Source organism: Chenopodium album, chromosome 16 (genome assembly GCF_948465745.1).
Source record: "Chenopodium album chromosome 16, dcCheAlbu1.1, whole genome shotgun sequence".
NCBI classification, from domain to species: domain Eukaryota; kingdom Viridiplantae; phylum Streptophyta; class Magnoliopsida; order Caryophyllales; family Amaranthaceae; genus Chenopodium; species Chenopodium album.
Window position 1 is genome coordinate 32,503,895 of NC_137849.1, and position 128,606 is coordinate 32,632,500.

At 35.6% G+C, this 128,606-nt stretch overlaps 1 protein-coding gene and 3 pseudogenes across 2 annotated transcripts; all 4 read right to left on the reverse strand.

The window, feature by feature from the left end:
• Positions 1–57,912: 57,912 nt before the first annotated feature.
• Positions 57,913–66,975, reverse strand: LOC145584081 (putative oxidoreductase At4g09670; annotated as a pseudogene).
• LOC145584082 (putative methionine--tRNA ligase) lies at positions 66,708–69,742 on the reverse strand (annotated as a pseudogene).
• Positions 69,743–75,101: 5,359 nt separating this feature from the next.
• On the reverse strand, positions 75,102–79,185 carry LOC145584083 (uncharacterized). The gene is made up of 3 exons (XM_081641016.1): positions 78,286–79,185; positions 77,218–78,165; positions 75,102–77,117 (listed from the first exon to the last, which is right to left on the reverse strand). Exons 1-3 carry the CDS (start codon positions 79,183–79,185, stop codon positions 75,102–75,104), a joined length of 3,864 nt encoding a protein of 1,287 aa, XP_081497142.1.
• Positions 79,186–82,490: 3,305 nt separating this feature from the next.
• Positions 82,491–98,795, reverse strand: LOC145584084 (anaphase-promoting complex subunit 5-like; annotated as a pseudogene). The gene is made up of 20 exons (XR_014100332.1): positions 98,272–98,795; positions 96,702–96,849; positions 96,445–96,566; positions 94,238–94,487; positions 92,999–93,164; positions 92,842–92,920; positions 92,620–92,705; positions 91,428–91,557; positions 91,312–91,344; positions 90,185–90,433; positions 88,302–88,379; positions 87,948–88,210; positions 87,693–87,752; positions 87,516–87,583; positions 87,201–87,305; positions 85,977–86,119; positions 85,004–85,102; positions 83,742–84,006; positions 82,850–82,917; positions 82,491–82,728 (listed from the first exon to the last, which is right to left on the reverse strand). The product of XR_014100332.1 is annotated as an anaphase-promoting complex subunit 5-like (transcript).
• Positions 98,796–128,606: the final 29,811 nt, after the last annotated feature.

Below are 128,606 nucleotides of genomic sequence, written 5' to 3' on the forward strand. Positions count from 1 at the left end.
GGACCCAAAGAAACTTTCAGGGAAATAATAATAACTTCATTGGGAAAAAGGGAGTGCAGAAGAATGGAGCAAAGAACAACAACAACAACAACAGTGGGAACAGTCAACAGAAAGGTGGAGCTACGGGAAAACTGAATGTGTTGAGTAGGCATGAGGCTGAGTCCACGAAAGATGTCATCACTGGTACTTTTTCTATTCACTCTATTCCTGTTAAAGTTTTGTTTGATTCTGGTGCAACTTTTTCTTTCATTTCGAAAAGAATTGTTTCGAAACTTAAAGACTGTTTGAAAGCAGTAGAAGTAGTAGACTTACCAATAACCATTCGACGGGTGGGGTAGTGAATTGTACCAAAACCTTTAGTGAAGTGCCTTTAGAGATCGAAGGGAAAGTGTTTCTGTCCGACCTCATCGAGTTTGGGTTAAAAGATTTTGATGTCATCCTAGGAATGGATTGGTTGAGCAAGTACAATACAAAATTCAGTTGTCGATTGCAGAAAGTGAAAATGTACACAAGTAAGAATGAGTCAGTGACTTATTGGATGCATGGTGAAACCAAATGCCCTAGGTTGATATCAGTTTTAAAGTTGGCAAAGTACATGAAAAAGGGGCATCCAGTGTACTTTTGCAGTGTAAGAAACATGGATCATGATGAGGCAACTAAGCTAGAAGATATAGAAGTGGTGAGTGAATTCCTAAATGTATAAATCCAGACGAGATTCCTGGAATGTCACCTAAGTGAGCAATTGATTTCACTATAGACTTAGTCCTAGGGACAACACCAATATCCAAAGCACCATATCGAATGGCACCTGTAGAAATGAGTGAATTAAAGGAGCAACTGTAGGATTTGTTGGACAAGGGATACATCAGACCCAGTGCATCTCCTTGGGGAGCACCAATTTTGTTTGTTAAAAAGAAAGATGGGAGTATGAGGTTGTGTATTGATTACAGGGAATTAAATAAGGTGACAATAAAGAACAAGTATCCACTTCCAAGGATTGCAAATGAGGACATTCCTAAAACTGCATTTAGGACGAGATACGGACACTATGAGTTTATAGTGATGCCATTTGGATTGACAAATGCTCCTGCAATCTTTATGGATTTTATAAACAGGGTGTTTCATCAATTTATGGATAAGTTTGTGGTAGTGTTCATAGATGATATATTGGTGTATTCGAAGAGCATGTAGAACACTTGAGGGCAATTCTACAAACACTGAGAGAAAACAATCTTTATGCAAAGTTCTCTAAGTGTGAATTTTGGTTGGAAAAGGTAGCATTCTTAGGTCATTAAGGATGGCGTGGAAGTAGATCCAGCCAAGATCGAAGCTGTGAAGGGTTGGCCTATGCCCAAAACAGTATCCGATGTTCGGAGTTTCTTAGGCCTAGCAGGGTATTATAGGCGTTTTGTGAAAGATTTCTCATAGGTTGCTAAACCTATGACTACTCTGATGAAGAAGGACAAGAAGTTTGAGTGGGATGATAAGTGTGAAGAAGCATTCCAACTCTTGAAACAGAAGCTAGTTACAGCACCAGTGCTTACACTGCCAGACGACAGTGGCATCTATGATGTGTATAGTGATGCATCAAAGAATGGCTTGGGGTGTGTGCTAATGCAAAATGGGAAGGTGATTGCATACGCATCAAGGCAGTTAAAGACCCATGAAGTAAATTACCCAACCCATGATTTAGAACTTGCTGTAATTATATTTGCACTAAAGATCTGGCGTCATTACTTGTATGGAGTGAAATATAGAATTTACACAGACCATAAGAGCTTGAAGTACGTTTTCACTCAAAAGGATTTGAACTTTCGCCAAAGGAGATGGTTAGAGTATACGACGGATTATGACTTGGACATACAGTATCATGAGGGGAAAGCAAATGTAGTCGCAGATGCTTTAAGTCGTAAAACCAGTCATGGATTGAATAATTTGGTAGTGGCTGATGAGTTATGTAGAGAAATGAGTAAAATGAACTTAGAAGTTGTAGAATGGGGAGTACCAGCTAGCATTCTTGCGAATTTGACTATCCAACCAACCATATTCGATGAAATAAGGGAAAACTAAGTATGAGATGTAAAATTGGATAGGATTCGTGAGAAAATAAAACAAGGCAAAGCTACAGATTTCAACATTTCATGAAGATGGAAGTTTAAGGTACAAAGGTTGATGGTTTGTACCTCAAAAGTGTGAAGAAGTGAAAAGAAAGCTAATGGAAGAGTGACACAATACACCCTATTCAGTGCACCTAGGAGGGGATAAGCTATACAAAGACTTGAAAAAGGTGTATTTGTGGCCTAGAATGAAGAATGAAGTTGCGGAATTTGTAGCAAAGTGTCTGACTTGCCAAAAGGTGAAAATAGAGCACAAGAGACCCCAAGGGACTGTCTAATCATTGGAAATTCCTGGATGGAAGTGGGATTGCATTTCAATAGATTTTGTGACTTGCCTTCCAAAATCAAAGAGTGCAAATGATACCATATGGGTAGTGGTGGACAGACTTACAAAATCTGTAGTGTTCATACCAATGAAGGAGACTTGGAAGATGGAGCAACTTGCAAAAGCTTACATCAAGAATGTTGTGAGGTTACATGGAGTTCCAAAGGATATTGTGTCTGACAGAGATTCCAGGTTTCTTTCAAAATTCTGGAAAAGTGTACAGGATAACTTTGGTACGACACTTAAGATGAGTACATCGTTTCACCCTGCCACAAATTAACAAACTGAGAGAACCATTCAAACCTTGGAGGACATGTTGAGAGCTTGTGTTATAGATTTCCAAGGAGGATGGGAGGATAGCTTGGATTTGATTGAATTTTCCTATAATAATAGTTATCATGCGAGCATAGGATTGGCTCCATTTGAGGCATTATATGGGAGGAAGTGTCGTAGTCCAATTTGTTTGAACGACATAAGTAAAACAATGATTCTAGGGCCTCAAATGATTGTTGATACAGTGAAGCAAGTAAGGGAAATTCAAGCTAAGATTCAAGCGTAGAGCTACGGAGATTTGAAGCGTAGAGAAGAAGAATTTGAAGTTGGTGTCAAGGTGTTGTTAAAGATGTCACCAATGAAAGGAGTGATGAGATTTGGGAAGAAAGGAAAACTTAGCCCAAAGTATATTGGTCCATATGAAATACTGCAAAGGATAGGAAAAGTAGCTTATAGGTTAGCCTTACCTATGGAGCTAAGCAAAGTGCATGACGTATTTCATGTGTCTCAATTAAGAAGGTATATCCCTGATAAATCCCAAGTGCTACAACCTGAAACCATTGAGCTAGACCAAAGTTTAACCTATGAAGAGAGACCTGTCAAAATTCTTGACAGTAAAGTGCATAGTACACGCAATAAGAATGTTAAGATTGTGAAAGTGCTATGGTCTAACCAAGAATATGAGGAAGCCACTTGGGAGGCAGAAGATGAAATGAAAAAGAAATACCCAGAATTGTTTCAGGTATGTTGAATCACGGGGACGTAACTTGTTTTCTTTAAGGGGGTAGAATGCGGTAGAATTCGCGCTTTTTCCCTATATTTTCAATTATTTTTGTGCTTTTTGCACAATTCTAACGAGTATTTTGATTTATTGTAAGTGTTCTCAAAGAGACATAAAAAGGTAAAGGTATGACAAAAAGTACAACAATATTATACTAAGCGAGGAAAAAGTTTAAATTTCGTTTCCCAAGTTTCGGGAGGGGGTTAGACTGTAATACCCCGTATTTTTATACGTATTTTATTAAAATAAGTATTTTGTGAAATATTTAAATAAATTGAAATGTTTTATTTATAGTATTTTAATTATTTATTTTAATAAGTTTAGAAATATTTTATAAAAGGAAAGTTTATTTAATTAATTATTTTATTTAAGTTGGGGTTTAATTTAAGAAAATTTTATTTTAGTAAAGTTTTATTAGGGAAGGGATTAGGAAAGATTAAAAAGGGAAATTTTAGGAAGAAGAGTTTCTAGAGAAGGGGTATAAATATTCAACACTTGGGGCAAATCAAACTTTGCCCAGTGTGGAGAAAACCCAAGGTAAACTTTCTCTCCCTTCTCCTTTATTTTCTTTTCTTTTTCTTTCTTTTTCCCCTTCCCCTTTCACCATGGATGGTCGGCACCACCACCGAGCACCACTGGCTGCCACCACAGCCACCGGCGCAAGCACCAGTAGCCGCAGTGGCATCGGTGGGGCGCGGTAATAGCTCAGCCGTGCCGTGGTGGTTGCTGCTTGCGGCCCTTCACGAAAAAAAAAATTAATCTTTTGTTTTAAAATTTGATTTAATCCTAGATCTAATTATTAAATATGGGTTTTGTGATTAATATAATGATGTTTTATTACAAGTAGTATGTAATTTAATTTTCAGATTTTAATTCTAATTAAAAAGCCCCAATTTTAAAACCCTAGATTCATAAATTATTAAAGGAATATGATGTAGGATGGTTTAAACCTTTGATTTAAGTGTTTTAAAGACAAATTACAACAATTTTTCATTTATATATAGTGCTGGAATTTTTGGTAGTACATTAAAAATCAAGTTTCTTTAAGGAATTTTAATTACCCATTAATTGGGATTAAAGTATGATATTTTTGATATAATTTTAGCTTATTTTAATTAAATTATGTGGGGTTTAATAATAGTATATATTGTTGGAAATTTGTGTAGAGAGGATTAAATACTCTTCTGTGATTTTAAATTGTAGGAGACTTCAAAGTGAGTGATTTCTATTAGTCTTGGCTATGTTAAAATCATATTCAAGGTACGTTCGCGTACTTAGCATATTTTTTGATGATGTAATAGCATGCTAGATGTGATTAATTAATTACAAGTAGTATCATGCTAGATTTGGAATGGAAATTATGATTTGGTTGTTATTGGTGATTGAATTATGAAGCATGATTTATTTGTGATGGATTAATGGTGGGAAAATAATAGTTTGGAATGCTGAATATGAACCACACTTTTATTTATGGCATGATAAAAAGCATGTTTAATTAAACTAAATGTTTAATTTGGATTGGAATATTAAAAGGGAATTTTATTATGGTTCATATAATTTTTATTGATGCTTTAAGCATGAGAAATGAGCTATGTAAGTGTCTATGTATATAAGGAATAAATTGTATGTTGGTGCCTTAGTGCACTTAAGGTGTTTTTAACACCGAGGGATAGGATTTTTGGCGCATTAAGCGTTTAAGGTGTCTTAGACGCTGAGGTAGATTTAAAAAGGGTTCAACATTAATTAAATATTATGTGGTCACTAATTATTCAAGAATTAAATTAAAGTGTTTAATTGTTTGAATAATCATGATGCATGATGTTGTTATGTTTTGAGAGTCATCACTAAGTTAATAAATTGTAAAGAACGTAAAGTGAAAGAGATTACGCACCAAAACTCTTGGAACGTATATACCTTGAGTATGAACATATGGGGGAAGTTATGAGGTTTTATATTTAACCATAACTTCTACTGGAGTACAGGACGCTCTACATTCCTTTTATTATTATGCGCAGGAATTCCGCCACTTACGAGTGGTTCTTTTATACTGGCACGATTAGCTCCCGTGTTACTACACCTTTATTTGGGCAGGTTAGGGGGGAAACCCGTTTGATACGTAATCAAAACTAAATAAATTATTTAGTTACTTAGTTAAGAGGTTTTGTTAAATGTTGTGTGCTTGAAAAATAGGTGCAACAAGGTAAGTTGTGTGTTGATAGGTAAATGCATGTTAGTGTGTTGAATATGCTTATGTACTCAGCTTTGTTGATTGTGTGTTTTGTGTGTTTGTTGGCCTTGTCTTTACCTTGGCCCTATGATGACCCATTTTTAATGGAGAGTAGTTGAAACAAGTAGAGAGAAGCTATTGAGGTGATGAAGCATATTCATGATGGGCATGAGTGAAGAGCGTATCATGCTAGTTTCCATAAGTATATAATGTGTCATTGTTTTATTTATATTATGATATTTCTGTTACGAGACTAATGTAAAAGTTTTAAGTTGAGTTGATTTGGTTAAAGGCCTATAATGGTTCCAAGTTGTACGTTTGACTTTACTTTCTCGAGTTGACTTTTAAGTTGAGTCGTTTTAAGATATTTTAAGGGTCAGTCTTCGACTGTGTGTTTTTTATAGTTGCCTTAGCCGTTTTCACAGTGGCGGTAATATCTTAGATGTTCCTATTTAAAGTTTTAAACAGGGTAAAATAGGTATTTTAAAAGAAAGGAAATTTCTAGGGTGTTACACATATATTCATGTATATTAAATGTACGTTTCAGAATAATAAATGTTCATTTACACTAATAAGTTCTTGTAATAAATCATCAAAAAAAGTCGGAGGTTCAACTTCTGAAGCACCTCAAGATGGAGGAATATCAAAAAAAGGTAAAATGTTCACTTATATAGTATCAAATGTACATATTCATCTTTTATAATACTAAGTTTATGTATGTTTTAATGCTAATTAATACTAAAAGCAATAGACAAAGGTGAAGGTTCAAAATCAGTAGCATCAGAAGAAAATGGTAAAGGAATTTCGAAAAATGGTACAATGTTCACTTATAAAAAATAAATGATCATATTCATAAATACAATGTTCATTTCTAATTATAATAATTTTTTTGCAGCATCTGGTTCAATAAATGATGCAAAAACTAATGATCCCAAAACACCAACTGAAATGGAAACTGAAAGAAGGGAAGCTACTGATGATTTTTCTAAAATCTTAGAATCCCCAGCATGTCCAAGTATTAAAGATGTGTTTGATGACTCAAACAAGAAAGGAGGAAGCAGGGGGGAAAACTTGAAGATATGTCTTATTAAAAATTATGTAATTATTAATGGACATGTAGTATAAAATTAGATTTGTAATTATTTTGGACAATTATGGTTATGTAATTAGTAATGGACATGTAGTATAAAATCAAAAGTGTTTATTTTGATTTAAGTTAGAATGAACATTAAACTATGTACTTTATGTATATTAATTTAAGTGTGTTAGTAATATTCTAAGTGTTCATGATTTATGATATTGTTTTAAAACAGAATAATTTTTATTTTTATTTCTCTCTTCATTACTAACCATGATTAATATTTCAGAGAACACCAGGAGAAATATTTATATGCTTCAAATGTCAAGGAAAGGTAAATGATCATTACATATATACATGTTCTTTATAATTAAACTAAATAATCATTTATAATATATGTTATAATCAGTGAGACAAAGAAGGATTCAAAAAAAGTTGAAGTAGAGAAGATTCAAATTGCCAAACACACAACAAAGGAAAGGTAAATGTTTATTTTATCTATATAAATGAATAATGTTCATTATCAATAAACTAAATGATCATTTATAATTCACAATTTATTTAGTGACAGAGGAAAGACTTTGGAAAGCAAAAACTCATACAAACTGAGAAAGATAAAATTGAGATTGCAAAGGAAAAAGAGAAAAGGTATAATTTTTAATTTACAAATATTTGTTCATTATATAAAAGTTCATATTTATATTAGTAAATGTTCAAATTAACTCTAAACTATGTCCCATGAATACAAAAGACCACAGAGGGAACACTACTAGAAATAGGCTGATTTCCGACGGACCCAAATTTCTGTCGTAAAATTTGAAATTTCCGATGGAATATTGTGCTTCGAAAAAATCTGTCGGAAAATCCCTCGCAATATTTCCGACCGAATTAAAATCCCTCGAATAAATAATTTCCGACGGAATACTATGTTGAAAAGTAATTTCCGACGGAATATTCCGTCGGAAATTATTTTTTTCGAGGGATTAAATATCGTTCGGAAAATTAGTAATAACAAAACAAGAAGTCATAACCCATCTTTCCTCTAACTTCATGAAAGAGCAGAACCAAAGGGAAGAGAGAGAAAGAACGAAAGGGAGAAAGAGAAAGAGAAAAAGGAAGAGGAAGATTCGGCGTTGCCACCGCCGCCATTCCCCTGCCTTTCTCCCGTCCATCCGCCACCGATAGCCCGCGATGGTAAGTGTGAATTATGGTTTAATTTTTTTTTTTCGGTAAACCCTAACCCCAACTAACTTCCGACCAGCCACCACCGTCGCTTGAGGAAGAATCGGCGCCTCCACCGCCGTTTCCCATTCCTTTCTCCCGGCCGTCCATTGCCGCTTGGCCGCCGTTTGTAAGTGAATTGTGGTTTAATTTATTTTTTTTGTTTTTCGGTAAACCCTAACCCCAACTAACTTCCGACCAGCCACCACCGTCGCCTGAGGAAGAATCAGCGCCTCCACCGCCGTTTCCCATTCCTTTCTCCCGTTCATCCATCGCCGCTTGGCCACCGTTGGTAAGTGAATTGTGGTTTAATTTATTTTTTTTGTTTTTCGGTAAACCCTAACCCCAACTAACTTCCGACCAGCCACCACCGTCCCCTGAGGAAGATTCGGCGCCGCCACCGCCCTTTTCCCGCCGCTCCCCTACCTTTCTCCCGTCCATCCACCGCCGCTTGGCCGCCGATGGTAAGTGAATTGTGGTTTATTTTGATTTTTTTTTGTTTTTTGGTAAACCCTTACCCCAACCAACTTGTGACCAACCATCACCGTCCCCTTGTCTCTCCCGTGGTCGTTCTCCCGTTCATCCACCGCCGTTCGCCGGCCGATTGTAAGTATTGTGGTTGTCTTTTTATTGTTTTTTTTGTGTGTAAACCCTAACATGTTTTGGTTTGACAAGGGCCACCACCACCTTCGCGTCGGCGACAACAACCACCACCATCTTTAACATTCGGCCACTGTGCAGAAGGTGGTAAGTGTTGTTGTTCTTAATTTTTTTTAAACACTACAATTAAATCTCACATCATAAACTCTAAATTAGTTTTAAATTATATTTATTTGTAGGAATTGTTAGTTTATTTTTGTTTTTAGAGTAGGGTAATTATGTATGTTAGTTTATTTAGTTAAAAATATTTGTTAGTTTAGTTTATTTTGAAAAAAAATAATATGTTAGTTTAGTTTATTTTAGTTTATTTATGTATGTTACTTTATTTGGTTAAAAATAGGCATTCATTAGTTTTGTTTATTTTGGTAAAAAATATATATGTTATTCTAGTTAATTTAAGCTTAATTATATATGTTAATTTATTTAGTTAAAATTTTTTGTTAGTTTAGTTTATTTTGATAAAAATAATATGTTAGTTTAGTTTATTTTAGTTTAATTATGTATGTTAGTTTATTTGTTTATAAATAAACATTAGTTTAGTTTATTTTGATAAAAATAATATGTTATTTTAGTTTATTTAAGTTTAATTATGTATGGTAGTTTATTTAGTTAAAAATATTTTTAACTGTAGTGTATTTTGATAAAAAATAATATGTTAGTTTAGTTTATTTTAGTTTAATTTTGTATTTTAGTTTATCTAGTTAAATGTATTTGTTAGTTTAGTTTATTTTGATCAACATAATATGTTATTTTAGTTTAATTATGAAACCTAATTGTTTATATATTTGTTTATATTAATTTAATTATGATTATAATATATTTGTTTAATATAATGGATGTGTTCTTTATTTTATATATTTTTAAATGAGTCATTTGCATAAACATATGCCTAGATACCCGTTCAAGGCATACACATCATTAGGAGTATGTCTTGAATAGTCCCCGGTTGGAACTGTCCTTGTACGTTTATTCTCACTTAGGTGGTGAATGTATGCCTTGTTATTGATTATAGGGAATATCCTGGCTTGTCATTTCTCTACAATGTTCTCTAGGTACATATGACGGGTTATGTAATAGCCTACATCGTGTACTTGGAGAACTCAAGGGAAATGCTACCAGATTTTCCATAGAATTGAAAACCTGGCATACATTCAATAGTGAGATTAAACGTCCAAGGATGGGTTAGGTTGGAGTGATAAGGACCTTTTGACATCATTTACAATCTCATTTGCATTTCCATGACACTTTGATAGATAATGAATATTCAATATGCTTTGTGACTAATGTGATTATACATTTATGGAGTCGTGTAGAAGTTGTAATCATGAAACAAAGAGAGCGTAGCTGGATGTATGAAAGGAAAGTTGGACATTCTATTAATTGGGACTTTGTGAAAGGGGTAGATGAATTCCTTAAATACGTGGAAGAGGATCCCGAGAGCAGCAATTCGAATAAAGTTAGGTGTCCATGTTTTAAATGTAAGAAAAAACGACTTTAGGATACGGAAACGGTTAAAATTCATTAGTATTGCAAGGGTTTTGTACCTAATTACTATGAGTGGATGTGTCATGGGGAAGGGTTTCCAAGAGTTCCTTAACGAAAGTCCAATGAATATCGTGAAACGGTTTTCAATGCTTTTGGTCATAATGAAGATCAAGGGCATTCCGAAGAGGTCGGGGGTTCCTCATAGAAGGAGTCTAATGCACAAGCTAAGCATTTTCTGGATTTGTTGAAGGCTTCCGAACAACCATTATACGAAGGGAGTTCATTGTCTGTGTTAGAGATGGCTGCCAGAATTACTAGTCTTAAGTGCGAGTATAATTTGCCCCACAGATGTGTTGATGGGTTTGCTTCTTTGGTCAATGAGGCGATTCCTAACAACAACCATATTATCGACACATTCTATGAGGTGAAGAAGATTGTGAAGGGGTTGGAGATGCCTCATGAAAAGATTCATGCATGACCGAAAGGATGTATGCTGTTTTGGAAGGATGATGTTCAGCTATCTACATGTAGGGTGTGTGGTAGCTACCGATACAAGAAGACTTCTAAAGGTAGCTTAGTGCCTTTGAATGTTTTATTTTATTTCTAGATCACACTCAGATTTCAAAGGCTCTATGCAACCAAGAAAATTTCGGAGGAAATGACTTGGCATTCGAAAAATCCTCGAGTTCAAGGCATAATGGCGCGCCCTAGTGATAGTCAAGCTTGGAAACATCTCGATAGTTGCTTTCCATATTTTTGCAATGAGCCTCGTTATGTTCGACTTGGCTTGTGTACAGATGTTTTTGCTCCTCATGGTAAGTTTGGGGGACAATATTCTTGTTGGCCTGTCATTTTGACCCCTTATAACTAGCCTCCCTCAATGTGTATGAAAAGACAATTCATGTTCCTTTCGTTGCTCATTCCTGGTCCTAAGAACCCTAAGGGCAACTTGGATGTGTATATCTAACCGTTGGTAGAAGAGTTGAAACAATTATGGGATGTTGGCGCAAATACGTATGACATTTTGAGGAAACAAAATTTCAATCTTCGAGCAGCCATCCTTTGGATCTTTAGTGACTTCCCGGCTTACGGTATGTTGTCTGGTTGGACCACAGCTGGTAAGAAGGCTTGTCCTTATTGCATAGAGAAAAGAAAAGCATTTTGGCTTGAACACGGTGGCAAAGTTTCCTGGTTTGATTGCCATCGCCAATTTCTTCAAACAGATCACCCTTTTCGAAATAGTAAAATTGCATTTTGTAAAAACAAAGTCGAAAAAGGTTCACCACCACACATCATGTCAGGAGAGGAATTGTGGGAATGTGTGAGACACCTTCCAAAGGAAAATGATGGGCTGGAGGCACTGAAACGCCTCAAAAAAGCTAAAAAAGGGTGGTTCAAGCAAAGCTCGTTGTGAGAGCTTCCTTATTGGAAGCATCTGCTTATCCGTCACAACTTGGATGTCATGCACATTGAAAAGAACTTCTTTCATCAGTTAATTCACACCATGATGGATGTGAAAAGGCATACATGTGACACACCATCGGCTCAAAATGACATTGCCAAATATTATAGACGGCCACAACTTCATCTTCAGGAGGACGATAGAGAAAAAGAGTTCATGCCAAAAGCCCCATTCGCCCTTGACAAGGCTCAGAGAAAAGTGTTTTGTGAGTGGGTGATAAGTGTCATTTATGTCACTATTTTTTAGGATTTTCTACTTATTCTTTCATAGTTTTGATATTTTTTTACTTGGTTTTAATAATGTTTTATTACATTTGTCGTGTTTGCATGTGAAATGTCATTATTGCTCAATTTTGGCTTTTCTTTCATATTTTGGTTTCTTATGGCATTAGATTAAACTTTATTGGTTTATTCTTATGTTTAGGAACACTTGGATAAGCTCATTGCTCAAGATTGACGAAATTTATAGCATAAAAGAATAAGTAATGAAGAAATGTGCACTTAATTTGCAAATATCGAACTTCAAACGCCTATATCTTTTGATCTACAAAACATTTTAGAGTGATTCCAATTGGAGATGAAAGCTTATCTCGAGAGCTTTCCAACGACAAGTCATATGCTCAATTTCGATGTAAAACGAGGGAGTTATGTTCATTTGAAGCTAAGCAGTTTTGTCTAGAGCGTAGGAGCGGGCGCGCAGTGTATGAGGAGCGCCCGCTCCAAACTGTCTGGAAGATTCTACCTCATTTTGCTGCAGCTAGGAGCGCCCGTGCACGATATTTGGAGCGCCCGCTCTTATACGTGCTGCTCGACTTTTTGTGGAGTTTCCTAGGCAATTTAGTAAGGAATATAAATAGATTTTTTGCTCATTTTAGAGAGAGGCATTCATTTTTTTCAGTAGTTTGTAGATTAGTTTTAGGTTTTTAGAGAAAGAAACTCTCAAATTTTGGAGAGAGAAAGTGAGAAACACAATGGTTTTCATGGATTTTGGATAATCAAAGGAGGAATTTGATTATTTGAAGATCTCTATCTTATGTCAATGAGCATTCTTACTCTCTTTTCTCTTTATGCTTTCTTTAATTGCTTTGTTTATCATGTTTGAGTAGATTTCCTTCTACTAGGTGTTGAGTGAAGCTTTATAATGGTTAATTGAGTTATTTGAAATAAATTTGATGATAATTATGTGATTAAATTGATTGAATTGATGATGGCATGTTGTTTGTTTTAGATTGGATTGATCTCCCATGATATCAAACTTAATTGCATATTAGTTCTAGTTTGACAAGGGATTGTGAATTAGAATTGATATATTTGATTGCATTTTGGATAAATTTCTTCTATGCACCTAGTTAATGAGGGATCTAGGCTAGGAATTTGAGAGATTGCTCTTGAGTGTAATTAATTCCCATTTTAATTCTTTCTTTGCATGATTGATTATCAAATGGATTCTCATTAACTTGTTAATTGTTCAAAATGGATCTTTGCCCCTAGTAGACTTTATAATATTTTTTTCTTTATATGTGTGTTAGTGTAGTTGTAGTGTCCACTATCCATAAACCGACTTCGGCGTAGTTTAAGCATTAGATCGAATACAATCTAACATTATCGTTTCTTGTGGTTCGACTCCAAACTTACCACTATACTTGTTTAGGGGTTAGTTTAGGATTATAATAAATTTTGTTTGGTCGTGAGGAGGTTAGTCAACGACCTAATTGACACCATTCCCCGGCAACGGCGCCATTTTGAACGCGGGGAAATTAGGTCGTTGACTGACCTCCTCACGGCCAAACAAAATTTATTATAATCCTAAATTAACCCCTAAAAAAAGTCTAGTGGTAAGTTTGGAGTCAAACCACAAGGAACGGTAATGTTAGATTGTTCTCGATCTAATGCTTAAGCTACGCCAAAGTCGGTTTATGGATAGTGGACACTACAACTACAATAACACACATATAAAGAAAAAAATATTATAAAGTCTACTAGGGGCAAAGATCCACTTTGAACAATTAACAAGTTAATGAGAATCCATTTGATAATCAATCATGCAAAGAAAGAATTAAAATGGGAATTAATTACACTCAAGAGCAATCTCTCAAATTCCTAGCCTAGATCCCTCATTGACTAGGTGCATAGAAGAAATTTACCCAAAATGCAATCAAATATATCAATTCTAATTCACAATCCCTTGTCAAACTAGAACTAATATGCAATTAAGTTTGATATCATGGGAGATCAATCCAATCTAAAACAAACAACATGCCATCATCAATTCAATCAATTTAATCACATAATTATCATCAAACTTATCTCAAATAACTCAATTAACCATTACAAAGCTTCACTCAACACCTAGTAGAAGGAAATCTACTCAAACATGATAAACAAAGCAATTAAAGAAAGCATAAAGAGAAAAGAGAGTAAGAATGCTCATTGACATAAGATAGAGATCTTCAAATCATCAAATTCCTCCTTTGATTATCAAAAAATCCATGAAAACCATTGTGTTTCACACTTTCTCTCTCCAAAATTTGAGAGTTTCTCTCTCTAAAATCCTAAAACTAATCTACAACCTACTGAAAAAAATGAATTCCTCTCTCTAAAATGAGCAAAAAATCTATTTATACTCCTTACTAAATTGCCTAAAACTCTGCTAAAAGCCGAGAAGCACGTATAGGAGTGGGTGCTCCATATGTCTTGCACGGGCGCTCCTAGAGTTTGGAGCGGGCGCTCCTCATAAACTGCGCGCCCGCTCCTACGCGCTAGACAAAACTTCTCAGCTTCAAACGAACATAACTCCCTCGTTTTACATTGGAATTGAGCATATGACCAGTCGTTGGAAAGCTCTCGAGATAAGCTTTCATCTCCAATTGGAATCACTCCAAAATGTTTTGTAAATCAAAAGATATAGGCGTTTAAAGTTCAATATTTGCAAATCAAGTGCACATTTCTTCATTACTTGTTCTTTTATGCTTTATATTTCGTCAATCTTGAGTGTAAGGAATATTTCAAGAATCCCACACTTGAGCCCCACTGTGAACATACACTTAAGCATGGTAGCATCCAAAGGGAAGGAAGCTAGAGTAAAAGAGTCACCAACAAGTTTTAGGAACTTGTAAACCGTTCACAGGGTGAAGGTTACACCCCTTCACGATCCATGAGATCGCTAACTCCATAGTGGTCTTGATCCATGACTGGATATTCGAGGATGAAGGTACAAATCTAACCTAAAAGAGATTGAACCTGCCCTAATAATAGGCTTCTACTTTATTCTTCTCGTATTCATGTGCGCTTTCTGACTAACATACAATCAATAGGTTAACCCTAAACCTGTTTAATCTATGTTGGTTGAATATTAATGCACAAATAAATCTATTATTGGCGATCACTTGAGTTATAATCAAATTAGCCTAAACAAGATTATTAATCATCTTATTAAGCGTGATTACAAGTACAAATTCCCTGTAAACATGCATAAAAGGCGTGATCAAGCAATAACAATAATAATATAGCAAGCAACATAATAACAATAATCATCATCATAATAATAATATTCAATAAAGCATAATAATAATAGCAAGATCCTAGGCATGATACTAACAAGATTAATAACAAATCCTAGCATGTGACTAAGCAAAGATCAAAGCTTTATCCCTAACATGATACTAACATGATAGAAGAAAAGAATAGGAAGCATCATAGAAACATACATGATATTAGAAATTTTAGTTATTACCCTAAACATGATACTAGGAATCATAAAGACATCCTAACATTATACTAGGAATAATCAAAGCATGATTTCTATATCAAAAAAATAATTAAAGTAATTAAATTACTTACTTGGATGCCCCGTATATCTTTCTAATAACAAAATACACGCGTTAGTAACTTCAAGGAAAATAATAAATCAAACAATTAATTAAATAATTGAAAGAGAGAATTGGGACCAAACCCTCAGAAAGTATAAACCTTTCACGTCTAGGGCGAAGGCAACTTCGAACGGCTAGGTGTGTCTAGAACTAATGTATGTGGAATTTTGTATGAGGGAAGGTTTAGAAAAAGAATAGAGAGAGAGAGAAAGCTTCTAGCTTTTAGAAAGAGAGAATAGAGAGAGATGATTGTTGTGAATGAATAAAAACAAGGAAATACGACCTCTATTTATAGAAAAAATAGTCCAGAAACAAATCAAGTCCCATTCGGAATAAAATACCTCCTGTCGCCAACGGCAGGAGTTAGCGCCAGACGACAAGTTTAGCGCTAGGCGACAGCTGTTAGTGTAACACCCCCAAATCTCCCTCTACGGAAATACTAGTATAATACGTATAATTATACCGTAGAGATAGACTTAGGCGTATTACCGCCGCGTGATCACGCAAGGCTACTCAAACTTATTAAACAAAACCAAAACTTCGCAGCGGAAAACTTCAATACTCTTCTCTTATTAATAATAGACTATAAATAGTAACCATTGTCATGAGTACTCAAAAATAAACATAAAAACCAACATTTCCTAATCTAGGTGAATCCATTCCCGGGACTCCATATGCTCAATTTTTGACTCCACCTGAAATTAGTCAACACTGCTTACCATTAAGGTAAACAAGGCGAACCAAAACAAAACAAGAAATACGGATTAGCAAAATATGCTAAGTACGATAAGTGCAAGATAATTAAACTCAATTTATTAGCAAACATGCTTTTGAAAACAATTCCATCCTTTCCAATGATTTAACCAATAATTCCAACTCAAAATTCCAAAACTAATTTCAATAATTAATATCAATAGTCAATTCAATAAACCAATTCCTCTTTAAAACCAATTCCTTTTAATCCAATTCCTCACCCAAGTGTGCACACCCCCCAAGCTAGTCTCCTTATATTAAAAGGCTATTCTTGAGGAAAGACCTGGTCATACAAAGTCCAAGGCCTTATCAATAAACCAAATCCGCATAGTGGGATTACCAACATGCTTGTAAAGCATTAATAATAATAATTCAATAAATCCTCTTTAAATCCAATAATTCCAACTTTTAATAATAATAATTCAAACTCCCTTTTTATTTAAATCCACATGCTTTCAAAATCAAACCTTTTAAACATGAATAATAATTTTAATTATTTAAAACATGATATAAAATCAATACTCCAATTTATTTATCAAAACCAATTTATTTAAACATGATTTTATTCCATAAATCATAATTCAATTCAATTTAATTCATTCATCATAAAATCATTCAAACATGCTTATTCAAACCCATCACTTTCAAGGTATCTAGCCACCTAACGTACCTTGATCCTTGCTTAGCAAAATCACACAAAAAGAACCTCAAGAATCTTAATCGAATACACCCTACAAATAAATATAACCTTAATCAATATAAGGTTAACAAATAATCACAATAATTAAATTAAAAACCCCCAACTGTATGTACATGAACCTTTTAAATTAATTTTCATAAACATCATTAAAAATCTGATTTTATATAATTAAAACTACCCATAATAATTTTTATAATAATAATAATAATAATAATAATAATAATAATTGAATAAGAGAAGAAGAAAAGATAAGAAACCAAGGAAAAGAGAAGAATTGGATTTGCGTCGGAAAGAATAGGCAGAACTTGCAGAGGCTGTAACTCCTTCGATATACCTCTGAATTGGGTGATTCTTGAGCCTAACCTCAAAGATTTTTCGAGAGGAACAATCTTCTCTGAAACGTCAATACCCCAAAAACTGAACAGAAGTGCTCGAAAATTGGCTTCAAAGATAAACGGGATGATTTGTGTAAAAAGAGGAGAAGAAAAGAAGAGAATTGGTGTGAAGAATGTGAGAGGTATGGAGGGGTATTTATAGGATAGCTCATGCAAGAATTATACCAAGATAATGTGGGAAGAATTATGGCAAGTAGGGTTTAAGGGATTACTTGGAGAAATGAGTAAAAGAATTAAGGAAAGTTTGGATATTAAAGTGATTGTGTATAATTGAATATGGAATGTATGTATGTCATCATGAAAAATAATAAGGAAATTGGAATTACTTGGGGAATAATTAAGAAGAATGAATGGCAAGAAAATATGATGATTAGATATTAAAAAGATGGAGAAATAGAATTAAGGAAAATAAGAGATTTTGGGAGATAATTAAAAATACAATTTTACCAAATAAATTCCCCCAAAATAATTCAAAAGGGCCGAAAATATTGAGCTTACCATAGCTCAAATTTTCAGATTCCTCTAGATATATTTAGGAAGATTTTGCTCGATTTTTAAGGAATAAATAATTGTATAAATAATATATAATAAATAATTAAATAATTAATTAATAAAATACTAATTATTCACCAATAAATGACCAAGAAAAATCAGATTTTCCATACATGGAAAATTCGAAATCCCTAGCTAATTATTGGGAATTTTCGGCCATCATAAATAATTAATAAAATATTATTTTGCTTTAATTAAAATATCTGAAATATGTAAATAATCCGGTTTTAAAATAAGATAAATGGATAATAAATCTTATCCAAAATAATGATTAGTTTTCAAAATACTCTTGGCGCAAAATTCAAATATTATTTTGGCTCTAAATAATAAATTTACTAAAATACCCTTTTTAAAAAATAATTTCTAACTAATTAATTAGAAAATACGTACGAAAATACGGGGTATTACAGTTAGCGCCAGGCGACAGCTATTAGCGCTAAGCGACAGACTTGTCGTCTTGCGCCAAGTCAGAAATAAAACGCGCTTTCCACACAGAATCCTCTTCTTAATATGATTAAGCAGCTAATTCCGCGTTTATCAAATTAAAATCAGGTTTATGATAAAACACTTAGTTTATTCCAAATAAAACTCTTTAAAATATAATTATTAATCCTAATCTCATTAGAATTTAAAAGAACCTTCTAGATTATTCTAGAAGATTAAAATCAATCATAATAACTTTAGGAATAATAATTAATATCCCCTCCTCTAGATCATTGGGCCGCATATAAAATTCATTTCGGGCCCAATTTAGTATTTAGGCCATAACTTCATCATTATTCATCGGAATTGGGTTTATAATATATCGTTGGAAAGCTCTTTTCGAGCCCAATCCAACTACACTATTATTGGACCCTTATCATGGACCAAACTAAATTGGACTGGCTATTTTCATAAATAGAGTATAAGAAGAAATATTTTCAAAAACAGAAAGAGAGATATTTTAATAAAAACAACCACATCACTAGACTTTTCACACTTTCACTTCGTTCGATAATCAAATGACGTGAAAGATATTCATCACTGAGTTTGGTTTTGGGGAGACACATTTGGGTGTCTACATTGAGCAATGAGCTTATCCAAGTGTTCCTAAACATAAGAATAAACCGATAAAGTTTAATCTAATGCCATAAGCAACCAAAATATGCAAGAAAAGCCAAAATTGAGCAATAACGACATTTCACATGCAAACACGACAAATGTAATAAAACATTATTAAAACCAAGTAAAAAATATCAAAACCATAAAAGAATAACTAGAAAATCTTAAAAACTAGTGACATAAATGACACTTATCAAATTCCCCCAAGCTTAACTTTTGCTCGTCCTCGAGCAAAACAAAGCCAATACAAGGGAAAACGATGCATTTTTATTTATACAAAGAAAACTATAAGAGAAAGAATATACACTAACTCACTTTCGTAGGAATCACGAATACATTTAGCGTATGTATCAAGCACTTTAAACCCCTTAGATTGCTCTAGAGGACGAGTATGCTCTCGTAAGGGTATCCTAAGAGTTTAACCCATAACTCTTAACAAAATCAAGGCAAAGCAATAAATAAATAAAATAAAATAAATCGAAGTAAAAGAGAGGTCACAAGCATTCTAGAGTAGAATTTTATGATGGAACAAGCACTAATGAATGTCAATCTTTCTAAAATAATAAAGGTATGCACGTTCTAAGATGTCTAAGGTTGATTGAAACATAACATATGCTAAGCATAGAGAACTAACGGAAACACATTCCACCTTTTGTTCCAACCAATCACACTACGTCCTCTCTACAAGTTTTAAATCTACTTTCAAGTTAGCTTCTCATGATTCCACGAGGGAACTGGAAAATAAGTAAGAAATTCAATTCAAAACATGAGAAGGTTACCTGACATCTTGGCTATGCAAACTCGTTCTATAGGCTTGATTCATATTTCCCACCACCATTAAATGACTCAACCCTTTAGGGTCAAAAGGAATTTCAAGGTTGTAGCATATAGGCTAGGAGAGTAAAGATGTGGAAGACTTTTGAAGTTGGTGGTAAACCTACATGTGAAGCCCGGTTGGAACTTTTCCATAAGATCCAAACCAATTCAAAACAAAAGTACCAACTATGCTCATAAAATAAATTTCCCCCAAGCTTATTTAACACAAAATAACAAAAATAGGGAAAAACAACTATAATAAAATCTTCTTGTGCTTTTCGTTCTTCTTTTACTTTCTTTTTCGATTTTTTTTTCAAGCTTTTGTTTTTTTTTCATTTAATGTCCTTGCCTCTTTTAACTTTGGACGGCTTTTTCTCAAAATACATTTGCTTTTATGCACAAACTTATATACAACACATACTTTCTTTGCAAATGAACTCATAATTCTAAACTTGCACCATAAACAATAAAAACAAGCCCCAAAACAAAATTGCTTCACAAAACTAAAGGTAGAAAGTGAAACCAAGACTTGAAAGCTTATATTGTGGCTAGAGAAAGAAAGTATATGGCTCAAAAGGGCTCGAAAGAGGGGCAAATGAAAACCAAAACCAAAAATAGAAAATCTATATCCTATATAAAGAAATATAAGAACCCCGAAGAAATGCCTTTGTCATCTCCTAAAGTGGCTCGGTCGTGATCTTGGGAGCTAAAAGTCAAGTTCTAGATATGATAATGCAATAGCCAAGGATCCAAATATGCCGCTCAACAAAGTATGATGAAGGCTTGAACAATTATACCTCTCTAGGGATAGCAATAACTAACTCTTGATTTCATATCCACTATAGAGAGCAACTCCATCTTACCACAAGTAAGTGAACTAGGGATTCATGGTCCGAAAGTTCTTAACAAACTACCTTAGCATACCATATCCTAGAGTCAACCTAACACATTCTCAAATCGTGCAAACCTCTAAAATTTAGGTAGAAAGACGTTCAAAAATACAAATCTAAAAGTATTATGTCCATACCAAGAACGAAAGAAAACACATTGTAAATTTGCCTTGATAGAAACAAAAATCTTTTTGATATTTTCAAAATGTAGAAAATGGAAATGCATATACAAATGTGCATGGGATATATATGAATCAAAATTCCACCAAACATGATTAAATACCCTCCCCCAAACTTGAATAAGACAACATGCTTAAATTTAAATCAAAGAATCCATGGAAGGAGAAAAGAAAGAAAATCATCCAACCAACCAACATATGTCCAACAAGTCACAAATTATTAGAGGAAGAGCAAGGAAGGATATTACCGGATATTAGATAGGTGTAAATACCCGCAAATGACCCAATTAATGTAGGAATTTATAGGTACTACGCAGCAGAAAATTATGAATCATATTAATTTAGCACCTAATCCCAAGATCGCATGCATAACACACAAGACACATAATCATACCTTTGAAGTGTGAATTCCACGTAACAACTGATTGACAAAACAAAGAGAGAATAGAGCCCCAAGCATTACTCATCTACTTAGTCCACAAGCTTCGAACGAGTCGTCCACCAATACTAGATTGGTCAAGTGAAAGAGGAAAACCACGATCACCACCTTTAATGGACTAAGCCGACCACCACGAACCACCACACCCGGCGCTGAGGGAGGAGGAGAGAGCCGTGAGTAGAGGAGAGTTTGAGAGGGCTAGGTGTCGTGTTTGCTAATTAGGGTATGATCACACTGATCAGTTAATTGCATACTGCTTGCAAACCCTAGGCACCTAGTCTATTTATAATCACATTATAATTAGACTGGGGTTAGGAAGCCCAAAACCCTCAACCTTACTCCATATGGACGGCCACTATAGGGGATGAGGCCCATCATGGGCCTCGTCCCCTCATGCCCGATCTAGACCCTTTGTGTGACCTTATAGGATCCGTCCAAATAGGATTTGGCTTATTTTACTAGTCCAAAGATCGTTAGTACCTCTAGCTATGATAAAACGACGACCCAAATGGCAGAACTTAATTATCTCCATAATTTGATCCATTTATATATCTAGTAATTGCACACGATGAAGACATAATTCCTTCAATCTCCCACTTGTCTGATACAAGTGTGCAATATTCAAATTCCTTAAGTCAAACTGTGTCGATTTGATAATATGATTGCATCACATGTCTAGATCATATTAATCTACAAATCGTTTTTGAAATCTGAGTTAGAATTACAAAACTAAATGATTACTGAGTAATACATTTGAACGCGGTCATGTATTTTCTGAATTCTCCCTCTTCAAGCGGCCATGACACATTCCCTAATTTAATAGGTAGACTCAATCCAATCTTGTCGCAACAAGGCTCCCACTCAACTTTTGAAATAACTAGGAAACACCCTTTATAATCTCCAGTTATGGGTAGACGTTTGAGTGTACCTGTAGGCGTCGTTCGAAGTGCGCCTACTTTAAAGCATGTCGTGAATATGCTTGGCACTCATAGGAAGTGGGAATTGACATATAAAATTGGGGTCAAGGAAAGTAGGGAGCCGCCAACAAGTTTTTAAGGAACTTGTAAACCGTTCACGAATCATAAAAGGCAACCACGAATAAGGGACAACGATAGGCAACAACGATTGACCCGTGAAGGTTACACCCCATTCATAATCCATGAGATTACTAACTCCATATGGTTCGGAACCACAAAAGGAAGATCGGGGATGATGGTACGAAGTGAGTCATGGAGTCACATTCGCCCGTATTGGCCTCTACTCGATTCTTATAGTGAAAAACATTCTTGCGATCTCAAAGGCATACGAACAAAAATTCAATTTGCTCCAAACTATTATTAAGCTAAATGGGTTTAATATTAAGCAACATATAATTCTAAAATATTAGTGATCACTTGATTAAAACAATAAGATTAAAAAGGAACCTAAACCGGTTGTCCAAATTATCTTATTAAGCGTGATTTTCAATTACATATTCCCTTTAACATGCAATATGGTGATCAGAAATAATAATAGAACAAACATTAATATTGGAAGCAATTTACAATAAATCTAACAATATAAAACCGTTAGAAAAATTATAGAAATAAAAGGAACATAATTCTTACTTTGATTCTGTTTTCCTGCAACTATAAAATAACAAACGAGTTAGTAACTTCAAGGAAAATTAATCAAACAATAATTAAATTAAATTAAATTAAATTAAATAGAGTTGATTTGGGGCCAAACCCTCAAACAGTTCTACCTTTCACGCCTTGGTTTAAGGACAGAACCTCGAGTAAAGTATGGACTCCTTGGAGTGCTTGAAGAGGGAATTTTGAAAGAAGAAAGGTAGGCTAGTGTTTAGACTAGATCATAGAAGAGAGAAAAAAAAGAGAATTAATTGACGCCCCGTACATCAGAAATGAGGGGTATTTATAGGGAAAATGAGTAGAGGGAACACACGGAACCCTAAAAAGATAAAAACCCTAAAAATAACACCGCGACACGGCAGAGTACACCATGACACGGTGCCAAACACCGTCAGACGGGGCAAACTCCCGTGACACGATGGAAAACAGAGTGACGCGGGAAATAATTAGGTTACGGGAGATAAAACACGTGAAGGGTTTACGCGGAAAGGACACAGAGATGCCCCGTGTCACAGCACTGGAACCGTGTCACGGGAATGCACACCGTGGCACGTCTTTGAGCCCCGTGACGCGGTGCTTTTTGTCGTGACGCGGGAAACTGTGCGTCCATTTTCCATTTAAATTCATTTTTGCCCTAATTTCGTTCAGCCTTTTTAAGTGCCGATTGATAATTTTGGGCCATATCTGATTTATTATTTATTAATTGGGCTAAAATAATAAATTAAATAAAATAAAAGGTTTGGGCCAAAATAATAAAGGAAAATAAAATAAAAAGGTTTGGGCCAAAATTATGCTTTGACTAAACATCAAGACTGATCCACTGATTTTCACTCAAATACGATTTTTTAAGCACTCTCGGGATTAAATATTGAACCCGACCAATAATGGCGGTGAAAGATTGTTCATCATCAGGTTTGGTTTTGGGGAGACATTTTTAGGTGTCTACAGTACCACAGTCATAACATCCATTAAATAAAATCAATGTTCCACTCATGTCAAAGGAATCCACTAATATATCCGGAAGCTCTATACTTGAACTTCAAAGTAGGTCAATAGTTTGATTGTGCATCATTCATGCATATCCAAGTGATTGACCGAGCATCATTATGCCCCTATAGCCCATGAAACTACGCTATCCAATCAATCTTACATGCTAGTCGATTTATTGAAATCATTTATGTCCACTTTAATGATTTCAAACTAGGAACTTAAATAATGTATGAATTTTGTTCACCTGTGGGGTTTCATTCACTAGGTCATCAACCTGATGAGCCCATCAATTCATAATTATTTTGGACATTTTATTTAATTTCCAAAACCATAATTAAATAAGAGAAATGAAATTTCTATTTAAACATAATTCTGCAAGTATATGCATTCCTTATGTAATATGTTTTCTCAAAACATACACAACTTAAATTATATAACTTGCTTCAATCCAAGACTCATATCTTAGTTCATGGAAGGGGTTTAGTGATTTCTCACTCATAAAAAAACTTTGTAAATCAGGACATCCCGCTTGTCATTAATCTCATAAATGAGGTGTTATCTCATACCTATTTGTTTGGATTTGTGATGTGACCCTGGCTCCTTTGTCTTGGCAAAGGTATCCTTTTAGTCACAGGACAATTTGATCCAAACTTCCTCCTTAACTACTCTTACTGTAGCTAAACACACATATTCTGACATTGAGTATGCGACAACATTATGCTTTGAACTCTTCAAGCTTACTGTCTGTAGGGAATATTTCAAGCATTACGATAACCCCAAACTTGAACCCCACTGTGATCATACACTAAAGTACGGTGGCGTTCCAAAGGGAAAGAAAAAGAGCAAAAAGAGTCGCCAACAAGTTTTAGGAACTTGTAAACCCAAAAGACAATCCAAAAGGACCATCAACTACTCCATAAGGTCTTGAACCAAATAGGGTCCGGGGATGAAGGTACGAATCCAATATACAAAAGAAAGGACCCGCCCTATAAAAATAGGCCTCTACTTTGTTCTGCTCGTATTCATGTGCGCTTTTCGAATAACATACAAACATTATATTAAACCTACCCTGTTTATCTATGTTGGTTGAATATTAATGCACAAATAATACTATTATTGGCGATCACTTGAGTTAAAATCACATTAGCCTAAACCAAATTAATAATTATCTTATTAAGCGTGATTTCAAGTACAAATTCCCTTTAACAATCATAAAAGGTGTAATCAAGCAATAACAATAAAATATATCAAGCAACATAAAAACAAAGCAATAACAATAATGATAATAGCATGATAAGGCATAATAAAGCTCAATAATAATAGCAAGATCCTAGGCATGATACTAACAAGGTTAATAACAAACCGTAGCATGTCACTAAACAATAAAGATCAAAGCTTTAAACCTAACATGGTACTAACATGCTAACATGATATTAGAAAGCACCCTAAACATGATACTAGAAAGCATTAAAAACATCCTAACATGATACTAGGAATATAAAACAATAATAAACAAATCTAAACATGCTTTCTACATTGAAAGAGAGTAATAAGATTACATACTTTGAAGCCTCGTACCTCTTTCTAATAACAAAATACACAAGTTAGTAAACTTCAATGAAAATAATAAAGAACAATTAAATAATTAAATTGAAATCAAATTAAATAAAGTTTAGACTAGTTTTGGACCAAACCCTCAGAAATTATCAAACTTTCACGTCTAGGGCGAAGGCAACTTCGAACTTGGCTAAGATATTCAAGATCTTGTGAATGCGGAATATTGTGTTTGTAAAAAGCTAGTTTTGAAAGAGAGAGAGAAATAAGAATTAAGGAATAATTGAATGTTATTTGATGATTGTGAATGATTTTTCAAAACAGGGATTCGGACGCTATTTATAATGAAAATAATTCGGAAAAACATAGAATTTGATAAGGAATAAAACTCCACGCTATCGCCAGGAATTAACTCTGTCGCGACGCGACAATGTCTGTCGCGAGGCGACAGGGTCTGTCGCGCGGCGACAGACTTGTCGTTTGGCGACAACCTGTATTAGCGCGTTTTTCTTCACGCGGAATCCGATCTTTAATCAACTTGATCTACGGAATCCGTACATAAGATAAAATATATATTTTTAAGATAACAAAACGATATTTTATTCCAAATAAAAATCTATTAAAAATAATTAATTATTAAATCTAATAATATTAGAATTAAAAGGAACCTTCTAGAAACTTCTAGAAAACTATAATTAATCCTAATAATTTTAGGAATAATAATTACCATTGGGCCCTCCTCTAGATCATTGGGCCGTATTTAAAATAATTAACCAGGCCCAGTTTAGTATTTTGGCCATAACTTCCTCAATATTCATCGGAATCGGGCTTATAATATATCGCTGGAAAGATCTCTTCGAGCCCCATCCATCTACACTATTATTGGACCTTAATTATGGACCAAACTAAACTGGTTCGGCTATTTTCAAATAAACAAAGTCATTTTCGAAAACAGAGAGAAAAGAATTTAATTAAAACTAAACCGCAACACTCGACTTTTCACACTTTCACCTAATTCGATAATAACACAACGTGAAAGGCATTCATCACTGGGTTTGGTTTTGGGGAGACACAATTTGGTGTCTACAGAAGCCCCCACTTTGTCTGAGTTTGAAGAAACTTAAGTTTCGAAAAAACGAGAGTCAAAGTATCGATAGGGACGGAGAATGATTCAAAATGTTCTGCAATTCCAAATCATTCTTATAACGCCGATACCTGCAAACAATCATTAGTTAAAACAGATAAAAGAGTTAAGAAACGCGTATCTTGCACCGTCGAGCACACGTCTCTGAGCGTAACCATTTTGTTGTTGCTTCCTTGTTGTTTTTGACAACACCCACAGTGCCTCGTGAACGCCATCGTTGAAGATAACCATATGTCGTCGTCTTCATTATTCTTGGTGACAATCCTCCACAGTATTTCGGGAACATCGTCGAAAATAACTGTATGTCGTCATCTTCTAGGTGTGGCCGTACGTCGCCACGGCAGTATATCGCCGCTATAGACAATCTCTTCTTTAACTTGAGGGACCGTCGAAGTTGACCTTGCTTCGCCATCTCCACTATTTGTGACACTACCTCGCCACGGCCGTGCTTCGCCACTAGACAACTCCTCTCTATGTTGAGACATTGCCAAAGAATCATTTTACCTATTGACCCTTAATATATTATTATTTATCATCGCTTTTGTATATTTGTGCCAGTACTTTGGTGCTTTTTTCCTTTGTAAACCATTACTTTGGTGCATCTATTGAACCATTATTTCGGTGCCTTATTTGTTGAACCAATATTTCGGTGCCTTATTATGAGCCAATACTTAGGCGCTTTAAGCTAAGTGAGACGATCTTTCATCAAGTCGATCACTCAGTGTATTGCAATCAAGCTGACTAAATCATGTCAATTTGCTTAAAGGGGCTAACTGGCGTACCAAGGAACCCAAATTACTAAACTAGACCCACAAAACCATAAGGAGGGTCGGATTTCAGGGTGAGGTTAGGTGGCCTGGCCCTGAGTTGCAGTTCGCGCCGCCTGGTGGTTCAGGGGACGATGATGGACATACTCCACGGAGTAGGACATTTTTCGATACATTCGGCATCCCTCGCGACTTGCGACCTCCGGCGCCATAGTTGTACCTGTGTTTATTTATTTTTGACTTTTGTAGGACTTTGTCTATCTTATTCATATGACTCATGTACTAGGCACTTGTATATATATGCACTTTATTATTTATTAACATTTTTATTTGCCTGATTTATTAACAAATATGTTGTGCATATGAGTGTGTGAGAAAGTGTAATTTTTGCGCAAAATTTCCGTCATTTTTAATATTAGTGGAGGGTACCGACTCTCTCCCCCAAAAAAAGAAATGAAAAAAAGAAAAAATGAAGGAAGAAAATATGATAAGCCTAGAATGAATTAAGCTTAATATGATATAATAATAATAATAATAATAATAATAATAATATTAAGGGTGTATGAATAGGAATAGAACAGTAAGTCAAGTCAAAGTCGAAATCAAGTACGTAAAAACACGGTTTCCTACGCGTAATAGGTGTCGCTGCAAAGGAATAAACCGGTGTCGTGTAATTCATCCTGTCGCGACAATTTTGTCGCCTGGCGACAGACGCGCTTTCCTGTTTCCTACAGGATTTGAAGTCTGCCATGAAAAAAAAGTTATAAATAGCCCCCGAATCATCCGTTTACTGCATAATTTAACCAGTTTATTACTTAGCTAATTAACTAGAAATCATGCCTTTAGCTAAAAGAACTTTTTGTGGATACATGGATGAATGGTGTCGTCATTTAACTGCTAAAGATAAAAAAGCATTAGATATTTGTCATATGCGGGGTATGTTTGGAATCAAGGGGATGAGTCTTGACATTGATTTTATTTATTCTGCCATAGACTATTGGGATATTGATACTCATTGCTTTAGATTTTTCCATGATGAAATATGTCCTTTACCGGAAGAATTTGGAGCCATTATAGGTTATTATTCCACAGGTCTTGCGGTAATGCCTAGAATCAATGAATATTATTATAAAGATTTTGAACGCTTTTTTGATTTGAGGGGTACGGCTTTAAAACATATAGTGCATGGGAATATAGTTGATTTGACAGAATTTGCACATTATTTTTATGATAATCCTAATCCTGATTTCCGTGTCTATAAGAGAAGGGCTTTTCTTTATTGCTTGTTTAACCAATTACTCTTAGTTAGTGGCAATGATAATGAAGGCCAATCAATGATTATATCTGTTATAGAACAAGTTGAATCTGGGAGGAATCCAATGCCGCTAATTGTTGGAGAGACTATGCTATGGTTGGATGCATTAAGAAAGAATCCGAGAGCACCTTTTCGAGGTTCTCCAATTTTATTACAGGTATAAAATAATGCTATTTTTAATTTACCAAGAATTAAAGAATATTATTTTACACTGTAATACTAATTAAATACATATTTTACAGATATGGCTCATGGAGAGGTTAAAGCTTATTAATCCTCCTGACGATATACACACATATGTTCCAAATTGCATAGTCCGGCGAAAGAAACGATATTTGAAAATAGGTCGCCGTGAGTGGAGCAAGGTGTTTGTTGCCGGTGACTTTACCATAAACTGGATTGTTCCTTGGTGGAAGATTGAGGCGATGGTTGGTTGTAGTAACCAAGCATATTGTCGTCTCCTGAGTTTGTCAAGATTAACTTTTTATTTTCCTTGTAGAGTTATGAGACAATATGGTCTCGCACAAACCATTCCTACCGGAGATCTCCGCCGTCCTTATGAATTTCCTGTGTCACAAGAGATTGAGCGTTTTGACGGATATTGGAGGGGTAGGCCCTTATGGGAAGTGATTACCCACAAGGAACCACCTTGTTTGTCAAATAAAGTGAAACAATGGCTTGATGGAAGATTCCAAAAATCTCAAGTCAAAATTGAGAAGACCAATGTGAAGGATCGTCTAGGCGACAAAAAGGTCCCTGCTAAAGAACGTCTAGGGGAAAGGATTGAATTCAAAACTCCTATTATGCCAGGAAAGAAAAGTTCTAAGAAAAATCAAGGAAAAATAAAAGTTGACTCTACAAAGAAAGAGGCTTGGGTAAAAAAGAAACATGGAGTTCTAGCGGAGGGAGAAACTATCTATACTAAAATAGAGTGTAGATCTTCTAATGGTTGTCTCCTAGCAAAGGTTATGGATCAAGAGGAAGAGAATGAAGACACAAATTGGAAAAGAATAAAGAAAGAGAAAAAAAGATTAGAGCATTGCTTTTCCTTTGATTTATTAGACAAAGTTAATTTGTTTTAGTTAATTTTTCAGCTTTTATTTTATCAATAATGTACTTTCTTTATTAATTAATAAAATTCCAGCTTTTATTTTAATTAACTCTCAATTAAAGCAATGAAAACAATTACAACATTTATTTTTCGGAGAATTAATTCGAGTACGGAAGTCGAATAAATTTCCAGAATATGTGAAACTGGTCTAGACATTCGCAGAAAACTGGCGCTGCTATCTGATTTACTGTCGCTGACGATTAGGCTCTGTCGCCTGGCGACAAAATTGTCGTCTGGCGACAGAGGCTATCGTCTGGCGCCAATTTTGAAATTTTGCAGACATGCGTTTTTTACTTCAGGGATACAGAATTTGAAAAGATTAAAGCGGCCGCACCCTGTCTGGGTTGCCTACGTATCCTTTGCTTAAGGAATCAAGCCAAACGTAGCTCTAGCCGAACCTCGCACAAGTGTGTGTATACCTCAAAAAGGTCTTTTAAGGGTTATAACGTTGTTAGGCTAAAGGTTAGAGAAGAAGGGGATAAAGGCTCAAGACCCTAAATAAGCCCCCAAGGTGTGCAACCTTGTTTCTGAATCTTTATATTTTTTTTATGCTTGAGTTTTCTCATTTTTGAGCTCTCTCTTTTTTTTTGTTTTTTTTTTCTATTTATTTTGCTTTCTTTTTTTTTTATAAGTGGGGGCAATCTCGATCATGCGGTCTATCACTCACTTGGCATTCATGTTTCTCAGGCACGGTACTGAGCACTCGATAAGAGACGCAATCTGAGACATATTCTTATCAAAGATATTTTTATATCCAAGACATTGGAACACTTGCCCTTTTGTACACTTTTATTCATTTTTGCTTATTTTTATTTTACTCTTTTGAAATCACTCAAGCTTTCATATTTGGAACTTGCATAAGTTACACACCATCCCATCCCAAGGTTAGTAGATGTGGGTTGAAAAAAGAAAGGTCTATCGTTAGACGAGGCTCAAAGTGGTTTATCAAGAAAAGGATTATATATTTAAAGGGTGAGAGATATGATATGGCTACAAGGGGTGCCTCAAATCATTGTTATACCTTGTGCTTAATTCGGCGTTTTTTTTTTAGTCGGCGTTGTTTGGTTGTTGGTGCGTTGTTGGAGTCTTATTTTCAAGTGTTTCCATTGCTTTAATTATTTCTTTATCATTTTCATCATTAGTTAAGCAATGCTCGTCATCTTTAGATAAAGAAGAACAAGAAGAATACAGGGAAGAAGACATATTATTAAATTCAGAAATCATTACATCAAATAAAGAAATGTCCGTCGTGACTTGATTGCTAACTATCCTAGGAGTAGAAATAGAAGATGAGGGTGCTACAACTAAAGACTTAGAAGACTCGATAGGGGAAGACTCTAACTCAGACTCTGACACAGACGATTCTTCGAACATTGGTCCTTGTCCTGTAGTTACTGAAATCTTCTTTCCATTTGTAGTGGTTATCTTCACCGTCTTGCGCCATCCATGCTCTTGATCTTTTATTGGAGTGATACATTCGGAGGGGTCAAAACTTTCACTTTGGAGAACCGCTTGGATAAGGTCCATAGGGTTATCGATGTCTTTAAGGTAAACATCCTCATCGTCACTGTCCCATACTCCATTAATCATGGCATCTTGTGGAAGTTGAACTAAATTCTTCTCATCAATCAAACGTTGAACCAAGTCCTTAAACTTGAAGCATTGCTCTATTGTATGTCCCCCTGATTGATGATATGAACAATAATATTTGTCTATTCTTTTCAGTGATTCAAATGGTCTTGGTTCGAGAGGTTGAACTTTTCCATTCTCGAAGAGCATTTTGAACATGTTTGTGTATGACGTCCCAATTGGAGTATATTTTCTATTATTCTTTTTGGGAGTGTCAATTACTTGGAGAGAAAAAGGTTTCTTTTGTTTAGATGGGGGTCTACTTTTAAGTAACTCATTTTTCTCTTTTATAGCCTCAAAGGTTTGTGAGATCAACTTTTTCAATTCTGTCAATATTAATGTCAATGCCACTACTTCTTACTTGGTTGCAGGTTCCTGGCCATGGAATTCGAGAGCATCTTCGAAGATTTCTTCTTCAATGGTCTCGATAGGCTCTATGAGGCTAGATGGATCCTTTTGGTTTTCTTCGTCAGAAATGGCCAAGGAATCCGACAGCGATGCGGTATTGATACTTGGTTTCTTACTTGCAGGAGGCAATGGGAGCTTGTTACTATCGATCAAGTCTTGAATGGCTTCCTTTAGTCTCCAACAATTTTCTGTAGGATGACCCCTACCTTGGTGATATTTGCAATGTGCATTTGGGTTCCAGCTAGCCGTTCTCCTTTCGACAGGTGGGTCCCCAAATGGTCTAATAGGAGTTATAAGACCTTTTGCATGTAAGCGATCAAATGCGGTGTCATAACTCATACCAATAGGAGTATAATTCTTCCTAAATGGTTTCTTTTGTCCTTGATTATTATTCATTGCCAAAACTTCATTTAGAGGAAAAGTGCTAACATTATTTGAGTGGGTAGATTTGGATGAAGAAGGATTGTCGTTCTTCTTATTTTTCCAGCCACTACTTGGGTTGTTATTAGCAACTTTTTGTTTAGCAAGGTCATCTTCAATATTAATTCCAATATCATATACAGCTTTGAAAGTGTTTAAGTTGCTTTGGTACTTAAGGTGCTTAGAGTATTTTTCTTGGAGGTTCTTAATGAACATCCTAACGGATTTTTTTTCACTAGGCACTTCAACCATTTTTGCAGTAGTTTCCCTCCATTTATTAAAGAAGGAGGTGAAACCTTCATTTTCTTTTTGTTTTAGCATTTCTAATTCTCTATGATCGGTTTCAACTTGTATATTGCATTTATACCTTTCAATGAAAACGCTCACAATGGATTCCCAACTAGAGGTTTTTTCTTTATCAAGTGAAAAGTACCACTGTTGACATACAGCTTCTAAGGATAATGAAAATATAGAATGAAAGGCTTTTCTATCTATCCCCTTAATACTCATTACAGTTTTAAAAGCTCTTAAATGAAAATAAGGATTGTCCATAGCCTTGAACTTAGGGATGTCATTGGGATTGAACTTTTGTGGGAGAAGGTCCTTATCCACCGAGACCCCTTGGGAGCTAATCTCTTGAAATCTAAAGTCGTTGGACAATTTGCCCAAGCTTTCCTGGATTAGGTCCATTTGTTTTTGTTTTTCAGGATTACTTATTTGCAGCGATAGGTTTTGCAACATTTCAGCCAAGTTGGCTACCTGTCCCTTGACTTCATTAAGTTCTTCTTGACTAGCCATTGCTTTCTTAGCTTTCCTTTTCCTACCGATTGGTTTGTCAAAAAGTAAGACTTGAACAAAAGTGTTGTCCTTGATTAAACGCCCTTCCTTTCTTAACCACGCGCTGTAATTTAAACCATGTTTGTTTTAATACTCGACTCTAATTGACTTGACTTTATGTTCAAAAGATTAAAAGAAAAAGAAAAAATGAGGTATATATTTGAAGGGAATTTAAAAATTGGAGGATTAATATCCGACTTACCCCCCTAAAAAAATGACAGAAAACACGCATTCAAGACTCTCTAGATATGATCATAATGTGACAAACATGTTATGTGTGTGCTTTATGTGTATGTGAGTGACATGCTTTGACTACTAGTGTATGACCATGGGACTTTAAGTACCTAAACTCAATTTAAGACTTAAACATGGTTTGTACCATTAACAAACTGATTAATCCGATTAGTAGACTGTTAATTAGACTCGTCGTGATGACTCGAGCAAAAGAACTGGACTGTCGCTAAAACAACAGGACTGTCGCCACTGTTTAGAGCCTGTTGCCAGACGAAAAAATTGTCGCCAGGCGACAGACACTAAACTGCAGCGCCACAGTCCAAATTCCTGCGCCATTGCTGGAACATTAATCTGGACTGTTTCCAGTAATTTTACTCTAAATGGACATGCCTAAAGTCGTACTAAGTCGAATTGATTAACTTATTAACCTTTAATTAATTCAAAATTAATTAATTAGACAAAGTCCTTTTAGTCATTAGTCAATTTATTTAGTCTTTAACACAAGTCAAACAAACGGTTAACACATATATAATAAATACAAACAAAGGGCACAAGTAGTTCACATAATCACAAGATGAGTTTGCAACCTAACCACGGCTCTAGTTCTCTAAAGTTCGAGGATATGGGTTAAGTCAAAAAGGTCCATGGTTAAGAATCCATATGCATTGCACACAAGCCTACCGGGAGGGTTGGAGCCAATGGACAGGATTCCGCGAGTTCGTGATGAAATCGAACTCGACGCCATGGTTTGGTGGATTCACAAACATTACACGTACCCAAATCTGAACTTTGCACATGATAGTGGAATATTCCATTGGGCAGGTGAAACAGGAACCCCCAGAGGGTTATTTCCATATGTAGAACACATATGGGTTCAGAAAAGTGAGAAAATGACTCAATCAATAAGCAAAATTGAGCCAACAACGCTAGAAATGGTCAAAGCAAGAAGGCAGACCCCTGGCTCGGTATTGGAAGAACTTGGCGCCAGACTACAGGGACCGTCGCCGCAAAAAAGCTTCTGTCGCCAAGCGACAGAACTGTCGCCAGGCGACAGAAACTTTTTACGGGCGACAAGCCCTGTTTTCTAGACGCTAGTTCCTACATGCCTTGGCAAGTTTCTGTGTTCTTCGAATTTTCCAGATTTCGCATCATCTTTTCGATTCTAGTCATGAAAGATATTTCTCAAATTTCCTACGTGTAAAATTCCTATGGATTTACTCATGGGGTGCTCCCATGAGGACCTTTTAATGCATATGACAATAATGTTAATCAAATCACGCACATGAAATACTTAGAATTTTTCGAGTCTCATCCGCTCATTCTAAATAATTGCCAAAATTAAATAAATTTCAGGAATATAAATAGAAATCCTCCCCAGCGGAGTCGCCAAAAACTGTAGGGAATATTTCAAGCATTACGATAACCCCAAACTTGAACCCCATTGTGATCATACACTAAAGTACGGTGGCGTTCCAAAGGGAAAGAAAAAGAGCAAAAAGAGTCGCCAACAAGTTTTAGGAACTTGTAAACCCAAAAGACAATCCAAAAGGACCATCAACTACTCCATAAGGTCTTGAACCAAATAGGGTCCGGGGATGAAGGTACGAATCCAATCTACAAAAGAAAGGACCCTCCCTATAAAAATAGGCCTCTACTTTGTTCTGCTCGTATTCATGTGCGCTTTTCGAATAACATACAAACATTATATTAAACCTACCCTGTTTATCTATGTTGGTTGAATATTAATGCACAAATAATACTATTATTGGCGATCACTTGAGTTAAAATCACATTAGCCTAAACCAAATTAATAATTATCTTATTAAGCGTGATTTCAAGTACAAATTCCCTTTAACAATCATAAAAGGTGTAATCAAGCAATAACAATAAAATATATCAAGCAACATAAAAACAAAGCAATAACAATAATGATAATAGCATGATAAGGCATAATAAAGCTCAATAATAATAGCAAGATCCTAGGCATGATACTAACAAGGTTAATAACAAACCCTAGCATGTCACTAAACAATAAAGATCAAAGCTTTAAACCTAACATGGTACTAACATGCTAACATGATATTAGAAAGCACCCTAAACATGATACTAGAAAGCATTAAAAACATCCTAACATGATACTAGGAATATAAAACAATAATAAACAAATCTAAACATGCTTTCTACATTGAAAGAGAGTAATAAGATTACATACTTTGAAGCCTCGTACCTCTTTCTAATAACAAAATACACAAGTTAGTAAACTTCAATGAAAATAATAAAGAACAATTAAATAATTAAATTGAAATCAAATTAAATAAAGTTTAGACTAGTTTTGGACCAAACCCTCAGAAATTATCAAACTTTCACGTCTAGGGCGAAGGCAACTTCGAACTAGGCTAAGAGATTCAAGATCTTGTGAATGCGGAATATTGTGTTTGTAAAAAGCTAGTTTTTAAAGAGAGAGAGAAATAAGAATTAAGGAATAATTGAATGTGATTTGATGATTGTGAATGATTTTTCAAAACAGGGATTCGAACGCTATTTATAATGAAAATAATCCGGAAAAACATAGAATTTGATAAGGAATAAAACTCCACGATGTCGCCAGGAATTAACTCTGTCGCGACGCGACAATGTCTGTCGCGAGGCGACAGGGTCTGTCGCGCGGCGACAGACTTGTCGTTTGGCGACAACCTGTATTAGCGCGTTTTTTTTCACGCGGAATCCGATCTTTAATCAACTTGATCTACAGAATCCGTACAGAAGATAAAATATATATTTTTAAGATAACAAAATGATATTTTATTCCAAATAAAAATCTATTAAAAATAATTAATTATTAAATCTAATAATATTAGAATTAAAAGGAACCTTCTAGAAACTTCTAGAAAACTATAATTAATCCTAATAATTTTAGGAATAATAATTAACATTGGGCCCTCCTCTAGATCATTGGGCCGTATTTAAAATAATTAACCAGGCCCAGTTTAGTATTTTGGCCATAACTTCCTCAATATTCATCGGAATCGGGCTTATAATATATCGCTGGAAAGATCTGTTCGAGCCCCATCCATCTACACTATTATTGGACCTTAATTATGGACCAAACTAAACTGGTTCGGCTATTTTCAAATAAACAAAGTCATTTTCGAAAACAGAGAGAAAAGAATTTAATTAAAACTAAACCGCAACACTCGACTTTTCACACTTTCACCTAATTCGATAATAACACAACGTGAAAGGCATTCATCACTGGGTTTGGTTTTGGGGAGACACAATTTGGTGTCTACACTGTCCTTCACCATCCAAACATAAATATGCATCTAGATCAACATCTAGAATCATCTTGCCTTTTTGGAAAACTTGCAACCGTATAACCTTTTGACAACTTATTCACTTTTAACACCATAAACTAGAAAAATTCCTTTAGTTCTTCTCAAGTACTCAAGAATTTGCTCTTGGCAACTTTCAGTATGCTTATTCTGAATTTACTTAAAACTTGCTACACATGCACAAGTCATATGTAACATCTTGCTTTGTACATATCATGGCACATATAATGGACCCTTTTGCAAAAGCATGAGGTACATTATCCATACAACTCAACTCTACTAGCTTTTGAAGGCACTGAGTTTTATTGAGCGTATTACCATGAATCACGGGAAAACATCCTCTCTTAGAGTCTTGCTTCATGAACTTGTCAAGATCCTTATCAACATAATTCTCTCAATGTTGTCCAATCATTCTTCAAGATTCACTTTGTGGATCTTGATTCCCAATATGTACTTAACATCTCCTAAGTCTATCATATAGAAACAACTCTCTAACCACTGCTTGACTTATTCAAGCATTGATATGTCATTTCATATGAACTATATGTCATCTACATACATGACCAAGAAGACCAATTTCTCCCACTAAACTTCTTTTCTCTACAAGATTCCTTTTCGCTCTTTGAGGAAATCAAACTGTTTGATTGCCTAATTAAAACGAATGTTCCAACTCCCTGATGCTTACTCCAATCCATTTAATGAATTTTTGAAGTTTGCAAAACTTTCTAGGATTTCTGGATTTCAAAATTCTTATGTTTTATCATATACATATCCTCCATCAAGAACATTTCATGAAGGTGATTTTGATACCCATAACAAGAATAATCCGAATAGGCTTACGCATCTAATAGGTTTGACCCTATTTGTAAGACTATCATGGACTAGCACATCTTTACAGACATGGAGTCCATACTGGATTTCTTGGCTTTAAGCCATTTCCTGGTTGGCACTTATCCAAAGCTTGCTTGTAGGCTATGGGTTCAAACCATTCCAATAGGAAAATTGTAAAATCCACCTTTTCTTAGAATTTCAACAAACTATTTATTTTGATCGCAAGTAACCTACAATAGGTATGAGAAACAATAGAATTATTTTCTTCAACTCTTTGAAGTCTTTTATTCAAGTGGGACGATAGAAGACTCGCTAGTGGAATTAGCTTGCTTCGACACATGGTTTATCAAATTAGCTGATTTCATATGCCTTCGTCTCTGATGTAGTGTTATCCACATCCATTTGTTGCTCGTCTCGAATTTCATCGAGATCTAATTTTACTCCTACTTCGCTTTGTAGGAAGAGATTTATTTCTATAAAGACACTATCGCGAGCAACAAACACTTTGTTTTCTACGCGATTGTAGGAATAACACCTCTTAGTTTCCATGAGAAAACCCATGAAGAACTATTTGTCTGATTTAGGGAGCATTATCTCATCTTTTTAAACATTTTACATTGATTTCATAACCCTTAATCCTGTTTGAAAAGATAACTTTGGCACATTTCCGGTTCATAACTCTTATGACATCTTTTCTACTGCTTTGGTTAAGTTTATGTTTAGTATATTCGCAATTGTTGTAATATATGTCCTCAAACGATATTTGTAAATCATTAAAGCTAAGCTAGGATCGTACCATGACAAGCAAAGTTTGATTCCTTCTTTAAACATACATTTTAATTGTAATGTTTCTAGATTGTGAACTAATTCAACAATTCCCTTTTAGATGATCATTCCTTTTGAGTTAAATATTTATCACAACAATCATATTATGGTGTTAAATTGTTTATCTCAAACTGATTTTACATTTCATTTTGGAATTTTGAACTTTTCAATGATTCCAAGATTTACTTCATTAAGTAATTATTGATATATTTACTTAAATCGTTAGTAAAAGCAATGAAATAGTTAAATCTCTTTGCTAGTTCTTGAACTTATGGTCCACATACTCATATGTATGAGTTCCAAAAGATCATTAGCCCTTTCACCCTTTCAACTAAAAGGTGATTTGGTCATTCTACCTTATCAAGCATGACTTCTAATTCTCAAGTGATTCGTAATCATATAAGAATAAGAGTCCATCCAATTGTTACTTTAGATGTGCAAATGGTTTATGTGACCTAACCTTACTTTGTTGTAAGTTTATCTTTGAATCATCTAATATTACTTTCATGATCTACTTATATCAATTTCATAAAACAATATAACTCATATCTAGCAAAATGAAAACTTGGTTATGGATCAACACTTGTCCAAGCCAAGTAAAACCAAATCATTATTCAAAATAACACTGAAATTTATCTCATCAAAACTGGAAATTGTTCTAGAATCGTGATAAACTAATCCGAAAATAAAACTATGAAGCTATCTCTGGTCACTCAAACACTTCTAGTGCACCTTCAAGCTCCATTTCCATGCTAGCCTCACTTATTTGCAGTTCCTGCGCAACATTGATAATGTTAAGCACTGCAACTTGGTATCACATACCTAAGTGAAAGTTAAATGTTTATAACATAATACCTGAGGTTGATGCTCCATTCTTCTTGAGAAAGTCAATGTATTTCTGGCAATTACGTTTCCAATGCCCCTTCTTCTTGCAGCAAAAGCATTCACTTTCACTTGCAGCCTTGGGTTTTAGATTCGCCTTAGGCTTCTCAGGACCCTTGGCAAATTGCTTGCCCTTGCCCTTGGCACTAGCCTTTTGTCCCTTCTTCTTGAACCCCTTTCCCTTCTAAACCATGAGAACCTCTTTCTTAGGTTCCTTAGGGATTTGCTTTTCAGCACTCACTAACATTGCGTGCAATTGATTCATAGTCTTTGCAATCGCAGTCATGTTAAAGTTCATGATAAACTGGTTGAAACTTTCTAGAAGTGAGTGGAGAATGATGTATGTTGCCATCTCATCACTATATGGGTGCCCCAGTTTCTCCATATTTTGAATAAGGCCGATCATTTTGAAAACATGATCATGAACTGTGGCACCCTTCTCCATCCTACAATCCAGAATCTCACGATGGAGCTCGTACCTTTCAACTCTAGCTTGTTTCTTAAACAAAGTTTTGAGTTCTTGCATGATTGTGTACGCATCCTGATCCTCAAAACGATTTGAAGACTGGGTTCCATAGTAGCAATCATCAAGCAAGTGATAGGCACAACTCTGTCATGAGCTTCATTGTGCTTCTTGACTTGTGCCGTAGTTGCAGTTTCTGGCAAGGGTCATGGCAATAGGGTGTCAGTGACATCCTCTCTACCTTCATATTTCAGAACGAGCCTTAGAATTCTTTCCCAAGTGGAAAAGTTTTCTCCTGTCAGCCTATAGTTCTCAAGGAATGGTCGAAGATTGTAAATGTTGTTGTCATTGTGATTACGGCTACCCATCTATGTCAAAATAAGGCAAAGTTTAATAATTATGTTTAATTTAAAATTTAAAGTACCATAAGCGAATAATGTAGGTGACTTTAAAACACTTTATTCAACATTAATTGATCCCAATTGAATTTTAAGTGATTCCAAGATCCTTTATTTGTGTAATAGTTGATCGAACTGAGGCCCTACCATTAAGCATTACATTTTCAAGGTGAGTAAACTCTTTACTAATTACAACTCTTGTGACTCTTGGTTGAATAATTAACCATCACATGTTTAATTATTACCCTTTGCTTCAAGTATTTAAACGCTTTAGGTAACCTTGTTGAGCATAACCAATTAAATATGTAGAACGTGATCCACCCCACAATGCCTAAAATAACAAGTGACACTCTGCGGAGGCCGACCTATCACTCACTATCCAAGGATTGTTGGGTATCTAATTGGAAAAGCAATCTCAATATTACTGGGACCTAGATTCATTTATGTTGTGATTATTTAGTGAACTCTAGCGCATCATCATCAACATAAATAAAATCTAACATGCATAATCTACTAATGCAATAAAACATGACATAGTATGGCCCCTTAGTCCTAAGAAAACTAGAAATGAAAAGCTCCCACTTGAATCATCATGGATCTCCATCTACCTTGCTCCTTTAGGCCTTCACTTCATGGACTTCTATGGACTAACACCATTTAAATAACTAATCTATTTACTTTAAATAAAAGTTACAAAAATACTTAACGGTACGCAGACCCTATTTAGATTACAAAAATACATCACGATGCGCAGATCGTATTTTGAATCTATGGGCCATACTAGTCTATATACAGCAACATAATATCATATATTATAAAAGTGCCATATAATAAATCACTCAACATGCTTGTCTAAACTACAACATCGAATGTTCATAATTAAGGCAACGCATTTCCTAGAATATCTTATATTTTAAATCATAATTAGATAATATTATATATTATTCATGACTAATTATAAAATATCATATATTTTAATTTAGGCATGAGATAGAATCAAATCTTATTTTAATCTAGAAAGATAAATCATATTTAATCTTCCATGATTATCCTAACAACTTTTAGGAGATTCTATCCTAATTACTAGCCAATCAAATAATTTTAAAATTAATTATATCCTAATCTAATTATGGGATAATCACATTATTTAAATCAATTATTATCCTTTTGGAATATGCTCAGAATATCCTAATCAATCTTATCCAAAAATAACCACTTTAATTATGGATAATTACCAATTTAACAACTTTAAATATGGATAATATCAAATATAACAACTTTTGAATATTTAATTTTATCCTAAAACAAAAGATTTTATCCAAAATAAAACTGATTTTATCCCAAAATAATTTTGTAATTATCATGAAATAATTTCAAAAAATAGAATTTTTTTTTTTTTGAAAAACCGCACTGCACGGCTGCTGGCCACCGTGGTTGGCTAGCCAGAGCTAGCCACTGCCGCAAGGCAGCAGCACGCCATAGCAGTGGCAGCCACGACAGCAGTGTGCAACGCTTGCGCAGCTGCTGCCCCAACCACCTGGACCGCCGCCCTCCCTCCCTCCCTCTTGGACAGACCACTTAGTCGGCAGCCGCCGTGGCAGCGCCATCCAGCCGCGGCTACCGACCTTAAAAAAAAAAAATTTTAATTTAATCAAAATAAATTTTATTGAAATTAAATTAAATCAAACAATCTAAAAATTAAAATTAAATCAACATTCAATTTTAAAATTAAGGTTTATCATAAAATTAATCCGAATTTTATTCTAACTCTTAAAATTAAATCAATGATCATACAAAAACATTTTTATGCATAAATTAATCCGATTAAAATTATGAAACATAAAACAATTCGAATTAAATCTAAAATCAAGCACAAAAATTATATTTTAGGGCTATGAATTTCGAAAAATTCGAATTAAGGTTAGGGTTTTTCGAAAAACCGAAACTAGGGTTCTAGGGTCCGAAAATTTCGAATGATCTAGGGCTTAATTCGGTCCTCTTCATGGTTATTTTAAGCATAATTAACTCGCATTTAATCAATTCCAAAAGTTTAATCACATTAAATATAACAATTGAACCATAATTAAATTAATTTCTCCCTCTTAATTGATTATAAAATTAACATGGACTTCAAATTAATCGTATTAATATGATCAAGCGTTTTCATACAAGAGGCTAACTGATACCACTGTAGGAGTTTATAGGCACTACGCAGTGGAAAATCATGAATTATATTCAATCTAGCACCTAATCCCAAGATCGCATGCATAACACACAAGACACATAATCATACCTTTAAAGCGTGAATTCCACGTAGCAATTGATTGACAAATCAAGGAGAGAATAGAGCCCCAAGCGTTACTCCTCTACTTAGTCCACGAGCTTCGAACGAGCCGTCCACCAATACTAGATTGGTCGAGTGAAAGAGGAAAACCACGATCACCACCTTTAATGGACTAAGCCGACCACCACGAACCACCACACCCGGCGCCGAGGGAGGAGGAGAGAGCCATGAGTAGAGGAGAGTTTGAGAGGGCTAGGTCTCATGTTTGCTAATTAGGGTATGATCACACTGATCAATTAATTGCATACTGCTTGCAAACCCTAGGCACCTAGTCTATTTATAATCACATTATAGTTAGACTAGGGTTAGGAAGCCCAAAACCCTCAACCTTACTCCATATGGCCAGCCACTATAGGGGATGAGGCCCATCATGGGCCTCGTCCTCTCATGCCCGATCTAGACCCTTTGTGTGACCTTATAGGATCCTTCCAATTGGGCTTTGGCCTATTTTACTAGTCCAAAGATCGTTAGTACCTCTAGCTATGATAAAACGACGACCCAAATGTCTGAACTTAATTATCTCCATAATTTGATCCATTTATATATACTAGTAATTGCACACGAAGAAGACATAATTCCTTCAATTAAACCTTCTTGAAGTCGACTACCTAATATTGAATCTTGTTTTCCATGTGCTAGCAAAAGTGGAGTCAAATTTCCTTGATTCTTGATCCAAACCAATGCATACGAGTATATCAAGTTATGTACCTAGCACAAAGCACATAAATATTTCCATGAGTCAAAAAATATTCTAAAAATAAAAGAGAACGAAACAATAAAACACGGGTTACATCCCGAGAAAGGCTTGTTTAAAGTCCAAGTTTGACCGCTCTAGTAAATAATATTGCAACGATCGCAAGAGCTTGTCAAATGCACTACTACACATTTCATAAGAAAGAAGGTAGGCAAATGACGGGAAAAGGATGTGCAACAAGGATAATGCACGCAAATGAGGAGAAAGGTGCCAAGAAAAAGAAGAAGAATCAAAAGAAAATTCAACAAACTAAAAAGAAGAAGAAGAAGAAAAAGAAGGAAAACTCTTCTCAAAATGTTTTTGGGTGGTAAAATCAGCCTTTTCCTCAATAATCAATGAGTGGGGAGCTTGAATATCACAAATAGAATGAGGGTCCCCAATAGGCTTGTTGACGAAAGAAGGGAGGGACATAGGATAGTAAGGGATGGTTAAATTTCCTTGAAAAAGGGACATGAGAAGAGGGGATAGGAGCAACAGTCTCACAAATGAACTCTTCTTCATGACCATTCCTCACATCACCCATAAGAGCATGGAAATCAATCATTGAATCTTCAAAAGATAGACACTCATGAATTTCATATCCCTCAAAAATCCAATCCCAAAGAGAAACTTATTATACTCCCCATCACAACAAGGAACAACATTCCCCTTAGAAATCCCAAAGCCCAAACTCTCAAAACCATGCATGAATGGATGCAAATTCATTTCAAACTAATCTCTTTCCCATGAAGCATTCTCAATGAACTCACTCAAAAGGCTATGGCTTTTCATTTGAACCTCACAAAATATATGGGACATAACCTCAAATAAGTCCAAATACTCATGGATAGAAGAATCACAAACATACACTTGAGATTCATCAAAATAAGAAGGGGGGTTGTGATTCACATAATCATCATTTAATTCATTCTCAACTCTCTTTCCTTCACTCGAAAGCTCACTAATGTCTTCCTCTCACTCTTTTTATTTCACAAAAACATCATCATCATCATCCTCAACACACACATGGGATTTGAAAAATTCAAGATCATGCAACAAAGATGACAACTAGCTTTCTAGCTCTTCCTTTCTCCTTATTATCTCCTCAATACGCTACTCACTCCTTTTCATCATCTCCAATTGACTTCTCATATATTTTAAAAACAACTCCTTACTTGGCCCAAAATTAGAATCAAGCTCAACACGCCTAATAAGGGATTCTAAATAATCAATAGGAGACTCACAAGATGAAGAAAATTGAGGGTTAACAAGGGGAGGAGGATCACAACCAAGATTGTAAGCATCAACATTAGAAGGATAAGTATAATCATCACCATGGGGAGAAGGGGCATAATCAAGCATATAAGATTCATTATTGGGAGAAAAAGGTACATCACAAGAAGACATGCTAAATAATGAAGAATATTGAAACACACCATGGTCATCAATAATGGAATGCACCTCATCATCATGAACAATAGGAGAAATACAGTTGAAATCTTTTGTTCTAGGTTCACTATTGGGATCATGTGTCAAATCATGGGAATTCATGCTAACATTAGAAAAATCCACACATTGCACATCAATATTAGAAACATGATTACCCTTATTATAAACATCCCTAGCAAACCAAACATAAAAATCCCAAGCATCATTTATTGATAATGCTCTAAATTCACCATAATACATGCTTTCAACAATATCCCTAGTTTGCCCATTCAAACCAAAATAACAAATCTCACAAGCCTCCCAAAGACTACAACAATTATGATCTACAAATCCCTCGAGTCTATTAAAATAGTCACTAAAGGCTCATTATCATATCGAGGAAATAATAAACATGCCATATTATTATTATTTTTACGAAAACTAGCAAAAAAATATAAAATAAATAAATCAAGAAAAAGTATACACAAAGACCTAGACTCAAGAAATCAAAAACAATCAATCATTGACACCGTTCCTTGGCAACGGCACCATTTTAAACGCGGGGAAATTAGGTCGTTGACTAACCTCCTCACGGCCAAAAATTTTTTATTATAATCCTAAAGTAACCACTAAAAAAAGTCTAGTGGTAAGTTAGGAGTCGAATCACAAGGAACGGTAATGTTAGATTGTTCTCAATCTAATGTTTAAGCTACGCCGAAGTCGGTTTATGGATAGTGGACACTACAACTACACTAACACACATATAAAGAACAAAATATTATAAAGTCTACTAGGGGCAAAGATCCACTTTGTACAATTAACAAGTTAATGAGAATTCATTTGATAATCAATCATGCAAAGAAAGAATTAAAATGGGAATTAATTACACTCAAGAGCAATCTCTCAAATTCCTAGCCTAGATCCCTCATTGACTAGGTGCATAGAAGAAATTTACCTAAAATGCAATCAAATATATCAATTCTAATTCACAATCCCTTATCAAACTAGAACTAATATGAAATTAAGTTTGATATCATGGGAGATCAATCCAATCTAAAACAAACAACATGCCATCATCAATTCAATCAATTTAATCACATAATTATCATCAAACTTATCTCAAATATCTCAATTAACCATTACAAAGCTTCACTCAACACCTAGTAGAAGGAAATCTACTCAAACATGATAAACAAAGCAATTACACTACAAGAAAAATCTCTTTTCGTAGCAATTATTTCGTAGCGATTGTACATTCGCTACAATATGCAAGTATGTTTGTGAAATAATTAAGGATGTCGTATCATTTTTACAATCGCCATGGTTTTCCCATATAAAATCGATACGGAAAACATAATGATACATATCAACACTATTTTTACACATTTATATAATTTTGAGAAATTGTATCATTTACAATCGCCACTAAATCCTAAAAATCGATACGAAAAGCCTTTTCAACACTAGATATATAAATATTGTTTGACAAAGAATACATAAAATATGTCATAGCTTATTGGTGAAACATTTAATGTAAGAGTTTGAGGTTGCATGTTCGAATCTTGTAAAGATCATTCTCATGTTTTTTTTTTTTTTTTTTTGAAGAAAATGAGTTAAACATTTATAGCGATTGTAATCGCTACAATAAGCACAACGATTGGATGTAGTTTTTTGTATCGATTATTGAGGCCAACCCCAGCGATATTGAAAACCACTACTAAAGCCTAAGGCAACGGAGGATATTGTATCGAATGACCATTCGTTGGGAAAGCTTTTTGTTGCAATTACAATCGATACTAAAGGTTAAAATAATCGCTACGAAAAGGTTATTTTCTTGTAGTGTTAAAGAAAGCATAAAGAGAAAAGAGAGTAAGAATGCTCATTGATATAAGATAGAGATCTTCAAATCATCAAATTCCTCCTTTGATTATCAAAAAATCCATGAAAACCATTGTGTTTCTCACTTTCTCTCTCCAAAATTTGAGAGTTTCTCTCCCTAAAAACCTAAAACTAATCTACAAACTACTGAAAAAAATGAATGCCTCTCTCTAAAATGAGCAAAAAATTTATTTATACTCCTTACTAAATTGCCTAGGAAACTCCGCAAAAAGTCGAGCAGCACGTTTAGGAGTGGGCGCTCCAAATATCGTGCACGGGCACTCCTAGCTACAGCAAAATGAGATAGAATTGTTCTAGACAGTTTAAAGCGAGCGCTCCTCATAGACTGCGCGCTCGCTCCTACGCGCTAGACAAAACTGCTCAGCTTCAAACGAACATAACTCCCTCGTTTTACATCAAAATTGAGTATATGACCTGTCGTTGGAAAGCTCTCGAGATATGTTTTCATCTCCAATTGGAATCACTCCAAAATGTTTTGTAGATCAAAAGATATAGGAGTTTGAAGTTCGATATTTGCAAATCAAGTGCACATTTCTTCATTACTTGTTCTTTTATGCTTTATATTTCGTCAATCTTGAGCAATGAGCTTATCCAAGTGTTCCTAAACATAAGAATAAACCAATAAAGTTTAATCTAATGCCATAAGAAACCAAAATATGCAAGAAAAGCCAAAATTGAGCAATAACGACATGTCACATGCAAACATGACAAATGTAATAAAACATTATTAAAACCAAGTAAAAAAATATCAAAACTATGAAAGAATAACTAGAAAATCCTAAAAATTAATGACATAAATGACACTTATCAGTGGGTTAAACAGTTGCGTTTTTCTGATGGATACGGCTCCAATTTAAGCAGATGCGTAAATTTGCAAGCCTGTAAGCTTCACAGAATGAAAAGCCACGACTATTACGTGTTCATGGAGAGGTTGTTGCCCACTGCTTTGAGGAAATTGCTCCCTGTCCATATTTGGAATGTGGTTACAAAGATTAGTCAATTTTTCCGCGATTTGTGTTGTTACACAATCATAGTTGGTGACATGAAGCGATTGGAGAAAAACATAGCTGAAATCCTTTGCAAGCTTGAGAAGGTTTTCCCTCCTGCATTCTTCAACTCCATGGAGCATTTACCTATTCATTTGCCATATGAGGGCAAGTTATGTTGTCCTGTTCAATATAGATGGATGTATCCCTTTGAAAGGTGAATCGAAGACCCTTTCACTTTCTCTTTCTTACAAACCCTTCATAGTCATGACCTATTTACACATTTATTTATATAAATGTAAATGCAGGTTCCTCAATCACTTGAAACGTAAAATTGGGAACAAGGCTCGAGTTGAAGGTTCCATATGCAATGCTTATCTCACCGAAGAGATAGCAAACTTCTGCTCAAATTACTTTCAGGTGTCCGTTGACACAAAAACACGAGATCTCGGTCAAAATGTGAATGTCGACGTGGAATCCACATTGGACAACGCTGACTTACCAAAGTTGTTCTCGGTGGATAGCGGTCGTGTCTCAACTGAGGGTAAAACTGAGTATTTAGATGAAAAGGAACTCGATTGTGCTCATTTGTTCGTTTTATGAAACAGCGGCATTCTTGGTAAATGCGAAAGGTATACTATTAAGGACTGAATTGAATTCAAAGTTCTGAATAATTAAAATGGTTGAAATACTAATTTCTCTTGTGTCATTAACCTAATAGGAAATTTAAGGATTGTGTTCTTAGTACCCGACCTTATTTGCGTAGAGAAGAAGTTATGGAGAAATGTGACACCGAATTCTCTGATTGGTTTCATTACAAGGTGATAGAAACGTTCTAGCCATTCTTTAAATATGAATTTTAGATATTGCACTTCACTTTATTTAATTCTTGAATTGTGATGTAAATAGGTGGTTGAAGAGAAACCAAATTCGGATGTCTTGCAAGCATTGTGCATGCGCCCTTTCAAGCGTGTTCGAACTTGGAGGCAGATTTTTATTGGTAGATTTAATTTCCATACTAATTCCCATGGCAAACACAAGTCTACGATGAATTATGGTGTGTGTGTGTGTGTCTAGTGAGGACGGTGGAGAGTACTTTGGCATCCTAGACGACATAATTGAACTTGTCTACACAAGACCGAAAAAAGAGTATAAGACTATTTTGTTTAAGTGTAGTTGGATGGATTGTGGTAGGGGTATGAACATACATGAACAATACAAGCTTGTTGAAGTAAATCATACTAAGAAATACCCCAAGTATGATCCCTTTGTATTATCTTATAAAGTGATCCAAGTGTACTACGCATCCTACCCTAGCCTAAAACGGGATCGAGTTCAATGGTGGGTTGTGTTTAAAACACAAGCAAGGTCAGTGGTTGATGCTCCAGTGGACCTAGAGTTTTAGCAGGCACCGTCCCCACAAGTACATGCAACACTTTGTCCACCGAATGACATTCCTGACATGACCTAGTTGAGAATGACGATGAAGATGATGATGATGGCTTAATTATCTCAAGCGATGAAGATAATGAATCTAGCGTCGACTCTAGTGATAGTGACGAGGATGATGACATCGATGTGTTTTTAGATGATAGTGGTGATTATACCAGTAGTGATAGTAGCGATGAAAGTATCGAATAGGAGAATGTGCTTGTTATTGTAAAATCAGTAGGAGAATTTGCTTGTTGTTGTAAAAGCAGCGGTCTGAATTCGGTTGTTACTCTAAAATCAATAAACGAGTTTCTCGTAAAATTGTTAATTTTGTTACATCGCAATATACTTCTAATTTTTGTAATGTTATTCATATCATGTCATGTTACTAACATCTATTTCAGGTGGTAATGGCAGGAGGGAAAAAAGGAGAAACGTCGAAGAAAAAAAAGGGAAAGGAGAAAACATGAGTTTTGATATATGACGATGACGAGGAAATGGAGGATGCAAAGGCCCAAGATTTGGGTGACATTACGGATCCACCCTTCACCCAAACACATATGCAGATACAGCATCATGGGCAACAGGGCTCACAGTCTTCTAAGTTGCTGGTATTAGATCCTGCTACGCAATGGTATGTATGTAGATGTGATTACTTGGACTTATATTCCAATTTTCCTATCACTGACCTATGTATTAATCTAACATACATGTTCTATTTATTTACTTTTTGTTGATAATCCACGTTAAAAAAAGTTTGATGATAATCCGATGATAAAGTGCGTCTACGGTGCCCTAACAGGCTACTATCAAGAGCCTTGGAGGAATTACGAAGAGGTTGATGCACCAAACAAGGAGCATTGGTGGAACTTGTTCAGCGTATGACATTTTCTACATTTTTACACGTATCATTAAATGTATTGATGGAGTTGTGGTTGATAACATAAAATGTTTTTCATTTGTAGAAACAATACACATGGGCACCTGAGTTGAACGACCATGTGAAGAAAACCTTCGAATCCAAGTTTGCATATCGGCTAAAAGACATGTTCCACACAGTCACACACAAGATGAAAGGTGTGAAGCCATTCTGGCTGAATGAGGATGTCCACAAGAAGATGATGGACATTGTTTCCAATGATGAGACGTATAAGAAGCAATCTGAACAAAACAAGAAGAACAGAAGAGACGGATCCATGGACAATGTGGTTGAACCAACTCACTATCAGGGTTCAATTTCTTCTTTACAACATGCAAAAATGATGGTGAGTTTGTGTATTAGGCAAGTGAAATAGAAATCAATTGTGTATTACAGTGAAATGACAAGTTTAATATGTTTTGGTGCATGTACATTCAAAGGCGACGAAGAATAAAGGTCAGTTACCAACTGTGCATGAGCTTTTCATGAAGACACACTTCAAGGAGGTCCCTGGGAAAGGACCGGTGCCTGCCGATGCCAAAGCCAAGAACATTTCGGTAACAACTTTAATATAATTTAATATCTAAACTTATTATTTTAGTGACATGAAGATAGTATTGAACTTATTATCTAAACTTATTATTTTAGCTTTCTCAAACCATCTTTACTTGGCTCTATTTTAATGAAATGATCCCAAAAACATAGAAAATAGCTTCTTTTATGTGATTTCAAGTCCTAACCACTTATAACTATGTAATTGTGATATGGTTTGAGAAAGAATGAGTTCATTAGTCAATTAATGAATAAAATAGGCATATTAGAAGCCATTTTGGCTTTACTTAGCTCTATTTTGATGAAATAATCCTATAAACTTAGAAAACAGCTTATTTTATGTGATTTCAAGTCATACCCACTTATAACTATGTATTTGTGAGATGGTTTGAGAAAGAATGAGTTCATTAGTCAAGTAATGAATAAAATAGGCATATTAGAAGCCATTTTGGCTTTACTTGGCTCTATTTTGATGAAATGATCCCAAAAACTTAGGAAATAGCTTCTTTTATGTGATTTCAATTCATAACAACTTATAACTATGTAATTGTGAGATGGTTTGAGAAACCATGAATTCATTAGTTAAGTAATGAAGAAAATAGGCATATTAGAAGCTATTTTTGCTTTACTTGGCTCTATTTTGATGAAATGATCCTAAAAACTTAGAAAATAGCTTCTTTAATGTGATTTCATGTCATAACCACTTATAACTATGTATTTGTGAGATTGTTTGAGAAAGAATGAGTTCATTAGTCAAGTAATGAATAAAATAGGCATATTAGAAGTCATTTTGGCTTTACTTGGCTTTATTTTGATGAAATGATCCCAAAAACTTAGAAAATAGCTTCTTTTATGTGATTTCAAGTTATAACCACTGAAAAATAGGCAATTGTGAGATGGTTTGAGAAACAATGAGTTCATTAGTTAAGTAATGAAGAAAATAGGCATATTAGAAGCTATTTTGGCTTTACTTGGCTCTATTTTGATGAAATGATCCCAAAAGCATAGGAAATAGCTTCTTTTATGTGATTTCATGTCATAACCACTTATAACTATGTAATTGTGAGATGGTTTGAGAAAGAATGAGTTCATTAGTCAAGTAATGAATAAAATAGGCATATTAGAAGCCATTTTGGCTTTACTTGGCTCTATTTTGATGAAATGATCCTAAAAACTTAGGAAATAGCTTCTTTTATGTTATTACTAGTCATAACCACTTATAACTATGTAATTGTGAGATGGTTTGAGAAAGAATGAGTTCATTAGTCAAGTATTGAATAAAATAGGCATATTAGAAGCCATTTTGGCTTTACTTGGCTCTATTTTGATGAAATGATCCCAAAAACTTAGAAAATAGCTTCTTTTACGTCATTTCAAGTCATAACCACTTAACTATGTAATTGTGAGATGGTTCTTGAAACAATGAGTTCATTAGTTAAGTATTGAAGAAAATAGGCATATTAGAAGCCATTTTGGCTTTACTTGGCTCTAATTTGATGAAATGATCCCAAAAACTTGGAAAATAGCTTATTCTATGTGATTTCAAGTCATAACCACTTATTTGCTTTACTGGTAACTTATGTTGTTGGTAATTTTTTTAAACAATATATGTTCGTATATTGTATATCTTGTAGGAGACCTACCAGAAGAAGGTTGAAGAAGCCACCACTTAAGGGATTAAAAAGAGTCCGAACGAGTTGTATTAGGAGACTGTGGGTTGTCGCAACAAGAAGGCTCGTGTAAGGGGACTTGGCCAAAGTGCAGAGTTGTACTATGACAACAGGATGGGTTGAGTTTCCAGGTCTTCACATCAGTACACACCGTCCGTTGTTTCTCAGATGCAGGATCCGATGGAGCATAGGTTGCAGGCTCTTCGCAGTGAAATCCGGAGTGAACTCCGGAGTGAAATCCGGAGTGAAATGGAAGCTGAGATGCAAACCCGAATTCAAGCTGAAGTGGCCGGAATGGAGAAGAGAGCCCAGGAGAGAGGTGGGATGAGTTCATGAGTCGATTCGCCGGCAACGACACATGTTCCACCATTCAGCCTCATCATCGAGACCCCATGGACGACCCGGGTAGTGGAGGAGCATGCCAGGGTACCCCGGCAATTGTTTAGCCTAGCTTCGGTTTATGTAGTATGGACATGTACTTCATTTTAATTATATATGTAGCTTTTGATTATGTTCCCGCTTTTATGGTAATGACTATATTATATAACTTTTGATTATAATTAACTTCAGCTTAGCTGTTATCAAAATATATTTATAAATATTTGCGTAATTCGATTATTATTTTTATTGTAACAGGAATTAGGTGCAGGAGTATAGGTTTTGAATGATGCTTATTTTTATTAAAAAAAATAAATCTGAATTTCTTGAATTAAAATGTAATTTCCAACGGAAATGTTGCAGCAAAAATCAGTCGAAAAAAGCATTTGCGACGGAATATTGTATAATAATCCATCGAAAAAACAACCTTTCTGAATTTCTTGAATTAAAATGTAATTTTTGACGGAAATGTTGCAACAAAAATCCGTCGGAAAAAGCATCTGTAACGGAATTATTGTATAAAAATCCGTCGCATAAAACAACCTTTGCGAGGAATTTTATTCCATCGCAAATTTGCGACCCTTTTTTCCGTCGTAAATTTGCGATAGAATAGTTTTCCTCGCAATGTCTGCTTCTTTGCGACATATACAATCCGTCGGAAATGTGTGATTTACGACCGAATTTTCCGTCGAAAAATAACATCAACGACGAAATATACCCGTCGAAAAATAGCAACGGATTTAGATAAAAAGTCAAAATTGGCACCGACAGAATTAAATCCGTCGAAAAATCTGTCGGAAAAGTGGTTTCCGACGGAATTTTCCTCGAAAAACCCACTTTTTCCTACGAACTGTTTTGCGACGGATTGTAACGACGGAATTTCGTCGGAAAGGTGATTTACGACGGAATTTTAACCTATTCCGATGGATATTTTAAGTCGGAAAATGGCCTTATTCTAGTAGTGGAAACCCCAACTACTCCTCTTGCTTTCCGATCTTCGTACATGGTCAAGTACAAGGGTTTGTTCAAAGATGAAGAAACAATGAACAAACTTGTAACTGACTTTGCTTTTAGTGGAAAAGATCAAAGGTAAACATCATTTACTTCATGAAAATTATAACATTACGTTTATTGTAAAGACATATAATTTTAAAAATGAAAATTTTGCAGTGAACTACTATATTACTTTGGATTGAATTTGGTTAATAGGGGACAGATGAAAACTCTTGAAGGAGATATACTAGTACTTAATTGTGTGATTGATTCATGGGCCACAATACTGAATCAAAAAAGGTTAAAGAACAAGATCTACTTCTCAACATGTCCACATGTAAGTTTCTATTTTAATGAAACATATGTACATTGTTATATAAAGTGTATTGTTTAATATATTAAAATGATCATTTTCATTATACAAGATGATCAATATTGAATATTAAAAAAAATCATTTGCATCATTTGCAACAAATTATGTGTGCAAATACAGTTTGTCCTGAAGGATCAACAATGGAGCTTAGACTTGAATACTTCAATTCAGAGAAAGAATAAAAAATGAGTTGAGGTTATACAAAGTTAAATCGTTTTTGGATATCAACAAGTATTAATAAACAATATGGATTAATAATATGTTCATTTAAAATAATGAGAATATATAATAACATTGCCAATTATGTACAGATTTTTTTCCAGTGGCCATATCTGCACGTTTCTATCTTCTATACATTGATCATGTCAATGAGACAATGCATATCATTGACAACAGAAAACTGCCACAACATCAAACAATTGCCAAAGTATCAAAACCAACCAGAATTTGTGGTAAGTAAAATTAATACTATTTTTAATTTAAAGTAATACATTTATGAGAATAAATTTTAATATTTATTTATATATGTTGCAGTTAAAAGGATATGCAGAATGCTTGAAAAAATTGGGATATGAAGATGCAGATTCTATTGAGAAATATAAAGTGGTTTTGCAGGAAATGAAGTGGAGGAGCAACGAAGATCACACAAATTGCGAATCATACATTATGAAACATATGGAAACTTTCACTTCTGATCCAAATGAAGAATGGGTTTGTGACTTAAAAGCAAACTATGTAAGTAAATTTCAACACACAAAAAAAAATTACTTTATGATCACTTTGTAAGACATAATGATCATTTGTATAACAATTAATGTTCATGTTTATAAAATTTATTTTCCTGAAACAGGTAGACCAAATCAGAAAGATCAGAGTACAATACACTACACAACTAATGCTGAATGAAGAAAACAGAGAGTAATAGAAGAGCAGCAAGAAGATTTGCAACATCTTAATACAATATGTTCACGTATAGACAAATACATGATCATACATGTTTGATGATTTTTATAGACATAATTTTTTTTTTTTTTTTTTTTTGGTAAAGATTGTTCACTTATAAACAAAATTTATTAAGTTTATAATATTGACAGGTATTCAAGTTTACATAATTATTCCAACATTATACATTAAAATTGCAAGTTTTGTATAAACTACTATGTTAATCAAATTAGATCATTTTCAAATATAAATGATCATTTTCAAATAAAAATGATAAAACTAATGACTATTTACGAAAGTAAATAATCACCTTCAAATACTAAATAATCATTTATAGGAAAGATAAGAATAGTTTTAAACAAAAAGGTTCAGATTACATTTTAAATCAAAATAAAAACAACTTGGCGCAACTTGAATCTCTTTAAAGTTGAGACAATTAAAAATGTTGATAGTGATAAACCAAAACATAATTGTATACTAATTTACTCTCCTATTTCCCATTTGTAGCCAATCTCTTAGCCACGCTTGTATCAAAAAAAGCTAATAACCTATCATATTTAGTTGAAACACTAGAAGAAACTTGAACATTTCGAGAACTGCCTTGACTACTTCTTGGAACATTAGCACATCATGAACATTTCTTGAAACACTAGGAACAGCTTGAACATTCCTTGGAACACTAGGACCAACTAGATCATTTCTTGGAACATTTGAAGGATTTTGAACAATTCTAGAAATTTTAGGAGGACCTTGAGCATTGGTTTGAGCATGCACAACTGTGGGAAATTGTAAATTTTTTGGTTTCTTTGGTGGAAATTGAACATTTTTTGGAATAGTAACAACATCTTGAGCAACTGCAACACTTTGAGCAACATCAATATTTTTACCCTGATGATCAAATTCAAAACACTTAATGATCAAATTCAAGATACATAATGAACCTATATGAAAATAAAAGGTAGATGAATAATATTTGACCTTTACAATAGAGGATATGTCTGGATCAACAATAACGTTTGATTGCATAGAGCTTTCTCCATATTCCTATAATAAAATAAATAAAATCAAAATTATAAAAATTACAGAAATTTAATAAACACAACTTAAAATTACTGAAATGTACAACTACAAATAAATAAATAATCATTTACATAATACATGTTCAAAGTCATTTGAAATACTATCATCTGATTCTTTAGAAGAAGAAGGGATATCTTCTACAATAGCTGATTTTTTTATTACCAACCTTGAAAATAAAATAAATAAATAAAAATGTTTTAAATATTACTAATATTAAATAAAATAAATAAATAAATAAAAAAAGAAAATAAATTAATATTTACCTGACCAGGTGGATTTTTAATCGCAATTAACTCATTGGGATCAGTAAAAGAATTAGCATAGGAGATAGGACCCCCATTCTCATCCAATTCCTAAGGTAAAACAAAAATGTTCAATTCCTGGACATAAATAATCAACCACAAAAACATTAATGTTCATTATTACCTTAGCAACTGCTTGACCTTTAGATCTTTTATAAGGAGTGTATACTGACTTTTTCTTCATCCCTTGACCCCTGGCTTTGTTATAAGCCTTCTCTAAATTACTCTTAGGCCTATAATTCCTCTCACCAATAGGCCTTGATTTTGGCGGATTCTTAACTTCATGATCAACAATTCAATACCTTCAACCGGTTCACTAAAATCAATACCGCCTATAACACTCTCAATCTTTTTTTTTTAAAGATTAAAAATCATTCAACCTCTGCTCTAGCATTCAAAGAGTGTTGACAACTTGTTACCAACTTAACAATTTTCCTTAGTGTTTGTGACCTCCAAACACTTGTGGATACTACATTAGACTTCAATGTAGGTTCATCAAGACCATGACTACACATGGCAGCCTTAGTCCACCTCTTACATATATACTCATCTAGAATCTTATGAACACAGTTCATGTGATAAATCCAAAGAGCATGAGAACAAAGCAAACCTATCTCACTAAACAACATGCATGTACAACATATTGCATGTGTTTCTTTATTAAAAACAACCTCATGCTTGATTATGCCTTTCCTGGGTCTCCACAAATGATAACAATATTCAGGAAAATTCAAACCAGCATCCTTATGATCAAAAGCGGTACCCTTAATGAACTCTTCCTCAAAAAGCACACAAGCTTGAATTATATATAATGATCTAGCATAAACAAGAATCTCAATGTATTCAAAGGCCAAATGATGATTACCTCTGATTGTATTATAATCTCTCCCTTTTCCCTTGCTTCTCCACTCTTGAACCACATCAAGGAACACTTGATAGAAATCACATAGACCTTGTGTCTTGTTAAGCCTTTGAGAAACTGATTTGTCAGTTGTCTCACTACATTGAGATGAAAGCACACCTCCAGACCAATGTTGCTTTGAAAAAGCTGGACACCACATCTCTTTAATCTTATACAAATCATTTAACCAATTAACCTTTGCATAGTCATATTTCATCAATATTCTGTATATCAGACATGATCATTAAGAACAATAACGATCATTACAAATAAACATGTATAAATCACTAGATGTTCATATTCTATAAACAAGTATTAAAATTCAAGAATAACATAAGTACCTTTTCCAATAATGTTCAAATTCAGATGGAGTTTCACAGTACTTCAGCAAATAACCAAAGAAATTAGTGAAACCATTCAAAGCTCTCAATGCCCCAATGTGTTTCTTGGAATTTTGTTCAATATGCCACACACATAATCTATGATGAACACTTGTAGGGAAAATATTTCTTATACCAGCTGTAATTGCTTGAGCTTGATCAGTCATTACTATAATAGGACATTTCCTTCCATAGAAGTTTAAAAAGTATCACCACTCAAATGATTCTGTTCTTTCATTAAGTACAAATCCCATGCCAAACATCACATATTTGCATGATGATTCATACCAACAAATGGAGCACAAATCATACCATATTTGTTGGTCCTATAAGTAGTATCAAAGACTAACAAATTACCAAAGTAATGATAATCTCTCATCATCCTTCCATCTCTCTCAAAAAAACTAACTAATACACCATTTTCATCTTGTTCAAAGTCATAATAGAAATTTGCTTCACCACTTTGTCTTTTTGCAAAAAATTTGATTAGTTGATTGTTGTCCCCTCCCTAAAGTTTAGCTCTCTTTTCAACCGAAATAGCATTATAAGCATCAAGAGCTGTAAAACAAAGGTTAGGAGACCTTCCAACCTCCTTCTTTAAAGCTCTCAAAGAATCAGAAACTTTAACTCCACTCAATATAAGTGTGGAAATGAAATTAATGTGTTCCTTAGAAATATCCCTTTGAGACCTTATCAAATGTCTCTTGTCAACAGGAATCATTTCATGATTATTGTAGGGAATACTTTCAAGCATCCCACACTTGAGCCCCATTGTGATCATACACTTAAGCATGGTGGCGTCCAAAGGGAAGGAAGCTAGAGCAAAAGAGTATCCAACAAGTTTTAGGAACTTGTAAACCGTTCACAGGGTGAAGGTTACTCCCCTTCACGATCCATGAGATCGCTAACTCCATAGTGGTCTGGAACCATGACTGGATATTCGGGGATGAAGGTACAAATCCAACCTAAAAGAGATTGAACTTGCCCTAATAATAGGCCTCTACTTTATTCTTCTCTATTCATGTACGCTTTCTGACTAACATGCAATCAATAGGTTAACCCTAAACCTGTTTAATATATGTTGGTTGAATATTAATGCACGAACAAAACTATTGTTGGCGATCACTTGAATCATAATCATATTAACCTAAACAAGATTATTAATTATCTTACTAAGCGTGATTACAAGTACAAATTCCCTTTAAACATGCAAGAAAGGCGTGATCAAGCAATAACAATAATAATATCAAGCAACAATAATAACAACAATCATCATCATAATCTCAATCTCAATAAAGCATAATAATATTAGAAAGATCTTAGGCATGATACTAACATGATTAATAACAAACCCTAGCTTGTCACTAAGCAATAAAGATCAAAGCTTTAGAACTAACATGATATTAGGAAAGAATAGGATGCATCCTAAGCATGATACTAGAAATATTAGTTATTACCCTAAACATGATACTAGGAATCATAAAGACATCCTAACATGATACTAGGAACTAAAATAATCAAAGCATGATTTCTATATCAATAGAATAATAAAGTAATTAAATCACTTACTTGGATGCCTTATATCTCTTTCTAATAACAAAATACACACGTTAGTAACTTCAAGGAAAGTAATAAATCACACAATTAAATTAAATAATTGAAATAGTGATTTGGGACCAAACCCTCAGAAATTATCAACCTTTCACGTCTAGGGCGAAGGCAACTTCGAACTTGACTAAGTGTGTCTAGAACTAATGTACGCGGAATTTTGTAAGAGGGAAGGTTTAGAAAAAGAATAGAGAGAGAGTAAGCTTCTAGCTTTAGAGAGAGAGAAGATAGATGATTGATTGTGAATGATTAAAAACGGGGGTCAAGGACCCTATTTATAGAAAAATAGTCTGGAAACCGATCGAAAATAAATTAAGTCCCATTCGGAATAAAAGACCTCCTGTCGCGAACGACAGGAGTTAGCGCCAGACGACAGGCACCAGCGCCAGGCAACAGCTGTTAGCGTCAGGCGACAGACTTGTCGTCTTGCGCTAAGTGAGAAATAACACGCGCTTTGCACGCGGAATCCTCTTCTTAATATGATTAAGAAACTAATTTTGCGTTTATCAAATTAAAATCAGGTTTATCTTAAAACACTTATATTATTCCAAATAAAACTCTTTAAAAATATAATCATCAACCCTAATTCCATTAGAATTTAAAATAACCTTCTAGATTATTCTAGAAGATTAAAATCAATCCTAATAACTTTAGGAATAATAATTAATAGGTCCTCCTCTAGATCATTGGGCCGTATATAAAATTCATTTCGAGCCCAATTTAGTATTTTGGCAATAATTTCCTAATTATTCATCGGAATTGGGCTTATAATATATCGTTGGAAAGCTCTTTTTAAGTCCAATCCAAGTACACTATTATTTGACCCTTATCATGGACCAAACTAAATTAGACTGGCTATTTTCATAAATAGAGTACATTTTCAAAAACAGAAAGAGAAATATTTTAATAAAAACAACCGCATCACTAGACTTTTCACACCTTCACTTCGTTCGATATCAAATGACGTGAAAGGTATTCATCACTGGGTTTGGTTTTGGGGAGACACTTTTGGGTGTCTACAATTATGGACCATCTCATGTCTTGTACATGTATATACACCTAAACGATCAATACTAAACTGAATAAAAGCTAAGCAACCAATCCTTATGTCAAGTCTCTTATAGGATCTTTTATTCCCACACTTATCATCTTTAATTTAAAACCCTCATTAGTACAAACAAATCTTTTCATAGAGAATGAATCATCTCTTCGCCTCTTACTTTTTCCAATTCTAATTCCAAAGCCCTTTCTAAAAGCATATTCATTAAATAATTCATAAGCCACATCTTCAGAAGGAAATTGCTTCCCAAAAAATTCAGAACTAGTTGCTTCTTGAAAAATAATAGCATCCTCTTTTCCACTGTAATAATAAAAAATGTAACAAATGAACACATACAATAGCAATAATGTTCAATTACATTAATGAATATTATAAATAACAGTATAATAACCACATGTAAAAAATGTTAATGATTATTTATCATTACATAAATGAACATCTATTTTGACCAAATAATAATCATTAAACTAATAATAAAACATATAAATGAACATAATTACATAATTATGAATTACGTTACTACACATATGTAAACGTAAATGAACATATAATATGACATACATGAGCATTATATCAAATTGCATTATTTTTATACGACACAAAAATATTGATGAAATTAGTTGAATAAAACTATAGATATTCATATAAAATGCGCAAAACAGGAAAAAAAATCAATCAAATAATAACATTACAATAAAATAAAATCACAACAATGTAACCAAAACTATGAATCAAAAAATATACAACAAATAACAATTGATATATAACAACAATGCAACCAAAACTATGAATCAAAAATTATCATCAATAACAGTTAGCAAAACAGAACATTATATTAATTATAATTCATACAATTAGCAATAACAATTAGCAAAACAATGATTCAAAAATTTAATCGAACAATTACACGCGAAAAACAGAGCATAATAAAAATTCATTGATTGAGTGACAAATTACTCACATTGATTAGTAAACGAGTCGAGTAAACCAACTCCAGGTGGAAAAATAGAATCACAATCACAATCAAAAGCAATTGGGCTAGAATTAGAGTCACGATCAAACGCAATTGAGCTACAAATCTCCATGAAAGCAAAGAGAGAAAATTGGGGGGAAAATTGAAAAAATGCAGGAGAAAGAAAATGAAATCGGTAAAATAAGAGAGAAAATAAAAAAGGAAATTAGGTTAGGAAAATAATTATATAATTGCATGAATAGAAAGTTAACAAAAATAAAAATAAAAAAAATTACAAAAATGGCGGGGGGATGAAAACGACGTAGTAAGATAGGGGGTCTAGGGAAAGTTCCCTAAACTAGAGTCTAGAGAAAAATTTATGATTACATGAGCCCTTGAAAAAGAGAATAAAGGGTCCTGAGAAAGCCGCAAAACGGCACCCCCTAGGACACGTGTCCTCTCCTGATTGCACTGCCAATCAGAGTGCAGAATATTAGGGCACAAACCCTTAGGTGCACAGTATCCCACCCCTATAAATACCCCGATCATTTATGATTTCCGGTTACGGGATATTCGTTCTTTTGCAGGTGTCCAAGCCAATCTGTTCGAAGAGCAAGACCAGTATCCCAAGGGAATTTTAAAAAATCCCTGAAACATTTGGCGCCGTCTGTGGGGATACTCGTCCGTTATGACATTAGATGGTCATACACCTAATACTGGTCCGGAACCTGGTGAAGACGGACATGTAGAGAATCTGATTGCAACAATCAATTACAAGTTGTGTTTTCATACTAATAGTAGGCCACTTCTTCTCTGGTGTTGAATTGCGGTGTTTTATACCATCAACCAAAGCCGAAAAATCCTTTAAAATAAGGGCTTCCTAAGGAAGATCTGTCCTCACAACATGCTCACTCGATTTGTGAGTCCATTCCAAGGCCTTATCAGCGAACCAAGTTTTAGAGGCTGCTGAAAATGAAACCTCTGCACCATTATACGAAATAATGAAATCATTCATATGTAAGGTCCCATTTGTTCCAACAGCTGTTATATCCATGGTTAAGTTGGCGAGAAAAGAACAATGAAAGGCGGCTATTTTGCCATCCTCCCAACACATACAAGCATCACAGTATAATATGACCCATGCATCATTTGTAACCGGGTTTTTTAAAGAAGTCACGAATATAGGCAGTTGGTAATTTGCAGCTCACAGACTCGCTCTGATATAGTATCAGCCTACATCACCCAAAGCACCAAGAAAATCAAGATTAGGTTTCACCCTTATATCATTTTGAAGGAAGTCGTTATTGGCCATGAAGGTGAAATTCGAGTGTACCTGTCAAAAGTTGAGATAATATATACTGAGCATAGTTTCTAAAAGACCAGGACTAAAGATTTAGTATTGTCTAGAAGCCTGTCAAGCACATTACTGCAGGAAACAAACTGTAGGGAGAAAAGATTAAAGAATGTAGAAATGTTCAAATGTATTTATTATGCAAATGAGATCAAAGAATAACAGATCTATTATGTGAGACTAGACATAATGTATGATTTTTCTTAATGCCACTAATTTTTATAGGCAAAAACTTAGAAAATTTTGTTCAGTCCATCTCCACTAGTTATGCTATTGCTAACTACTACTTCTGTAGTATAGTACTTGTTTGATTTAATTTCAAAGATACTAGGCTACTAGCACTTGTGTAAAACCATGATCATTTCATGAAAAATTAATGAAAATCTATCTCTACATGTATACTCCATCCATCTCAAATTACTCGTCCGACTTTTGCAAAAGAATTTAGAATTGAAAATTGGGTGGGTGAATGAGAGATTCAACTCAAGAGAAATAGTAGAGATAAATTTTTAAAACTAAGCTTGTAAACAAGAGTTTATGGTAACTTTTAAGATGGAACCAATTCTTAATACTACCTCCGTCAAATGTTTTCTGCAACTTTTACTATTTTTGTCCACTAAACATTATGTGCAACCAAAAAATTTATTTCCTCTTTTAGTATAAATAAACTAGTCAAATGTCAATTTTACCCTCATTTAAAAAATTAAAACACAATTTACTAACTATAATCATATTTAATTAATCACTAATTTCTCACCCAATTTTCACCCCAACCAAACCAATCTAATTCATCAACTCTTCATCTTCAACTCAAGAAATCCAACACCATCTTCATCTTCATTCATCTTTATCTTCCCCCATATTTTCTCTCTCCTCTTTTAATATCATTATCTCTTTTCATCTTTTTTAGAACTTCTTTCTCTCTCTTCAACTTTCAAAAAAATTTATAGTGGCCTGGGTTTCATGGATTTGAGATCTTCTTTCTCTTTCTTCAACTTTCAAGAGATTGAATTCGTGATGGGTTTGTTGAATTGGTGGTGATGATTTTGTGGGGGTTGGTTGAATTCGTGATGGGTTTTGTTTTTCAAGAAATTGAATACGTGATGGGTTTTGTTTTTCGTGGGGGTGGGATTTCGTCAAGGTGGTTCCTGGGTTTCATGGGGCTGGTGGGTTTTGTATAGGTGGGTTTCGTGGAGTTGGTAGTGGCGGTGGTTTTGTGGGGGTTGGTAGTGGCGGTGGTTTTCATGAGGGTTGGTAATTGTGGTGGTTTCGTGGGGTGGTAGTGGTGGTGGTAAAGCCGGCGTTGAAGGCGGCGGTGGTGTTGGTGAAGGCAGTGTCGCGGTGGTGGTGTTGGTGAAGGTGAAGGTGGTGTTGGTGGTGTTGGCTGGTCTTGGTGGTGGCAGTGGGTGGTCTTGGTGGTGGCGGTGGGTGGTTGATTAATTATCCAAACATTCTCTCTCCACCTTAATTACATACCCCTATAATACATTAATCACTATTATCAAATTTTGTTTCGTGAACCACAAACCCTCTCAAAGTTGCAGAAAACATTTAACGGAGGTAGTAGACCACATGCCACCCCAAGAATGGCCTATTTAAGATAGAGAACTAATTTTACCCCCTTATGTAATGGTGAGATATAGTCCAAATTGAATATATTTCTCTTTTCATTTAATTTATTTTTCATAACTATTCCACACTTCTTCTTTAGAAATGGTTGTAATGTTCACATGTTCATGTATAATGGTTATAACAAATATAAATTGATTGATTGTAATGTAACAAATATAGTTTAACAAATTAGGTTAAGTTTATGCATGAAAATATAAGTTTAAGTTTATACATGATTGATTGTCAATGCATAAGCTTAACCAATATATTTCACAATATATTTAAGATAAGCATGATTAAAAAAACCCTACTAGTCTATTATGTTACAAAAATTGAATAAAAGAACAAATTTGATATAACTTTAGTAACAGACAACACATATGTGCCAAATGATAATTAAGTCAATGTTATTTATAGATGTTGTATCAGTGTATCTAAGGGACTTGCAATAAAGAATCATGATTCTCATCAATAGGCTATAAAGACAGGGTCTTTCATAAGTTTGATACATATTAACATAATATAGAGCAGCTTACATAAAGATTAGAAGCATACATGCAATCAAGACACTTACTAAGAAGCGCAATAATACAGATTCAATGGTAAATATAACAATGCCCGATATTAAAAAGCAAGTAAACTGGGGAAAGATGCATACTTTGCATTTAGGATCTTTTAATTCTGTAGGATTCAACAGATTTCACATTTTTCATATTGATCCCCTAGAGCAGAATCATAATTGCAATTAGGCTTTGGGCAAGTTCCCTTGACAATTCGATCAACTAAGAACTTTTCGAAGGTATCACAATAAGGCTGCAACTTCAATCACTAGATCAAAAACAATAAAGTAGGCACCTGACTCCGCGAGCCAAAATAGCAACAGGTGGAACTTGGAATAACTCAATTAAAATTCACATAAAGAAAGCACAATCTGCTGCATTGTGTTCTCAGTAAGCCAATTGATGTCCATCAGCTTCTTAAAAATAGCTTGGCAAGCTTCAGTCTGTTCGAGACTTGATATGCGTCCAAATTTATCAAACGTTCATTTTTTTATTCATGTATCATCAATATATAGATGTTCATTTTTGTATCATTAAATGTCCATTCCAAGAGCTTTGTGTAAGTAAAACAGTAAGATATATACAAATTCATACGTCTTATTGAATAAAAAGGTAGGTAGTAAAAAATTAATTTTCAATATAAAATAAATTAAATTAAATTACAATAATAATATTTTTCTATACTATTACATGCATGTAATTGTTTCATAAACATGAATGTGAATCTTTAAATTCTAAATGCACATGTGTCTTAACTAAATGAACGTTCTTTAATACAATTGGTATAATAAAGTGTCTAGAGACTTTTCCTCCTTGTTGCACCTCTAATCATATGATATTTGGCCGAAAGTTCCAAAACTACCATAGCCTATTCTGACCTCCAAGCTTTTAATTTCTTACAAAAAAGGTCTTGTACATGATGGTTAAATTTTGGATATTCTCACCCCTTTCTTTATCTTCGCAATGGCAAGTACAATGTTGTGGATGCGATTTTTATCAAATTTGAAAAGAATACAATGGATGTGGCGGTGGTGTATAGGGAAGTGACGGTGGAGTGAAAAGGTACGATCGTTGTGGTTGTGAGACTGAAAACCCAGTTACCCAGTAAAGGGGAATGTTATGTGGGAATGGTAAGTGGGCAGGGGTAGTTTGGTCTTTTAGTTTTTCCTTATCTAGTGCCTATTTGCAATATACTCGGAAAAAACAAGGGAAGTATTTTGTACTAGTAACACAACAAGTCACCATAAATTTAATAAATAAACTAACACACAACTTATATTGTACCAGTATTTTAAGATATTAGTCTCGTGTCCTGCACGGTAACTTTTAATAACTATTTTTTAATTAACATTATATTTAATTATAAAAAATTAAATATGACTAAGTTATTAATTTGTAAAATAAATTTATTATGAAAGTCTATTTTTAGCAAAATAGATATTTTAAAATGCGTAGGTATATGTATTTATATATATTTCACCAACAAATTTATACCGTTTTCTTTTTATTAATCAAATAAAAATCTTAACAATATGTATTTAACCCAAAAACAGATTCTTTTTTGCACACTATTATTCAATCTCTCTTATGTAGGTTGCATTTTTTTTTTCTTAATAAACAACTGACTTAAAATATTTTTTTCATATCTTTCTTGGCAAGCTGCTCTTTAAATAAAAAAAAAAATAAAATAAAAAAAAAATAAAAAAAAAAACACCAGGCAAGCTTTTCATACATCATTAAATACATAATTTTTTGTTTTCTAAAAAAATCCTTGTTTTATTAATGATAAAGTAGTACGTAACTTTACGGGTCTGTTCACATTTACTTAATTTCAGTTCAGTTCAGCTCCAATCAGTTCAGTTCAGTTCAGCTCCTAATTTCCCTCTCTCATAAAATATTCAGTTCAGCTTAGTTCAGTTCAGTTCAGCTCCAATCAGTTCAGTTCAGCTCCAATCACTTCACTAAATGTGAACAGGCCCTACATATGTCATAATAAATTATGTGAAGAAGTTTATGGTATCAATATGTATTTGGAAGGATACATTGAATCTATTCTAATATTTTTTTTTTAAGGAAAATCTTTTGTAATCTTTTATTTATGTATAAAATTTATTTCCTATAATAATAATAATAATAAAACAACTAAGAGACACACCAGAAAATGACACGTGTCATTGCTAGTGTACTGTGTCTTTTAATATAGTTATTGACAATCAAAGTAGAAAAGCTTGAGAAATTATGAGATAGCTTATAAATACTAATCAAATCCGTACAAAATATTTTGGAATTGTTGTGAGTTTGTGACTCTGAGTGTCAATAGCTTAAACGTTCAGTACAGTTTCACTTGAGCTCCCATTGTTTTGCAATGCCGAGATAGCCGACCTTAAAAAAAAATTTTAAAAAAAAAAAAACAAATTACTGACCAGCATTACAATGTTATTTACCAAAAATAAATGACCAGCATTACAATGTTATTACAGATGTTAGACTCAGACATTAATAATAACACCCAGATAAATAAATAAAACGCATTCCTAACTAACAAATACCTAATAATGATAATAATAAGATTCCTTTTTGATGAGTAACAGATTCCTTCCACACAGTTGACACCACCAGAAACAAGGGATGAAGGGATGATATTAAGACATAGAAACTAAATATACAAATCAGGTCACAGATTTTAAGTTAATAGGATGTTAAATTTACATGAATGATCAATTACCTCAATCTTGCTTTTGTTGACCACACTCTCATGACGATCAGTCTGGCCTCCACAAAATTTACTCTCCAGTTCTTTGACCTCATTATCACTCTAGAGAACAAAAAAAATTATGTGAGAAGGACAGAAGAAGGTTTAGAATACAGTGAAGGAGCAAGGGTGAACAGAATATACCAATTTCCTGAATAAAGGACATGGCTTCCCAATTTGATGGCCGGCGAGGACGATTTCCCAAGGCTTCTGAGCCCTTTTTATATCTTCATCAACAAGTGTAAACTCACAAGCATCCAGCTTAAGTTGATTGAATACCTTAATGCGAGACACGAGTTCAATTTACAATAGAAAATTTAGCTAAGGGAAATAAAGCTCAAGCATTAAAGCCACATCACATACCTTTGTGCTGAATGATGGCATATATGGTTGAAGCAAACATGCAAGAATGCAAACAACTCCAACTAAAGTTTTGACAACAAAAGAACACCTTGATATATCTTAACATAAAGTTTCCAAACTTCAGTTCTCTATAATGAAATGATAGCAAAAAAAAATGTTAGTGCCATAAATGGTAAACAGCAAGGATTAATGAACAACCACGAGTGTGATCATGACAAAATTCTCCATTACCTGGAAGTGTCGATTTCCCTCACTAGCAATAGCCATTGCGGTCTTCAAACCATCCTTCAACTTTCCCTGTAATTAAGGCGCAGGACATTAACAGAAAAACTAAAAAAAAAATAAACAGTTAAATAACATGCAATAGGTGACAAGCCGATAAATGCACTCATGAAGTGTAAGCAACTTCAGTTAAAAGGGAACAAAGGTTACCTTCTCTAAAAACATGACATATTTTTGCACATTACGTAGAAGAAAATCACCAAAGTCGGTGTCAATCTCACAGGGTACAGCATCAGAGACATCAGGGATAATAGAGTGATATCCTTTGCCTGTGAAGAAAGAGAAAAAAAAAATACATATAGATCAAAATGAGATGGAAAGGTAAACAAAACAAATTTGCGAGGAAAGTCCTTTTAAGTGCTCGACCTTGTGAGAAAGAACCTTTTATAAAAAAGATGGCACAAAAGGTCCTTATATCCTATTTAGGTTGTGGGGAGGGTCCGTAGACCAAACTCCGACGTTAACTAGAATTTTTCCGGCCAAATAAATATGCACGTGACAACTTATGTTTAAAACAGTTTGAATAAGACAATAGTCACATTAATCACCCCATAATTATAATAATATCCCATCACTTGCACAATAAGGTCAGATAAGTCTGATGTCTGATGTGTACAGAACAAGAAAAGGAAACATCAAAAATAAAACAAATGGACAAGTACGTACTATCATTCTTATGTTCAGGGAAAGAGAAAGACAAGGATATCCATTGTTTTAAATGCCTCATACTTGTTTTTCCAATGAATATATGTTGTATTAAACACAAATAGCATAAACAACAGAGAGATTTACCAGGGGGTTTGGCGACAAAAGAGATGACACGATTCATGAAATTGCCCAAATTATCAGCAAGCTCGCCATGAAATTTTCTATATTCACCTTTATCTTTAAATTTTTCAATAGGAACAGAAACTCCCCATTTAAGATCACGAGTAATGCACTTCGGCGGGATTTTGTTTTCTTTATCGACAAGTTTCTCAGTAATTGTCCTCGCCAGTTGATTTGAAAAGGTAATTCTTTCAGAAAGGGCACGCAGGTTGGGCTGCAGAGAAGCTAGGTTTAGAAACAGATGGTCTGTGGAACGGAGTGTCAGGCTGGAATTCTGACATATCTTGCATACAGGGTTTAATAAATCTCGAGCATTGAAATATGCGTTGCATTCCTCACATTGATCGCCTTTACAAGACACACGGCACTCTGGACATAGACCTTCAACTAGGCTATCCGCCAAGAATTTTAAGCAATTTTCACAATACAACTGCAAAACAAAAAAACGAATGAGTAAAACTAAAACCTATTACATCAATCAGGAGTATTCAAAAGTCAGTCTAAATATAAAATTTGAAATCAATAGAAAGTACTTGTTGAATTGTATGATCCATCAAGAGATTATTATGAAAGAGTGAATTGAAGACGTGGTGAGAAACGGCAGTGTGTTCCGGGGAAGAAGTTCGGCCAAAATGATCAAAGCTAATGTCGAACCAGTGATAAATCTCCTTGTGTAAGGGATGGTACTTGTCGCAGATATGGCGGGGTGTGAGATTCTCGGCAGCAGCGGTGGTTGTACCGTATTCATCGTTGCCGCCGATGAAGAGGACGTTGTAGCCCCTTAGACGACAAAACCTAGCAAATATATCAGCGCTCAGGACTGAACCTACAATGTTTCCTAAATGAGGTACGTTGTTCACGTACGGGAGCGCACTCGTCACCAACACGTTGCGTTGCCCTTCTACCGGAATCTTCTCCACAGCAGCTGATCCAACAGAGAATTGTTCATCTTCTGCAGGAAACTTCTCCATACCAACAGAAAATTAAGGTTTCCTTTATCTTGTTTGTGTGCCTTTGATTCGATAACAAGAGAAACTTATATGGCTTTTCGGCTTTTTATTACATACAAGTAATAACTAAGGAAAAGGAATTAGAGCTTGATTAGGACTAGGATAACAATTATCAATTTAAGTTATTGGGTTAAAATTAAGATTAAAGGGATTTGGGCTAAGATAAATGTTTTTGGGTTCCTAATAAAACGGTTTAGGTTTAGGTAAACTAGTTTGTGGCTCGGACGATCCCTCAGATATTGAAATTACATTAAGTTTGAATGATATTTTGAAAATATTACCTTAAGTTTAAAAAATATTTTGAAAATACTACCTTCAGTTCAAAATAATTTTTAAAAATAGAAATAAAAAATATATGTAAATAGAAAGAGGAATGCAATTGTATACTTGTAAATATTAATATGCATAACTGCTTAACTATGTATTGAATCTAGAAAAATAGCATCCAAGGAAATAACCATTAGTATGTGATTGATTTCTTACAAATTAAATTGTAATTTAATGTATGTGCAATTATTTAGAAGTTACATTCTACCAAAAAATTAAATACGAAAGTTACAAATATGAAGAGTCTTGAATGATGATACATAGGGTGACACGTAATGATGATGTGGCGCCAAATCACATTGAGGTAACGGTGACACATGACGATATCATGTTATTCCTTTATGTTTAATAATAATAATACTACGTATTATAGATTAGTGAGAGTGAGGGATAGCTCAAGTGGTTAGAGCTTCCCTCCCAATTCCAGGAGATCCTGAGACTAGATTAGTACTCGTAGATTTGCTTTAAAAAAAAAAGAAAAAAAAAACACCTTCTATTATTGTGTATCACTTAAAGTAATTGTGACTATTCTATAAAATATACTCTACTGTGTTATATCTTGAATTATGGTCATTTTCGACTAATCTAGTTTGTGGCTCAGACAATCCCCCGAATATTGAAATTACATCAAGTTTGAGTTTGAAAAATATTTTGAAAACTAGTTCTTTGTCCGAGCAACGCTCAAATATTCACAGGAAAAAAATTATATTGATATACTAGCTTAAGGTCTGTGCCATGCACCGTAAGTCTAATTTTTTATTGAAAAATAATTATATCCAACAAATAGAATTTGATAAAACATACAAATCAAATATATAGAAATTATAATGTCATAATATATATTAATAGGCAAAGCAACAAATTATCTGAAAAAATGAATTTTTTAGGCTGCCCAAACTAGAGAATTTTTCAGGTGAGGCTTAGTATGATCAGGTCTAGTGGTCATATTAGTGAATACTTATTTATAAATGTATTTATAATAAACATCAAAAATCAATCAAACAACAAATTAATATCTCCACTAAAACTATTAGCAAAAGTGCAAACATACACAAAATTACAAATAATATATCACCTTTATATCTAAAAAAATCATTTGTCAAACAAAACATTTATATAATAGCTATACTATACCCTATAAATCCTTAATTTGTGATAAAATGTACGTATAGTAGTAAAATTTCATAAAAAAAAATTGTAATTAACTTGAATATATAGTTACATTGAATTGAAATTAAAATAAAACATTAGCTGGAGGTATTTACACAAAAATAAATAAATAAATAAATTTAAAAATTAAGTGATGTTTTCAAATAATTTAACATCTATTATATTAATCAATTTATTATAACTTTTTTGGCAAAATTTAATAATACTCCAATTAAAAGATAGTTAAAAAGGAGGTTAAATAATTACTTAGGTAAATGTATATAGAATAATTATGAACACCAAATAAAAAAGAATATATATTTGTCATAAAAATAATATAGAAGATTTGGAATAATATTATTATAGAATCAAATATTAACCAAAAAAAAACAAACAGAAGGTTTCTGGTGCAGCCAGCCACACGGTGCGGCAGGGTGCCACTTCAGCAAACATGTAACCTCAAACAAAGTAACCCCCGACCTAGTTACCCCTGACCGACCTAGTTACCCCTTACCTAGTAACCCCAAGTAACCCCTAACCGACCTAGTAACCCCTGTCCGACCAAGTAACCCTCGACCCAGTAACCCCTAACCAACTTAGTAACCCGGGACCAAGTAACCTCTCCGACCTAGTAACCCCCGACCAACCTACACCACTTGCTGCACATTCACTCCCATACCCACTGCCCCACGCCACCACCAAGGCACCAACTAACGTGCCTATTGCCCCACGCCACCACCACAATTCATCAAACCCACAACCAAACCACACCTAACCAGACCCACACCACGATAATAGCACCCAAACCACACCTAAAATTTAGATTCAACAGAAATATTAACAAATCCCCACCATAATAGAAACAAAACCTTACCCACCACCAGATCCCCACCCTACCAGACCCACCTAAACCACACCCACACCACGATAGCACAAACACAAAACAACCGGAAAAAAAAATTTAAATCGTCAAAAAAAATTAAATGAACAAATACCTTAAAATTTAATAATGGCTTCAAATTTCACTTCGAATATGGTTAAAAAGACCAAATTCAACCATGAAAACTCTAGATCTCGAGTTTTCATGGCTGAATTTGGCCTTAAAAACCTCTAGCTTGTTTTCTGGCGACGGAGTACGAGGAGCTCCCTCCACCGCTACCTCTGCTGCACCATATATCTTGTTTGGGTGGGCTAATTGGAGAAGAAGAAAAGAGGATAGAGAAAGAGAAGAAAGAGAAGAGAGCATGGAGCTCGGTGAAGGGGGTGGGTTTTGGTGGGCTAACTAGAGAAAAGACAGATGAAGAATTAAAAAAAAATTGTGTGCGGCCAACCGCATATGAAACTTTGTAAAAAAAAAGTTTGAAAGGGAAGTTTTGGAGGGAAAAAACTGCACTAAGATATGACACGTGTTACTCCCGGTGTCTGTTTTAGTATTAAATTATTGATTGATTATTAGGGGTGTCAATCGGGTTTGCGGTTCGGTTTTGGGTTCAATTTATAGGTTTTTGGCTTGTAATGGGTCGATTTTTAACGGGTTAGAATTATTATCGAGTCAGTTCGGGTCGGTTTTAAATAATTTCGGGTCGGTTCGGTTTATTTTATTATTTTATTACAGTTTCTTTTTGGGTCGGATTCTAATCGGGTCGGGTTATAATTGGTTCGAGTTAAATTCAGTCGGTTTAAAAACAGGGTTTGTCAGTTTAAAGCGGGTTTTGGGTCAAAACATATCGGGTCAGGTTGTAATCGGTTCAGGTCATAATCGATTCGAGTTGAACTCTGTCGGTTTGAAAACTGATTTTGCCAGTTTTAAACGGGTTTTGTTAATGTATATCTTCTAGTATATCCTCAACATTCTTTAATTAGTTATTGCAGTAGATCATACGGAGTATTAATTAGTTGTTTAGCTTTATGTCCCTTTTTGTATAATAATTTTCGGGATCAAATAATAATAACTAATCTAGAGTTAGCTTTTGATTCGGATTTTTTTTTTAACACAATATAGTGTTCCATAAGCCATTACTCGTAAAAGGACAATAATATTTTAGCATAAGAGTTTCAATGACATCAAAATTCCAAACCTATTCAGTACAAATACTTCGTAATTCAAATTAAACCCTTTTGTTTTACTATCGATAAAATATACTAAAAAAAGGAAAAAAAAAGACAAAAAAAACTCTACGGTCATAACAGATTACGGACTTACGGATTATAAACGGTTTGGTTATAACCAATTACGGGTTGTAAACGATTAGGGTTTATCAAGTTTTTGTCTGTTTAAACGGTTTTGGTTTATAATGGGTCGGGTTGCAATCAGGTTCGGAAGTACTCGATTCGGGTTATTATCGATTTCGGGTTATATCAGAATGAAAATGAGACCTTTACTAATTAAAAGGCACGTGATCCGGAGAATTAATCTGGGGGGAAATAATACTAGCATCTAAAGCCCAATTATTTGGGTGACGGCCCAAAAAATTCTGATCCATCTAGCGAGAGGAAGCTCGAGTGTTACAGAAGTTGGGGGTTACCAATTAATTTGGGAGGAAATTAAGCTGAAGTGAACAAGCCCTTAATTGAGGTAATTTGGTATAATAAAAAAGAAAAAGAATTACCTTGTTAAGGCCTATTCTGATTGACTGAATTGAGCTGAACTGAATTGAACTGAACTTATTGGAGCTGAATTGAACTGAACTGAATATTTTATAAGAGAAGGAAATTAAGATAAGAACTGAACTGAACTTATTGAAGCTGAACTGAAAATAAGCTGAAGAGATCAGGCCCTTAGTGTTACAGAAGTTGGGGGTTACCATTATGAATTTCCTATAAATAAATGATAACTAAGGCCCTGTTCTCATCAGATTATTTTCAGTTTAGTTTAGTTCAGCTCTAATAAGTTCAGTTCAGCTCTAATAAATTCAGTTCAGTTCAGCTCAGTTCAGTCAATGAGAACAGGCCCTAAAAATTCTGATATGTAATAAGTACATGAAACAAGTTGAGGAGAACAAGTCTTGAGTATATATTTTTTACCAAAACCAAATATTTTAGTATCCAAAAAAAAAAAAAATGCCTAATTTCTAATTAATATTTTAATATTTAATTTTAATTTGGCACAAAATGTGCTTATTTGGTACTCTTAAATCTATAACAGCTGACTTCCCTATGAAGGTCTATCAAGTTTTGAGTGATGTCTTGTTAATTGCCACGTTACATACTTATTACTGATAGACACATACGCACTTTGTTAATTGCCACTCCGTATAATAATTAATTAACTAGTGTGTACCCCGAACGATGCACCGGGTTTTAATTTAAATAGTATCAACAAATATATTTGACCTATAAAACATATTGTATAATTAAAATAAAAGTGAACAATAATAACTATGAAACTAAATAAGTGTTCTTAAATTGATGTTTAATACAAAGTATTTAGTTTATTTTAATTGAACATGAAACATAATTAAACGAGAGTAAAGATGGTTAGAACATTAGTTTAATTCTTAATTGTCTTGTGTTCAAACCTTGTAATAAACATTATTATTAGTGTAGCATATATCTAATGTGTGAAGGGTGTCACGCGACACATATTTCGTTGTAGAAATGCTTTTTAATATATAATAATAATAATAATAATAATAATAATAATAATAATAAGGATAGATAACAGAATAGTATGTGCATATATATATATATATATATATATATATATATATATATATATATATATATATATATATATATATATATATAGAAGAAGTAGTGTATATCTACTATGCATCAATATAACAACCTTTTTTTTTTTTTTTTTTTGACAGTGAGAGCAAAGAAATAAAGCACAAGCAAAAAATTAAAAAGACCAAAAAAGACACTCCCGAGTACGAGCCTTTCCAGCCAACCAGTGTGCAGGAGAAACCCATTTCCGAGGAACCTTCAGAATTGTACAAGCCGCAGTAGTAGACAGAAGAACCCGGATATCCCGAAGTAACCAGTATAAAGAAACCTCATCCCTCTGTTTATGGGCTAACATCAGACACAAAGGTTCACAGTCCGAGTAAATAAGAATCCTACGAAAACCACGAGAAAAGGCACTGCGTAACCCCCAGAAACAAGCTTGTAACTCAGACTGTAAGGCTGAAGAAGAGAGAGAAGCACGTGCCCCTCCCCCACGGAGTAAAGGAGAGTCACAATCACGAAAAACCCAACCAGCACCTGCCGAGTTGTCGAAGGAAGACCAAGACCCATCACAGATCAAACAGATATCAAACCCCGATGTAGGGTCCCCAGCAAGCGTGGCAGCAAACCCCGAACTAGCCGGCCTAGGACTAGGACCCAAATTAGAGGAGGAAAGGTGAGAATCCTGAGCTTGCATCCCCCGCACCTTCCACTGAGAAGCAAGAAGTAAAACATCATCGGGAGAGACAATCTGTTGCCGGAAACGTACATTATTACGGGACAACCAAACAGCCCAAAGAAGGGAGAAAAACTGCACCAGGTTCTCCCAATCCTTAGCAGCTGCTAATAACGAGACCATAACAGAAAACCATTGGAGGAAGGGAAGATGAAGAAGACCTTGGTTGTTGAAATGAAACGAGCTGCGAACCCACAAAGGAGCAACAAAATCACAGTCTCGAAACAAATGGTCGACCGTCTCCTGCTCTCTCCGGCAGAGGCAGCAAACCGAATCCACAGAAATGCCGCGATTAGCTAGAACCGAGGCTACCGGAATACCACCCTGAATTATTTTCCAGCCAAAGATCTTCCATTTTGGAAGAAGGGGAAGTGCCCAAAATTTTCTCCACCAGGGAGCAGGTAAGGACCCCAAAGGAGGACACCTGATAGTCTGCTGCAATAAGAGAGCATAGGCAGACTTCGTAGAAAAGGAGCCATCCTTAGAGAATTTCCAGTACATAAAATCATCCATAAGTTCCTGCGGACGATCTAGACTAAGGATTCTAACGGTCGTTGGGCCATTAAAAAACCGATGGACTCTCAAGGAGTCCCACGCGTTAGAACGCGGATCAATTATCTCAGACACATGAGTCGGAAGATCCGACTGAGATAAACCATCCCTGAATAACACAGGGCCCCCAGGAGCCCAGTCGTCGGCTGTAATGCGAACCCTATTACCTCTACCCACTTTCCAACGTACACCGGAAGAAACAGCAGAAAGAGCCATCTGTAACCCACGACAACCCCAAGAGGGTCGAGAAATACGAGCTTCCGGGGTGACAGGTAGAGAGGGGTACTTCGAAAACATGAGCTTAGAAACCAAAAGTTGAGGATTTCGAAACATCCTCCACCCTGTACCAGCAAGGAGGGCTGAATTAAAGCAAGAAATGTTGCGCAAACCCAAACCCCCCAAACCTTTGGGTAAGTGAAGTAGAGAAGCCGAGCGCAACGCCAAACCCTTCCGAGAACCGGACGATCTCCACCAGAAGCTGGCAAGCATATTGTCAAGTTGAGAAGCTATAGAAGACGGTATCTTGAAAATTGATAAGATATGATTAAACGATGCAACCAACACCGAATTTATGATAATCAGTTTTGCTGCAGCCGACAAACGAAGAGAAGCAAAGGCAGACAACCGGCTAACAACCTTATCGATTAAAAACCTGAATTCCGAAACTTTACTCCTACCAAGGTCAACAGGAAGGCCCAGATAGGTACCCAAAGAAGCTTTTGATTGTAGACGAAGACTGCGAGCCAAAAAACCACGATAGTCGTCGGGCGTATTCGGGCTGAACTTGACAAAGGACTTCTGAAGATTGATCATCTTGACCCGAAGCAGAGCAAAAGGCCGAAAGGATGGCCATGACATTGTCACACGCCTGGGGCGAAACCTGGAAAAATAACAGCGAATCATCTGCAAAGAAAAGATGAGAAATCGAAGGTCCGCCCCTAGAAACACGAATACCCGAAAACAAAGCTTGTTCTTCCGCCCGCCTAAGAGAGGCCGACAATACCTCCATACACAGCACAAAAAGATACGGCGACAAGGGATCACCCTGTCTAAGACCACATTGTGGTCGAAAGGAGGGCGTAAGACTCCCATTCACAAGAACCTGGTATGACACAGTTGTAACACACTGTTCAATTATGTGAACCCAATAAGGCGGAAAACCAAAAGCCCGTAAAACTTGACTTAAAAAATCCCAGCGCACTCTATCATAAGCTTTATTCATATCCAATTTTAGAGCCGCGTAAAAACGTTTTCGTGCTTTGGAAGCATTCATAAAGGACAGTAGCTCATGAGCTACCAGAGCATTATCAGAAATTAGGCGACCAGGCACAAAGGCATTCTGGAACCCTGAAATAAGAGAGGGAAGAACTCGTCGCAGACGGCCAGTAATGCACTTCGCAATGCATTTATACAAGACATTACACAACCCAATCGGTCGAAACTGAGACACCAACTCCGGTTGAGAAACCTTTGGCAGCAGGACTAAGAAGGTTCTATTCCAGTCCTTCATCATATAACCATGAGCAAAAAAGTACTGAACCGCCAAGATAACAAAATGGCCAGTATCCTCCCAATGAGTCTTGAAAAAAGCCGAGGTAAAGCCATCAGGCCCAGGAGTTTTGTCGTTAGCAATATGAAACATTGCAGCTTTAATCTCTGAAGCCGAGAATGGGGCCATTAACATGTCCTTTTGAGACAGAGACAACATCGGGAGGCCAAGGTGATCCCAAGAAAAAGGAGAGTCACTATCGGAAGGAGAAACAGGAGAATACAAATCTGAGTAAAAATCCTGAATCAAAGAACGGAGCCCAAGAGAATCGGTAACCCAAACACCTGCATCATTCTTCAAACTAACAATCAGATTACGACGACGACGAGCTTGGACAACCGAAAACAGTAATTTGGAGTGTGACTCCCCTCCGGCGTCCCATTTAATTTTAGAACGCTGTTTCTAGTAGAGAAAAGAAGCAGTTGCTTCGGCAATCTTCTCCTCCCTAGTATTAAGAAAAAGAACTCGCGCCACTGGATTTTGTAACTGAGTAGAACAAGAAGATAAGTCCGAGCATAATGCCTTCCAATTTATACCCCAAGATTTCCTGTGACTAAGGCACCAGTCTTTAAGACGCCCGCGAATAACAGCAAGTCTACGAGATAAAGTAAAACACGGAGAGCCTGTGAACTCTAAATGACATCCGTCCTTAACGATCCTGGAAATATCTTGAGCCGATAAGCACCAATTTTCAATTCTGTAAGGCCGCCGAACAGTATCCCGAGGTATCGAGTCCGAAAAGATAATAGCCGCATGATCCGAAAATAAAATTGGCTGATGATGAACACTGGAGTCCGGGTAGTCAGTAAACCAATCTTGAGATGCATATGCCCTATCCAATCTTTCAAAAATCGGGTCCACCTCTATTCTATTATTTGTCCAAGTGTAAGACGGTCCAGAAAAAGGAACATCCACTAACCCCAAATCCAACCGCCATTGAATAAAGTCCAATCGTCCTGGAATAAGTGAAGAGCCTCCCAGTTTATCAGATAGATACTCTACTTGATTAAAATCCCCAATCAACAAAATGTTCGGGTAAGTTTGGACAAATCTAGCTATAGATGACCACACTTCTGATCTATCCACTACATGAGGCGCTCCGTACACAAAGATCACAAATTTTATCACATCACCCGCCTCTATTTTACAAACTACAAAATTTGGAGATATAAACAACGGAACTACAGAAAAAGGAGCAAACCAAAAGATGAACAAACCACCACTTAAACCTACAGCATCTATACCACAACAACCCAAAAAAGGAATAGAGGCTAAACTATGCATAACATTATCCATAGAAACCATAGTTTCCATCAAAAACACCACATCCAAGTGATGAGAGCGGACTAAAGAGCTAAGATACGGAACTTTAGGGGAGTCCGCTGGTCCAAGACCCCTACAGTTCCAAGCACCAAGTTTCATCTCGATTTGGGTGACCCATTACAGGAGGTCACCGAACCCGCTGAAGAAGAAAATGTAGAAACCGAATCTAAACTGCCCTTGCGCTTCTTGCAAGGTAACAAACAGGGAAAACAACCAGAGTCGCGTTGCAACATCGAGATAGGGGGTAATGATGGTTCCAGCACACCACCCGAACGCTTCGCAGGGCATTTGTTGGGAACCCACTTCCGCATTTTTTCCCGACCCTTGTGAATATAATAAGTGGACCTGCTCCGACCCCTTGGTCTCATGGTGGCAATAGGTGACTTAACATCTCGATTTTGATATTCATCCATCAGAATATCAAGGGTTGATGGTGATTGAGGTGGTGTGCAGTCCATATGAACAACCTCGTCTTTTTGAACACAGGAAACTATTGGAAAATCATCTTTTTGATTATTGTTTGTTAAATTCGGAGTCAGAACAGGAGTATGAGCCTCATACGGTGGCGAGAATTCAAACGCTTGTAACGACGAGTCTCGCTGAACATGCTTATTGGTAACAGGAGCGACATTTCGGCCCAATCCAGTGGTTTGGGCTGAACCATACTGATTAAACGGTACATGGGTCGGAGAATTGATCTGAGAAGAATTAATACAAGAGTGCAAAATACAAGGGGTTGAGTTTCGGCCCAAAAGATTATGGCCCATCGGATTAAGAGAACATGACTTAGCATTTGGATGGTGATCTCTTGGTGGGCCATCAGAAAAATCCAAAGGACGCCGCCTATACTCACTACCCCTCCCAACATTATCACATGAAGGCTGACCACATGTCACATCATTAGACCACCTTCCAAGTTTTTTGCAGTGGTTATCATTATCTATAGTATGAAAAACACATGGGGCATGTCTATCAGCTTCTACATGAACTTCTGATTGTTTTGGAAATTTAGATGGACCCTCATTATCATGGGAGCCGAGCCAGAGTTCCGTAGTCCAGACTTGGGGTGAAGGAAAAATACCACGAATAGCACCCGTATAAAGAGAAGAATCAATAGGTCCAAATAGTACCCGTGCTCCCGTCTCGTGTAGCTTTCGAAAACGAGTTGCAAAATGAAACTTAACATACTCATCAGAATTTGGACAAGTCTCACGACCGTGTCCGACAAAACCACACTTTTTACAGAATCTAATAACACCTTCATATTTAAAACGCACCCACGTAACACGATTATCCGTCGTGGGAAATAACAACCCGCAATCAAAGGCAATGACATATTAACTAATAATTTGACACGAGGATATGGAGTAGGAAACTGACCATTCTCGTTGTCAACCATAGTGATTTCACCAACTCGAGCGAGAATCGTCGCTGCAACTGCCGGAGTTGAATATCGAATAGGAAGACCTTCTACACGAACCCACATATCCGCAAGATGTAAATTCATATGTAAAGGAACTGACCAGCCTCTAAGCCTTTGAATAATCATGAAACTTCCTTTAAAGTGTACCCAACCCCTGGAACCCAGCTCCTCCGCGTCCTCAGAGGTTCCGCAACAAAAAATAAAATCCTTTCCATAAGGAATGACCCGAACTGGAGCTCGAAGGTGCCAAAAGCGTACAACCAAACGCTGAACCAAATAAATTGAGAAATCACGCTCATCCCAGAACCGTCCTATGACACAGCAATCCCAGTCAATATTCTCCTCATCAAGAAGAAGAGGAGTAGTTGTTTCCTCACCCATAAATTAAGGGTAGACAAGTGTATTTGAGTTTAGATGATGAGACAAGAAGAACTTAGAAAGAACTAGTTGCAGACAAGGAAGCGAAATACGAAAAGAAAATATTTGAGACTTTCTCTCACTAAAGACTTTCTCTCTTTAAGAGATTTCTGATCTTAACAACCTTTTTTTTAATAAGGAAACCATGGACCTTTCGTAATATTTTTGCTCTGAGATGGTTTGAACTCTGAACCATCAATAATTATAGAGACGATGATACTTCTGCTTTGGCTCATGCTCATGTTTCTGCTCATGTTGTGATGTTGACTGTGCTGATCTACCTGATTTGGTTTTCATTTCTCTTTTTGTGTCGGGAGAAAATATACAACGGGTTTATTGTGTACGACACTTTTTAGTAACCTCAAATCAGATTAATTCAATTTATATATATAGTAAGGTAAAATTTTATGTGATTTGAGATGACTAAACTTGCTTTGTAATTGCTCGTATTAACTTCTTACTATAGACAAACCACGTCAAAAATAAAAAAAAATACTAATCTCACATCCTGTCATACAATTTTGTTTTTATGGTGCCTTATTCTCTTTAAAAGTAGAAAAACATAAAAATTAGTCAGGTTTAAGAAAATGAAAGCAAAAGAAGAAACCCTAGCAATAGGGTGTGCTATAGGGTTATGTTCAATATATTCATCAGCTTGCTACTTAGCAAGATCTCTTTTATCTAAAATAGTAGGGTTTTGTAGTAACAATATCAATAATGTTTACAGGGGTGCGGAAAGTTCTAGTGAAGGTTCAAATTCAGCACAAAAAACATATTTGAGATAAAATCAAGGAGTGGGAGGATGCTTTTGATGGGAGACATCATATCGGGCGTTGCCATGGGAGGTTCATGAGATGAGACGCTTTCGGCTGCCTGAAAATATGAACATGGACAACATCAACGTGCTCACAAGTCACGACCAAGGTGTCTTTATGGTGGTAGCGGCCTAGATAGAGCCCGGAACATACCAAATACACTAGTTACATTAATGTTGTGTGAAGATGGGCTGCTGTATGCTTGTATGTATGTATAGAGGCACATGTAGTGTAATACGGGGTTTTATATAAATGTTTGTTTCATGGTGCTATTTACGTGATATGTAAAACTGACATATCAGTATGTTTACTCTTGTAAATTCTTGTATAAATATATAATGTTGGTATAATGTTTTTGAAAGTTCAGAATACGAATCACATAAAAGCCATTTGACATGAAATTGCAATTATATGAAATTTCTGCAACGACGTATCAGGATATTACATCTTACTGAACATTGAACATACTGTATACATCACAATGGAAGGATCTTCACAAAGCTAACTACAAAAATCTCTATGCTTCCCATTTCTAGCAGACCACCCAGAAGCCTACTGTAAATTATGAAGATGGTTGGAAGACTTAGAACTGCTTCTGCAATAGACTCAATAAAGATACAACTAGTTTTGTACATTATCACGCAGGCATTTGTCGACTGTCGTGTTGCCTTCCTTGTTGGAGGTCAGGTGGTTGGTATGCCTTGGCTTATCCTTCCCATAAAGAGAAAAGGCGTGGCCACCATTTGGCCCTAAGCTAATTTTTTGAACCCAACATCTACAAGATAGAAGACGTCAACTCTTACAAAAATAGCGTTTGTACTTTGTCTACATATTCTTTAAAGTGTCATCGTCGGAATCTTGAGGATTTTTTGAAGCAACAGTGTGATCCTTGAAGGAGGCTGCGGCCATTTCCCTCTCTTGTAAGGAGCCTAATTTGTCATATACCATAGCCATCAGATAGTAAGCCTCCGCAGCCAACTCATGGTACTGCATTAATAACAAATAAAAAAAAAAAACATTACAAGTTATTCAAATCAATATGAGATGTAGATACTTAAAATGGCATGCTTCAGAGTGAAAATAGAATGAAGTGTAAGATTTACTTTACCTCCAAAAGTTCAAGCTCGTCACAGGCTTCCTTCAAAGGGTTGAGCACTGCCTCTGGTGTTTGACTCACTAACAAGAGATTCAAACCCAAAATTAGTAACATCTAGACACAGGTCAAGCAACATAGTTGGCAAGTGCAATAAAGACAAAATTTTACTGGATAGAGGTAATTCGTTTCCTGGAGTACAACATAATCGTCTATTTTGTCTCTAAGACAAACTAAGATTCATCCAACCTGGGAAACAAAAGGTTCCTCTGGTTTCTCGTTGTCATAAACAGGCAACAGATCTTAGTGCTGCAGTCATAACCAGCAAGGCAACTAATTTTCTACCTACGTTATTCATTATAACTTTCGTAAGAGGTGTAAAGCCAGCGTATCAAAATCTATTGTAACAAAACATAAACCAGCCAGCTAGCCCAAACTGCCACAGATTTCAAGAGCCATCAACTAAACTGTTCTTTTCAAACACGGAAAAAAAAAGAAAAAAAAAAACAAACAAAAACAAAACAAAACAAAAAAAACAAAACTAGTGTTCCCTTTTTAGGCACCCTCTCAATTTAATCTACCAATTTTAACATGCAAATGCATTTTAATGGAATGTGATGTCTGCAGTCTGACTCATGCTCATATAAACTAGATAGTGATGACCAATAAAGGTCCATAAAAGTCTTTAATTTGTTTTCATAAAAGGAAATAAGATATAATTCATTCTGTGGAAATACCTTTGAAGTTTGAACTATCTGCATGATTTTGGCATCAGCTAATGCATGTGTATACGAAAATTTATCTATAATATTGAAGCACTTGTTTCAATTTACTGTGCACAATTTTCACAGGAGAACAAGGATCTTAGCAAGTCAAAAAGACAAACAGGCAGAGAAAGAGGTAATACCTGAATAACTTGCATCAGAGAGATGACATTTAGCTTCAATAATATGTGCCCGTGCACGGAGCTCCAAACCTCCATGGCCAAGAATCATCGGGAAAATTCCATGAAGGAGTGACAGTGCTCTATGTGCTTCAGTTGGTCCAAACGAGAGCCATAACTCAGCCAGTGTGAGGGTTGCAGATGCTTTCAGAAGGTCCAAGTTAAAAGACTGACAAAACAGTATACAAGCCAATGCATACGGAAGGCCTAGGGTAGCATTTCCTGATTTCTGTGACAGCATAAGTTAATAAACTTCAATCAATTTTCCTTCTTACAGATAAGGTACTTATTATTAGAGCAGACAAAGGACATGCAAGGAGGGGTGATACTAAAATAAATTAATCCTAAGACCAAAGAGCAATTCAAAAAACATAATATTGGCAATACCAAACTTAGCGACAAACCCCAACAAAGAAGAAAACCCATCCAAGAGAGTTACTTATTATTGGTGATAACAAACTTAGAAAAATTAAACCTAAGGGTCTAAATTAACCCAATAAACTTAATTAAGCGTGTGGAAACTCCACAAGAAAGTAACAATATCATCTGTAAACTACAAAGGAGACACCATCACCTCAGCCTTAACTCAATGAAAACCATTCATGAAACCAATACTTCTCCAAGTTCTCCCATGGACAAACAACCAACTCAGATGATCGACTGCCAAAACTGATAAGATGGGAGAGAGTAATAACCTAGCACCAAAGCAGAAGATACCATCCACCAACACAAAATATACATGTAGATGAGACTTACAATCTACCTTCCCTGCCAAAGATCAAAAGCCTTCTTATCCATCACTATATACCAAAACCTCTTATATAACTTAACATAAAGCAAAATAGAATCAAGCTACCCAGCCTTCTGTAAAACATTTACACCAGAACATTAGCAGAAAGCTTCAATTAGCATCACCTATTCTTCTTTCCTTATTTTTTCAATCAGGCTAAAGAAGGTTATTTCTACCTTTAAGAGGGCGGGAAGGAGATCCAAACAGCATAAATAAATTTGACAAGTGCAGACATCAAAGAGGACAAGAGGTATAGGTCACACTTCTAGGCCCTATTATATGATTGCCACACATAGAGGTTTTAAGGGTTCCTATACTTCCTAAATTTCAACAACATAAACTATGCTGGCCAGTCACAACAACAAATAGGCATACAATACAATTCTATGTAATAGATATATGAATAACACAAATAGCTTCAGTATGTATTTGGTACCTTGTGGATTTCAGCAAGCAACAGCAGAACTGTTGCATTTTCAACTTGCAAATTGAACTTGTAGCAAGTGCAAAAAAGAGATTGTGCAACCTGTGCTGCCTGCAAGCATGACATCTAAACTTAGTTTGGGTAACAATTAAAAAGGAAGGGAAAGATGAGGGAGAATTAAAAAGCTAGCATTATCATTTTAACAGTTGAAGAATTATATTTACTTAAGAAAATTTGGATACCCCCTCCCTTTCCATTCCTTTCCTCTCCAAAACATGCAAACAGAAAACCAATCTCTTACTCTCCCTCCCCTCCTATTTTCTCCAAATCTCCTCTTTCTAAGCTCCAAGTGCCACTAATAAATGTTGAAACACAAACGTAGATACGAATGTCTGATTCACAGCTCCAACCAATTAAACATAGAGCATAATTTGGTAATTGCAAGAGTTATACCATGAAACCGCACAAGCAGCCAGTATCCACACCCCTCTTCCACGGAGGTTAAAACACCTACCTTAAAAACCATAGATAACTCTTGGATCCTTGCCTTCCAGTTAGATTAATAACATCAACAAATTTCTTAGTTAAACACGGCAATGACAGCGTCACTACTTTGTAGGCACCAAAATGCCCATGTATGTAATAAGTGATAATTGAATACATTTATGATAAATTAAGAGTAATGAACACTTTAAACTTTGTTATATGAGGTCTAAAGATCCAATTCAATACTACTATCTGATGCTACAATGTCAAACAGTGTAAGACCCATCACCTCTGACCTTACGATGTACCTAAACCATCTACTCCAAGACAGTAATATTACACAAAGATGATAATGATAAGTTTTGTAAAATTAGAGGATTTATTACAAGTGGGGATACTCAACAGAATGTTTGAAAAAGATCAAGACATAAATTACAAAACACCACATTACAACAAGCCTAGTAAATAGAACTATGGAGGGAAAAAAGTGAGTTTTAACCTGGCTAAACTGGTTTGCTGCTAACAATGTTCGAGCTCGGCAAAGGCTTGCTTCAGTCTTAATATCTACATCAACACCAATCACAGGGGAAGCCAATGCACCAAGTTCATCACATACTTGCTGAGCAAGCTTCAAATGTCCTCCGTATAAGGGACCCAATAAAAGTGAGGCTAGCTAAAAAGCTCTTTTTCAGATTAATTTAACTGTTACTGTTTATAAATTGTATTTTTACCAAAATAGTTCGAAATACTTCTCTGGGCATAGAGTTTTAGGTGATAAAGTATTGAAATGGTATCAACGACTTCCTCTGTACTTATTTAATTGCAATGCTTACATTTTTTGCATTATTCAAAAATTTTACTTTAACTAGCCTTAGTGATTATGTGGGATCTTGTTAGATTCATCTTAATGCATATTTTTTAAAAATTAATGGTTGAAGTTGTGCATTGGCAAGGGGGTGGAAAATAGATTTGTTGCAACTAAATAAAAACAGAGGAAGTATTGTTTAATAGGAAAGTGGATTTTAGAAGTAGATGTGATAGAAGATAATGAAGTACTCCCTCAGTTCTCTTTTGTGTTCTACTGACATTCCATTTTAAGCCGTTCTTTTATGTTCTATCACTTTGTTTTATTCTATTTATGGCATACACCTTTTACCATCTTACCACTTCAACCTCACAATAATTACATTTTTCATACTCTCTTACTTTATTCACCTTGTTTTAACACAAACCCACCTTTTTACATTCTCTCTTACTTTATCTAACACCCACTCACATTCTACATTCATTATATTGTGTATCTATAGTAAGTGACTAGAACATAAAAGAGCAGAGATAGTATATTTTGTTTATTGGATGTGAAAAAAAGCAGGGCCCTAATTTTTTGATAGTGGAAAAGGAGATGTATCAAAATATTAGGAGGGCCTATGTAAATTCGAAAGTGTTCAAACAAATTTGGGACGAATGGAAAAAGAAAAGTGTTTAAATTATTTTGGGGCAGAGGGGGTACTTTGATCATAAAAATTTCTACAGAAATATTGTTGTATTATTTATAAATATATTCTTATATGATCAACCATCTGTAATTATTAGTTTGTTACAAATTGAGAATTAAAGATATTAATGATCAAATTGCACATTAGCAAGTGTAAAAGTGTTGCAACTAAGAAAAACAAAGTATCACTCTAAATCACAAGGACGCATGCCACAAAGAAGAAAAACCTATGCAAGGCATGTTCATGGAGAAGCTGAAGCTTCAATAGCAAGACTCTTGATTTTGAAATGACATGGAACTTCTTCTCAACTATTCCGAATGCAACATATGCTTCTGCACAAAATATACAGCAAAAGTTATAATGATGACTGTTATATCTTTTGAAAAGTAACGGTATTTTGATCAACAACAAAGATTACTATAAGAACAGCCAAGGAAAATAAAATGATGCTCCAAATCGGAAGACAGCACACATATACTATAGTCAAGACTAAAGAGTACTTCTAAATATTCAACTGAAGAGCTACTTATATGAAATCTTACCCCTGTAGCCTTTATAAGCAGCAAGTTGTTGGACAAGCTTCACACAGGCTAAAGCAAGATTATCCAAGCTGATGCAGCCCAAGGGACATTGTTAATAAACAACAAAACAGCTTTATACTACATATTTGCATACATGAAATTAGTATAATCAGCTTGAGGGATAGATGAACATATTACCTTGAAGCATCAGCAAAGCAAGTGGCATAAATTAGGGCATTCATCCTGGCAAGTGAGTTGCTAACAGCACAAATTGAGAAAGCAGATAACAGACAGGTCAAACAATGATAATAACAGCAATAAAAATAAAAACAAACAAAAATAAAAAACAAAAATGCACAAGATAGAATTCTAGGCTTGGGGATGAAAAACCAAACTGAGTAGAGGAGAAATAAAACACAATAGCCCACATAGAGTGACATCATTAACCCTCACCTGCCATACATCTCCCATGCTGTGGTGCGAAGTAAGAATGAGGAACCAAGTTGTTGTAGCACAGATTTAGGAATTGAGCTCTGTTGAGCACAAAACTCAAATGTACTACAATCACTTCCTGAACCATTTTCTGAGTTTATCATTAGAGGACCCATTGGCTTAAGTGGGTTCTTCAACCATGCCGTAGCAAAATCACCATCACGAGACACTGCAGAGGCTTCATTACTAAATTCACTGACCACATGGGAGCTTAGCCTCAGTTCCTGTATATAATAGCATGAGAAAAAAGTGTTAAACCTTGAAATACCAAATGGAAAATTGAAAAGCAAAAGTTACTGGAAATTAGCATGATACCTGAAAAACATCAGCTGGACGTGTTCTAAGGCTAACAGATGCTTTGGGACCAAAAGATAGCATAGATCTTTGGACATGCTGCACATATATCACAAATACAGCACCTAAGTAAATTTGCAAAATAAATAGTTTATTCACAACATTCAAATCTACAATTGAATTGGAAAGAAAATCATTAACTCAAAACAAAATTTATAGAGCTGAAAAGTGAGAGGCTTCACTCATGGTTCAGCAAAGCTAGGACTGTACTTTAGAATGAACTACCCCAACATTAATTTAGATACTATAAGTAGCAAGAGTATAGAAGGACACCAAACTAGTAACACTTCATTTAGTTTGTTCACAATGGGACATGAAATTCTTATTTCTGGGCAACAGTTTCTCATTTACCATCTATACGTTCTTTTTCATCTGCAATATCAATTATCCATCTAGATATGGCACATTTATTTAGAATCCTTCTCCAAGTAATGCGGATAATAACTTGGGAAACACAAGACCACAATACCTCTTCACACCTGAGGCAAGTCAAGGAAGAGGAAGATACATGAGCTCTTCCTTCAAGATATTGAGAGTTTTGAGACCTCTACCCCAGCTCTTAACTACACTGAAACCCCTTTTGTCTAAATAACTAATTCATACTATTACTTAACCAGTATTCTTCAATTGAAAAAAGAAAGTGTGATGTGTAAATCGAGCTTTTACTTCAAAAACTTGAGAGCAATAGCATAGCTATTTTCAACATAGGAGGATCAGCTAAATAAAAAAAATTAAAAACATATTTCTATTTCCTTATAAAATATTATACACATAAGAAAATCAAATTGTTGAGAGGCTTACAAAGTGTGTACAAAGACTACAGACAGCAAATGAGGGCTCTAAGAAAATGGCATGTGTATAGCTCACCTGTTCAACCACCAACTAATATAGATCCCTGCAACTGTAGAGTCTTCTCTAGTCCAAGAAGGACGATCTAAAACTGAGTGCTCTTCTCATGCACCTCCAGAAATATGCAGCCCGGCTCAGACACAATTACAAAAGAACAAGAAAGACCCAAGCCTAGGTACCCTTGTAAATAAGAAGAGTTCTCAAGTTCAAACTGAAACCACAGTTACAACTTATTCTATAAAGGCATAGACTGTTAGCTTTTCAGCTCAGCAGAATGCAAAAGGTTTCAAGCTCAGCAGAATGCAAAAGCTCAACCTAATTTAATATGATACCATATTAACTTTCTAAATTACATCCTTTTTCCTCCGCTAGATAATTATGTTCAGCACACTCTTGCTTAACAAGTCAATCAGAACATCAAAGATTTGGAAGTCAGTTCATTTCTTACCCTTTCATAGCAGTTAGTTTAAGTTTCTCTACACAGGCTACCTTTGTATATGGCATTGATAATCAAGAATCTAGGTCAATCTAAGAAATTCAACTAATTTAGTTTGTGTATTAATTTAGACAAGTACAAGGGCGAATAATATACAGATCAAAGAAACACATGAAAAAAATAGTGTCAAACTTAAACTCTAAATACTCTCTCTAATGCATACAAAATTGTAATATTTGCAACTATCACACATATTAAGAATCCATCAATTCGGTTGAATTTGCAAAAGGTAATCATGCTGTTAAGCAGCATATATTGCATTACTATTAAAAAATAACTAGATTTTAAATAAACATGTAATGTAGTGTTGTTATTAAGGAATGACTAACATTTTGAATGAAAGGAAATTGGCTAACATGTTACACACTTTGTATGGGAAGGAGTATATGTTTAACTTAAACAAAAAAAGCCAAAAAAAAAAAAAAAAAAAAAAAAAAAACAAGGAGTCCAGGAATTACATAGAAAAGCACAATTAATACAAATTATTCTAAATTCTTACCATCAGGTCAAATTTTGCCATTCCTAGATGGTTTGCAGACACTATTGGTGTCAGCTTTAGACCTTCTGATCTAGCAAGAGCTCTTCTTAATAGAACATATAACTGTTGATGGATGGTTAGAGAAGAACCAATACTAGTCATAGGTGAGTAAGATGATCCAAGTATCCTTGAAGCACTTGTTATACCAAATTCGGACAGCAAGTTGCATATAACTGTCAATGTATAAGCAAGGCATGCATCATTGCTGTGCTGCAAGGAAACAGAAGGGTTGTTAGCCCAATTAATTTTCAAGACAGCAAATTTAAAAAGAGAGTTGTAGCTATTGTAAATGAGTTACATGATATGCCCAAGAAATGCAATAGTAGATTTGCATGAGCAACAAGCTGACTCCCATGACTGGACTATTTGACGTATAAGAGGCAAAAGGTGTAGCAATCAGCTGTCTTCACTACCATGACGTTGAAATTGTTGAAGAGAAATGTGTTTAGCATCTACTAGTCCACATGCTCCCAAGAAACCTCTGGAATATCACTTGTTGACGCACAGATAACTATGAGCACTGTTTTAGTGTCTGCTTAATTTCTGGATACCAGTGCTCCCCCATTTTGATTTTTTCTTTTCTTAGTATATAATTTCTTTATCTATAAGAAAGAATGTGAGCATCCCTATTCAGCTATTGGTGTTTTAGGAAGATAGGGAAAAGATTTAACTTAGGCACTAAGTGTCTAAGTTTTATAAGCATTTTGTACAGTGTTTAGTTAGAGAGCAATCCATCATTTCCAAAGAAAAAACGCAACTAATAAGTTGGTTTAGTATAAAGAAGAATTTATTGTTTTAGACAATAGATCCTTAAAAACTTGCAGCCATTTTAGAATTACAATTATCCTTGTACAAATGTCTAGAAAAGTAGAAAGGAAGTTTGTCATCTAACGGGTACTTTATATCATCTAATGAAAGCTAATTTTATCTTTATCAAAGAAGTACCTCAAGAAACCCCAAAAATCATTGTAGATAAGTGAGAACAGAGGACAAAGAAAAGCCAATGGGCTAGCATATGCAGGCCTAGAAGCACAGTGAAATTAGCACATATTATTTTACAAAAGTAACTTAGATAAAAGCCCCTTTACCTGCTGAGAAGCACGGACTGCTTCTGTTAAAGCCTGAACATTAACAAGAACAAGTAAGCAAAAAAATCTTACTTAAAACAATGTTAGGTAAAAAACATGTGTTCAAGTGTACATACTTCTAGAGCTAATTTAGGATGGCCAAAGTGAACATGCATCATTCCACAACATAACAATGCAATCTCATATTTCCCAAAGCAGTTGCTTTCAGTGGAAGATGAAGAAAGATCAAAACCTTCCATCCCTGCACTTCAATTCCATACATATAATGTCAGCTCACTTGTACAAGACCCAAAGAAACTTTTCCTATAAAATAAAACTAGAAAATTTTTATTCACTGTTACAGAGACAAAGAGACAAGAGAAGCACAAACTCTAAGAGATATCAACCTTGATAACAGGTCCTGGCAGGATTCTTAAACATTTAAAAAGATTGTACTGATGAACAGATATTAGCCATTGTGTTAGAATCCAACCTCCTTTCCATGTTTTAGATGCTTTTCTAGGCTTTAGTATAAGTTTTCTAGGCCTTAGATGCAATTATTGCTTTACTGTCAACCCGTCCAACGTTAAATGGGAGAATCTTGTAAACGCAAACTAAAGCTCTTTAGAGAGCAAGTGATTAATGAATCCAAAGGCCTTCTACCCGGTGTTGCTTTGCTTTCTTATGCATGCGTTGTTGTTAGACCTTTATAGATATTGTGTTTTGCATGCATATTAGCACCTCATACTCACTAGACGCTATAAGAAACTCGTGATTTGGTCCCGCTGGTTTTCAAATAGATATAAAGAATGGATATAGATGAACAGAAAGGGAGACAGCGGATCTCCTTAATGAAGACCTCTACTCGGACGGAATTCCCGAGAAGGCTAATCTCATCTATATCCATTATTTATCTAATTTTAATCAACCAAAATCTTCTTTTTTTTAATTCACTTTTAATCAACCAAACCCTACTTTTTTATTCACTTTTAATCAACCAAACCCCATGATCTTGTGATTTATATTCACCTTTAATCAACTAAACTTCACTTTTTTTATTTTTTTTATTCACCATCCTGAAAACATGTGAAACAGGCAAGTGAGAATTTTATTTAGGGACAAAGGAATAGTTCTACTATAATTTCCATAATCCATCAATCATAATTACAATGTTGATCTCTTAATGAAAATACCCAAATAACAAGTGCAGTCATTATAGTAGGTTCAAGCAAGAAAACATAGCTATCCCAACAAAGAAAGCTAACAAAAAGACTCGAGGTGAATATTTAACAGGATAGAGTGATGCCCAACATGCCATTGAATGCTCACCTATGATCAAAATAACGGTGAAGATTCTCCAAAGCACCAGAATAATCATCATGATGCAGCATGTTTAAATAGCGCAAAAAATGGACCTGTTTAAGGAATTAAGGAAATGGATACAATTAGCTTAAAACCAATCTTTGTGATACAACTTACACCTGATAAGGCAATATTACCAAAAAAAAATAGCTGTCCCCTCCAGGAAAAGATCAGCATACAAATACTTACACGATGTAATTCAGGAGCCAATTTATGGAGTTGCTTCAGATCAGATTCTAGAGTATTTAGAGGAAAAGAACTTCCGTGCCTGGAACATGCATACCTCTCAGATTTTAAGAAACAACATAAATGAAGAAAAATGACATTAAACAACAAAAATGCATACTTTTCAATTTCATCAGCTTTTTGTAGCAAGTATCCGTAAACTTGCCAATTTGAACGCAAAAATTTACCAGCATTGTCATCATCTGTATCCAGTGCATCAGTTTCTATAAATGGGCTTAATTCTTTGGCTTTAGCACTATGTTTCACGGCCGAAGAAACCTCAACACCTACACTTAAAACACCAACTTTCTAAGTCACCATTTTACAAATTTACATGTCTTCTTTTCAAATTAGCTATTGACAAGAATAAAAATTTAAAAGAAGCCTCCATGCAACCAGTTACAAATCCTACAATGTCCATGACAAATCAACAACTCAAACTTACAAGTGCGACTTGCCACATAGTCAATTATTTTACAAAAATGCTGTAAAGGATTTCGGGCTCAGATTCATAACTGCGAAGAAATTAGGATGGATAGGCCGAGACTAATAGAGAATTAGACATCCACTTTTCTGGATTGCTATGGCAAGTAAACTAAGCCTAAAACAAAGCATTTACTAAGCAAGATAAACAAAGTTTCTATTGTCGTCAAGAAACTTTCAAACAAAGCTTGTAAAACATATTCCTCAGTAGTTGGTTATAGGTAGAAAACAGTCATCAAGGAAACTTATAAGAAGGCACAAACAAGTTAATTAAGGTATTGAAAAAAAAAAAAAGCAGCACATAGAGTAAATAGGTTTTGGAAAAGCAAAAGAATCCCCAGCAAAGGTCGTGTTTCATCTCTTTAAGAAGCTTACATATATATTAGAATTGATATAAGGAGTAAAGTTCGTTTGATTTCATTACAATATGTTTCAGAATCATACTTCCATACTTTTAGCTCTAAATATCTATTTTGTAGTCTGGTCAAATACATGTAAAGAATGATACAGAATGGTAGGCAATAGCAAAGTCGAAGAGGGATTTTTTCCCTTTTGGAAGGATTCTCAGCTTTGTCAAGTACTATGACATCTCGCCATTAATGATCATCAATTTCTTCATGAAGGATACCTAAGAAAATCCAACATGGAACAACTATTTGCAGCTCTAGTGCTTTCTATGTATAAAACTACAGCTATCCTGTCAGACAAATCTCATAGAAGCTGATATTTTGATTGATTGATTAATTAAGCTACCTATAAGACTTGAAACTTTAGAAGCAGAGATGCATTTAAATAAAATAAATGAAAATAAAAATAAATCCAGTAAAAACGCCATAGCCCATCTATTTTTGTTGCTACAAGCAGACAATAAACTTACCTTCAACCAGCTCATCAAGGACTTTTGGCACATGTAGATGGAATGAAATTCCTTTACCAGCTCTATTACTTGTTTCAGCTTTTTCAGTAGCTTCCTGAAAAGCAAAACTATCCAGGTCCATCTTCTCACATTCCACTAATCTCTCGGATTCATCAGTACAGCCATCTAATCGAGTCAAATCGAAAGAAGGAGAACCAGATAGTACTTCTTTACAGTATGATTCTAAATCTGACAGCAGATGACATATTCCCTGCATTAGAAGGACAAAAATGTACAGCAAAAGAAATTATCAATACATTATTCAGAAGCATTTTCCTTAAGCCCTTCTATCACTTCAGTAGTTCACACAAGATACATTGTAAAGAATGCAAACAGAAAGACAGCATCAAGCCATCAACAGAGAGGGAGAAAAACAAAAGTAGTATGATTTCTTAAGACCAAAAGGCACAAAGAACAAGCATGAGACAATGGAGAAGCAGGAAGAAAACAGGAAAATAAACAGATGAAGAATTTGGTTTTCTAATGTCTAGTCTAACTACCTATATAAAGAGGAACTTTATATTAACTGCAATAAAAATTAGAATAATTAAAACACATATTGAGGATTTAAGATAGATTAGTAGATTATTTTATATTAAACCATCTGAGATTACTCCCTCCGGTTTTTTTCAAATGCATCTCTTGGATTTGTACACTAATCATATATTAACCTTGACTTAATTTTTTTATTGATATATAATAAATATATGTCCTCATGTAATATATTGTTGGATTAGTCACAATGTCTTCATTAATATTTTTTTTTTTTTTATAATTTTTACTAATAGCTAATTAAAGATATTGATGGTCAAAATTGTGTCCCGGCATATGCACTAGTCAAATTAATGCATTTAAAAAAAACGGAGGGAGTATTAAGTAAAGTTATCCGATTATAAGGACAATTCGAAATTTTATACGAAGTAATTTTTTAACCATTACAAACAGCTTGAAAATTACTTTACAATGTGTTTGGATAAAAAATAATTGAAAAAATTTTAAAAAAAAAAAAAAAAAAAGGGGGGGGGGGAGGAAAAGAAGGTAAGGGAGGGAAGAACGATAGTTTTACTTTCAATTTTTTATAATTTAACCCTCCCTTTCTCTCTCCTCCAATTCCCTTTCAATACTCCATTTCCCATCCCCTCTTTTCCTCTATTTCCTTCGATTCAAACGAAGGGTTAGAATAAGATCAATAAGTAAAATGCTTAAACTTATAGAATCATCACCCCCCCCCCCTCCCTCTCTTATAATTTTAGGGCTAATAAACTAATTACTCCACACCATTTTTTTTTTTTAATCAACTATATAAAAAGAGGTGATATGTGTGGGACTTTCATTATTCATAATTGAATTAGAATAATGACTCTTCAATGTATTTTATTTTGTGAGAGGTTAATGATTGATGACTCTTTATAATACAACACAATTTAGGCTCTAAAATACAAAATATACAATTATAATTAGGAGTGCCGCAACTCCCTTCACTGTACATTAATTCGAATACTTATCCACGTTTCAGTGCACATAGCTTTAGGAATACATTGTAGTTGGGTTTCTATTGGTATTTTAAACAAAAAATTAGATGTGATAAGAGTTAATAGGGTATTTATTGTTATTTTAGTGGAAATTAGGTATGATGGGAATCAGAGTGACATAAGATAGGAGTTCTGAAAGGAGAAATATAAAATATTATTATTATTATTTTTTTTTTTTAAAAAAAAAGGTGCGACACCATGGTGGTGGTGTCGCATTGAGGGGGGGAATGATGTTGATCAAAAGAGGTAGAGGATGTCACTACTCACTAGTGGATTTTGGCTTCATGGTGGAAGGAGAAGGAGCAACGTACAGAGAATGGGAGGTGAATTTGGTGGCCAAAGATTTATTAAAACTTCATTTAACTGAAAAAAGCTTAATTGTCTTAAGAAAAAAATATTGTTAATAATTTCAAACAAGTCAGCTTTCCAACAAAAACTTTATCTGCCGATGGACATCTTGTCAATACTTGCATTTAACTTAATCATTGGTGTTTTTTATAGTATGCAGAAAATGCCGCGCTGGCATCTGCACCTGCATGATAATTAGGCCATTCTCTGCAATTTTTCCTGAAGAGTTTTATAAAATCTCTAATGTTGGCTGCTCAAATTTGATAACCAAAAAAGACCAATTATTACCTCAAAGGATAGTTCATTGAAGGTAAGTATACACCGCCGCAGAAACATTCCAAGGTTGCTGCTAGGGTCCAGACTAATCTGATCATCTTCTATAACACTCGAGTCTTGACCCCCCAGGATGCCTAAAAGAAGTGCATCCATTTACAAATTTTTAGGTTCATGATTCAAAACAGAACCAATTTTAACTTAACTTTTGACAAAAAAAAAAAAAAGTTAATTTGCTAAGAAAGGCTAATAAGAAAATGAAAAGGACTCACCTTGTAATTCAGTGAAAAAATTAAACAGCTCATCAGGTGATGACAATGATGATAGCCTGTGAGTTAATCTCTGGTCTAGCATACCACCAATTTCCCGCAGTTGAGATAGAAGTTTATCTAGCTTTTGCTCCATTATATCATCATAAGACTGAAAGAAAGATGTAATGCCATCAATCAGTAATATGTTCAGTGCTAATATGTATGCTGAAGAAAATTTGGACCAAAAACAAGGCAAAAAACACACGGAGTATAAAAAAAAAATAGAGATAACTCCGGAAATTGCTAATGTAAATGAAAAGGCAATGATAAATAAACACACATAAATTTATAAGATAATATAGAAAAAGTATGTGAGATTTCACCGAAGGATAATACGTCTTTTGTAATAAATTGAACAACATCCTAGGAAACATAAATTCAGAGCACAATAAGGAACTAATGACATAGTGAAATGCAATCCAAGATAGAGAAAATTAGATGGTATATCTTGCTGCCATCAAATTGAAAGAATTACAAAAACACACCTTTGGAAATGGACAAGAGAACCAAGGTAGCACAACCATGACACCAACTAATAATGGAGCTATGTGTTACAATTTACAAATGCAAGATTAAGGACAAGATTCAAATTAAAATAAGAACCTAAATACAACTCAAACCTGAAGCCTACAAATGAACCCCGTTTCAAGCGCATCCCCATCAGCCCATCTTAGTTCCTTAGATTCAATTCTCCAGCCTTCTATTCTTGCGGATTTTACTAAAGAAGACTTAATGAAAAATTTTGGCACTTTCACCATTGGAGGATCAGCTTCAACCTCATCTTATTCTAAAAAGTTTGATCGCCTTTAAATTTCATTAATAAACACCATAAATTGCGCTGGCAATCCTATCAGATAGATCAATTGTCCATCATAAATGTCATTCCCTCAACATAGAACAGGAAATCAACTCTTGTGGGAAGCAAATAGTAAAGAATCGCATTCATTCCCTAACATACAGTGACAAAAAGTCACATTTGACAGCAATTAAAACAATTCTCAAGATTTTCAACTTTCAATAACAACCCCCATCCAAAAGATTAAGGTTAACACAAATCCTGAGTAACATTTAAAACAAACTTGTAACAATTAGTTTAATTAAACATTCCGATTAGATGTACTGATAATCTGCCTCTTACACTCACAACACCGAATTCAGCCCCTTGGCATCAGCAATCAATAGATTACAAGACTCAGACCTCAATTACAATTACAGTCAGAATTTCAACAAAATAGCCTCACTAACATCATCTCAAGTCCAATCAAATTAACTGGTACCCAACTAACATGAACTAAACATCCCAAATCAAATAAACAAATAAATTAGCACAAAAGGTTATAAATAAAACAAAATAAAGGGTGGAAGATTATAGTTCCCAATTATGATTACAATCGAATTTCGACATTTAGCCTCATTATCATTATCCTAAGACCAATCAAATTAAAGGGTAGTCAACAAAAATTTGAAACAACAACATCCCAAATCAAAAAATCACAAAAAATCAAAAAATTCGAAGGAGAAGTGACTGTACCTTAATCAAAGCAACCAAAAACAAACCGAAGGAATTGTGATGTGAAACAGAAGAAAAAATCTCAGGAAGAAAGAATGGACCAGGAGTTGCATATATTTGAACAAGGATACACACTGAAACTTTATGCGACGTTACAGTGAATGAACTGCGAAGCTGCTTCAGTATACCCGCCATTGATTTTTTTTTAAAAAAAGGGGGGAAATTCAGAATTTTTTAGGGTTTATCAGCAGTAGCATTTCCAGCAAAATGCGAGAATTCAAGCACCAAATTTGAGATTTGGGAAGCCCTAATTAAAGTTTCCAAGCTTCAGGAATAACGATGAAGAAGTCTGGCGCGACCTTGAGAGTTTCACTTCCAAGTTCAAAAAAAGGTCTTGGCTGTGTCTTGGCCGCTTCAGATGTAACGCCACACATCAGATCACTCGCTATTCTTTTTTTAAAAAAAAATGAAACAATAAATTCAGTTATTCAAGAGAGTAACCCCTTGTTTTTATTTAAGTAACCTACATACGATAAGGTAACCCCATTTGCTTATCACTGTAAAAAAAAAAAAAAAAAAAAAAAAAAAAAAAAAAAAAGAAGCAAAAATTAAAAAACGCTCAAAGTGGGGAATCGAACCTAAAAACTCCAACAAACCAACTGGGCTATCACTAACATCATGATATGTAGGATAAATATTAGATATTTATTAGTTATTCTAGGGGGGCCAAACTAAACATTACATATATCACCACTTGGGCCACAGGGGGCCGGGCCTCCACCAGCCCCCCTGGCTCCGCCCATGCCCTATTACTTAACTAATTGTCTTATATGTGATTATGTGAAGTGGCCACATCACGTGGCTAGCCACATATAAGATTTTGTGTTTGTGTTTATCAAGGGGTAGCATTGTACTTTCATCTGAGAAAGTAAGGGCAAAGATGACATCTGCGGAGGACGCTACTAGGTGACTCTAAGTGACGACGTTACCTCTCTCTTAGCCTCTTCTGCTAAATTCTCTCTCCTCCTTTAATTTCTCTATCCTCCTCTCTCCTCTAATTTCTCTCTCCTCCTATGCCATAGTAGCTCAATTGTTCTACCATACCACTCGACCATTGGAACTGGGCAATTAGTAATGGTAAGCATAATCTAAAAATGGTAAGCTCACTTATATATAGTAGTAATTTTTTTTCCAAGAATGAAGTTGTTCTTAGCTTTCATCTTCCTCAGCTTTAATGGAGAAGGAAACATGCACATACTTACTCTCAAGCATCGATCTTTAATGGAGGACAAAGATAAACCTTACCCTTTAGGGTTAACCATACCCTTAATTTCACTCTTTTCTCTTAGGGTTTTCGTTTAATTGACAGCGGAGCCGCTGGAAATTTGGTGGTGGAAATGGTGGTTAAGCTCACAAGCTTGTTGACATTGTTGAGTTCACAAGCTTTGTTCCTCCATTGTTAAAGAATCTCAATCTAATAATCTAAGAAAGTTTTTTTTTTTTTTTTTTTTTTGGTTCATCTCATTTCCTCACTCTGCAAAAAGTTTCTTTGACGGGGTTATTTTGGACGTTAAATTCATCGTTGACAAAGAAACTTACTCACAGCTGGCAACTGAGCAGAAATATATTTTTAATACCACTTTCCCGAAATACGAGGCAATGTGTGTACGAGATTGCCATTTGATCAACAAAAAACGTTAATCAAATTGATTAACCTGGGCCTCCTCGTTTTTAAGGTAGCTGTTGAAAATTTAATCTATAGTTTTAAATAAAAAATATTGATTTTTATATGTAACAGCTAGTCAATCGCTAGTTTACTAAACACTCATACCTAAATTATTTATCTTCACACCTTGTTGACAGCTAAAAGCTACCTACATATCTAACAACTACCTTCACAGCTATATTTAATATTGTCGAACACGCCCTAATACAAGTAGCTTTTACGGGTAATAGCTATCACTGTTCTATTGATAACTTCAATTCCTCGGTTTTTTTGTAAAAATATAATTAAGTAAATTCTCGTTAGATTCATCACGATATATATATTTTTAAGGAAAAATTATAAAAAATAATTTTAACTTTGCTGTATTTTCTTTTAATAATCTCAACTTTGAATTATTCTGGAATAATCCGAACTTTAGGGGTTGTTTACTTTGTTCAATCCCAAACTGGTCAACAAAAGTCAATGACATATTATATCAGGCAGAGGAGATCAACATTAGTCCAGCCTGCTTGCCCCGCCCGATCCGGCCCAAAAATAGGGCGGGTTTAGGCAAGCCTAAAAATTTGTTGTTAGTTAAAAACTCAAACCCGGCCCAAAAAAGCCGTTTTGGCCCGAAAAACCCGCTATTTTTTACAGCTGTAGGTATAAATGTATGATATACTATGGTAAAGCCCGGCCCACCCCGAAATTTTGATCACCTTTAATATCAAGTTACTTGACATGTGTCAAGTCCTGAGTAGTGCAAAAAAAAAAAAAAAAACCAAAAATCACAAAAACCAACCAGCCTCCCCTTCCCCAATCGGCCCACCCTAACTTCCACCACCACTGCCCAGCTTGACGACCATCCCTCACCGGACCATTGCGTCCCCGTTTTTCTTGGTGTCGTTGTTTTCCCTTGAACCACCACCCCCAAATTTCCAATGCAACTAGTTGTCTAGCCGCCTCGTTTTGTGGCGAGAAATATCTCGAAAAATCAACTAATCATATCATAACACGTGTCATGATTAATCCTAATTACTAATAGTGTTAACAACCGTTAGTCATTAAGGACATTTGGTGAATTTTTTAAAAGCTTGATGGCATTAGGTGAATTTGTGAAAACTTGATGGCATGTGGTGAATTTTTTAATAAAAACTTAGTAGCATTTGTGAATTCGCCATTTATTCCTAAAGCAAAATTTCATTTGATTCCTGTTGAATCTTGGTGAACTACATAGTTGTCCCATTAATGAATTTTACCATGCTTTCTCAGATTTGTAGGAAGATTTTGAATTAGGGTATTTTTTTTTTATTTTATGTATACAATAATTGATTTCTTAACAAGTGGACCTTCTAATTGTATGCACTATGCATGGTTAATTTGGTTTTGCTGCCATGAATGTTCACACCCCAAAGTTTGTTTTACTACTGAAATACCGTCGGGTGTACCAATTAAAATCTTGATAAATTGTAAAAATAGCCCTATCTAGCTTGTTTTGAAGATGATAAATCAGAATGAAAATGTAAATTGTCACAAAATTTTGTGATTGATACAAGTGCACTTGTACCGTTGTACGATTATATGATAAAAATAAAATAAGATTTGAGCTCTAATATTGAATTATGATATGACATTGCATGTTATTCCTCTAAATAAAATTGGTATTAGAGAATCAATAACATAATACTAAAACAGACACCGGAAATGACACATTGAAGGATTTATGTCTTCGTCATGTGCAATTCCTAGATATATAAATGGATCAAATTATGGAGATAATTAAGTTCATACATTTGGGTCGTCGTTATATCGTAGCTAGAGGTACTAACGATCTTTAGGCTAGTAAAATAGGCCAAAACCCAATTGGACGGATCCTATAAGGTCACATAAAGGGCCTAGATCGAGCACGAGAGGACGAGGCCATGATGGGCCTCATCCCCTAGCATGGCCGGCCATATGGAGGAATAAGGAGGGTATTTTCTGGGCTTCATGACTTAGTGTAATACCCGTATTTTTTTTACGATTTGATAAAAGTTGTAGTTGTATTTTATAATCTATTTTATTATTTGATAAATTTTTATAAAATTATAAATTTTTTTTTTTTTATCTTGTTGAAATATCTTTGTATTTAAATCTTTTTATCTCTATAAAAAAAATAATAATAAATAAATAAAGGGGAGCCGCCGGTTCCTATTTTTGTGCGTGGGATTCATTGTTGTTAAAAGTTTTGTTCCATTCACCAATCTCCATTAGCTTATTTATTAAATTGTAATTAAAGAAACCCCACGAGATGTTTGTACTAGGGCTGAGCAAAACTACCCGAAAAACCGAAAACCCGAAAAACCGATCCGTAACCGTTCCGAAAATTAGGGTACCCGATCCAATAACCATAACGGTTCGGGTACCCGTACCGATAATTTGTTATCGGGTATGGTTATGGGTATCATTTTAAAATTAACGGTTACCCGATCCGATCCGATAAGCATTTTTTTTGCTTTTTTTCCCTACTTAAATCTATTAATATAAATCTAAATTTTTACTTTACTTCATAATCACTTTATTATATCAATGATTAGTAATATTATTAATAATTTAGTCAAGATCATATGGTATTGTTGTTAATTAGTTGTAAATTATATCATAATAACTACGTAATTAAGTATAATTATCATTATTGGATATCTTATTGGGTACCCGATAACCGATCCAAAAATCCGGGTACCCGAACTTATCGGTTCCGGTTATGGGTATCACTTTTAGTGATTTTGGTTATCGGGTACCCGAACCGTTAGTACTAACGGTACGGGTACCCGTCCCATGCTCACCCCTAGTTTGTACAATGAAGGCGAGGAATTGCGACGTCACTCAATCTATTCCTTGCTTTGAATATCGTAGTTTAATTTGATAGTATTTCATCGAAAGGTAATCACACGAGTCTTAATCTTTAGAGTTGTTTGATATAGATTATTGTTTTTATTGATTGTATATCGTATTATTGCGTGTAAATTTATGATTTCTTATTTGTATGATCAAGATTTATATATGTGTAATTAGTGTGTTGTATTATTATATGATTAATTGTGTTATTATTTTTAGGGATTTCATGTTGTTGCTATGGGGAGTATTGTTCTCGAGGTTTTAGGGTTATTAATGCAGAGTATTATTTTTGGGTTGTGAGTTAATTATTTTTAGGTGCTAGTATTATTGCCCTAAGAGTTGAGATGCTTATGAATTGAGTTGATCTTGTTATATTATTTGGGAACATGTGCCATTGTTGAGTTATTATTATTAGTTTGTGAAAGATTACTTGATCGATGTATGAGATCAAAAGGTTGAGTATTATTATTTTGTTCTTGGTTTGAGGCTCGACGTTATATAACTTAGTCCTTGGCTTGTTGGTAAGAGGGTAATAATCATGAGTTAAGAATGAGGTCCCCTACAGTGGGAATTGGCCCGTATGTGGTCTGGTTCAAGGTGTTTTCTAATTATTGAGAGTATTCAAGTTTTTATATTTGTTGATTTATTTATTCAAATTACCCATGTCCAAGGCTAGGTATTACACAAAGAGCATGGCACACTTATGGGATATATGAGTTATTTGAGTAAAGGTTTGTATTATTATTCGAGGTTGGGTTTGACAAAGGTTATTTCCATAGTACAATGTGTAATGTAGTTTCGAACTACATTGTTTAAGTGAGTTAATTATATTAATTATTCTATTATTCTTTGTGTTATGATAAGTGGTTATTACTCAGCTTTTTTGCTGACGTGTATGTTTGTTTGTTTTGCTACTTGTGTTTGCAGCCATGTCTTTTTCTTATGGTGGCCCTGCGACGATCTATTATGGAATTTGTCCTTAATGGTGAGCAGTCAAGTTGTTTAAGCAAGTTGATCAAGTGATCGTAGCTAAAGGAGCTCAAGTGTTTCGATTAGTATGCTATAACGAGTTTGTAAAGTTGTATAAATAGCTCACTTAGATTTATTGGGTTATATTATTGGGATTTTGTAAGCCTTAACACTTGACAGGTTGTTGAGTGTGGCGGTAATACCTCCGATTTAGGTGTATGCTTCCGCAATTTTATTTAAAGGTTGTCTATTTTTCCTTTATTTATTGTTTATTATTAGCTAGTAAATCGGGGGTGTTACACTTAGTCTAATTATAATAGGATTATAAATAGACTAAGTGCCTAGGGTTTTCAAGAGAGCAATTCAATGATCAGTTTGATCAAACCTTTAGCAAACACGAGGCCAACCCCTCTCAAACTCTCTCTCTCTCTCTCACAGCTCTCTCTCCTCCTCAGCGCAAGTGTTGGTGGTTCGTGGTGGTCGGTTCAGTCCATTAAAGGTGGTGATCGCGGTTTTCCTCTCACTCGACCAATCTAGTATTGGTGGACGACTCGTTTGAATCCCGTGGACTAAGTAGAGGATCAACGCTTGGGGCTCTATTCTCTCCCTGATTTGTCTGTCGAATTGCTACGTGGAATTCACGCTTCAAAGGTATGATTGTGTGTCTTATGTGTTATGCATGCGATCTTGGGATTAGGTGCTTTATGAATATGATTCATGTTTTTTCGCATTATAGTACCTATAAAATCTTACAGTGGTATCAGTTAGCCTCTTGCATGAACACGCTTGATGATAATAATACGATTATTTGAAGCCCATGTTCTTAATTTTATAATCAATTAAGAGGGAGAAATTAATTTAATTATGGTTCAATTATTATATTAATGTGATTAAACTTTTGGAATTGATTAAATGTGGTTTAATTATGCTCAAATAGTCATGAAGAGGACCGAAAATTCACCCTAGAGTATTTGAAAATTTCAAACCCTAACCCTAATTTATTCGAAAATTCGATTTTTGATGCTTGTTTTGGTTGATTTTGTTTTAAATATGTTTCATAATTTTAATTAGATTGATTTATGCATGAAAATGTTTTGTGTATGATCATCGATTTAATTTTAAAAATTAAAATTAAATTGGGATTAATTTTATGATGAACCCTAATTTTAATATTGAATGGTGATTTAATTTTAAAATTTAGACTGATTTAATTTAATTTTAATAATTGTTATTTTAATTAAATTAAAAACTAATAAATAAATAATTATCATTTAAGGCCGATAGCCGCAGCTGGGTGGCGCAGGCGCGCATCCATGGCGGCTGCCGACCTGGGGGTAGTCCAAGAGGGAGGGAGGGAGGGCGAAGGTCCGGGTGGCTGTGACAACATCGTGCAAGAGTTGCACAGCGGCTTCAGATGGGCTTCTGCTGCCGCCTTGCGCGGCAGTGGCTGCTGCAAAGCAGCCACCCACCATGGCTAGCCAAGGCTGGTCGCTCACGGTGGCCTACAGCACAAGTAGTAGCTGTTGCTCGCTACTACCCTTTGCGGCAGTGGCTGCGTGAAGCAGCCAGCTAACCACGGTGGCCGGCGAGGGTGGCACACGATTTTTCAAAAAAAATTATTTTTATTTTAAAAATATTTCAAGATAAAAATGATTTATTTTTTGATAAAATAAAATTAGTTTGAAATAAAATCTTTTATTTGGGATAATATCAAATCTTTCAAAAGTTGTTTTATTTGATATTATCCATATTTATTTTGTTAATTTTGGTGATTATCCATAATTAAAGTGGTTAATATTGGATAATATTTGTTAGGATGTTCTGAGATATTCCAAAAGGATAATAATTGATTTAAATAATATGATTATCTAATAATTAGATTAGGATATAATTGATTCTAAAATTATTTAATTGGCTAGTAATTAGGATAGAATCTCTTAAAGTTGTTTGGATAATCATGGAAGATTAAATATGATTTATCTTTCTAGATAAAAATAAGATTTGATTCCATCTCATGCCTAAATTAAAATATATGATATTTTATAAACGGTCATGAATAATATAATATATTATCTAATTATGATTTAAAATATGAGATATTTTAGGAAATGTGTTGACTTAATTATGAACATTCGATGTTGTAATTTAGACAAGCATGTTAAGTGTTTTATTATATGGCATTTTATATAATATATGATATTATGTTGCTATATATAGACTAGTATGACCCATAGATTCTAAATACGATCGCGCATCGTGATGTATTTTTGTAATCTAAATACGGTATGCGAACCGTTAAGTATTTTGTAACTTTTAATTAAAGTAAATAGATCAGTTTTTAGCCCATGAAGTGAAGGCCTAAAGGAGCAAGGTGGATAGAGATCCATGATAGTTCAAGTGGGAGTATTTTTATTTCTAGTTTTCTTCAGACTAAGGGGCCAAACTATGTCATGTTTTATTGCATGATGTGTTAGATTTCACTAAATAATCACAACAGAATAAATCTAGGTCCCAGTAATATTGAGATTGCTTTTCCAATTAAAAACCCAATAAACCTTTGATATTTATGATAGGCCATGCCAAAGCTGGGTGTCATTTTATATCTTGGGGGAGTTGGGGTAAATCAAGTTTTACAATTTTAATTGGTTATGCTCAACAAGGTTACCTAAAACGTTTAGAACCTTGAAGCAAAGGGTAATAATTAAACATGTGATGGCTAATTATTCAACCAAGAGTTACAAGAGTTGTAATCGGTAAAGAGTTTACTCACCTTGAAAATGTAATGTTTGATGGTAGGGCCAAAGTCCAGTCAATTATTGCACAAATAAAGGGTATTGAAATCACTTAAAATTCAATTGGGATCATTTAATATTGAATAAAGTGTGTTAAAGTTACCAATTTAATCCGTTTATGGTACTTTAATTTTAATTAAACATAATTATTAAAATTTGCCTTATTTTGACATAGATGGGTAGTCATTACAATGACAACAACATTGACAATCTACAACCATTCCTTGAGACGAATAGGTTTGTAATCCCCCATATTTCTAACCTAATTAAAGTATATTTATTTATTATTTATACAAGTATTTTAATTTTAATTTTATAGTATGAATTATTTGATGTAAAAGTAATAAGATTTTTATTACTAGTAAGCTAAATTATTAAGTTTTAGTCTAAATTATAATTCCCCTTTTAAGTTTATACTAGCCCAATATTTAAATCTTACTTAAGCCCAAACCAATCCTACTCCTATTTGGATTAGGAAAGTTAAGCCCATACCCTTACAAAAACATAAAACCCCAAAAACTCTCAATTTCCTCACTTCTCTTCCTCCTCTTCACGTATTCACAAGGAATAAGAAAAAAAAAATTTGAGCTGCTGCCTTCACCGCCCAGCCACGGCTGCACCACCTCCGGCGACCACCTGCTGCCTGTCAACCTTCGGCCACCATCGCAGCCCCTGCAGTTCGCACCTCTTCTTCCTCCCTTTTCTTTAGTTCTTTTTATTTTATTAAATTGATTTAAAGTTTCAATCTTTGTTTAATTTTGATTATAAATTATTATTATTATGGGTTGATATTATACATGGGTTATAAAAGATTATAAATTTATGAATTTTAATATGTTTTATTTACAATACAAAATTTCAGATTTGTTTAATTGAGAAAATAAGGGTTTAAGTATTGATTTTTCATGTTTTAGGGCTTGAAAACGTGCTAATCAAGTTACCTAATCATACTATGTTTAAATTACGTTAAAGTGTAATTATTTTGATTATGTATAAAATTTCAGATTATTAAAGTTCCAATTTTTATGAACAAGTTGTATTAATTTCATATTTTTATGCTTCTAATCTTATAAAATAATGTTTGTGGGTATGTCATGATTAAAAAGCCTTGAACTTTAAATTCTAATCTTAAGAATAAATTTTCAAATTTTATACTTTTTATTTTGAAGCCTCTAATTGCATTGAATTGGTATATTTTTGGGTTTTTGACATACTAACCTACTATATAATGATTATTTCAAGTAATTATGTTTATGGGGTTATTTTATATACTTAAACCAAATTTACAGATTATTCACTTACTTTAAAGTTGCTGAAATTTTATGTTATAAGCTATATTTTTATGATTTTAGCACATAAACTTATAGTGAACTAATGAATTATAACTTTGACTATTGGGAGTAATTTAAAAGCATTATTTTGATGGTTTAAGAAGTTTTAAAATAGTTTGGTATTGCTGTAATTTTACTTGCTTGGGTGTTGATTTAATTCATGTTGTTTGGTTTATGAGAGGACTTTATAGAAGGTGATTTCTAGTTGGTTAAGTGGCCAACCAATTTTTTTACTCAAGGTACGTATGAGTTACGAAACTTTGCCTTTAGATGCATGTTTAGGGATGTATCGAGAACCTAGTATCATGTATAGAGAAGACTGGGCTAAATTGTTTGGTTATACATTATGATTTCCGTATATTGTGTGTGAGGCATGTTTGAGATATAAGTATATGACTACAGTTGTGGGTGATGTATAAGTGATTGTCTTATCAATTGGATATGTTATAATTAATTAAAGGTTATGGATTCTTGGTTGTCTATAAGTGGAATTAATTTTGATAATGGTTCCATGAGATTAATTTTTAATACTCTTTTATGAATTAATTATGATTTGAGTAGAGGGAGTTTATTAAAGTCTTTTAAGACGAGGTTCAGGATTTGAAGTGCCCTATGCACTTAAGGTGTTTATACACTGAGGTAGTTAAAGGATTCAATACTAAATATTGTTTGCCACTAATAAATCAAGAATTGAATTGAAAATTTGGATTGCTTGGAATGATGTGATATTTGATTGATTATATTGTTTGGCATACGAGTCATCACCAAGTCTAAACTTGTAAATCACGTAAAGTGCAAGATGGATAAGTAATAAAACTCTGGATTTGTGCACATCTGGAGTAATGACAATTAGGGGTTGGGGTACACGGGGTATTAGCCGTGCACTTTTCTAGAGGTCGTCTGATCTATACGAGTCTCTTATTTCAAATACTTTTCAAAAACTAGGAGTTAGATGAGATCTCATACTAGCTACGGTCACGGAGTCACGCCCGTGGTCGTTGGATGTTTTATTGATGTTTCCGAAAGGAGGCATGAGATTTTTCTTTTATTGATCTTCCAAATGGAGCATGGGATGGACAACCTTGTCTATTGCTTAATCCAATGAATAAAATGAAATGATTTAATTACTATTAACTAGTGAAGTCTTAGTAAAACTGATAGTTGAGTCGTGTGTTGAGTCTATAATTTAATGATGTGTGATGATTGATTATTAGTAGCATGCTATGGATTTCTTATTATATTTCGCAGCTTGTATGTACTCAGCTTTGCTGATTGCGTGCTTTGTGTGTCTTTCTTTGGTCATGGCCTTCGCCTTTCAATGACCTTGTGACGATCCAATTTTTACACTTGTAATATTGGGGAGCAGATTAACCACAGGTTTTTACATGTTCAGATTTGCATCAAGGTGGTGGGATTTTGAGTGGAGTGTTGGTTACCATTCACAATTTACTTTATTTCTTACTTTTGAATTTATTTAAACTCTGGTTTTATTTATTTACTACTTTTATTGGGTTTTGAATAAGGGCCTAAATGGTTCCAACTTGTAATACTTAATTTGGTTTTATTCGTTGGTTTTGAAACTTATTTATAATTGAATTAGTTTTTCCGCTGCTAATTTCTGATATAGCCTTAACGTTGGAACACGTGGCGATAGCACGCTAGTAATTCTCTTGAATTTTGTTCAGGGTATTCACAGGTTTGAAGAGAGAATTATTAGGGTGTTACAAGGTTGTCAGGAGAAAACATTTCCACTTGGAAAAAGATGCTAAGGCTTGTTCTGAAATTTGAAGGTAGAGAGGATGTCATAGACACCCCATTGCCAGGACCTTTGGGTGAGGATGCTACTGTGGTAGAGGTCCGTAAGCGCAAAGAAGCACTAGATAGGGTTGTGCCTATCACTTGCTTAATGATTGCTACTATGGAGCCTAGTCTTCAAAAGCGTTTTGAGGACCAGGATGCATATACTATCATGCCGCAAGAACTCAAAGCTTTGTTTAAGAAACAAGCTAGAGTTGAGAGGTACAAGCTCCATCGAGAGATTCTGGATTGTAAGATGGAGAAGGGTACCACAGTTCATGATCATGTTTTCAAAATGATCGGCCTTATTCAAAATATGGAAAAACTGAGGCACCCATACAGTGATGAGATGGCAACATACATCATTCTCCACTCACTTCCAGAAACTTTCAACCAATTTATCATGAACTTTAACATGTCTGATGCTACAAAGACTATGAATGAGTCGCATGCTATGTTGGTTAGTGCTGAGAAGCAAATCCCTAAGGAACCTAAGAAAGAGGTTCTTATGGTTCAGAAGGGTAAGACGTTCAAGAAGAAGGGCAAAAGGCTAAGGGAAAGGGCAAGAATGTTGCCAAGGCACCTGAAAAGCCTAAGGCGACTCCAAAGGCCAAAGCTGCAGATGAAAGTGAATGCTTTTACTGCAAGAAGAAGGGGCATTGGAAGCGCAATTGCCACAAATATCTTGAGTTCCTTTAGAAAAATGGAGCATCCACTTCAGGTATTATGTTATAAACATTTTAATTTTCACTTAGGTATGTGATACCAAGTTGCAGTGCTTAACATTATTAATGTTGTGCAGAAGCTGCAAAGAAATGAGGCGAGCAAGGAAATAAAGCTTAAGGGTGCACTAGAAGTGTTCGAGTGGCCAAGAAAGCTTCAGTGTTTTAATTTCTTATTAGTTTTGATGATTTTAGACATTTTCCAGTTTTCGATAAGACAATATTTCGGTATCATGTTGAGATACTGATTCGGTTTACTTGGCTTGGACAAGTGTTGATCCATGACCAAGGTAATAAGTTTATTTCATTTATTGCTAGATACGAGTTAATTTTGTTTTATGACATTGATATAAGTAGATCACAAAAGTAAAACTATATGATTTAAAATAAGCTTACTTATAACAAAGTAAGGTTAGGTCACATAAACCATTTGCACATCCAAAGATTACAATTAGATGGACTCTTACTCTTATTTGATTATGAATCACTTGAGAATTAGAAGTCATACTTGATAAGGTAAGATGACCAAGTCGCCTTTTAGTTGAAAGGGGGAAGGAGCAAATGACCTTTTGAAACTTATACATATGATGTATGTGGACCAATAAGTTCAAGAATTAGCAAGAGATTTAACTATTTCATTGCTTTTATTAACGATTTAAGTAAGGGATATTCCCAACGGTAACCTCCAATTTATGCTACGCACCAATGGTGACCCCATTTTTTTTGGATTATACAAAATGACACTAATAATCTATTCTCTCCTAATCATGACATTAATGATGGTTTTTTTAACAAAAATTTTATTATTTAAGTTAACCATGGTTAACGTTTTCACCCCAAAAGTCAGGCTACAAGATTTAAAAACCCTCTCCTCTTTAATTTCATCAAACTCCTCCATTCTTGTCTTCTTCCTCCTTCATTTTACGCACCCACCATGGGAAGAGCTCGAGCAATCAAGCTTCGCCATTGCGACTGTTCATGTAAGCGATATTTGGATGTGCGTTTTTCTGACACTCGCTTCAATCCTGACAGGCCGTACTACAAATGCAGCAATTGTCATTTTTTTGCGTGGGTTCCTGGAGAAAATATTGTGAGGGTCGTTGATGGGGTCAGTGATGAAGGTCGCTGTGAAGGCTTTGGCAAGAAGATGATGAAGATTGCAATTGGGATGATCTTAATTTGGGTTTTCTGTACTTTAATTAAGTGATTGAAATTGTAAACCCTAGATTGTTAATTTGGGGGAAATTAGTCGAAATTAGGGTTTTGTTTAAGGAAATTGATATGGTTGTAGTTATTTCTTAACAATCTAGGTAGTTAACTGATGTACTAATCATCCTTATTCAATAAAAATTAGAACTTTTTTACTACTAAATTGTGCTCTTGTTTTGCTATGTTATTGTACTTTATCATTGAGCTGTGATGTGTTATGGCAGGACACAATGTATACATAAAACAAGAGTAATTGATGATTAACACAAGAGTAATTGATGATGATTAACACAAAATGTCATACAAGTACTAGCAAAAGATGGCTTGTTCCCTTAAAAGATCATAAACACACTAACACAATTTCCCCAAAAAATAAGTCTCCCCCTAACCTGTCCTGTTTCCCACCTAAAGTATATACTACCCAAAAAAACAGGTGACAGAGCTATGTACTTATGCACAAAGACCCACATAAATCAACTGCCCATGTCAGGCTGGGTTGAGAACTTGATTCCACTTAGCTTCCTCATTTTTGGTGCAGGCTGTGAGTAGGACATGGCTGCCTTCCCTTTGTCTTTTGCAGTAGGTCCTTTGCCTTTGCTCTTTGCAGGAGCTGGAGCACCAGCAGGTGCTTTGTCTTGAGCCTGTCCAGAACCAGCAGCAACACCAGCCTGCTTCCCCTTACCCCTTTTTGAGGCAGCAGCAGCAGCTTGTTTTGCTGTGGGCCCTCCTTTACATGTTAATAAGTTGTGCCCATAGCTTCCACAGTTGCTGCATTTGATGGTTTTGCTTCTCTTGTCCTTCCTCTCTTCATCTTCATCCCTTCTTCTCTCTCTACAAGGCCTGCCTACTCCTCTCTTCATTGTTGGAGCTTGAATTTTAGGCATGTCAAAGTCTGGCCATTGATCACTGTCAGGGATGGCCTTGATTCCACCAGCATATGCAGCTTTGTACCTTCTCACTGAATACCATTCATGCACAAAGTCTTTTGGATCAAGCCTTGCATGCAGGATTGCTCTAATGGCATGCCTACATGGGATTCCAGAAATCTGCCATCTCCCACAAAGGCACCTTCTTTCTGCAAAACTCACAGGCAGAACAGATTTGCCATCAGTGACTTCATACCCATCAGCACTAGGGTATGCCCTGCAGGCCCTTGATTCTTGTGTTACCACTTTAAGTCTTGCCTTTATTCTTGGGCAAATATCAGCATCATCCCAATTCTCAGAAGCTTGCTTCCTAGTGCACATCCTTACCATTGTTGTTCTTCTAATTCCTGACAACAACATCCACATATTTCAGCCAGATCTCAAAATAAAGTAGTCAAGACACACAATTTTAGATAAATTTACCTTCTAGCAATGTAAGAACAGGTCTTGCTATGTCCATACCCAATGTGGAATTAAAGCTTTCCACAAAGTTGCTTTTGTTTACATCACATTTGATAGCCTCATTGAACTTGTGAATGGTCCATGTTGACTGATCTCCAACTTTAGACAGCCATATTAAGGCTACTGGATTCACCTTTTGCAGTTGGTCCATGGCCTTCTTGAAAGTGAAAGCAGAATATGCACCAGCAGCCAACCAGAACAGACTAAACATCAAAGGACCTGGGAATGGCTTCTTCCAATTCTTTACAAGGTGCTTACAGCAATATCTTCTTGTTGGGGTTTTGTGAGTCCGACTCACCGCGGAAACAAACCCAAAACCAAGACCGCACTCGCAATAAATAAAACCATAAACATAATTAAATTAATCACAAGATTAAGATAAGCTAATTACCTTTGATGCGTGCTTCGCTCCAAATGAGCTCTTACTTGAAAGCTTCAAGTCCCGCTCGCACGGAGACCTCCAACGAAGTCCACCCGCACCAACAAAACCGACTAGGTCCAATGTCTTGGAGTTAGCAAGACCCGACCAACAAAACCCGAGTAATAATATTGAGTTCAAAGGTTTTCACTAATTGTGATGCCTTTTCCAACTCTTACTCAAGCATCTTTCCCAATGCCCATACTTGGGTATTTATAGGAAATGATGGGAGTATCATTTACTCTCCCATCAATGTGGGATAGTATGATTTTTCCATTTTATTTTAAAGCTAAAATAAAATCAATAATCAAGCTAGTAATAAATCAACAAGTGGCAAGCTCATGTGAGTGGTTAGGTGAGGACCATTTGGAGAAGGGGGGGACCAAACTTGCTCCCCACTCCCTCTCCCATAACCGGCCACCTCACTCCCCACACACTCAAGGACCACAAGCCACATGGCACCCACCCTTGGGCACCAAGGCAGCCAAGGTGGGCTGCCATGTGCTGCTGTCCGTGGCAGCCACGCCCAGCAAGCCCAGCAAGCCCAGCACTTGCATGCGGGCTGCTAGCCGCTGCTGGCCAGCACGCCCAGCATGCTTGTGCGGGCTGCTGCTGCTGGCCTTGTGCCTTGGCCAGCGCTGCTAGGCAGCAAGCAATGGCCTAGCCATGCTGCTGCTAGCTGTTGCGAGCTGGCGCGCCTAGCGTGCTAGCTCCAGCAGCTTGTTGCGGCATGGCTTGCTAGCCATTGCGCGCACAAGGCTGCGCCTAGCATGCTAGCACGCACTAGGCAGCGCCTAGCCTTGCGATGCTAGCATGAGTGCGCTAGCACGCACCAGCCAGCCTAGGCTCGGCTTGGTGCGCATGCTAGCCACCATGCTAGGCCATATGCCCTTAGCACTCGGTTTGCTTGGGCATTCCGATGCTAGGGGTATTTTGGTCTTTTGTTGATTTATTACTATTTCTCGTCTCGTCTTTCACTATTTTTCGACTCGACTTCCGACGCTCGGTTTCGACGCTCTAAGCTCGAATTTCCGACGTCTAAATAAATATTACTCGGTCGACTCATTAATTCCTTCCGAATTAATTCGTCGTTTCGGTTTGTTGAATGCTTGGGTGTGACCCAAAGGGTTCAGTCAAGATTAAGCTGTAACATTAATTATCCATTAATATTACTGATCGGAAGCGGCCTCCACCCAGGCATTCCGATCACTTGACCTTACTGAATATATTAGCTTTCTAATAATTCTGAACCCGCTAACGGAATAGTACACTTGTTCGAAGGACACCATTCCTTTCAATCTCCCACTTGTCCTTCCGGACAAGTGCTCATTTTGTGTACAGCCTTTTCCTATGTCGCTTAATGTCTCTTCATGAACTATAAGGTAAGATTTATTTTTGTCATCCTTATTACGTCCAGAAGTGTTTCCCGATTCCGAGTCCGACTGTCAATAAACAGATGATTTCTAAAATCCATCCGAGCACGGCCATGCATTTTACAGTCTCGCTCTACGAGAGGCCTTGTATACAACAAAGACATCTTCCCTATTTTACTAGGGGGACATTCCCAGTCTTGCAATGTAGCTCCTCTTACTGAGAGGACCTAGCCGCCCGAGTGTTGCCGTTATAATCCCCTATTACGGCAGACGTTTGACAACATCAAAGCGAACTAGTACTCAAACAAGAGAACTCACACTACTCATGGTCGAGGAAATAGGTTCCGATAGCCATAATGAGAAGTATACTTATGACAAATTTTTAATTTCTTAAAGTATTCTCATAGGTCGATCCAGTATGGTTCTAAACCAATACCTGTGCAAATGATTTACGACAATCATGTCCTCGTAGCACATGAAACGGTGCTATAAATCAGACTACACACTAATCTCAATTGGTCATTAATCGTCCATCGTTTAAATGACCTTGATTAGGGATAATTTTCGATTATAATATTCAATGTTCACTTAATAGGTGTTTCCTTACCAAGACTGGTCTTGATACCCTATTTTGAATATTCTCAGAATCGAATGGACTCATTATTTAATCCTAAACCACAATTAAATAGCATAACGGAGTAATAAAATGTTGCATGAAATTTTATATTACTCCAAAACATGAATGGTTTTCCTTAGTGTCTTACATTAACTTTTAACTAAAACACTAAACAAGGAAATCAAAGCCAGTCTCCTACATGCTTGATTCCCATTGCCTCAACGTGCTTGTTGTGCTTCACTTGAGGCAAAGGTTTAGTAAGTGGATCGGCTACATTGTCATCCGTTCCAACTTTGCAAATTCTGATTTCACCCTCTGATTTCCATTCTCGAATCATGTGAAATCGCCGCTTGACATGTTTGACCTTCTGATGTTCTCTAGGCTCTCTGGCCTGAGCAATAGCTCCATTGTTGTCACAATAGAGGGCTATTGGACCCTTTATAGGGGGTACAACATCAAGTTCTCCAACGAACTTACGAATCCAAACAGCCTCCTTAGCTGCCTCAGCAGCTGCCAAGTATTCGGCTTCAGTTGTAGAATCTGCAGTTGTACTCTGCTTTGCGCTCTTCCAACTAAACGCCCCTCCATTTAGACAGAATACATATCCAGATTGCGATTTGAAATCGTCTCTGTCTGTCTGGAAGCTTGCGTCGGTATAACCTTCCACAACTAAATCCTTTGTGCCACCATACACCAGGAATTTATCCTTGTTCCTTTTCAGGTACTTTAGGATATTTTTGGCCGCAGTCTAATGCGCCTCTCCTGGGTCTGATTGGTAACGGCTCGTAGCACTCAAGGCATACGACACATCTGGCCTAGTACATATCATGGCATACATTATAGATCCAATAAGCGAAGCATATGGAATCTGATTCATTCTTACCCGCTCATCAGGTGTCTGTGGACACTGCTTCTTGCTTAGGGTTATGCCATGTGACATTGGCAGGTGACCTCTTTTGGCCTCCTCCATGCCAAATCGAGCAAGTACCTTATCAATATAAGTACTTTGACTCAATCCAATCATCCTTTTCGATCTATCCCTATAGATTTTGATGCCTAGTATGTACTGAGCCTCTCCCAAGTCTTTCATTGAGAAGCACTTTCCAAGCCAGGCCATTACAGACTCTAACAACGGAATGCTGTTTCCAATGAGCAATATGTCATCGACATATAAGACTAGGAAGGCGATGTCACTCCCACTGACCTTCTTGTAAACACAAGATTCATCTGGATTCTTGATAAAACCAAACTTACTGATGGCTTCATCGAAACGCAGATTCCAACTTCTGCTTGCTTGCTTTAATCCATAAATGGACTTCTTAAGCTTACAAACTTTCCCAGCATTGTTTTGATCGACAAAACCTTCAGGCTGTGTCATATACACAGTTTCTTCCAAATAACCATTAAGGAAGGCGGTTTTGACGTCCATCTGCCATATTTCATAATCGTAATATGCAGCAATCGCTAGGAGGATCCGAACGGATTTAAGCATTGCAACTGGTGAAAAGGTTTCATCGTAATCAATACCATGAACTTGTCTGTAACCTTTTGCCACCAATCTAGCTTTGTAAATGAATACATTTCCATCTTTGTCGGTTTTCAACTTGAAAATCCACTTACATCCGATCGGTGTATAACCTTCGGGTAAGTCAACCAAGTCCCAGACTTGATTTTCAAACATGGAATCCATTTCAGATCTCATGGCCTCCTGCCATTTAGCAGAGTCGGTGCTTGCCATCGCTTGCTTGTAGGTTGCTGGTTCATCTCCGTCCATAATCAGGATGTCCTGATTCTCGGTTAATACTAAACCAAGATATCTATCAGGTTGAGATCTCGGCCTCAGAGACCTACGTAGGGTAATGGATTGAGCATTTGCATTGTCGGTTCGACTTTGCACACTTTGATCATTTTGACCTGCGTCAACAGATGCTGTTTGAGCATTTTGACTGTCATTATGATTTTGTTGCTCATCCTCACGAACTTCGTCGAGTTCGATTTTCCTCCCACTTGTCATTTTGGAAAGGTGCTCCTTCTCCAAAAAGACACCATCGCGAGCAACAAACACTTTGTTCTCCGATTTGTTGTAGAAGTAATACCCTTTGGTTTCTTTTGGGTAGCCCACAAAGTAAACCTTGTCAGATTTGGGATGAAGTTTGTCAGAGATCAATTTCTTGACATATGCTTCGCATCCCCATATCTTTAGAAAAGATAACCTAGGAGGTTTCTTCGTCCATAATTCATATGGAGTCTTTTCTACAGCTTTTGATGGAGCACGGTTCAGTGTTAGTGCCGCAGTTAGAAGTGCGTGTCCCCAGAAAGAGATAGGAAGATCACTAAGACCCATTGTTGATCGTACCATGTCTAACAAGGTCCGATTTCTCCTTTCGGATACTCCGTTCCATTGTGGAGTTCCTGGAGGTGTCAATTCTGAAAGTATACCCTTTTCTTTCAGATGGTCATCGAATTCTTGGCTCAAGTATTCACCACCTTGATCCGATCGAAGGGCTTTGATTTTCTTGCCAAGCTGATTTTCAACTTCACTCTGAAATTCTTTGAACTTTTCAAATGATTCAGATTTGTGCGATATGAGGTAGACATAGCCATATCTACTATAGTCGTCTGTGAAAGTGATGAAGTATCGATGTCCATTTCTTGTGGTTGAGCTCATTGGTCCACATACATCGGTATGTATAAGACCCAATAAGTTACTTGCCCTTTCTCCCAACTTGGAGAATGGCTGTTTAATCATCTTGCCTAATAGACATCCTTCGCAATTCTCAAACGATTCTAAATCGAAAGAGTCAAGAACACCTTCTTGTAGAAGTTTCTTGATGCGTTTGATGTTAATGTGGCCAAGACGACAATGCCACAAGTAAGTCTGATTTGACTCCATGGTCTTAGCTCTTTTGGTATCATTATTCACATTATAAACTTGTTTGTCTAATGAAAGCACATAAAGACCATTTTCAGAATGTGCAATACCATATAAAACATTATCGAGATAAAATGAACATTCTTTGTTCTTTACTCGAAATTCAAAACCTTTGGCGTCCAACGCCGAAATTGAAATAATGTTTTTGGTAATGTTAGGAACATAATAAACATTATCGAGTTCCAAAACTAGCCCGGTGGGCAAAGACAAACTGAGAGTTCCTACGGATACGGCACCAATTCTGGCTCCATTGCCGACCCGGAGTTCAATCTCTCCCTTCTCTAGCCTTCTAGCGTTCCTTAGTCCCTGAGAATTGGAACAAAGGTGTGAGCCACATCCGGTATCTAATACCCATGATGTTAAGCTAGTGAAGTTAAAGTCTATAACGAATATACCTGATTCAAAAGCAACGGTTCCGTTCTTCTTATCTTCCTTGAACTTGAGGCAATCTCTCTTCCAATGTCCCTTCTTCTTACAGTAGAAACATTCGGAATCAGATTTAGAAGACGCTACCCTCTTATCCTTGGTAGCTTTAGACTTAGGCGGAAAATTTTTCTTCTTACCTTTCCCCTTAAAGCCTTTCTTCTTCTTGCCCGAAAATTTGAACGGCTTGCCCTTTTTAATCATGAGCATATCATGCTTTCCCTCATCCTTGAGCGTTTGCTCAGCTTGCTTCAACATACCATGAAGCTCGGTGAGGGTTTTCTCCATGCTGTGCCTATTATAGTTCATCTTGAACTGATCATAGCCTTTGTGCAGCGAGTGGAGAATGATGTCAATTGCCATCTCGGTTGAATACCCCGCATCAAGCCTTCCCATGTTTTCAAACAATCCAATCATTTTGAGTACATGTGGGCTGACTGGCTCTCCTTTCTTGAGCTTGCTCTCAAGGATCTGCCTGTGGGTTTCAAACCTTTCAGTTCGGGCCTGCTCTTGGAACATATTCTGCAATTCAGAAATGATCTCAAAAGCCGTCTCCTTTTCAAAGAAAGTCTTTTGAAGCTCAGGAGACATTGTGGCCAACATGATACATTTGACATCTCGATTGGCACTTTGCCATCGATTTAGGGCAGCTTGAGTTACCTCCTCATTGGGAGTCTCGGGCATTTCCTCATCAAGGACATATTCCTTTTGCTCTTGCATGAGAACAATTCGCAAATTCCTTTGCCAATCAAGAAAATTTGGCCCACTCAGTTTCTCCTTGTCGAGAATTGAGCGTAACGAGAATTGGTTGTTTGAGTTATTTGAAGACATGATTCTACAATTGAAAGAATTTAAAATGAAAAACCATTCATTATACTTAAATAAGATTGAAATCATGCATTTTAATCAAACTTATTTAAAACGTCTTATTCACACATTAAAGATTGTCCCCAATTTTGGTGAGAATAAGTCGATTCCAAGATCCAAAGAAACAAAGAGTGGTTAAGCATGCTTTGGCTTGTCTTAACACTCAATCTCCTAAGGTAAGCAACGCTTTGCTAATGGCTCCAAGCCACTCTTGGTTGAATAAATCGTCGCATCCAATGCTCTCTAAACAATTTATTCACTTTGCCACGACATGTTAGGACTCCATCACTCATATCGTTGAGTATAACCAAAACCACTTGCATACCTAGTATGCCTTACGTTCCTTGGAGAAGTAGTGATGCCTCGCTTTGGCGTAGCCCACCACTACCCTCGTTCGGTTGGTAAGTGTGTTTTGGAATGGCAAGTTTTACTCAATTTTAAGGGACCTAGGGTTTCTATGTTGGTTGATTTAAGTGAACTTAATTAATCATCTCAACATTCGAAATCCTAACCATGCATCTAACATATAATTCATATATATAAACATAAATATATATCGAAAACATAAATAGAGATGCATTTGGCAACTAGCATGACCCCTTGAGATCTCAAGTCTTCAAAAGGTCTTCTTTTGCAACTTCATGGCTTCGTCTTCTAAGAACCCCGTCTTCAAGACTTGACCAAATAATATAATTGCTAGTATCTACGATTAGGACTAATCTAAATATTAAGGTACAAAAATACTCAACGGTTCGCAGACCGTATTTAGATTTACAAAAATACATCACGGATCACAGTCCGTATTTTCTATCCTAATCGGGCCCCACTAGTTGCCATTTCATAAAACCTGTGAGAGAATTTTAAATTCCATTCATCCATTCACTATCTGTGAATGGCCCATGCATTTTACAACGATCAAACAAGTAACAATGCATAAAACCGCGCGAGAACTAGTAATTAATCTAGGTGGTTAATTCAATTAACACGCCTAATTAAACTAGTTAAAGTTGTTTTAACCGGTTATGGTAATAACTAAGAGGCGCTCCCACTAAATTCCGCATCCAATCTTAACTAATCCAATTAATTAAGTCGGTGAACCCAAATATTTGTCAAAATTAATTTTGCAAATGTCGCTTCAAAAACCCGAGGCCTAGCCTCCAAAATTTTAATTAAATAAACAAAATAATTAAAATAATTAAAACGACAAGTTAAGCAAAATTACGTATTCCATAATGTCTAAGTGCCTAGCACTAAGACTTGGAACCCAAAATTACCCTTATTTACATATTAAGCAATGCTAAAATTAACTTTAAAATAGCATCGCCTTAACAACCCGGGGTTATTGTGCCAATTATGGGATCGTACGTACCGTACAACAAGCTCGTAACATACCCATTCGCACTCCCGCAACACCAAGCATGCCCATGGGCTGCTTGTGCTCGCACACGCCACGCCCAGCCAAGCCAAGCGTAGCAGCACGCACAGCGCGCACAGCACTATGCTGCTGCTGCGCCATGCTGCTGCTTGTTGCTGGCTGGTGCGCAATGTGGCTGGCAGCGAGCAGCAGCCCACGCCCTTCCTCGCACACACTGACGCACAGCACCACGCACCTAAGAACGAAACACCCAGCAGCCTCGGCAGCCACATATGGGTTGCGTGAGCAGCCCAGCTGGCCGAGAGTTAGCTCGGGGCTCTTAGGCCTCGTGTTGCGTGCTAATGCTTCGAAAATTATCGAATTTTGTGTGTGGCATTATAAATCAATTCTAAATTAATTTTAGAATCAATTTTGAGGAAAAATGAAAAATAACAAGTCCAACTTAAATAATTCATCCAAAGCAATTAACCAAATTTATTACCAAGAATCATTCTTTAATAAAATTGGTTTAACTTGGTGTAACAAAATAAATTAGGGCATTTCTCACTATTAATTTAATCACTTTAAATTAATCTTGAGATTTTGACAAAATAAAAGGGAGTTGGAAAAATGAACATAAGTTCAATAAAGACTCCAACTTTAATACTTGTGACTTCATGAAAAATTATATCTTCCAATATGAAGATAAACCAATTTCTATCACAAGTTTTAAACTTTATGATTCCAATCAACTAAAAAATGATTAAATCAACAAAGTTTAACCAAAATTCATGGAATTTAGTAACTCAAAGTTTCAATCACTTATCATAAGTAAAGATTGAATCTTTAATACTTGGAAGCATCAAAGAACAACTATTTCACACTCAATGCAATTTATTTGCAATTATGTGAAAAATAAAACCAAAATTTCAAGCACCAATTGCTACCAAGTAATCATGCTTAAAGTGGTCTAAAATTGCATATAAAATAAGGAAAGAACCATTTACATAACCACCATAAATATGCAATCAATTTTCAAGGTTAGAAAGACTTAAAATTTTTCGTCAAAACGAAAAATCCCTCGAAAAATGCATTTCTGGTCGTTTTCTGGCTAAAAACCAAGCCCTAAAAGGGTAAAACCATTTCCAGAACACCTTTTCCACCCAAAATTCATTATTTTTGGGTCGAAATCTGGGTTCGGGGCTGAAGATAGCTCTAATACGAGGTAAAATTTGAAAAACGAGTTACTAATATAATTAGCAACTTAAAACCAGAAAAAAATAAGCCATAATGACACCTTGAAAATATTATGATTTTAAAATAAACGAGCGAGGCTCCGATACCGCTGTTGGGGTTTGGTGAGTCCGACTCACCGCGGAAACAAACCCAAAACCAAGACCGCACTCGCAATAAATAAAACCATAAACATAATTAAATTAATCACAAGATTAAGATAAGCTAATTACCTTTGATGCGTGCTTCGCTCCAAATGAGCTCTTACTTGAAAGCTTCAAGTCCCGCTCGCACGGAGACCTCCAACGAAGTCCACCCGCACCAACAAAACCGACTAGGTCCAATGTCTTGGAGTTAGCAAGACCCGACCAACAAAACCCGAGTAATAATATTGAGTTCAAAGGTTTTCACTAATTGTGATGCCTTTTCCAACTCTTACTCAAGCATCTTTCCCAATGCCCATACTTGGGTATTTATAGGAAATGATGGGAGTATCATTTACTCTCCCATCAATGTGGGATAGTATGATTTTTCCATTTTATTTTAAAGCTAAAATAAAATCAATAATCAAGCTAGTAATAAATCAACAAGTGGCAAGCTCATGTGAGTGGTTAGGTGAGGACCATTTGGAGAAGGGGGGGACCAAACTTGCTCCCCACTCCCTCTCCCATAACCGGCCACCTCACTCCCCACACACTCAAGGACCACAAGCCACATGGCACCCACCCTTGGGCACCAAGGCAGCCAAGGTGGGCTGCCATGTGCTGCTGTCCGTGGCAGCCACGCCCAGCAAGCCCAGCAAGCCCAGCACTTGCATGCGGGCTGCTAGCCGCTGCTGGCCAGCACGCCCAGCATGCTTGTGCGGGCTGCTGCTGCTGGCCTTGTGCCTTGGCCAGCGCTGCTAGGCAGCAAGCAATGGCCTAGCCATGCTGCTGCTAGCTGTTGCGAGCTGGCGCGCCTAGCGTGCTAGCTCCAGCAGCTTGTTGCGGCATGGCTTGCTAGCCATTGCGCGCACAAGGCTGCGCCTAGCATGCTAGCACGCACTAGGCAGCGCCTAGCCTTGCGATGCTAGCATGAGTGCGCTAGCACGCACCAGCCAGCCTAGGCTCGGCTTGGTGCGCATGCTAGCCACCATGCTAGGCCATATGCCCTTAGCACTCGGTTTGCTTGGGCATTCCGATGCTAGGGGTATTTTGGTCTTTTGTTGATTTATTACTATTTCTCGTCTCGTCTTTCACTATTTTTCGACTCGACTTCCGACGCTCGGTTTCGACGCTCTAAGCTCGAATTTCCGACGTCTAAATAAATATTACTCGGTCGACTCATTAATTCCTTCCGAATTAATTCGTCGTTTCGGTTTGTTGAATGCTTGGGTGTGACCCGAAGGGTTCAGTCAAGATTAAGCTGTAACATTAATTATCCATTAATATTACTGATCGGAAGCGGCCTCCACCCAGGCATTCCGATCACTTGACCTTACTGAATATATTAGCTTTCTAATAATTCTGAACCCGCTAACGGAATAGTACACTTGTTCGAAGGACACCATTCCTTTCACTTCTCCCAGCCTTTGGCCACAACTCAGTCAATGCAGCTTCAATCCCCTATGCAAAATTAGGCAAGTGTTAGTCAGAAAAATTCAAAACTCAGTGAAATGTAGAAAGACAAATATAATGCATATGTTCATACCTTCTGTCTGTCAGAGATAATGCACCACTCATCTCCCCTCCCACTCTCATTGAGTAAATTCTTCAAATGCCATACAAAGAACTTCCAATTATCTGTGTCCTCAGCTGATACTATTGCCCAAGCAAAGGGAAATAGCTCATTGTTTGCATCCAATGCAACTGCAGACAACAACACCCCACCATAATTCCCCTTTAAGTGAGCCCCATCCACCCCTATGAAGCTTCTACATCCAGCTAACAATCCATCAACACAACCCTTGAATGATATGAATATATTGAGGAACTGGAGAGGCCTATCAATGTGGTCTTGAGGTGTCCAAGCACAAAAGGCAGATGAACCTGGGTTAGTAAACCTGATCATTTCACAGTAATCAGGTAGTTGGGCATATGACATGTCATGACCCCCATTTATCTCCCTTAATGCCTTTGACCTCATTCTGTATAGTGAACTTGAAACCATCTGAACTCCATATCTCTGCCATAGAAGTTGGTTCAATGCCTTGCCAGGAATATCATTGTTGGCTCTGATATCCTCAAGCAACACCCTTGCAGCCCACTTGGTAGACACCATAGGATTCTTCACCTCTAAACCAGAGCAAGTGTGTTCCATGTTTTGAATGGACTTGATTGCCCATGTGACACCATCTGGAAGCCTTGATGCATGAAGCCTCCATTCACAATTGCTAGAGGAGCACTTAACAGTGTACCTCAGATTAGATGCCTTAAGAACCACAACAGAGAACCCACTTTGAATACAGTAATCTCTGACAACATCTCTCAGATGTTGTTTGTCAGTAAATAACTGCCATGGTTTGATGACAATTTTGCCAAACTCCTCATCATTGTACAACTCACCATTTCTGTACAACCTGGCAAAGTAGTCTTCAGCATCTGTGTCATTCTCCCACACAGGACCCTCCCAAGGATCAAATTGATCTTCAATTGGTTCAAAGTCATTTTCTTGGTCTTCACCATCTTCCTCATCCTCTTGCTCTTCAACTTCCTCAGAATCATACTCACCACCATCCCCTACATCCCCTTCAATCACTTCATTAGCTTCATCTCTGTCAACATTCATTAAATTCTGAGTAAACTCATCTTCACCCAAACTAACAGCAAGTGTGTTAGATGGGTCAGTTGCTTCATCAGAACTTGTTCTGATAACCAATCCCCTTCTCCTAGATGTAGTACCAGGAATCCTTTTACCAATTGTAATGGAGGTCTTGGATGATTTGGAAGATGTCACTCTATCACCAGAAGGCACTGAAGATTGCCCTGTGATGACATTAAGTTCTGCCACAGGTGGGGCAGTGACATCTGTCCTTGCTTCGGTCTGGCCCTCAGTTTGAAACCTTTTTCTTGGACTTCTTCTAAGTACCTGCACTGGTTTGGCTTGTTCTATGGGTGGCAAATTAAACTCTTTCCTAATTTCTTCCTCCCTCTTCTCATACCTCTCCCTAGCCAACCTCTCAGCTTCAGTCTCTACTGAGTCCTGTAACTGCTTCCTATACCATTTCCTCAAGTCTCTGGGAGGTCCACTGTGCCATATCCTACCTCCCACCATCACAGGTTCTTCTTCCTCCCTAGCTCTACCCCTACCCCTACCTCTCCCCCTACCTCTCCCTCTAGGCCTCCCCCTTCCTCTTCCTCTGCACCTACTCAAGTATTCATGTTCTTCTTCCAAATCTCTGATCAAATCAGCCCAGGTATCATCACTAGGATCTCCATTGTATATCTCAACTATAGGTTCATGAACAGGTTCCCCATCATCATCCTCATCTTCTACAGTCTGCCCCTCAATCAAAGGATCAAGATTAGGGTCTGGAATTACCTCAACTGGGTCTGTCACATTGCACAAAGGTGTTCTCCTAGGGGTTAACTTCTTAAGTTCTTGTTTATCACTGTCAGGTTTACTTGAACTAGCCTCTATGTTCCTTAAACTTCTCCTATGGATTCCCTTTTCAGGATCACACTCTGTCTGACCCAATTGCCCCACAGTACTCTTCAACTCAGCAGCTACCCTACTTGCCCTCAAAGTCCTAGCAGCCTTCAGTAGTTCACTAGGTGAATTAGCCTCACCCACCCATATATATATAAGGTCTTTTCCACTTAAATTAGTTAACATTTGCATCAAGTCTTTATCATTATTCAGGTACACATGTTTCATTTTGTGAATATAAGAAAAACTAGCATGTTTTGGAATGGGTTTCTTACTCTCAACAGCCTTATCCCAATACTCTATCACTAGGTCAACTAGATTGACTTTGTCAGTATCATCAACTACAACATCAACATCTAAACCCTTATACTGAAACTTCAACACCAACGCAACACTCATTCTACCACCATAACATATTCCAAGCACAAACACAGTCAAACAAGTTCATAACACATAATCAATAATCACAGCAACGAAACAACCCCAAAAACAACCACAAACACGATCATGGAAAACAGAGTGCATAACATGCGGAATTTGAAATTTTGATAAAATGTAGGGTTTGGTGCATACCTGAACTTCTTTTTATCAAGATGAAGCACAAAGATTCGATCTTTCACCAATTTCCCCCAATTTTTCACCCCCGCACGTAAATACCCTAATCGCAAGTTTTGAACCTCAAAGCTTTGAATCGCCCCTCACTTCAACCCAGAAGAAAAATGCGATCACCGCTCTTTTTTTGGAATTAATGGGGTCGAATTGAATGCACTCCTGGGTTTGCGTCTCGATGAACAGTGTGATGGGATTGCTATGCGAAAATGGAAGATGATGAGTAATGAAGTGGGAGAATGCAGGAGAGAGAGATAAATGGAGGGAATTAAAAACGGGTGGTTGGGTGAAATAAAAGGGGGCAATTCTGTCATTTCCTTATTTTCCTTAACCATAGTTAATAATTTCGTTAAAAAACCATCATTAATGTCATGATTAGGAGAGAATAGATTATTAGTGTCATTTTGTATAATCCAAAAAAAATGGGGTCACCATTGGTGCGTAGCATAAATTGGAGGTTACCGTTGGGAATATCCTTTTAAGTAAATATGTCCATGATTACTTGATGAAGTATTGAAATGTTCAAAGAATTCCAGAATGAAATGTAAAATCATTTTGAGACAAACAAATTAACACCACAATATGATTGTTGTGATAAATATTAAACTCAAAATTAATGGTCATCTAAAGGGAATTGTTGAATTAATTCACAATCCAGGAACACTACAATTAAAATGTGTCTTAAAAAGAAGGAATCAAACTTTGCTTGCCATGGTTCGATCCTAGATTAACTTTAATGATTTACAAATATCGTCTTGAGGATATACATTAGAACAACAATTGCAAATAAACTAAATAGAAACTCAACCAAAGCAATTGAAAAGACATCATAAGAGTTATGAATCGGAATGTTCCAAAAGTTGTCTTTTCTAAACAAGATTGAAGGTTATGAAATCGATGTAAAATGTTTACAAAGATGACATAATAAACCTTAAATCAAGAAAATAGTTCTTTGTGGGCTTTCCCCATGGAAACTAAGAGGTATTATTCCTACAATCACATAGATAACTATAACACCCTAGAAATTCCTTCCTTTTAAAATACCTTTTGCCCTGTTTAAAACTTTAAATGGGAACATCTAAGATATTACCACCACCATGAAAACGGTTAAGGCAACTATCAAAGACACACAGCGGAAGACTAATTTCAAAATCGTTCAAAACAATTCAACTTGAAAAGTCAACCAACGAAAGTAAAGTCAAACCAAAGTCAAACGAAGTAAAATAAAATCAACCTATAACTTGGAACCATTATAGGCCCTTATTAAAACCGAACCAACTTCAAAACTTTGCGTTAGTCTCATGCATAATAATATCATAGATAATAAAAGCATTAAACACATCATATACTTATGGAAACTAGCATGATTTGCTCTTCACTCATGCCCATTCATGAATATGCTTCATCACCTGAAAAGTTTCTCTTTACTTGTTTCCACTATTCTCCATTAAAAATGGGTCATCATAGGGCCAAGATAAAGACAAGGCCAACAAACACACAATCAGCAAAGCTAAGTATATAAGCGAAATTAACACACTAACATGCAATTACCTATCAACACACAACTTACCTTGTTACACCTGTTTTTCAAGCATATATCATTAAACAGAAATTCTCAACTAGACAGCTACATAATTTATTTAGCGTTGATTACGCATCGAACGAGTTTCCCAACTAACCTCCCCCAATAAATTGAGGTTGCTGACACGAGAGTTAATTGTGCCAGCATCAATAACCACTCGTAAGTGGCGGAATTCCTGCGCAATATAATAATAAAAAAGAATGTACAGCGTCCTGTACTCCTTGTGTTTTTATTTGCTTGTGAAGCATCGAGGACGATGCTCTTATCTAGTGTGGGGGGGTGTTTGAATCAAAAGGGAGTAGTTTTGAGTAAGTGTGGGGGAAGGCACCAAGGACTCGTGGGAATGTTTGAAAAGCTTATGTTGGGTAATTTTGTTGTTAAGCGTCGGGTTGTCTAGCTTCTTTATTGTTTTAGCTTGTTGTTGTTTGGTAGTGTCTTTGATGATGATGATGAGATGATGATGATGATGTCTTTAATGATGGTTTTGGTAGTTAGTTTTGTCCATGGGCCAAGTTTGTAGCTTTTTGTTTTT

Coding starts and splice junctions, on each gene's coding strand:
- LOC145584083 (XM_081641016.1), bottom strand. CDS start 79,185: ATGAAACTTGGTGCTTGGAACTGTAGGGGTCTTGGACCAGCGGACTCC. Junction 78,166..78,285: donor CTTGGGGTATAAATTGGAAG/GCATTATGCTCG, acceptor TTTCTCTACTAG/AAACAGCGTTCTAAAATTAA. Junction 77,118..77,217: donor TTTTTGTGCTGTGTATGGAG/GTATTGTCGGCC, acceptor TTTTCTTTGCAG/ATGATTCGCTGTTATTTTTC.